At 35.9% G+C, this 144179-nt stretch overlaps 1 protein-coding gene across 4 annotated transcripts; it reads left to right on the top strand.

Annotated features, from left to right (window-relative positions):
* The first annotated feature begins 64030 nt into the window (after positions 1 to 64030).
* Positions 64031 to 129343, top strand: LOC131046320 (methyl-CpG-binding domain-containing protein 2). Of its 4 annotated transcripts, XM_057980027.2 has the most exons (8): positions 64031 to 64252; positions 64347 to 64424; positions 92823 to 93432; positions 127497 to 127550; positions 127989 to 128176; positions 128367 to 128480; positions 128574 to 128670; positions 128947 to 129343. In XM_057980027.2, coding segments are annotated over exons 2-8 (1107 nt in total). In that variant the 5' UTR covers positions 64031 to 64252; positions 64347 to 64381; the 3' UTR covers positions 128948 to 129343. The 4 variants fall into 4 exon arrangements, with proteins under 4 accessions (XP_057836010.2, XP_057836011.2, XP_057836012.2 ...); XM_057980028.2 differs by having other exon boundaries at positions 128574 to 129343; XM_057980029.2 differs by lacking the exons at positions 64031 to 64252; positions 64347 to 64424 and adding exons at positions 85649 to 85848; positions 86036 to 86112 and having other exon boundaries at positions 128574 to 129343.
* Positions 129344 to 144179: the final 14836 nt, after the last annotated feature.

Below are 144179 nucleotides of genomic sequence, written 5' to 3'. Positions count from 1 at the left end.
ATTGGGCCAATAATATCCAATCCTGATGAGTTTCTTGGCTAAGGTAGGACCACTAGCATGTGGACCACATATCCCTTCATGTACTTCACATAACGCAATCTGAGCTTTGTCACTTTCTAAACATCTAAGAAGAGTGCCATCTAGACCTTGTTGGTATAGGATATCAGCTAAAATGACGTATCAAGAAGATTGGCGAATGAAAGTGCGACGTTGGTTATTGGATAGGTCAGGAGGTAGGGTATTGTCACGAAGGTATGTGAAAATGGAACCATATAACTGGGACTCAGGACCGACAACACATATTTTCTCAGTAGGAGTGATTTCATATGAAGGAACCAAAAGGTTATCCACCAAGAACTCATAGCAGGTCTCATTCGGAGGTAGATCGATCAGTGAAGCAATTGTAGCCATGGCATCTGCGGCTCGATTCTGCTCTCTTGGTATTTGCTCAAAGTCTATCTTTGTGAAATGTTGTTTCAGGTCATCCACCATTTTTTTGTAAGGCATTAATTTTTCATCCTTTGTTTGGTAATCATCAGTGGCTTGACGAATTACAAGTTGGGAGTCCCCAAAAACATGAAGTTCCTGGATCTTCCACTGAACTGCAATCCGTAATAAAATTGTTAATGCCTCATATTCCGCTATATTATTAGTGCAAGGAAATGATAAGCGGTATGATTTTCGTATAGAATCCCCTTGAGGAGTTATAAAGAGGATGCCAGCTCCTGCCCCATGCTATGTGTATGAGCCGTCGAAGTACAGTTGCCATGGCTTTGCATGTGACACTGTTAAAATGGATTCATCTGGAAATTTTGAACTTAGAGGAACATCATCAATCATGGGAGCATCTGCCAACTGATCTGCGATAGCTTGTCCTTTTATTTATTTTTTGTCCACATACTCGATGTCGAATTCACTTAGGATCATTACCCATTTGGCTAGTCACCCAGTAAGTGTTGCTTTATTAAGAAGGTATTTCAATGGATCGATCCTAGCAACCAACTTAGTCTTATGAGTTAGCATATAATGTCATAATTTCTATGAAGCAAAGACCACGACGAGACATGCACGCTCAATTGGTGTGTAGTTTAGCTCATATCCCACCAATGTGCGACTGATATAGTATACTGCTTTTTCTTTGCCCTTAGCAATTTGTTGTGCTAAGAGTGCCCCCAGTGCTGTTGGAGTAGCTGATATGTATAGTAACAGAGGCTGATCTGGAATTGGTGGCATCAAAACTGGCAGATTCAGAAGATAATCTTTGAGTGTCTGGAAATCCTGTTGATAGTTATCATCCCATTTGAATTTGATGTTTTTATGTAGCAAGTGCTGAAAAGGATTACACTTATCTGCAAGTTGTGCTATGAATCTTCGTATGGACTGGAGTCTCCCTTGTAAAGACCGAAGTTGACTGATATTTCTTGGTGGTTGCAACTCTAAGATGGCCTTGACTTTTGCTGGATCAGTTTCAATTCCTCTTTTTGATACAATGAATCCTAGGAGCTTCTGGGAGGTTACTCCAAAGACACATTTCTTGGGGTTTAATCTTACTTTGTATTTTTCCAACCAATCAAAGACGACTGAAAGTATGTCCAAATTGTGTATTTCTATCTATTGATTTGCCCAAGAGGTCGTCGACATAATCTTCCACAGTTACGTGCATGAGATTGTGAAAGATAGTAGTCATTGCTCTTTGATATGTAGCACCTGCATTTTTTAGCCCAAAGGGCATGACATTCCAAAAGAAAGTTCCCCAAGGACAAGTGAATGATGTTTTGTGTTGATCCTCAGATGCGATCTTTATTTGATTATAACCAGAGAATCCATCCATGAATGATAACATTTCATGACCTGCTGTGAGATCTATAGTCAAATCTATGTTTGCTAATGGGAAGTCATCCTTAGGACAAGTTGTTAATGTCTCTGAAATCTATACATATTCTGATGTTGCGATCTAGTTTACTGATAGGCACTAAGTTGGAGATCCATTCAGGATAATCAATTGGGTGTATGAATCTGACATCCAATAATTTCTCAAGTTTTGCTTTGACTAGTAATGCCACTTGTGGATGCATCTTTCTTAATTTCTATTTCACTGGTTTTGCCCCCGGTTTAACTGTCAAATGATGCATTACCAAATCTGGATCTAATCCAGGCATATCAGTGTATGACCATGCAAAGTTGATTTGTCGTTCTTTGAAGAAATTTATGAATTTTGACCTTTCTGACTCTATCAACGATTGAGCCAGGAATATGTTGTGTGGAACCTCTTTTGTACCAATGTTTGTTTTGATAGTCTCCTCTACCAACATGGATGACTTTTCCTCATATGATGTTGTGAGAATGTCGAGCCTTCCATCTTTGGGTGCCTCAAAGAGGTTTTTGCCCTCAAATACGTCCTTTCTTTTTACTTTTTTGGGGTCAGACAGTGCCACAGTGTGGTTTTCACCATAAGACCCTTGGTTTGTTCTTATTTTCACATTTTTGCGATTGGAAGGTCCGACACCCTCACCAAAATATGCCACACTATTGAGTTCTATAGTGTATCCCGCTTTATGGTCCCCAGGGGGAAGATCATCTCGTATGCCAAGATAGTCAATAAAAGCTTCATCATTTTGGAATGTGTCAAAGTATGCAGGTCCTTCATGATCCCAGTGAATGAGTTGGTGGTGAACAAGGGGAAGGCCTTTAATGTCTTCAAAGTTAGCGAGGCTAAGAGTGAAGATGCAGTTATATTCGAGTATGTCAAGGTAATTATTGAGGTCATCGATGGCACTCTCCTCATCAGTCTTGATCGTGAACAAATCCAAATTATCATCACTAGTAGCGCATTCTGGGATAGGTGTTCTCATCCAATGTGATTTCAACCTAGGACCTTGAGACAAGGACTGTGTGGAATACTCATGGGTTGTTTCTTGACCAAATTTGAATCTTTTATAAAATTCCTCTTCTTCTGTGGGTTCATCTGGCTCTCTAAATGTCTCGGTGAGCTTGTAGTCACTGGAGGATTTATCTGAACCCCATTCCCATTCATTGGAGTCTATGGAATAGCGATCCTCTTGTTGAATTTTGGCAGCTTTGATTTGTAAGGCTTCTTCTGTCCTTTGAGTGTGGACCTTGGAAGTCAGGAAACCAAGTCCCTTCAAGTATTCCTTTTTGAATGTCAATTCAGGTTGTAAAGGTTCAATGATGTCTTCCTTTCGTAACCCAAGAGGGCTTTTTCCATCATCCCCAAATTTTTGTAGGATCTTGAAACCTTTGCCATATTTCTCACATGGTAGACTGATGTGATCTTGTGTATCATCTTCAAGGTCTTTGTAGCATTTTTTATAAGTCTTCCTCTTCCAATTCGCCCCATCTTTGAAAGGTAGTAGGGTCCCATTTGAGTACAATGATGGATACTTGCTTGTTAGGATGTGGTCTTCCATATTCTTTTGGTGAACTCATGACTTGTTATAAGTACATGGTTTGATTTAAAGTGTATTCCCCCATGCCCTTGTCCTGAAATTTTCCTTTAAGCTCACCTTGTTTTGATGTCGAAGGTTTTAATGACTCAGGATCAATGTATGTTGAAGAAGGAACAGCTTCGCGATTACTGGGAATGATGGTCTCAGTTTTTGATCTCGGGTTATTGCAGTATATGAACGGATTAGGATCACCGTTAACTATTACCTCCACTCTATTGTGAGGAAACTTAATGCATTGGTGATATGTAGATGGGACTGCCCTCATTTCATGAATCCAAGGACGCCCTAGCAATATGTTGTAAGTGAGATCTAGGTCTAGGACTTGACAAACCACATCCTTCGTAACTAGCCCAACTCTAAGAGGTAAGGTGACTGTGCCCTTGGATGAACGCTCTTCATCACCATATGCCTTGATGGTGATTTTGTTTGTAGAATTCACAGTTTTATTAGAATATCCCAATTGTTTAATTGTGCTCAAGGTACAAATGTTTAGACCTGCTCCTCCATCTATCAAGACTTGTTTAATTCTATGTTTGTGTATCCTCCATCTATCAAGACTTGTTTAATTCTATGTTTGTGTATGAAGGATTCAATGTGTAATGGTCCATTATGTGGCTGACTTACGGAGGTGTCATCGGCTTTTGTGAATGTAAGGGAATGTGGAATGGAAAGGTAACCCACCATGGCTTGAAACTGGTCTACTTTCAGATCAGTAGGAACGGCAGTGTCTCTCAAGATTTTTTCAAGAATAGCTTTATGTGCGGGGGATATGCGCAAGAGTTCAAGTATGGAGATGAGTGCGGGTGTCTTCCCTAACTGTTCTACAAGGTCATACTCAGGTTTGGTTGATGAGGAAGTGGTGTGCTTGGCTGGAGCACCTTGCAAAGTGATTTTACCTCGACGGGTTGTAACATGACATTCAGAGGTAGGTTCGGAAAAAGATCCAACACCTTTTAGGACAATCCTAGGTCTTCGGGTAGAATTCTCAGATGTTTTGTCCTTGATGATAATGGTAGAGACGTAATTGTCCATTGAAATGTGATTGATAGTTGAATCATAGTTATAGGTTGCTCTGGTATAGTTGGTTTGGTCATCTGTGGCTTTAGCTTTTCCCTTGTCATGCTTTGGGAATGGTTCCTTAAACATCTCATGTTCTTGATTGGATGAATGTCCTTCAATTTCAATGTCACCTCTATCAATGAGATCTTGTATGATGTTCTTCAGTCGATGACAATTTCCTATCTTATGACCCTTTCTCTTATGAAATTCACAATATTCATCATTATTCCACCAATTTGGTTTCACCTTTGGCTCATATGGAGGAAAATCTGGAATAGTGATTACCTTGTTTGCCACTAGCTTTTTGAAAACTGACTCAAGTGGTTCTCCCAATGGAGTGTACTTCCTTCGTGATTTAGAAGTTGTTTGAGTATTCACCTGATTTGATCAGGAAAAAATGAATTTGGGTCACACTGTATTCGCATCAACAACACCATCATTGACTATGTTCTTGTTTTTATTCCAAAATCTTGGCTTGTCTTTTCCTTTACAGTCATCTTTGTTTTCCTTGAATATCTTAATGACTCCTTGTTCAATTAGGACCTTCTCTATTGCTAAGCCTTTTTCAATGATGTCCTTGAAGGTGGACAAACAAGCTTTCCTTAAGTCATAACCAATCTCTTTGATAACATTTTGGGTGAACATTTCTACCATTTGTTTTTGTGGAATTTCATAAGAGCATCTGCTGGCTAGATTCCTCCATCTTTGTAAAAATGATGCAAAAGACTCTCCCTCTTTTTGCTTGGTGTTGCACAAAGTAGTGACTGATATGTCTGTCTCTATATTGTAGGAGAAATGTTGAATAAATGCCTCTGCTAAGTCACCCCATGACTTAATTCCAGGTGGAAGTTGGGAGAACCATTCCATAGCTTGATTGCTAGGCTCTGTGGGAATAATCTCATCAAATATGTCTCTTCTGCTGCTATCTCAATGCAAACTATTTATTATTCCCCACTAGATAAAATACATATAAAATAATCTTTTAAATTGCATAGTGGGAATAATAATTATGTGTATGTGTATGTGTATCTATGTACATACACACATACAAACATATGTGTGTGTGTGTGTGTGTGTGTGTGTGTGTGTGTGTGTGTGTGGGATGGTTATATTTTATGGTTTTAATCATTTGTTTTATTGTATTTTGATTGATGGTGAGATGAGTTGTATTATTCAAGTTAACTTTGGTTTATGAGTTTTATTATATTTTTTAATTGCGGGAGTTGGTTGAGTTTCCCATACACATCTTTGTGAGGGAAAATTAATGTATTTTTATGTAAGTTTTTTGGAAAATATTGGTAGTTCATGAATGGTGGTTTTTCTAGAAATTGAGACACTTGGATTTTGCTATGAAAAGAGAGAGATTGGTTGGAGTTTTCTTTCCTTTTTTCTTGTGCAATTGTTAGGGGGTTTTGAGGTAGATTTCTTGAGATTGTTGAATTTGATCTTGCTAGATCTTGGATGCTATGTTGTGGCTTGTTTCTTATTGAATTGATCTAATTGAGTGTGGCCTTCATCCAAGCTTCTTCTCTCATTGAATCTCCTTAAGTTTGTGTTGTCTCCGCAGGACATGAGGTAGGGTTTTGAGACCCAAATATAGGAGAATGATTACATTCTTGTTTTGAAAAGAAAATAATGTTGTTTTTAATGCTTTTGTTGTTATTTGAATTTATTTTAATTGTTGGGCAAGTGTGGGAGAAGAGGGATTTGAATGCATTCCCATTTTCTTGAGTTTTAGGGGTTGAATTTTTAGAAACCTTTGTGTTGTTTTCAAGGATCTTCAAGTATAGTTGTATGGATTTATTGTTGTGTAGGACCTTGATAACATGCTTCAAAATTATGTTTCTTTTATTATTATTGTAATCTTATTTATATACTATTATTTCTATTTGTTATTCAAACATAATTAGTTTGTGGTGTTTTGGGTGAATCGGCTAGTGTAGTTTTATCACGATTTTGTGGGTTTGGTGGAGATTTTGGGAATAAATTATATATCATTTTCTATTGTGTTAAATCAATTTTCAGACCTTAAATTTTTTTGTTAAATATTATAAAATGTATTTCCATGGTGGCCTACAAGATTAAATTCAATTTGGCGTTCCTTTGTGCAAGTCGGAGTTGTTTTCAATTGATTTGGCAAGATAGATCGTGAATCCATTTTCAGATCTGAAATAAATCATTTATATATTGTTGAGGGAATAATAGAGTCTGAAATAAATCCTTAATACTTTTGGGGACATTTCAGTTTGTGTCTCGTACTTGTTGTTTGATTGTACTCACCAGTGCGAGTGTCCAAGTGGATTCAAGAGGCTTGTAACGAGGTTGTTCTCTATTGTATCAATGTATGGGGTTTAATAAGACATGATTTGATATTGAATCATGTTTTTTTATGTGTTACTATGCTTGCACATAATAATATCCAGTGGTTATGGCATTTGGAAGTGAACTCGCTGATGTATCTTGATGGTAAGGCCTAGAGAGGCCCTATGTATGATCTATGATTCTGATTCTTGATTATGAATTCATGTAAGATTCATTTGAGATATATGTTATTGATGTTTATGATACCTTGAGATGAAACCCTAGGTTAATGGTGTCTATGTTCAAGTTAGGGGGAGTGGCTCTCAAGTGGGTGTTGAGGCCCTAAAGTGGCTGCTAGGATCTCTTATAGAGTTGGATTAATCAAGTGATAACATTAAATTAAATGAATTGAAGGGGTGGGTAGAACACGCATTAATAAAATAATTCTTGGTGCCCCACTCATGGTCTGGAGTTCTCATTTAGACTCAAGATGAGATTGGGAATGCCTATATGGGAGATCAAACTTCCTTGCTTCCATGGAAGGTTTGTATAGTTCCATATGTGCAATCAAATGGGCATTGAGGTTTGGAGTTTGGAGAGGGTCATATTTTCAAGATCACCCATGATGATGCCATGTGATGAAATTATTCCCTAGTTGTAGCTTGGCACCCTATCATATGTGGTGTTGTAGAAGCCTCTCATGAAACTTGGTGATAAGTCTTGTTTGCTCATATGTATCCTTGTGTCCTTGTGTCTTCTTTGATGTTGGTTTTTAGCATAGTTTTCTTGTGTTGTGTGAGGCCTCGTGTTTATCTTGTGAGCACAATGGGGTGGACCTAAGGGTTCCACATGGTCAGGACATTATTGCCTACCTCCATTGGGGATCGATGGACATGTTGGTACATTGGATGGATCCCACGTCTTCTTTCTAGTTTTCTCTCAATGCTTGATGCAGATGATTCGGTGATGTATTAGGAGATACAATGTATTTAATTATCATTGTTATTGTATCATTGTAATTGTTTCTTTATCATTGTAATTTGGACACTCCCTTAGGGAGAATGATGTAATTTGATGTAATGTAATGCAATGTGTAGTAACCAAAAGAATGTAATTCTAGATTAGTGTTAAGTGGTTCGATGTTGGTACCGACTACTCTTGTGTGATTGGATATATCATTATATCTTTGCAAAGGTTATCACAGGAATACTTAAATTGGTGATTCAAATTAATCTAATGTTAAATATGTTTACTCATGCAAATTCTATGTCATGATGATTATTATGGTTTGAGTTATTTATGTTGTTGCTTAGGTGGCAACATTAGGAAACTCACATGAGGACATAGTTAGGAGAATTATTATCTTCTGCATGTGCAAATGTTATGCTTAATTTCATGTTGAGTTTGTAAGGTTATGTAATTTGTTTAAAAACAAAATTATTGCTATGTTTAATTGCTTAATTAGTTGTTGTCCTTTGGGATTCCTTTGTGGGGCACTACATACTATACTTGTAAATTCCTTGTTATTTTGGTTCATGAAATCAGTTTAGATTTGTGATATGCCAATGAATCTGGCTTCTAAACTTATTGTGTATAATTGAGATAGTCGATTTACATGTATATACATGTGTGTGTGTGTGTGTAAATAATATGTATATAAATGCATGTATTCATATATGTATGTATGTATGTATATGTATATACACACACATATACACATATATACACACATATATGCATATATATGCATACAAACATATACATGCATACATGTATACACACGTACATATACATATATGTATGCATGAATGTGTATTTATGCATGTGTGTATGAATATATGCATATATGTGTGTATATATATGTATATATGTGTGTGTGTGTGTGCGCGCGCATGACACACACACACACACACACACACACACACACACACACACACACATATATATATATGCATATATAACGTGTGTATACATGTATGCATGTATATGTGTGTATGCATATATATGCATCAATGTGTGTATGTATGTATGCATGTATGCATATATGTGTGTATATATATGTATATGTACATATGTGTGTGTGAGTGTGCATATATATGTACATATATGTATATGTATATGTATATGTATATGTATATGTATATGTATATGTATATGTATATGTATATATGTGTGTGTATATGTGTATATACATATATATATATATATACAAACATATACATATACATATTGTAGATGTCTAAAACTGGTCAACACTTGCGGAGTCATATTTTAACATTGGCGCATTGCCTTATTTTAGGTTTTTGCATCGCATTAACATTTCTTCTATGTTGCGTAATTAGTCTTTATCATTTGTGAGCATCAAGTCCTTCTTCTGCATTCTTCATTTGTCTCGCTTTCAAATTTGGTCTTGTCGATAACAATCTTTAGTCATGATTTTGATCAATCTTATCCTGTCGCATCAATGTGCATGTTAATTTGTCATCATTTTGGACATCGTCAATCCTAATTAGGGTTTTGTCCTCTTTTCAATCTTGTCATCTTGCGATTGATTCATCATCGATCCTTGTCCTCTGATCAAATTGTCATCAATCTTGTTGTCTTGCGATCGATTTGTCATCGATCATTGACATTTTCAATCTTGTCATTTTGCGATCGATTTGTCATCAATCGTTGTCATTTTCAATCTTGCAATTGATTTGTTATCAGTCGTCGTCCTTCTCAATCATGTCAATTTAGATCAATTAGTCATTGTTCCTCGTCAATTGGCGCATTTATCAATCAAATCACTTATCAGCATTGGTCCTTTGTCAGTCAGAATCATGATCAAATCGAATCGGCATCAATTATCTTTTGTCAAGACCTAATTGTTGTCCTTGCATTTCTAATTCATCTTGTAGGGTTTCATGATTTATTCATTTAACCTTGTTTGTCATTTCTCCCTCTAGGTTAAATAGTTTATTTATCCTAAGTCTTCTCGTCACAATTAAATGTTGATTTAATTGACTAACTAATTCCTCCCTCTTTGTGAATTAATTAATAAATGAAAAATTATTAATTAATTTACCTAATTTCCAATTTACTAATTTCTCCTAATTCCTAATTTTCTAATTTCCTAATTTCTAATTCATCTAATTTTCAATTTTCTCCTATATTTCCCCTAATTTCAAGGGAATGACATAGCAATTTGTCATAATTTGTCATAATTGACAATCAATCAATTTTGACATAGCAATTTGTCATGATTATCAATCAATCAATCTTGCATAGAAAGTGTCAATTTGTCATAATTTGTCATATTTGTCATTCTTGATTTGAAATTTCCATTCGAATCAAATTCATGCTAATCTTGTCTTTTCTTCAATTTGTCTATAAATTGGATGAATTTCTTCAATCAAAAGGGTCGAATCAATCACGCTTCTAGTACCCTTATGTTGTCGTCTCGTCTTGTCAATCTTGCTTTCACATTAGGTTTATGCACTTGAAGGTGAGATCCACAAAACAAAGCAATTTGAAGGAGAAAGAAGGACAATGGAGCCACATGAAGGAGACATCTGCATTTGGTTTGCTTAGATTTCATTTAGAATGTCTTGTCTTCATGTTTTCATTGAATGTTTTTAGGATTGTTATCACTGCATTTTAGTTTTCATGATTGAGCTAGGCTAATGTTTCTATTGCTTTGATGATTTCCACATTTCCCATCTACACATATATATGTGTGTGTATACATATACATATACATACATACATTTATATACATATACATACATATTATTCATATACATATACATACATATGTATACATATACATATACATACATATATATGCACATGCACGAGTGCACGCACCCACACACACACACACACACATATACACACACATATGCATATATATGCATATATACATACATACATACATACATACATACACACATACAGACACACATATATGCATATATATATATGCATACACACATATACATGCATGTACATGTATACACATGTACATATACATATACATATATGTATGTGTGTATGTATGTATGCATATATATGCATATATGTGTGTGTGTGCTTGTACATATATATGTATGTATATGTATCTTTATATGTATTAAATATACATATTCATATGTATATAATGTATGTATTCATGTATGTATGTATGTATATGTATATGTATACACACACACACATATGTATATATATGTTTGTATATACATGCATGTATATATACATATATACACACACACATATATATACATATACACACACATATATACATATACATATGTGTGTGTGGCACACACACACACACACACACACACACACACACACACACACACACATATATATGCATATTATATGCATACATATATGTATATGTACGTGTGTATACATGAATGCATGTATATGTGTTTATGCATATATGTGTGTATGTATCTATGTATATATGTATATGCATATGTATATATGTATATATACATACACACATATATACATATATACATAAATAGATACATACATACATATATATATATATATGCATGTATGTATATACATGTATGTATGTATGTATATATGTATACATATATACATACATACATACATACATACATGTATACATATGTATGTATATATATACGTACATATGTATACATAACTAAATGATAAACAATATGGATCTACAAATTCCACCATTCAAATTATTTAAATTACCTTAAACCAACATATTTTTATGAAAAAAATATATTACATGAAATTCATATTAATTAAAAATAATGTAAAAGCCCATAAAATTCTTAGATTGAGTCAAACTGCAGAGTTAAATGGAGCCATCTGTTTTTCATATGATCAAAAACACAAAATTCAAAATTTGCAAATCACAACAGATTTTTATGTAGTTCATACTAGTTCGATCTTCTTAATTTGTCTTCTTAATACTGCAAAAATATAAAAAAATATTAAAAATAATTATGTTATGCAAATTTGTATTTTTGATAAAATACCATTTTGTATGAAGAATAGCCACCATGTATACATATGTATGTATATATATACATACATATGTATACATGTATGTATGTATATATATGTATACATGTATATACATGTATGTATATATATACATACATATGTATATACATGTATGTATGTATGTATATATATGTATATACATATATATATATATATATATACATATATATGTATACATACATACATGTGTGTGTATATATATATATATCTGTGTGTGTATATATGTGTGTGTGTGTATGTATATATATACATATATATACATGTATGTATGTATGTATATATGTGTATATATATACATACATATGTATGTACATATATATATGTATATGTATATACATATATATATATATATGTATATATATACATATGCATACATATATACACACACACATATATATATGTATATATATATATATATGTATGTATATATATATATATGTATATATATATATATATATATATATATATATGTATCTATATATATATATATATAGATATATATATCTATGTGTGTGTGTGTGTATATATATATATATAATCACATAAATCTGTCCAATTTAATTAAAATAATATTTGCTATTTATTTGATTAAAAATCCACTACCCACCAGTTAATTGAATTAATTCATCTTCAAACATTCTCCTATTAATTAAATAAATTATTCAATTTATTTTAGTTAATTAATTAAACCAAATTCACAATCAATTAAATGAATAAATCCTATTTATTTAATTTAATCTCCTTTCCTCTTTTAAATAAATTAAATAAAACATTTATTTAAGTCATTAAATCCCAAACCCACTTGCATTCTCCTAAAAATGCAACTTGCACCTATTTGTTGAAATAAATGAATTTTATTTAATAAAAATCTTATTTTCCCTCACCCACCAAACCCACTTGCAATCCTAATCCCTTTCTAGATTCTTCTAAACCCCTTCCTAATTAGCCTAATCTATCCCCTAATTATTGTCACATTCCTAAACAACTTGGAGTCACTTCTCAAAGACTTCAAAGTCTTTGAAAAGCATTGAAAAGCATTTAAGGCTTGATGTGTTCAACAAGCTAACCTCTAAAGTTTTCAAAACCACTAATGGCTCTTATGTGACCATTTATGGTTAAATCCACTTGCACCCATGGTTAGGGACTTTGACCCCTAACTCAACCTTCATGTAACCCATGTGTCTCCTCAAGAATTTATTTCTTTGACCATGGTTATCCTCACTAACTCTTGCACAAGAGTTTACCCATTGGATAAAAGCATTATTCCTTGAGTAATGAATTTATCCATTCAACTCAACATTAACCTTACCTCCCAAGTTAACCCTCAGGTCATGTCAAGCATTTAATGCTTCTTCCCTCTCCTCTCAACCCATCTCATGTTGACACTTGTCATCCTGTGATTGGGTTGAAAGTCCTCACATGGATCTTAAACCATTCAATCCTGACCCTTATTGAGATTACTCAATCTCAACCATCCATTGCTCCATTTTTTCCTATAAATAGAGCCCATTTTTTCATAATCCAGATCCTGAAAACTTGTATGCATTTACATTATAGTCATTTTTAGAGAGCATTTAATATAAATCAATCATATTCACTCTTTTGGTTTAAAATCAACACTAGCTAATTAGATAATCTCTTATTTTAGCTTTTGTTCACACTTGCATAGCATTAGATTAATCATTTTTCAATCTTGAATCTCCATAAGGCATCCATAGTGCAAAAATTTGTTGAGAGCTACACTAATTTGGAACTTGGAGAGGAGAGGAACAAGGGAGGAGGAGCTACAAGCATGGTGGAAGGCATTTGGAGATGCCTTATTGTATTCGCTTTCATTGTCAAATGCTTTATTATGTTTTTAGTGTCTCTCTTGGTATGTCTTCTTAGATTAGTCTTTGGTTGATTAACACTAACAGTTCTTTGTTTCTTGTTGTTTCTTTTATGTGTTATACCACCACAGGTTTTGTCTAACATCTCCCATTTTGCAAAGCATCATTTGGTGAACCCGACGTGAATCAAAGAGCGACTTTTTTTTAAAAAACTACTAATTTTTTAATGTTTTAATTGACACATAGGTCACGCTCTTGGGGTTTTGTTCACGCTTTAGCGCTATTATCCCAAAATTAGCGCTATTGACCCTGAAGTAGCGCTATTGTTCCAGTATTAACGTCGTTGAATCTCTATGACATAATTTATTTTAGCGCTTTTGTCCTTACTGTCGCGCTTTCGTGTTAAATAGTGCTTCTGTTCTCACACAGAGTAGCGCTATTGTAACAGAGAGTTGTAAAATATACCCTGTAACCAACAAATCAAAATTTTTTAGGCTTGTAGAGGTCCACCATGTATGCGGATTTTACTAACTTTTTGCTTTTTGTGCAGGTTTGAACTAACCCCATTTTCTTAGGATTTTAGAAATTCACTTCCTTTTAGTGGAAGTTAAAAATCAACCTCAAACTTTATTTTGGTGTTTAAAACTCAACAAAACTAACTTCGATTTTCTTGCAAGTTAGGGAACTCAAACTTTATTTTGGTGTTTAAAACTCAACAAAACAAACTTTGATTTTCTTGCAAGTTAGGGAACTCAAACTTTATTTTGATGTTTAAAACTCAACAAGACAAATTTTGATTTTCTTACATCAACTCAAACTAAAATTCACAATCCACACTATGTTTTTGAGCAAAATAAAAAGAACAAGCCACTTTTCTTTCAAACTCAAAGCAATTTACTTCGAGCAAACGTGTTTTTCATTTAGTTGCCCACGATTTCAATTTCCTAGTTTACTCAACATATTGCCTTTGAAGGATAAAAAGAACACCATGACTATTGGAGCAACATCTCCAAATAGTTAGATCATATTGCGATGATGAGTTAAAAATAACAAGTGTCTTTTGTGTTTGTCACGCTTATGCAAAAGATGTCGAGTGGTCCTACTTCTAACACACACTATCCTCTCCCTTGGCTTTCGTGGTCCTATGTGCAAAAGAAAAGTGTTAGTAACACTCAAATTTTATCTTTTTAAGAGAGGCCTACCAAGAGACACATCACTCTTGGGAACGACCTCACGCGGTAAATCTTTCAAGCCGCTATAGAAATCAGGTGTGAGCGAAAGTTGTAGCCTTGGGTATAGTTGTTCCTACAGTGTAACTTGCCGAAAGGACAAATAGGCCCCACCACAAGTTACAAGGCTCTTAAGTGAGTCACTGCAGAATGAACTTAAGTCCAGAGACATCAAAAATTACTAAACACCTTTATATAGTAGCCCACTTGTTCTATTGATTGAGAATATTTGTGATAAATTTAGTGCAAGAGCATAGAAGGTTTTGCTCCTAAGATACTCACCATACATATTTCCTTGAGTAGAAACATAGCTTTTTGAAAGGTTACTTGTAGCCTGATAAAAGTGGTGACTCCCCCATCATAAGGATCATCTATTTGTTATGCTCATGCAAGACTTAGTATATCACATCCTTACTTGCCACGGTGGGATTCATAAGGTATGTAGTACCAAAGTTGAAGAAATATCAAGATGTGGGCTGAAATTATCGCAACTGGCCATTTGACCTTAGGAATAAAGAGTGTTTGAAGTGTCTTCATTTTGTGTCAAGACCAGTGATAAACTGAGCTGACTTCAGGCTTTTTAGAAAAACATACTCAAAAACATTTGGAAGCAAAGGGTCATAAAAGTCCAAAGATTGGGTTGATCTAGACCCATACTTACTTGTGCCTTTTGAGGCAACATTCTTGTGTTTGTGTGCTTGCTTTGTTTTCTTGTAAAAGAAAAATAAAAAATCCAATTCTAAAACAAGTATTCATCCAACACAAAATTTTCACAAACATTTTCAAATACCAACAAAGATAAAAAAAAAAGTGCAAAAACAAAGTATCAAACTATATGACCATTCTTCACATTTTGAGAAGGAAGAATCTTCATCAACATATCAACTTGAAGAAAAGACCATTGAGCTCAAAGGCTTTCATCAAAAGAAGGAAATTCTTCTATCTTAATAGACAAATCTTTGTCTCACATAGAACCTTCTTACGTCACATGCGTCTATAGCTTCAAGGAAAATCAAACAAGTTTGATCAAGAGTCATTAAATCGCAGAGCTTTTACTCAATATAGAGCTTTGAGTTATCATAAAAACAAGGGAGGCAAAATCATTCCTGTCTTCTTTCCAGACATTTGTATCACATATAAATCAGCTAGGAAAGAACCACCAACCCCTTAAAGAGAAAAGGAAGAGTTATCTTTTTGTAACACAAAGTTTTTATTGAAGTTAACATTTCATCCATTATCACATTCACACATCATCAATCCATTCCAACTCTCAAAACATCAATAGGTTTTTGTCCTAAGTTCTCTTTCAATATTGCTTGAATCAAACACAACATATCACTTTCTAGAGTGTCTCTACATCTAGGATAAACTCATCCTAAGAGGCATTTCTACACAGGTTAAAACTAGTCTATGAGTGAATCCTCTCATTACTAGGTAGTTGAGTCTGTAACATATCTCAAATCTCTCTAAAACTTATCATATCAAAAATTGTCAACCAAACACAACAAGCAAATCACGGAAAACTTTGGTAACATCTACCTTTGGTGCTAGAGATCCATATGCAAAACACTCCACCAAACATTAATTTCTCATTTCATCACCAACTCATCATCATTTTCACCAAACTTAAACAAAAAATTGTAAACAAAATGGCTCAAACCAGATCAAGGTCTAGACAACTAGAAATTGAAGAGGAAGAGGAGGAAAATCTCAATGAATTCCAAGAAGCTCTTGGAGGAAACGCAAATGATGAAAATCCAAGTACTCCTACTCCTGCAGCAATAGAAAGGGAACAACACAACCCTCTCTTTGATCAACTTTTTGATGAAATACTCAGGAGCAACGCTGATGCTCACTTTTTAAGACTTGCCCAAGAGGGAGCCAAACTACCCTTTGATTTTGATATTGCACAACTAAGGCAAGCATCAGAATGCCAAAGTCATGAGGATGAAAGAGGTCAAGATCACATTAGATACAACCTTCATCAAGAAAATCCCCCACCTCCTCCTCCTCCAAATGACATAGACATGTTGAGGCAACAAGTCGAGAATCTCGCCCAACAACTCCATAGTGGTGTGAAATAAACCAGTTTTCACTTAATGATATTTGTCCCTATCCCTTTGATAGGAATATACATATGCCACCTTTTCCATGAGGGTTTGAAACACCTAATTTTGAAAAGTATCAAGGAAAAGGAGACCCTCGCGATCATGTAAGAGAATTTCATTCAGCATGCCTAGAAGTGGCATATGAGGACACATACCTAATGCGACTATTTCCCCAAAGTTTGGGAGGGACAACTACATTATGGTTTTCCCAACTAGCAGGTGGTATTAGGACATTTGAAGAACTGGTCTACAAATTCCTTGCACATTACTCATATAACATTGAACGCGATATCACCATGGCCGATCTATGTAACACCAAGCAAAAACCAGGGGAGCTATTTTTCAGCTTTCCTGCAACGATGGCGACAAATGTCTAGTAGACGTTCCCTTCAGCTACCTGAAAGAGAGCTAGTGGAAATCTTTATTTCCAACTTAAACGAAGAAATGGAAATTTATTTAGACATGAAGGGCACATATTCCTTTAATGAAATGATCACCCAGGGTTTAAAATGTGAATAGGCCCTCATAAAAAGGGGACTTATCAAAATATACAATGAAACCAAAGATGCACCTCGCCCACGATTCAACAGTGATAAACCTAAAATCTGGAATAAAAACAAAAACATCGTCAATGATGGGGTTGTAGATGCAATAACTATCAAAAGTGCACAACATGTGGTCTACTTGGCATGGCAAAACCCCCCTCCTAAGACCAACACGGTTCCTCCCCCACCAAATCAAGGATGCAATGTACCGTAAGAAGAACCAAGACAACATCAGTAAAATTATAAACAAAAATGAATGTACACTCCCTTAGGGGAACCTATTGAAATGGTGTTACGTCAGTTGGTCTCTTCAAATCTAGTGACTTTACCAAAAACATCCAATTACGAACCTCAGGTCAAACCTTCATGGTGGAGGGATAATGAACACTGCGAATTCCATCAAGGGAAAGCGCATAAAACAAGCAATTGTCACAGATTGAAAGATCTTATTCAGGATATTATTAACTGAGGTGAGATTGAAATTGAAAGACACGACCCAAAAACAACGAACAATGATCATCTTATGTTTAAAAATCCACTTTCATCACAAGATCAAAGGGGTCCTTCCACTTCAGGGTGAAACACAAATACCACTGATTATACGCGAGCCACCTATAATTACACTGTGAATCACCTATATGATGCCAATGAACAAATTACAACCATTACCATCAAAAATACAAACTCTACCTGCAATTTTGTTACGCTTCATAGCAAGATCACCTTTAAAGAAGCTCCACAAGGCAACCCCTCCATCCCAAAATAGTATAACCTTGTGGAACAGTTAGATAAGACACCCACACTTAACTCCATCTTAGAGCTTTTGCACCTATCCCCATCTCATAAAACAATCTTGGATCAATCTCTCCAAGAGGCGTCAGTCCTTGCAAATCTAAATACAGATCAATTCCAAGCTATGGTTGGAAATTTGAGGTTATCACCATGTCTCACTTTCTCTGAAAGTGACAATACATCCTTCTAGCAACCTCATTACGCCTCACTCCATATTGAAGGATTTATCAACCAACATAGGATAAAGTGAGTCTTGATCGATAATGGAGCAAGCCTAAATATATGTACACTACAATTGGTCACAACATTGGGGTATGCAATTGAATCAATGGATCCCCGCAAAAAGATAACCATAAAAGCTTATGATGATGCAGAGCGTTCATCCAAAGGAGCAGTTATGCTACCAATCTGAGTGGGTCCAGTGGTGAAGCACATCATATGTCAAGTTTTGGACCTTCCTCTTCCTTATAACTTGTTGTTAGGAAGACCTTGGATATATGCCATGCAAGTCATTCCATCCACCTACCACCAATGTCTAAAGTTTCCTCATAATGGTGTAGAAATTACAATCCTGGGTGATGCAATTCCTTTTGCATATTGTCACAATATCAATCATCAACCAGAGATTACCATTCCTCACAATAGAGAAGCCATCCCATCCACCTCATACATTAGTCCAGCCTCTCTTTCCAGTTCAAAAACCACTATGCCCAAGCAAGAGAAGCTCAAGATGAAAATGGCAGAGGAAGGTCCTGGAGAGTACAATTTAAGCCAACTCTTTTGTGTTGGACAAATGCCCACTTCTCCTAGAACTCATGGTAAACCTCAACGGTTACTTCAAACACCACTGGTCAAGCCAACATGAACTTTGACACCTTTCATCCTTGGAAAAAGTCAAGAAGAAGATACCAGAGATGAGGACTTAGCAAAATGGATCTATAAAGATCCTATCACCATGAACATCCCACCAGCTAAGCTTCCCATAGATCAATATGGAAAAAGCCTTCTCATTATGCAAAGAATGGGGTATGATGGTCAAAGTGCTTTGGGACCTTGCAAGCAAGGACGCCATGAGCCACTGCAGCCAGAACTAAAGCCTAAAGATAACACTGGATTAGGCTTTCAAAAGGAGATTCTTCCTAAACTTAGATTCAAAGGGAAACCCAACAAACCTCTATATCAGCCTACTACAAACATAAAAAGGTCACCTTTGATTATATCAGCAGCACCCAGAACCACACCAATTACTCCAATACGGTTGAACATCCCAGCAATAACATCCACAACACTAATCATCCCACCCATCAAACCAACAACTCCATCAACAACACCATTAGCAGTATCAAAACCCCCAGCAGTATTGACAACATCGGCAATTCCAGCAGAAGCAGCAAATTCAACAATGTTGATGCTATCTGTCTCAAATTCATTGATCCCCATAATCCTTCCTGCAACACCAATCATTTCATCTACAAGGGTACATCAACCAATCACACTTGCAGTGTTTAACTCAAAGGACATCCCAGTATGGTATACTAATCGGATACTTGAAAGTGACTTAAAGACCAACTCACATGAGTGGGAATTTGATTCCGTCCAGCTTAATACTTCAGATGAGGAAGACACATCACCCTCCACCTTGCAAAGACATCCTTGTTTACGGAGAAGCACAGATAAAGACCTCTTGGGTTCCTGAACTGGAAACATCTTCCACAGACCCTACGTCACATCCTATGCCTGATTCTGACAGGGAGAGTACCATCAATGACCTTCACCACAACATCTTGACCCTCACTGACACAGCTTATGAACTTAACCTGATCTATGAGGTAATGCCCATTATCCATCCTGAACTCGTCGAATGGAACCAACCTAATACCCCATGTCTTGACCATTTCCAAAATAATGAGTCGATCATTGACTTTTTGGAACTATGGGATAACATACCAAGCGGGGATCACAAAGCTGGATTCGCCATTGAACTTAATAGCGCAACATACTTTGGGGCGGATGCCAAACCTTTTAGCTACCAAAATATAACAATAAAACATGAATCTTCTATCGAAAACCACACAGTGGCACTGTTTGATCCCACAAAAGTAAAAAGAAAGATCATATCCAATGGTGAAAACCTCTTTGAGGTGCCTGAGGATGAAAGGTTTGACATCCTCCCCTCTAGTACACAGCAGGAACGATCAACAATCCTTATTGAAGAGACAAAAGAATACAACATGGGGATTCCTGAAACTCCTCACCGCATACATCTGGCATCTCTTTTAACTCCAGAGGAACAACCTAAGTTTGTCAAATTCTTCTAGAAGCGTCAGATCATTTTTGCATGGTCATATGCAGACATGCCTGATCTTGATCCAGATTTAGTCATGCATCACCTCATCGTCACAGAAGGAGCCAAGCCTGTTAAATAGAAGCTTAGCAAGATGCACCCCCAGATTGCAATGATAGTCAAAGCAAAACTTAAGAAACTCCTGGATGTTGGTTTTATTAGATCAATTGATTATGCAGATTGGATATCTAATATTGTGCCTATCGGCAAACCCAATGGGGGCATCTGTATTTGTATTGACTTTAGAGATCTAAACAAGGCATGTCCTAAATATGACTTCCCCCTACCAAACATCAACATAGTCATAGACCTAACATGGTAGAACCAAATAAAGATTGCACCAAAGGATCAACATAAGATAACCTTCACATGTCCATGGGGAACATACTGCTGGAATGTAATGCCTTTCAGTCTAAAGAATGCAAGATTGACCTATCAAAGAGAAATGACAACCATCTTTCATGATACGATGCATACCGTAATGGAAGATTATGTTGATGACTTATTGGAAAAATCACTCACAAGAGAAGGTCATCTGGAAATATTAGATAAAATCTTTGATGGACTAGAACAATATCATGTTCGACTCAACCCAAAGAAATGTGTCTTTGGAGTAACCTCAGGGAAACTTCGAGGATACATTGTCTCAAGCAAAGGCATTGAGGTCGGTCCTACAAAGGTCAAAGCAATCATGGACATGCCACCTCCACGAAACATCAATCAACTAAGGACAATACAAGGACGGCTACAATCCATCAGAAGATTCATTGCACAACTGGTAGATAAGTGTCACCCCTTTACACACTTATTACACAAGAACATCAGCTTTCAATGGGATACCAGATGCTTAAAGACTATCTCATGAATACACCATTGTTGATCCCACTAGATCCAAGTAGACCTCTATTGCTCTATATCTCAACAACAAATACAACATTGGGAGTGCTACTGGCTCAACATAATGCAGAAGGTAAAGAGTGTGTTGTATACTATATCTCTCGCACACTAGTTGGCTATGAACTCAATTACACCCCTATTGAGCAAGCTTGCCTAGCAGTAATTTTGGTAGCTACTAAACTACGACACTACCTATTAACATATAAAGTATAACTCATTGCCAAGATCGATCCACTAAAATACTTACTCAGCAAAGCAGCATTGACTGGCCGCTTGGCCAAATGGGTGATGATTCTCAGTGAATTTGACATCGAGTATGTGGACCGTAAGGCTATCAAGGGCCAATTTATTGCAGATCAGTTGGCCCATGCACCCCTCCTAGGCAATCATCCTCTCATTTCCAATTTTCCAGATGAAGAGATATTCATGATCACAACAACACAACCATGGAAACTATACTTTGATGGTTCATACACTAGGCATGGCTCGGGGGTAGGCATTCTGTTTATCACACCTCAAGGTGGCAGCATCCCAAAGTCTTATAGGCTCACATTTCCATGCATGAACAACATAGCAGAATATGAGGCCTTGATCACAGGACTCAGACTAGCCATACAATGGAAATTAAAAGAGCTACAAATATATGGCGACTCCCAACTGGTCATCCGACAAGTCACAGATGAATATCAGACCAAGGATGAAAAACTCATGCCATACAAGCAAATGGTGGACAGTTTAAAGGCATCATTTACTACTATCACCTTTGAGTAGATACCCATAGATCAGAGTTGGGTTGTTGATGCTATGGCTACCATTGCATCTCTCCCAGATCTTCCACATAATTCAACACGCTACGAGTTCTTGGTAGAACAACCTTGGATTCCCGCTTATGATATCCCTGAATCTGAGATGATATGTCACCTTGTCGGTTATGAATCCCCATGGTACAGTGAGTTCTACACCTACCTCTGCGATCACACACTTCCTCCTAACCAATCAAATAACCAACATAAAACCTTCATTCGCCAAACTACTTGATATGACATTATTGGTGAAACCTTATACCAACGCAATCTTGATAGTACTCTCCTTCGATGTCTGGAACAGGATGAGATAACAAAGGCCTTGGAAGAGGTACATGAAGGAATTTGTGGAACTCATGCAAGCGGTCCTTCACTAGCTAAGAAGATCATATGCACTGGATACTATTGGCCGTCTATGGAAAAAGATTCCTACTATTTTGTTAGAAAATGCAAGAAATGGCAAGTTCATGGAAACCTAATACATGCACCAACATAAGAATTGCAACCAATCACAACACCATGGCCCTTTTGTCAATGGGGCCTTGACCTTGTAGGTAAGATCCATCCATCTTCATCCAACGGTCATAAGTTCATCATTACCGCTACTGAATATTTCACAAAGTGGATTGAAGTTGTTCCACTTACCCAAGTCACTGGCAAGCAGATCGCCTCATTCATCCTTAATTACATCATCTGCTGGTATGGTGTACCCATGTCCATCATCACAGATAATGGGCTTCCTTTCAAAAATCAGGATGTCTGTGAGCTCTGTGAGAAGTTTCACATTCAACATCGCTTTTCCACTCCCTATTACCCACAAGGAAATGGTCAAGCCGAAGCATCAAACAAAAACATATTGAGAATCCTCAAGAAGATAGTCAATGATGTCGGTTGTGATTGGCATGTTCAATTAAATCCAGCACTATGAGTGTATTGAACTAGGATTTGAACCCCTATAGGCACAACTCCCTACTCATTGGTCTATGGCATAGAAGCTATCTTACCTATTGAGGTTGAGATATCATATCTATAGGTTTCCTTGCATAATCTCATAGATGATGACGTATACAGAGTCTCACGTCTCCATGATTTAGAGCTACTTGATGAGAAACGACAAGCTGCATACAATCACCTCAAAGCCTATCAGCAGTGCATGAGCAGAAGCTATAATCATCGAGTTAGACCTCGCACATTTGAGGTAGGCGATCTTGTTCTTCGAGATAATCCTCGTAACCAACCAAAAAGAGAACATCAAGGAAAGTTTGAATCAAACTAGTTGGGTCCATATGTTATCACTGCGGTATTTGGGTCCAGAGCATATCAGTTGGCTACTTCAGAAGGAGAATCGCTAGCAGATCCAATCAACAACATGCACCTCAAACAGTGTTATACATAAGCTTTACAGAGCATCAAGCTCCCATACATACCAAACAAACACCAAAATCATTCAAATAAATATCTTGAAGAAAATACAAAAAAATACAAAAAAAAATAGTAAAGAAAAATCATGCATCCAAATGGTGAACAACCACTCCGGTGGCACCTTGGGTAAGTGTGATGGTAAAAACCTAGCAAATAGGTGCCACTCATAAAGGTTATGGCTCAATTTTCTTTCAGACTTGTTGCGATCACATTCATTGCATCCACACATCCATCAGTCAAAACCATGGCTTGTTATTGATCTACAATCAAGGATAGTACTTCATGCGTCTTGCATCCCGCTTTTTCATAGTCATGTCTAAACTGGGGGCAATGCCCTTAACCTATTGATGGAAGTGGATTCTGCATTACTTGTGATTCATTGGGTTCTTCATTCGGAAAACTATCTCACAAAATACCAAAAACATTCAAAAACAATCACAAAACTCCAAAAACATTCGAAAAATATTCACAAAATCCAAAAAACAAACATCATAAAACATAAAAAATAAAAAACATGGCAACGCCTTGCACATACGCATCCAAGAAGATACCAAACACACATTTTGAAATACTCAAATGATGATCACTGATTATATCAACCAAACAATCAACAACGACACGCCAACTGTATTAACAAGGATGCATCCTTCCTTACCAAAACAAAGACAAGATGACATTTTTTTTATTTGACAAGAAAATTTTGTTTAAGCTATCAAGTACTTGGTTGGTTTGTAGGTTATTTATTCATTTATATCAGGTTCCTATGCTACTTCGGGATATCCACAAGTGATTAGAGGGTCGAGATGGTTCCTAAGTATCATTTTGTTTGTTTATATTCTGTGAATTATTCCAATGAAGTTCAGGGGCATGTACTAATGGTGTCTACATGGCAAGTTCACTAAGCTACGTGATCATATGCAAAATACAGTCATGGATCACTATGGCTTGCTGACTACGGTGTATACCTCGGCCATATGAGCATGAACCATTATGGAGCGTCCATATTCTTTATTTTTTATTTATGATGTTTGTTTGCAAGTACAATGCTCCATCCTTGGCTCCTACTGACTCATCCAAGATCGATACTATCATGCTCAATGATGAAAATAAAGCACTATGGATCGTCATTCCATCTCATTTATTTATATTGTATTCTATTTCATATCACCCATCCATTTAATCATTCATTATTCATATGCAAGGTTTTGTATGCAAGTGTGAACAAGATTAATATGAGAAATTATTTAAAAAATGAATTGGTCTTGGATACAAATCACGACAGAGTTCTCTAGTACATCATCAGTGCATCATGCAAATTCTAAACAACCTTAAATTCATCTATCATGAACACATCATCATTGCATTTACTACCATTTATTAGATGTGCATTCATCATTTCATTACATTAAGTTGCATTTAAATAAACTTCATTCTTAGCCATTCATTAGAGTGCATTTCATATCATTTAGTCACATTTAAATACATATAGTTCATTATCATGTACTTGCATTAGTATCATTACATCATTTCATCATTGCAAACTCATGACATTTAGATTCATTTATATGAAAAATTCTTATCATTGCATTTATTACCATTATTAGTCATTATTGTGCATTCATTTAGTATTATTTACACTCATCATTTATTATCATTTAAACTTGTTTATCATACATTTGTTTAGATTTCCGTAGTTGCATGCATTTATTTATCTATCCAAGAGTTCAGTGCATTCATTTAACCATCTCGCATATTCTTATACTCATTCATTTCATCTTACAACAAATTTCATTTAGGATTCATTAGAAGGCATTCATTATCCTTTTAATTGCATTAAGGTGCAGTTATTCATTACCCATGAGTTGCATTATCATTACATTAACATTTCACTCAAATCATATTTTATCAAACATTTAGATAAAAACAAAACCATTTGTCTCAAAATTGGTTTATACATTTTACATATGCCTTCATTTAGAAATCATCATATAAACATTTTTACTTTACATTTGTTTATCCATATTGCATTCATTTTAACCATCTAGATGCATTTACATAAATCATTCATACATTGCATCAAACATCATTTCATATCATCATCTCATCGACATAAAATGCACGTACTATCTATATCATCGTTAGTATCATTTCATTATGAATACATCATCATCATGGCATTACATACATCAAGCATTTCACCAACAAATCATGCATATAAACCTGCATCCACATGTTAGTACCACATTCATAAATATGCATATAGACATCATATAAATCAAACATAAAATGCATATAGGAATCATCTCATCCACACCTACATATAAAAAGTACAAATATCCATCTAAGCATACATCATAGATCATCACCCTGCATAAATCCATACATATCATCAACATGCATATCATCACAAAATATGGGATCTCCTCATATATCACATCATATCATATCGCAACAACATACATGTATCAGAGTACAATGAAGTCCAAAAGATCGACTACCAAGAGCCATCCAAGATATAGTCTAAAATGATAATAAAATACAATACATAAATTCTCTCTCAAATGTCACTCTGCCCAGATGCTGCACCACCATCACCACCTGCTCCCCCACTACCCCCTGCACCACCTGCACTACCTTACTGTGGAGGACCCATCACACCACCACTGCTCTGCATCCTCTGAGACCACTCTGATCTCTCTCGACGCATCTGTGAATAAATCAGTGCCCACCGACTAGATGACACCTCCTGCTCATATAGAACCCGCTAGTAATCAACCTCTGCACCTGCTCTCCATAACTCTCTCGCTAGGGAATCAGTCGACGACCCATGTCCTTGTACTCCCTCCAAGGCTCTAACTCTCTCCTGTAATTGGATCACACTGTCCATGGCCTGATCTCTCTCCCGCAACACTATAGTCAACTCTGACTCTCATGCAAAAAGTTGCACATCTCTAGCTGCCACCTCTGTCTCCATATCCTCCAACTAACTCTACAAAACTAATATCATGTGATCTCAAAGACCTCCACCACTTGTAGCTCCCTCCCTCATATCTATAGGTGCCTCTCCAGTGGCTCCCTCTCCAATAGCTCCCTCCCTTGTATCCATAGGTGCCTCTCCCTCCCCCGCATCCCTGCCACCTAATCTCATGCCTCCCTGCATCAAAGGTCCCTGTGATAGCTGCAATGGTTGACCACCTTTCCCTCTCTGCTGTAACCGTCCACCACCCCCACCTCCACCTTTGAATCCACCACCCCCTCCTCCACCTCCTCCATCACCTCCTCCTCCATTGCCACCACCTCCATCCCCTCTCCCTCGTCCACCTACTACCACTCCACAAACTCCTCTCCTCCTCAAAGGATGGAATAGGCTTTGTTGGATCTGATATCTATGAAATCAGATGTGCCATAATATACTGCATATACTCATCAATAACCCCTGCATCTACCATCCCTGACCTCATCTACCATGGTCTCACCTGTAGAGTATGAAACTCTACCAAAGCCTGACCATAGGGTAATAATGACCCCACAGGAACCTCTCTCAGACCACCCGTGCATACTCCCTAGATCCACTAGGCAATCCCTGCCTCCGTCCAAAATGTCTCAGCACTCTCCCAGGTACCTATCTCTCCACATTGTAGGCTATCCTACCAATGAGGTATCATGTCATAAACACATACGAAAAGGCCTCTACATCATTCTCCCAGGGCTCGCACTCAATATACTGCCTCCAGATCACTGTATCTAAATCATCAAGTGCCCGTCACCACCACTCTAACTTCCCCAAGTGGGGCTGACTCATCATACCGCCATACATATATACATAGGGCAGGTCTACTGCCCTAAATATCAGACTCACTAATCGAGTCACAGATAGGTGCTCCCATGCTCAAATATGAAGAAGAGTGATCCCCACTCCCAGTGAGCTCACCTCTCGGTATACTACCTCATGCATCTCCTGATATAAGTGCGATAGCACGCACGGTCCCCACGCAAAGTGGGTCCCCTCAATCATCATCTGCTCTATCACCTGGCCCCAACTAACAACCAGTCCATGTGATCGTCGATCTGGGCATAGCAGGCTCCCAACAATCCCTGATAAAATAGCCGGTAGTGACTCATACAAGCAGCTATATCCTCCCATGCTATCGAGCCATCGTGAATGAAACATCCTCATCAAAAAATCTCTGCACTATTGTTGTCCCCCAAGCTCGATCATATGTCACTAGCTCTCCTCGAATGGGAATGTGAAGGATGCGCCACACATCCTCCAGTGACATAGTCATCTCCCCCTATGCTAAGTGAAACATACACATCTCACTATGCCACTGCTCTGCTAATGTTGTAATCAAACTGTGATTCGTCTGAATCACGGGCATATACATCACATCGTACAGGCCTGTCGCTGCAATGCAATCAACCTCGACCTTTATCAATCGATCTCACAACACCTGTGTGGCTGGATGCCTCTCTCACATCTGTAAGACGTGAAGCTCCTCCTACACACGTGCATCAACCATCATCATCAGTTGTTTTGTTTCAAACTTTCTTAAGTTTAAACCTAGACTATCAACAGATACTTTGATCCAGTATCTTCGGGTCTCAACAGGTAAGCAATCATGGCACACCTAGACTACAATAGACATTTATCCTAATGACCTAGTCTCAACAGGGATGCAATGGTTCAAAACAACTCCCTTCTCCATCCATCCATCATTGGCATCAAGAGATTCTTTTTCAAAATATTGGGGCATCTATTTTCCTAACAATAGCGCTACTCTACAAACAATAGCGCTAATATGCTGACAATCGCATTAAACCCATTACCCAATAGTGTTAAACCAACAATAGCGCTACAACCACTATGCAAAAGCACCATTTAAAAACAACAGTGCTACAAGTAGGACTCAATAGCGCTAAGCGCTAAAACCACTATGCAAAAGCACTATAGCGACACAATAATGCTAATTAAATTGACAACAGTGCCAAAACACAATTTTAGCACTATTGTTTTGACTCAACTTGGACAAGCTAAAAAATATATCAAAAATGCATGAAAAGCAAAATTTCAAATTTACATACCGCTAGTACGTAGTCATCTGGCTGTTGGAATCGATGAACTCGCTCTAGCCGATGATCTACTATCGATACTAGCATCCTGAATCCTGCTTGCACTTTCAAAAAGGTCACTATCAGAGCTCATAAATCACTATAGAGACGAATGCAAATAAACTTATTTTCACCCCTTTCCCCCCATATATACCCTTCGTCATAACCCTAATTTTACCCCGCTCATCGTCGTGGGTCCCGTGAACTTCCAGAGCTTCCCATTTCTCCATTTTATCTCCGATTTCTTCTATTTTTCACCAATATTGCTAAATTATTCTCTTCTACCACCTCGCCAATTTTCCTTCTTTTTCGAGAGATCGTCCGATTTTTTGAAATTTTCAACCCATCTCTCGAGGGGGCATACCACCCATTAAATTAACATTTTATGGGACATATTTCTTCACACCTATTTTTATTTCTTTGAAACGACACGATAAACTACACCGTCTCAAAGAGGGGCAAATGTAGTCACATAAATCTGTACAATTTAATTAAATGAATATTTACTATTTATTTGATTAAAAATCCACTAGCCACCAGTTAATTAAATTAATATTTAATTAATTCATCTTCAAACATTCTCCTATTAATTAAATAAATTATTCAATTTATTTTAGTTAATTCATTAAACCAAATTCACAATCAATTAAATGAATAAATCATATTTATTAAATTGAAACTCCTTTCCTCTTTTAAATAAATTAAATAAAACATTTATTTAAATCTTTAAATCCCAAACCTACTTGCATTATCCTAAAAATGCAACTTGCACCTATTTGTTGAAATAAATGAATTTTATTTTAATAAAAATCCTATTTTCCTTCACCCACCAAACCCACTTGCAATCTTAATCCCCTTCTAGATTCTTCTAAACCCCTTCCTAATTAGCCTAATCTATCCCCTAATTATTGTCACATTCCTAAGCAACTTGAAATGACTTCTCAAAGACTTCAACAAGCTAGCCTCTAAAGTCTTCTAAACCACTAATGGCTCTTACATGACCATTTATGGTTAAATCCACTTGCACCCATCGTTAGGGACTTTGACCCCTAACTCAACCTTCATGTAACCCATGTGTCTCCTCAAGCATTTATTGCTTTGACCATGGTTATCCTCACTAACTCTTGCACAAGAGTTTACCCATTGGATAAAAGCATTATTCCTTGAATAATGAATTTATCCATTCAACTCAACATTAACCTTACCTCCCAAGTTAACCCTCAGGTCATGTCAAGCATTTAATGCTTCTTCCCTCTCCTCTCAACCCATCTTATGTTGACACTTGTCATCCTATGATTGGGTTGAAAGTCCTCACATGGATCTTAAACCATTCAATCCTAACCCTTGTTGAGATTACTCAATCTCAACCATCCATTACTCCATTTTTTCCTATAAATAGAGCCCATTTCTTCATAATCCAGATCCTGAAAAACTTGTATGCATTTACATTACAGTCATTTTTAGAGAGCATTTAGTATAAATCAATCAAATTCACTCTTTTGGTTTAAAATCAACACTAGCTAATTAGATAATCTCTTATTTTAGCTTTTATTCATACTTGCATAGCATTAGATTAATCATTTCTCAATCTTGAATTTCCATAAGGCATCCATAGTGCAAAAAGTTGTTGAGAGCTACACTAATTTGGAACTTGGAGAGGAGAGGAACAAGGGAGGAGGAGCTACAAGCATGGTGGAAGGCATTTGGAGATGCCTTATTGTATTTTCTTTCATTGTCAAATGCTTTATTATGTTTTTAGTGTCTCTCTTGGTATGCCTGCTTAGACTAGTCTTTGGTTGATTAACACTAACAGTTCTTTGTTTTTTATTGTTCCTTTTATGTGTTATACCACCACAGGTTTTGTCTAACATCTCTCATTTTGTAGAGCATCAATATATATATATATATATATATATATATATATATATATATATATATATATATATATATATATATATATATATATATATTTGTGTGTGTGTACACACATATATACATGAATGTATGTATGTATGTATGTATGTATGTATGTATGTGTGTATGTATACATATATACATACACACATACATACATACATACATACATACATGTGTATATATATATCTGTGTGTGTGTGTATGTACACACATATATGTATGTGTAGCGTCCTAAAATTGTGACACTTGCAATTTCGACTGCATTTGGGTCTTCACGATGGCGGCGCAACGTTGAACCTGAATGGAGACCCCGAAACTTGTTTACAACATCAAAAACTGCATTTTTCTGCACCCTAGCCTGATCCCTCCTTGCACCCTGCTCTCTCGGGAGGTGGGACCATGGTGCCTAGCGCCCTGGTCCCCCAAGACCATGGCGCCTAGCACCCTGGTCCCTGGCCCAATTTTGGGCCCGGTCTCTTTTGGGCATCGGGTATTTAAGTTTGCAAATTGGAAAATAATGTTTCCTGGTCGGCCTAAGGTCGGGAAAACTAGTCTATCAGCCCTAATTGACAAGTATATAAACCACATTTCCCCTCCCATTTGAAGAGGGAGAAAGAAAAGAAGAAAAACATATGCAAGCAAAAGGCGGAAGCAATATTAAAACATTCAAACATTCAAGCATTCAAGCATTCTTTCAAGCAATGGAGTATTCTAAGTCTCCATTCAAGGCTAGGTGTTGCATTCAAGACAAGGATTCAACCATTGAAGAGGATATCACATACAACATACAACATACTACATACATTACACCTTCGCATGTAAGAATACAAACATTCTTACAACAAGGTATCAGTACTTGTTTACATTACAAACATTTACATTTACAGCATTCTCATTTCTTGGTTAATTCCAAAACCGGGGTTTGACCTAAAGGCAAACCCCTCATCCCTAACCCCCCAATCGTCCTCTCTTTTTTATGTGTAGGTTGCAGGTACGCAGCTGTAATTGAAGATCTGGAACCCTTGTGCAGAGACGAACAAATCCCCCTTCGTTTCGCGGATTTTTCGGAGGACCGTGTGCACGCCAGGCACCATCGTCCTATCAACTTTCGCTCAAATTTGCAGAACAGCACCATCTCGACATTTTACTGCTAATTCCAGGTCCGCAGCTTCATCCCATATCCCTATCTCTGTTTATAAGCGAATCTTTCTTGTTTTACATGCATTCCTAGTTCAATCTTTCTATCTACATTCTTTACAAAAGAGGGTATCCTCGATGTCACAACCCTTGAAACTCATTTAGAATCCAATCTTGCATTGTGTGGGATTGGATCTTGTGGGTTTCAACCCCTCTTTTGAATGTAAAGTCTCTCCTAAGTGAAAACCATCAACCCTAGTGACTCTCCCTTCTCTCTCCTTGGAGTTGGGGAGGGGAGAACAACTAGGGTTCGATTTTTCCGCTTTACATTTTGGTGAACCTAACGTGAACATCCTCATTCTGATTATTCATGGTTAGATCTGAAAATTTTGCTTTCCTAAATTTCCATGTTTGATCTTTTGCAAATTTTAGAGGTTGATTGCATAAAAACCCTAAAATTTTCTTTTAAGTAATTAAACTTGTGAAATGTTTAATTGTTAATGCTTGTTTCAGATCTACCCTTCTATTGCAAATTGTCAATTCATATTTGTGCTTTAATTCTGAAAATTAAGTGGTTAAATGTCAAAACCCTAATTTTTAAGACCTTCTTGATTCAACCTTTGACTGATAAATTCACTAATCAAAACACCTCCAAATCGGCTGTAACTTTGGATTCCGCAATAAAATCACAATATCTTTCATCCCTGAAAATTTGGAAAAAAGTTGCGAGGACTGTGTGCACCCCGAGCACCATCGTCCCCGACATTTTTTCTGAAATTTTGGGAGCTAGATCTTACTGTATTTTTCTGCTAAAATCTACAATTTTGGCTGATTTTATCAATTCTAACACTTTCAAAATTAAAGTCAAAGTTGGTCTAGTGATTGCTTGGATTGAGGCTTCTAATCATTCAAAAAATTGTTGAAATTAAAATTCATATCAAAATTGTGTTTCTTAAAGTCCTAAATCTGAAAAGTGTGTTGGCATTCATTCGAAATTTCAGTGCTTTATTCAGATTTTTGTAGTTTGTGACTTTTGAAATTAAGTGTTTAATTGCAACAACTTTGATTTCCACTTTCAAATTCGAATTTTGCATGACATTTCAAAACTTGCATTGCTTACAGCATTCCCTCTAAAATCATAAAATTCAAAATTTCAGTTTCCCTCTCTTTTTCAAAATTCAAATTTTACATTTTTCAACAATCTTGGTAGGGTTCAATTTTGAGATTGCAACTTTAATTTGGCCTATCTACAGATCGTAAAATCACTCAATTTTTTCAGATTAGCTTTAAAATCATCATAACTTTCATCCCTAAAAATTTCGAAAAAAGTTGCGAGGACCGTGTGCACTCCGTTCGCCACGGTCTCGGAAATTTTTTCCGAAATTTCGAGAGATTGTCCTGATTGCATTTAACAGCTTAAATCTAGGAGATTGGATGATTTTATTGAAATTTGCTACCTCTAAAATTCAAAATCTTCTCTCTCTCTTTAGTGCATGAGTTTTACAACAATAAGTCCTACTTACACTATTCCCGTTAGACGAAGCCTTAGAATTAAGTCTTTCCAAGGTGTAATTACCGAGGAGATGGAACCTAATTTGAATGGCCCTTTTAACGAGGACATGGGTAATTACTCTAATCCTCTTAATGATGAAGAAGCTCTCCATGAGGTTTCTATAGAACAACTTTCAAAAGTGGATAACCAATTTGATGATTTTTGACAATGGATGTCTCAAGAATACCCCAATAGTGAAGCTCTTTCATTAATTGAGGGTCTAAAACGTATAGTTCAAAGTGATAAGAATGGAATTGATATTTTGCGTGGTATTGCACACATTGTGGATTCGAATGTGATGCCGATGAAAAGTTGTGCCGAAACCTTAAGTTACACACAACCTCCTACTCAAGTTTATCATTCTATTCCTTTGACAACTTCTATTGCTAGTATACCTACTTTTACATCAAACATAATGACTGCTTCAACACAAGACATTCCTCCTATGATCACTAGTCATGGGGGCAATCCTTCTTCTTCAATCAACCCTCTTCCTTCATTCAATCCAACTTCTTCATTCATTCCTTCAATAAGTGTCCCTATTATATCTCCACAAATAAACATGATGCAAGGGGGCAATTCATCTAACCCTTCCATTCCTCCTTGTAGTGTTCCTCCTTTCCAATCATCTCCTATGACTAACTATCATAGTGTCCCACCACCCTACTCTCTACCTTCTTTCAATAACATAACACATCCATCACAATCTAACACGTCTAATATGAACTCTTCGACTGAAGCAACCATTAACAATCTTGCACAAACTGTCTCTTCTTTACAGCAACAAATTGTCTCTATGAATCAATCTAAGTTTAGTGTGCCCACATTTGATGTTGCGAGCCCACTTTCTCTTGACAATGTTCGAGCTATCCCCCCTAAACATGTTGAAATTCCGCATTTGGAGCTTTATAATGGTAAGGGTGATCCTTTAACACATGTTAAGACCTTTCAAACAATATGTACCGATTTTGCTTATGACCAAAGGTTACTTGCAAAACTGTTTACTAGAACATTAAGAGATAAAGCCCTACAATGGTATTGCTCATTGCCTTCTTATTCTATTACTTCTTTCGAACAACTTGCAAATGCTTTTATTCAACAATTTCAAAACAATATAAGTCCTAAAGTTACTTTGATTGATTTAATGCATTGTAAACAATGTGTTAAAGAAAAAGTGACTGATTTCATTGGTAGATATAAGCATTTGTATGCTCAAATTTCTTTTCCAGTGCCTGACAATGATATTCAAAGAATCTTTATTTCTAATTTACAAAAAGATATTAGAGAAAAACTTCTGTTTTCTGAGTTTACTTCTTTCCAACAGTTGTGCGCAACTCTTCACAATTATCAACTGACTGTGAGTCAAATGGAACAAGCAAATCCTATGGCTCCGAGTGATAAGGGTGATAATAGTCAACAACCATTTGGGAAGTTTAAACCGAACAGAGAGTCCATTAAATTCAATGAAAACATCATCAACAACAATGTGAATGTGGCATCAGGTGTGCCTCCTATTTCTAAGTTTTTCAAGAAAGAAAGAAAGTTTACTCCTTTGAATGAATCATTGCATAGTATTATGAATAAGTTATTGGAACAAAATGTGCTTACTCTTCCTCCTATAAGGAAAATAGATCCTGCAAAGATTAACTCACCCTATTTTGATAACAAATCTTTTTGTCAATTTCATCATCAACCTAGGCATGATACTAAAAAATGTTTTGCTTTAAAGGGTAAAATTCAAGATTTGGTTGATAATAATACTATCTCTATTTCTGGTGTGAATGATAAAGGCAACACATCTGTAGCTCCTCCTAACCAAAATCTTCAGATTTTTACTGATCCATTACCTTCTCATACCTCTAATGCGATTGATACTAATGATTCCTCTGTCTCACTTGATGATCTTGTGTCCATGACTCCGAATGTGATTAACTTTGTAGAGCAGCAGAAAATCCCTAAAGAACTTTCCATCACCTTTGATTCTAGTGAAACTATCAGGGCACCTGATGGTCCTTTATATATAGTTGCAAAAGTCAAAAATACACCTTGTCGTGGAGTGCTTATTGATCCTTCTTGTATGGTTAATATCATTACTGAAGAATTTCTTTTTACTTTGCAATTGAATCAAGTGATCTATGATGAAACAATTGTGGTTGTGAAATTATTTGATGCATTTTCTTCTCCTGCAATTGGTTCTATTACATTACCTATTGAGGTCCATAACAAATCCCTTGATGTGGACTTTGCTATTATTCCATCATCCGAACAATTTCGTGTGAAGCTAGGCTATCCTTGGCTATCTTCCATGAAAGCTATTGCTTCTCCTACTCACAAGTGTTTGAAATTTCCCCATAATGGTGAAGTTGTTACTGTCAATCATAGTCTCTTTAAACCAGCTGAAAGAACTTCTAGCGTTCCTATTGATTACTTTTGGCCTAAACAATTCCAATCACTTCCTCCACGAAGTGATCATCTTTTCAAATCTTATCAAAAGTGGAAGAAAGATATGATCCTATCTCTAAGTGAACCTAGAACACCCAAACTTGATATTCCTATCAAAGTTCTTCCTTTGAAAGATAAAACTAATGTCTTTCCTCAAGAAGATTCCCAACCCATCCCTATGGATGTGACTATGCCTATATCTAATAAACTTCCTAAAAGTAGACCTATACCCCCTCGTCATGATGGACTTGGTCTCCTTCCTAAACTGAATATTCCTCCCTTATATGGAGCAGTTCCTCCTCCTTCCTCTTATGGAGAGAAGAGACCTTCCTCTTCTCCTATTATTCAACCTAAGAGACCACAACCTAAACACCCAAGTGATAAGGTTGAGAACATTCCTCCTCCTCAATCTTCGCAACTTCCTACTAAGACTAGACGAAATCATTCTGCACGTGAACGCCGATGAAAGCGTCGTCTTAGAGCTCAGGCAGCTGCTTCTCAAACTTTGCAATCCCCAAAAACACCTTCAACTAATATTATTCCATTTTCTCCTCAACTGACGATTGAGCCGAAATCTCCTGAACATAAGATGCATGATGGTCTTGATCATGTGCGAGTTAAAGATCCTATTTTTATAAATCTTGATGATGATATAGATGAAAATGTTATTCATGATGAAAATGTTACTCCTGTTCATTCTGATAGTGAATATGAATATGTTGATGTTGATAACCATCTATCTAATGAATTTTCTAAAGCACTTATCCTAGCTCCTAGACAAGACCACCGTGGCTTGGGGTATGAACATAGCCCTTGTTTAGATCTTGTGATAGCTCCATCTGCTGTGTTGGATGTTCCTCCTCTAGCGTGTTTCCTACCTTCCCGAAATATTGATCAGCAAGATCGGGGGGTAGATGACGTGCTAGACTAGATCATTAGCATAGCAGACTCTCTCCTCCTCTCTTTTGTTACTTCTTCTATGTGTTATTCTCATTCTTCTATTTGTTGTCCTTAGTGTTGTCTGCTTGAGGACGATGCAAAACATTGAGATCTCTTTTGGTCTCTCTCATGTTGACTCAAAAGACACATGTGTTCCCTTCTTCTAGGTGATCTTCCTTGATTGGGGAATGAAGAACAATTATGCATACATACATATGATATACATGAATTATCATATAGCATACTGACCCCGAGGAAAGCGAAGTCACCTTGTGCTTTGTGTTTTGTGTCTATTATCCTTGGGCTTATCTCACACTTGGGGGCTAAATCCTTGTGATAACGTGCTCCTTTCTCATTTCTTATATGTATCACTACCTTAAAGCAATCACCCCCGGTGAGGCATGTGCGATCGCTTTAACGTAGGGGGGCATACATCCCGTTCATATCTTTTCAAGATACTTGAAAATTTCTTGACAAATTTAGCTTTGCCTTGAAAATTTTTGATATCTTTCTTACATGACTCATAGTGAAGGAACCTTACTACTGACAGTCATGGTTCTCCCTCATGATCTTCCCTTTTACTTTGTCAATCGAAGTCGTAAGATCCTTAGTCCACTAGGGGCTTGGTGTATCTTGCCTCCTTGACGTGGTGAAAGTTTTTCAATGTTGTTTCCTTGTACTTTACCGGAAGTATGAGCGTATGCTTATACTCCCGCTAAAGTGGGGGCTAAATTTAGTGTCCTAAAATTGTGACACTTGCAATTTCGACTGCATTTGGGTCTTCACGATGGCGGCGCAATGTTGAAACTGAATGGAGACCCCGAAACCTGTTTACAACATCAAAAACTGCATTTTTCTGCACCCTGGCCTAATCCCTCCTTGCACCCTGCTGTCTTGGGAGGTGGGACCATGGTGCCCAGTGCCCTGGTCTTTCAGGACTAGGGCGCCCAGTGCCCTAGTCCCCCAGGACCATGGCGCCCAGCGCCCTGGTCCCTGGCCCTATTTTGGGCGCGGTCTCTTTTGGGCATCGGGTCTTTAAGTTTGCAAATTGGAAAATAATGTTTCCTGGTCGACCTAAGGTCGGGAAAATCAATCTATCAGCCCTAATTGACAAGTATATAAACCACATTTCCCCTCCCATTTGAGGAGGGAGAAAGAAAAGAATAAAAACATATGCAAGCAAAAGGCGGAAGCAATATTCAAACATTCAAACATTCAAGCATTCAAGCATTCCTTCAAGCAATTGAGTATTCTAAGTCTCCATTCAAGGCTAGGTGTTGCATTCAAGACAAGGATTTAACCATTGAAGAGGAGATCACATACAACATACAACATACTACATACATTACACCTTCGCATGTAAGAATACAAACATTCTTACAACAAGGTATCAGTACTTGTTTACATTACAAACATTTACATTTATAGCATTCTCATTTCTTGGTTAATTCCAAAACCGGGGTTTGACCTAAAGGCAAACCCCTCATCCCTAACCCCCCAATCGTCCTCTCTTTTCTGTGTGTAGGTTGTAGGTACGCGGCTGTAATTGAAGATCTGGAACCCTTGTGCAGAGACGAACAGATCCCCCTTCGTTTCGTGGATTTTTCGAAGGACCGTGTGCACGCCGGGCGCCATCGTCCTGTCAACTTTCGCTCAAATTTGTAGAACAGCACCGTCTCGACATTTTACTGCTAATTCCAGGTCCGCAGCTTCATCCCATATCCCTATCTCTATTTATAAGCGAATCTTTCTTGCTTTACATGCATTCCTAGTTCAATCTTTCTATCTACATTCTTTACAAAAGAGGGTATCCTCGATGTCACAACCCTTGAAACTCATTTAGAATCCAATCTTGCATTGTGTGGGATTGGATCTTGTGGGTTTCAACCCCTCTTTTGAATGTAAAGTCTCTCCTAAGTGAAAACCATCAACCCTAGTGACTCTCCCTTCTCTCTCCTTGGAGTTGGGGAGGGGAGAACAACTAGGGTTCGATTTTTCCGCTTTACAGTATGTATGTATGTATCCACATACATACCTATATATGTACACATGCACACATTTGTGTGTGTATATATATATATATATATTAATAAAAAAAGAATGGATCCATCACATATTCTTGTCATTTATATTTTAAAACTATGTTGATATAAATATCTATTGTTTATTGTGTGTGTGAAAAGTGGATAAAGTCTGCAAGCTGTAAGACACAACACTTCAATAAATTATTGCATGCATGGTTAGACAGATATAATCATGAATATAAAATCCATAACAAATCGACCTATTGCCTTCTAAAACATGCGAGTATAGACTTGCTCTTAGATTTGTCTAAGCAATACCAGTTACCGGACTAGGCCAAGATGAAGGATTTAATCTATATGAGCACAAGAATAAGCTAAATGGATGCAAGATTAAGCTAGATGAATGAATATTAAGCTAGATGAATTCAAGCAATCATAATTAAACTAAGTATGCAAAAATCTAAGCTAAGGTGCAATAATCTTACAACACAATATCTTCAATGACTCCAGAGCAAAAACTACACAATAACAATAAATCTTCAGGGTGTCTTGAATGAGAGATGAAGGGTTGAATTTATAGAGACTCAAAAGAGAGACCAATGGTCAAGATCGATTAACAATGAGCGGTTGAGATTCCTTAAGAAAAAGCACAATCTAGGTTAATTGAAATAATTGAGAGATCAAATTAAGTTAATCTTGAGATAAATTCCATTTATAGCTTGATTGAATGCATTCAGATTATAAGTTTGAGTTTGCATTGGACATAAAATTAGTTGATTCCATGCACTTGAGATAAAATTAGTTGATTCCATGCACATTTCTTTAATTTGCTCAAGATTTTTATTTAGAAAAAGCCTTTTCAATGCAATCGCACCTCTTTCCTCGAGAAAAGCTTTGAGTTTTAATTTTAGAGAAAATGATTAATTTAATTTAATTGCTTTTCTGAAATTTATCAAGTTATCTCAATTTTAGAAAAAGAAATATCTTAAGTTTGATTTCTTCTCTCGATTTAATTATTTTCTTTTGTTTTCAATTTAACTCTTTCTTTTGCAAATTAATTCATTTTTTGTGTGATTAATCTCTTTTTGTAAATTAATTTCTCTTTTTCTTTCAATTAATTCATTTTTTTGTGATTTAAATGGCAAATTGATTTATTAATTAAATATGCTAAGATATTTAATTAAATAAATAGGATAATTGATCAAAATGATTTACTTGGAATGATTTAATTAATTAAATGAATATTTAATTAATATAGAGTGATTAATTTGCCATGTAACATTAATGATTGAAGAATTAATTAATTAGGCGCTCAAGGTTGATTTAATTATCTTTGGTTAGGACCTTGGTGATGCTGTCAAGATTAGGGGCCCATGGTTTAGGTGACCATTTTTAGGGTATTACTTTTTCCCCTCTTTGAATTAATGAGCGAGTAGCGTGTTGGTTCAAAGAATAGTTGATGTCAAATAGATATCAGTTCTAAACTTGATGGATCACAAACTGATGAAGAGCGAGATGTTCAACTTGATTTGAAGTGATGAAACTGAACATATTGATTAAATTGATACCTATCTTGAAGTTGATTGGACTAGGACCAATGCAGAGCGAGATACCGTTCTTGAACTTGATTGATCAAGAAACGAGCATCGATCTAGAACTTGATTGAACTAGATTGAGCAAAGAGATGAAACCGATTCCGAACTTGATTGAACAAGAACTGTTTGAGCGAGAGATAAAACCGATTCCAAACTTGATTGAACAAGAATCGACTAAGCGAAGCGAGAAACCGATTCCAAACTTGAATGAACAAGAACCGATTAGCAAAGCGAGAATGTCCAGCTTGATTTGATGTGATGAAACTGAACACCGATTTGGAGATTGATTCAGATAAGGACAAAAAATTTTATGCCCCTAGAGATTGCTTTATTTGACATAGAAGAATCTCAACTTAATACCACATGATTTAGCTAAGATGCCCCTAGTAACAAGGTTTAGTTGATTTTCTTTGACTGAAAAGATTTATGCTTGACTTTAGATGAAGATTTGAAACATTTCTCAACTTTGAATAATGATAATCACTGAAAAGATGTAATGAGTATTTAGATATAATGAATATGCCCCCTTGGGACCAAAATCGAAAGATAGCGAGGGTACAACGATTTTAGCCAATTTTGAAAAGATAAAAAGATTTAGTGATGATAATTTTGAGCACGATTGAAGAATATTGAAAATCAGAATTGATTTGAGCGCAAAATGATTCAAAAAGTGACTTGAGGATGAAAGTGCTAAGTGGTCAACATCGTGAAGTTTTGACTAGAAAATTGATGTCAGATTTCGATTTCAATCCCAAAAATGGACTCAAGACAGTCGATTTAGCTTGGAGTACAAATTTTATGTCCATCAGAGCTAGTTTGAAAATTAGGGTTTGGGCTATATAAGGGGTTCAATCTGTCTTTGTCAATTCATTTTTACCTCTCAAAGTTAAAAAATTGAAAAACCTCATGCAAAGAAAAATGGCAATTCCTATTCAAGAGCATCGATTGGAGTGCTAGAGATGACATAATCAACCTCAGATTTATCCCCCAGTAGTAAGTGATCGATCTTAAGCCTTGTGCATTTCTCATTTTTTGAATTTTTGTTGAATTTTACATTTTGAATTTCATGTGAAGTCGTGTTGTATCATTTTGTCGTGCAGTTTATTACTATTTCTCGTACGAGTATCTATCACTTTGTATTTTTTCGTATGGTCATATAAGGTTTGTCATCTAGTTTTAACCCTTGTATCGTACGAGAGTGTTCTTTAGAGACCATTTAATTGTGTGACATGTTAATATTTGTCGTATAAGACTGTTTATTCGTGCGGGTCGTAACATGTGCTTGTACGAGTTGCTGCTTGACTGTGGTAACTCTATGGAAAACAACAAGTATTTTGGAAGTTCCAAAGAGCAATTTTGGGTTTTCGATGTTATAAATTTGGATTCTTTAGTAGGTTTAACACATTCATAGGGCAAATTTGATCACGTACTCATGAGTTTTGTGTTCAATTTTGCAAATTCAGTTGCCTAATATTCAATTTTGGTGTACATATCCACCGACGATGAGATTAGTGCGTGACTTATCAGACGCACAAAGAGGTCACATTGGGTTGTGTGGATTTGGATACTTGTTACAAATGTCAGATATCCATGTGAATCACGGTTTGTTGTGTAAAGCAAAAAAAATCGAACCCTAGGTGTTCCCCCCACTCCACTCCAAGGAGAGAGAAAGGAGGGTCACTAGGGTTGATGGTTTTCACTTAGGAGAGACTTTACATTCAAAAGAGGGGTTGAAAGCCACAAGATCCAATCCCACACAACACAAGACTGGATTCTAAATGAGTTTCAAGGGTTGTGACATCAAGGATACCCTCTTTTGTAAAGAATGTAGATAGAATGATTGAACTAGGAATGCATGTAAAGTAGGAAAGATTCACTTGTAGACAGAGATAGGGATACGGGATGAAGCTACAGACCTAGAATTAGCAGTAAAATGTCAGGACGGTGCTATTCTACAAATTTGAGCGAAATTTGTTGGGACGATGGCGCCCGGAGTGCACACGGTCCTCCGAAAAATCCGCGAAACGAAGGGGGATCTGTTCGTCTCTGCACAAGGATTCCAGATCTTCAATTACAGCTGCGTACCTGCAACCTACACACAGAAAAGAGAGGATGATTGGGGGGTTAGGGATTAGGGGTTTGCCTTTAGGTCAAACCCCGGTTTTGGAATTAACCAAGAAATGAGAATGCTGTAAATGTAAATGTTTGTAATGTAAACAAGTACTGATACCTTGTTGTAAGAATGTTTGTATTCTTACATGCGAAGGTGTAATGATGTTGTATGTTGTATGTTGTAAGTGATCTCCTCTTCAATGGTTGAATCCTTGTCTTTGAATGCAACACCTAGCCTTGAATGGAGACTTAGAATGCTCAATTGCTTGAAGGAATGCTTGAATGCTTGAATGTTTGAATATCGCTTCCGCGTCTTGCTCTTGCTTATTTTCTTCCTCCCTTTCTAGGTGAGGAAAAGTAGTTTATATACTTGTCAATTAGGGTTGAGAGACTGATTTTTTCGACCTTAGGCTGACCTATAAGCATCATTTTCCGAATTGCAAATTTAAAGACCCGATGCCCAACAAGAGACCGGGCCCAAAATAGGGCCAGGGACTAGGGCGCTGGGCGCCATAGTCCTGGGGGACTAGGGTGCTAGGCGCCATGGTCCAGAAGGACCAAGGCACTGGGCACCATGGTCCCAGCTCTCGGGACAGCAGGGTGCAAGGAAGGATCATGCCAAGGTGCATAAATATGCAGTTTTTGATGTCACAAGCAGGTTTCGGGGTCTCCATTCAGGTTCAACGTTGCGCCGCCATCGTGAAGACCCAAATGCAGTCGAAATTGCAAGTGTCACAATTTTAGGATGCTACATTTAGCCCCCACTTTAGCGGGAGTATAAGTGTACGCCCATACTTCCGGTAAAGTACAAGGAAACAATATTGAAAAACTTTCACCATGTCAAGGAGGCAAGATACACCAAGCCCCCAGTGGACTAAGGATCTTATGACTTCGATTGACAAAGTAAAAGGGAAGATCACGAGGGAGAACCATGACTATCAGTAGTAAGGTTCCCTCACTATGAGTCATGCAAGAAAAATACCAAAAATTTTCAAGGCAAAGCTAAGTTCGCCAAGAAATTTTTAAGTATCTTGAAGAGATATGAACGGGATGTATGCCCCCCTACATTAAAGCGATCGCACATGCCTCATCGGGGGTGATTGCTTTAAGGTAGTGATACATATAAGAAATGAGAAGGGAAAGGAGCACGTTATCACAAGGATTTAGCCCCCAAGTGTGAGATAAGCCCAAGGATAATAGACACAAAGCACAAGGTGACTTCGCTTTCCTCGAGGTCACTATGCTGTATGATAATTCATGTATATCATATGTATGTATGCATAATTTTTCTTCATTCCCCAATCAAGGAAGGTCACCTTGAAGAAGGGAATACATGTGTCTTTTGAGTCAACATGAGAGAGATCAAAAGAGATCTCAATGCTTTGCATCGTCCTCAAGTAGACAACACTAAGGACAACAAATAGAAGAATGAGAATAACACATAGAAGAAGTAACAAAAGAGATGAAGAGAGGAGAGAGTCTGCTATGCTAATGAAACTAGTCTAGCAGGTCATCTACCCCCTGATCTTGCTGATCAATATTTCGGGAAGGCAGGAAACACGCTAGAGGAGGAACATCCAACACAGCAGATGGAGCTATCACAAGATCCAAACAAGGGCTATGTTCATGTTCCACGCCACGTTGTTCTTGTCTAGGAGCTAGGATAAGTGCTTTAGAAAATTCGTTAGATAAACGGTTATCAACATCAACATATTCATATTCACTATCAGAAGAAAGAGGAGTAACATTTTCATCATGAATAACATTTTCATCTATATCATCATCAAGATTTATAAAAATAGGATCTTTAACTCCCACAGGATCAAGACCATCATGCATCTTATGTTTAGGAGATTTTGGCTCAATTTTCGACTGAGGAGAAAATGGAATAATACTAGCTGAAGGTGTTTTTGGGGATTGCAAAGTTTGAGAAGCAGCTGCCTGAGCTCTAAGACGATGCTTTCGTCGGTGTTCACGTGCAAAACGATTTCGTCTAGTCTTAGTAGGAAGTTGAGAAGATTGAGGAGGAGGAATATTCTCATCCTTATCACTTGGGTGTTTAGGTTGTGGTCTCTTAGGTTGAATAATAGGAGAAGAGGAAGGTCTCTTCTCTCCATAAGAGGAAGGAGGAGGAACTGCTCCATATAAGGGAGGAATATTTGGTTTAGGAAGGAGACCAAGTCCATCATGACGAGGAGGTATAGATCTACTTTTAGGAAGTTTATTAGATATAGGCATAGTCACATTCATAGGGATGGGCTGGGAATCTTCTTGAGGAAAGACATTAGTTTTATCTTTCAAAGGAAGAACTTCCTTCTCAAGAATGATAGGAATATCAAGTTTGGGTGTTCTAGGTTCACTTAGGGATAGGATCATATCTTTTTTCCACTTTTGATAAGATTTGAAAAGATGATCACTTCGCGGTGGAAGAGATTGGAATTGTTTAGGCCAAAAATAATCAATAGGAACGCTAGAAGTTCTTTCAGCTGGTTTAAAGAGACTATGATTGACAGTAACAACTTCACCATTATGGGGAAATTTCAAACACTTGTGAATAGGAGAAGCAATAGCTTTCATGGAAGATAGCCAAGGATAGCCTAGCTTCACAGGAAATTGTTTGGACGATGGAATAATAGCAAAGTCCACATCAAGGGATTTGTTATGGACCTCAATAGGTAATGTAATAGAACCAATTGCAGGAGAAGAAAATGCATCACTTAATTTCACAACCACATTTGTTTTGTCATAGATCACTTGATTCAATTGCAAAGTAAAAAGAAATTCTTCAGTAATGACATTAACCATGCAAGAAGGATCAATAAGCACTCTACAGCAAGGTGTATTCTTGACTTTTGCAACTATATATAAAGGGCCATCAGGTGCCCTGATAGTTTCACTGGAATCAAATGTGATGGAAGGTTCTTTAGGGATTTTCTGCTATTCCACAAAGTTAATCACATTCGGAGTCATAGACACAAGACTATCAGGCGAGAAAGAGGAATCATTAGTCTCAATCACATTAGAGGTATGAGAAGGTAATGGATCAGTAAAAATATAAAGATTTTGGTTAGGAGGAGCTACAGATGTGTTGCCTTTATCATTCACACCAGAAACAGAGATAGTATTATTATCAATCAAATCCTGAATTTTACCCTTTAAAGCAAAACATTTTTCAATATCATGCCCAGGTTGACGATGAAATTGACAAAAAGATTTGTTATCAAAATAGGGTGAATTAATCTTTGTAGGATCTATTTGCTTTATAGGAGGAAGAGTAAGCACATTTTGTTCCAATAACTTATTCATGATACTATGCAATGATTCATTCAAAGGAGTAAACTTTCTTTCTTTCTTGAAAAACTTAGAAATAGGAGGCACACCTGATGCTGCATTCACATTGTTGTTGATGATGTTTTCATTGAACTTAATAGACTCTCTGTTCGGTTTAAACTTCCCAAATGGTTGTTGACTACTATCACCCTTATCACTCCGAGCCATAGGATTTACTTGTTCCATTTGACTCATAGTCAGTTGATAATTGTGAAGAGTTGCGCACAATTGTTGGAAAGAAGTAAACTCAGAAAATAGAAGTTTTTCTCTAATATCTTTTTGTAAGTTAGAAATAAAGATTCTTTGAATATCATTTTCAGGTACTGGAAAAGAAATTGAGCATACAAATGCTTATATCTACCAATGAAATCAGTCACTTTTTCTTTAACACCTTGTTTACAATGCATTAAATCAATCAAAGTAACTTTAGGACTTATATTGTTTTGAAATTGTTGAATAAAAGCATTTGCAAGTTGTTCGAAGAAGTAATAGAATAGGAAGGCAATGAGCAATACCATTGTAGGGCTTTATCTCTTAATGTTCTAGTAAACAGTTTTGCAAGAAACCTTTGGTCATAAGCAAAATCGGTACATATTGTTTGAAAGGTCTTAACATGTGTTACAGGATCACCCTTACCATTATAAAACTCCAAATGTGGGATTTCAACATGTTTAGGGGGGATAGCTCGAACAATGTCAAGAGAAAGTGGGCTCGCAACATCAAATGTGGGCACACTAGTCTTAGATTGATTCATAGAGGCAATTTGTTGCTGTAAAGAAGAGACAGTTTGTGCAAGGTTGTTAATGGTCGCTTCAGTCGAAGAGTTCATATTAGACGTGTTAGATTGTGATGGAGGTATTATGTTATTGAAAGAAGGTATTGATTGAGAGTAAGGTGGTGGGACACTATGATAGTTAGTCATAGGAGATGATTGGAAAGGAGGAACACTACAAGGAGGAATGGAATGGTTAAATGAATTGCCCCCTTGCGTCCTGTTTATTTGTGGAGATGAAATAGGAACACTCATTGAAGGAATGAATGAAGAAGTTGGATTGAATGAAGGAAGAGGATTGATTGAAGAAGAGGGATTGCCCCCATGACTGGTGATCATAGGTGGAATGTCTTGTATTGAAGTAGTCATTATGTTTGATGTAAAAGTAGGTATACTAGCAATAGGAGTTGTCAAAGGAATAGAATGATTAACTTGAGTAGGAGGTTGTGTATAACCTAAAGTTTCGGCACAACTCTTCATAGGCATCACATTCGAATACACAATGTGTACAACACTACGCAAAATATCAATTCCATTCTTATCACTTTGAACCATACGTTTTAGACCCTCGATTAATGAAAGAGCTTAACTATCAGGGTATTCTTGAGACATCCATTGTTGAAAATCATCAAATTGGTTATCCAATTTCGAAATTTGTTCTACCAAAACCTCATGGAGAGCTTCTTCATCATTAAGAGGATTAGAGGAATTACCCATGTCCTCGTTAAAAGGGCCATTCAAATTAGGTTCCATCTCCTCGGTAATTACACCTTGGAAAGACTTAATTCTAAGGCTTCGTCTAACGGGAATAGTGTAAGTAGGGCTTATTGTTGTAAAACTCATGCACTAAAGAGAGAGAGAAGATTTTGAATTTTAGAGGTAGCAAATTTCAATAAAATCAGCCAATCTCCTAGATTTAAGCTGTTAAATACAATCAGGACAATCTCCCGAAATTTCGGGAAAAATGTTAGGGACCGTGGCGAACGGAGTGCACATGGTCCTCGCAACTTTTTTCGAAATTTTCAGGGATGAAAGTTATGATGATTTTAAAGCTAATCTGAAAAAATTGAGTGATTTTACGATCTGTAGCTAGGCCAAATTAAAGTTGCAATCTCAAAATTGAACCCTACCAAGATTGTTGAAAAATGCAAATTTTGAATTTTGAAAAAGAGAGGGAAACTGAAATTGTGAATTTTATGATTTTAGAGGGAATACTGAAAGCAATGCCAGCTTTGAAATTTAAAAGTTGACTCAATTTCATGCAAAATTCAAATTTGAAAGCGAAAATCAAAGTTGCCGCAATTAAACACTTAATTTCAAAAGTCACAAATTGCAAAAATTTGAATAAAGCACTGAAATTTCGAATGAATGCTAACACACTTTTCAGATTTAGGACTGTAAGAAACACAATTTTAACACAAATTTCAATTTCAACAATTTTTGAATGATTATAAGCCTTAATCCAAGCAATCACTAGACCAACTTTGACTTTAATTTTGAAAGTGTTAGAATTGATAAAATCAGCCAAAATTCTGGATTTTAGCAGAAAAATACAGTAAGATCTAGCTCCCGAAATTTCGGAAAAAATGTCGGGGACGATGGCGCTCGGGGTGCACACGGTCCTCGCAAATTTTTTCCAAATTTTTAGGGATGAGAGATATTATGATTTTGTTGCGGAATCCAAAGTTACAGCTGATTTGGAGGTGTTTTGATTAGTGAAATTATCAGTCAAAGGTTGAATCAAGAGGGCTTTAAAAATTAGGGTTTTGACACTTAACCACTTAATTTTCAGAATTAAAGCACAAGTATGATTTGACAATTTGTAATAGAAGGGTAGATCTGAAACAAGCATTAACAATTAAACATTTCACAAGCTCAATTACTAAAAGGAAAATTTTAGGGTTTTTATGCAATTAACCTCTAAAATTTGCAAAAGATCAAACATGGAAATGTAATTAAGGAAGCAAATTTTTCAGATCTAACCATGAATAATCAGAATTAGGATGTTCACGTCAGGTTCACCAAAATGTAAAGCGGAAAAAATCGAACCCTAGGTGTTCCCCCCACTCCACTCTAAGGAGAGAGAAAGGAGGGTCACTAGGGTTGACGGTTTTCACTTAGGAGAGACTTTACATTCAAAAGAGGGGTTGAAACCCACAAGATCCAATCCCACACAACACAAGACTGGATTCTAAATGAGTTTCAAGGGTTGTGACATCAAGGATACCCTCTTTTGTAAAGAATGTAGATAGAATGATTGAACTAGGAATGCATGTAAAGTAGGAAAGATTCACTTGTAGACAGAGATAGGGATACAGGATGAAGCTACGGACCTGGAATTAGCAGTAAAATGTCGGGACGGTGCTGTTCTACAAATTTGAGTGAAAGTTGTCGAGACGATGGTGCCCGGAGTGCACACGGTCCTCCAAAAAATCTGCGAAACGAAGGGGGATCTGTTTGTCTCTGCACAAGGATTCCAGATCTTCAATTACAGCCGCGTACCTACAACCTACAAATAGAAAAGAGAGGATGATTGGGGGGTTAGGGATTAGGGGTTTGCCTTTAGGTCAAACCCCAGTTTTGGAATTAACCAAGAAATGAGAATGCTGTAAATGTAAATGTTTGTAATGTAAACAAGTACTGATACCTTGTTGTAAGAATGTTTGTATTCTTACATGCGAAGGTGTAATGATGTTGTATGTTGTATGTTGTAAGTGATCTCCTCTTCAATGGTTGAATCCTTGTCTTTGAATGCAACACCTAGCCTTGAATGGAGACTTAGAATGCTCAATTGCTTGAAGGAATGCTTGAATGCTTGAATGTTTGAATATCGCTTCCGCGTCTTGCTCTTGCTTATTTTCTTCCTCCCTTTCTAGGAGAGGAAAAGTAGTTTATATACTTGTCAATTAGGGTTGAGAGACTGATTTTTCCGACCTTAGGCCGACCTATAAGCATCATTTTCCGAATTGCAAATTTAAAGACCCGATGCCCAACGAGAGACCGGGCCCAAAATAGGGCCAGGGACCAGGGCGCTGGGCGCCATAGTCTTGGGGGACTAGAACGCTAGGCGCCATGGTCCAGAAGGACCAAGGCACTGGGCACCATGGTCCCAGCTCTCGGGACAGCAGGGTGCAAGGAAGGATCATGCCAAGGTGCAGAAATATGCAGTTTTTGATGTCACAAGCAGGTTTCGAGGTCTCCATTTAGGTTCAACGTTGCGCCGCCATTGTGAAGACCCAAATGCGGTCGAAATTGCAAGTGTCGCAATTTTAGGATGCTACATGTTGACCACATTGGTTCAACGTTTCCATTCTGAGCATAACACTTTTCATTTGTCGGTTGGAAAGATGACGATCACTCCAGAGGATATTTACAAGATATTTAGGATTTCATTTGCTGGAGATAAGGTAGATTATGATTCGACTCCACAGTCGGGTATTGAGGTTCTTAGACGTATTTTCCATGATGATACTATCTTTGATCGTGTTATCACTTGGGACGATTTGATGAGTGGGTATGGTGTAGAGTATCCTCTTGCATGCATTTTGGCTTAGCATAATTGGTTGTTTCATGATGCCTAACAAAGGACAATAGGGATTCTTATGTGGATGGGGTAGAATGCTAGAGAGATGGTTCACTCATCCAGTTAAATTAGGTTGGGGTTCATGCTTACTCATGCATATGTACCATGAGATGCATGAGATCGCCTATCGAGAGGGGAAGAGAATGACAACAAGTGTCCTAGTTTTGTAGATATGGACATGGGAGAATATCCCTATTTGCAGACCTATTGTGGATGATTTAAGGGAAGCACATCAACCTATCATATGTCGGTACTCAGGATATGTCACACAACCCCACATGGGCAAGAGTGATTTTTGGAGGAGGCAGTTAGATGACTTGATCATTGTAGTATGGAGACCATACAGGGGTCTAGAGCAGTGGGATGATTGGAGGGTACATCAGAGAGATATGTTTGTGAATAGACCTCTCATCGGCAGATTGACTAGTATTATTGAGTGGTTTGTAGTGTCTAGGATTTTGAGGCAGTATGGGATACTACAGAGTATATCCTATGAGTTTGCAGTGTATGCTAAATATGGGGACAAGGAGAGACGAGGATGGGCACCTAGACTCTCATATGCCTTGACTATGCAAGAGTTAGTGGGTTTACAACCATAGAGATGGGAGTACCAAGAGGATGTGGCAGACGCGGGGGTATTGCCCCAGTATAGAGATTAGTTTTAGAGACACCCCTTCCCTCGATTTACAGATCCGATAGAGCATGCACCTTTTATAGATGCGGTTGAGGAGGATGCACCAGCATAGGTACAGGGACCAAGGCAAGTATAGGGATGGAGAGGTGATCGACCTAGGCGGACAAGAGGTGATCTCGGTGCTAGTATCAGCAGGGCACTAGTGGGAGGTCACCAACGATAGAGAGGGGAGGGTGGATCCTTAAGAGCTATTGGGGTTGAGACTGGTAGGACTAGGGCAACATAGGTTGGAGGCGAGGAGGAGAGAGTGACTCCTAGGCAGGTTAGGAAGCAGAGAGATGAGCAGGGAGGTGGAGAGGAGGAGGTGGGGAGAGACATGGTTTGGTCTTTGAGGGAGAGGGTGACAGGTTTGCAGTCATAATTGACAGTGGTGCAGACACAGCTGGCGAAGTGAGACCGACAAATCATTGAGATCAGAGCTACGCAGGATCGACATATCGCAAAGATGAGAGCAGAGCGAGAAGCTCTTCAGCGAGAGGTTTTGCATCAAACAAGTCATGCAGCTTATTATGTTGCAGCTTATAGAGTAGCGGTCCTAGTAGCACAACAGGTTGTGTCGTATTCTAAGTTTATGGCTTGATCTGTGGGAGCTAGGGCACCCAGACAAGATGACGGTCAGCAGGCACCATCTTCTCCACCCGATGATGAGGGAGAGGTAGAGAGATAGATTTGTATACCTCCTATATTTTTTTATATACCCCATTTTTGTAGCTTATATGATTCTTACTCCAATGAGACATTGTATATGACAATTGATATCATTTGTACTCTTAGACACTAATATTATGACGATATATATGAGCTCTTGATTTCATCGTACTTGTGTTGATTGATTATGAGATATATTTCTATATGCTTTATTCTATATGTATTCATATCTTTTCAGTATGGATGTATGTAATGGAGATGAATATGAATGTTTTTTTTTGTTTCTTTTTCAATGCAAATAAATGATGAAAATGAGTAACTAGTAATGCAAATGTTTATTTTTCATGCAATAATATGAATGCAAATAAATATGTAATGAAATGTATGGATCTATATAAGATGCTCATGTATGCAACTAACCATCTCAATACACAAGTACTTGATCAAAGAAACGATGATGAAAAAGGATACCACTTAGCTAAGAAATGACGATTGCTTCAGTTTCTCATTCAAAAGATAAAGAGATCATTGTTATCATGCCGAAATCACTTGAAATACATAAAATTTAGAATAAATGCAACTTAAACTCAGTCACTGGATTTGCTATGCTTAATTATCATCATTGAGCCTTTTACAAACACAACTGGCAAAATAGAGTTCCTTCCTTTTTATATGCAACTATTGATTATCTTGTCCGCAATGACCCTTTTATCGTTCATATCCTTGGACAGATTACACATGCATCCAGATTGCACATTAAATAAATTCCCTCAAAATAGACAAGGAAATGACTCCAACCTCCCTGTAGCTTACAAATAAGCGGAGTCGAGGTATGTGTGGCGAGTTCACCTTGATGTGAAGGTACTCATCATAGACACCCAACTTATTAGATGTTTTTAGATCATTGGAATCACTCCTACAAGTAGAAAACAAAGAAAAAGTATTATGCCCCCAATCCTTTCTCCTCTTAGTCAAGATAGACTTCCTTGAGTTACTCAGAGGGAATAATAATCGAAAACCAATTTAAAAGACAACACACAAAGAAAATTTCAATCATATCTCAAACAATTTAATGATTGTTTTTAGTAGTCTTATTTTGCTTGTTTACTCAGTGATAAAACTTGGCGATAGTGTGGAGATAGGTGACTGACTCAGAGTGGATGACCTGGTACTACCGATAGAAAGATGACTTGCTTAAACTACTTAGGACATTTAGATTGACCAGTCGATTACCCTAAGACTAGGGCATTGATCGGTTTCAAGTCATGAGGGATCCAAAAGAACTAGGATGTCACAAAAGCGACTAAAAGATAGAGCAAAGATGCAACACTTCAGTACAAGAGATAAGACTAACCTGGACAAAATCAAGTAGCCATACTGATCTATGTCATTATTTTGATTTGATCATTGATAGGAATGTCTGGTTTCGAGTGTACCCTTCCTTGTATAAGACATGTTGATGTTTGATAGAGTTTGATAGATTGATTAATAAGACATGTGATAAGTTTGATTGCAGACCTTGACAGTTTGTCTGTGGTTGATTTGGTTTGAAGGATGGTCTATTATTTCTTGTTTTGATTTTGTCAGTTTTTTATTTAGTGAGTTTTTTATTTTTTTAGGACATTTTAGGATTTTTTCCAGCTATGCCCCTAGTATGCACACCTATATGGCATGATGATCTGCAGAATGCATATGGAGACAATGAATTTTTGACATGGCTTATGTGAATGCAATATGCATGATGAATATGCATTTCCTATTCGAATAAGGATGATCGTGTTTGTTTAGCATTTTGTAATACACCAATTGAATTGGAGGTACAAATTATTTCATAGATAAGCAGTCAATCAATCCTTAAGGTCCTTTGGAAAATCCAAATTAACACACTTAGTGACTAGGATTTACAAATGGAGATGCGAAAAACTTCCCCATAGATTCTTGAAACTTTGATCTTCTTTTGCCTATGTGAGTGCAAATGAGTTAATTCTTGCTCTTGTGTTCACTAAAGATCCTTAGCATCCTATATGACTAGCTATGAGGATTATCCTAACTTCAAAAGCATCCCAAATAGAGCCTTGCTGCCAGCAAGCTTTTAGAGCTCCGACAAGGTTATAGACTGTAATTTCTCAAATATTGCTCCATTTCCAATAGACGTTCATAGCCTTGATGGAGTTACTTCCATGTTCCCATAGTCAAGCTTTTTGTCGCACTTTGTATGTGTGATATTTCAGTTACATATAATTGTTCTTTTGCCTTGAGATGAATATTTGGCATAACACTTTTTATTTTTTATTTTCTTGCCTTGACTTGTAAGTAATGAAACCTACTTGGGTGTGACAATTACAACAGTGCTGAAGTAGAATGTTACATTTTTCACCAGTCATATGATCAACTAGGTGTCTAGAATGAATTAGAGATTTTGTTAATGTGTTTGAGATATAGAAATTGATAGATTTTGGGTTAACATGTCTCAAATAGTGAAATCACTACCCAACCATAAGTAAAGTGTCATCACAAGGTGATGTTGAAAATGCATGACCTTAGGACCTCAAAGACTTCATGTCCGAATATCTAAGAAAGGAGATGACCCTTGTTTCTCTTGAATGCAAACAAATGATAAACTTGGACAGTTGCCTTGTTTGATTAATGTTGCTATATGCAAATGCAACAATTGTGCGAATGCGATGCATTTGAAAAAGGAACTATATGCAATGCAGTGTAGAAAGCAAATGCTAAACTAACCCAACCCTTAGATATAATATCGTTTAAGGTGCATGTTATTCATAGGGTCAAAAAAGTTTGTGTAGGTAGTTCATATGTCTCTGTTTGAAGAGTCAGATAAAGATGTCTTTTCCCATAGGATATAAGGACTCAACTAAGTGTACATGTTCACAATCTCCAAAATTGATTTTTTTTAATTTTTGGATTTTGTGATGAAACTAGGGTAAAGTCTTATGCAAAGGATCAAATAAAGGGTATGGGAGGATAAAAAAGGAGGTGTTGGATAATGGACCAGATATTGAAAGTTTGGTGCATGAGCGAATGGAAACGTTTGTGGGATCACCATTGGCACACATCTTGAGGGATGGTGGATTGATGGAGGAAAACTAGATCTCAGATTTTGAGATTTGGATGTAGGAACAACCAGGGATTTTGGGACATAAGGGTCCAAAATGGATGAAGGAGGTGATGGAGAAATAGATTTGAAAGGTTTGGATGGAGGAACAATAATATTGGATGTTGATTTGGATTTTTCTTTACATTGTTGTGCTTCAAGGAGACGCTTAGGGATCCACATGGTTTTTTATTTTTCACGCTTTTGCAGTTTCTTGGAACGCATTGCTTCTACAAGTGCCTTAGGAACCCATATAGCTTTTGATTTTTCTTTCTTTTGCTTAGTAAGCCTTTGTGTCTTTCTAGATGGATGAAAGGTACGTGAAGATGTACGCCTTTGTTGATCCTGCACAAGGGATGGAGGTATATAGGGTCCTAAAATGGATGGAAGATATGAAGGGGAAGGCGTGCACCTGGATTTTGGTTTAGTAGGGATACCACCATCTCAAGGAATGTCACTAAGGCCATGACGCTTAATATTGTCTTTAACATGGAGGGGTTCTTGCTTGTGAAGGTCTACCCCTTTGCGTTTATAAATATTTTGACTTGTAGGATCATGAGAGGGATTTGTAGGAATGATGGATCCTTGAGGCAAATATGGAGGATTATGACAAGGAGTTGAAGGTATAATTTGATCTTGATGTGGAAGAGGACCATTGGATAGAGTAGGAAGGGTGTTTGACTCTTAATTTTGAATAGTATCGTTTGAAAAGGTGAAAGAGGCATCATGATCTTGCTTAGGAAGGATACTTTTCTCTTGAGATGGAAGGGGATCATCTTGGAAGAAATGGAAAGGTGTAATGGGATCATCATGTGATTCTAGGGAGGTAAGATCCTTTTCAAAAATTGGATGGGATGGCCCTTGAGATATCCCTTGAGGGTCAACATGAAAAGTTTCATCATTAGGTTCATTATTTGAGGGATATGATATGGACTGCCATTGAGAAACCTTAGGAGATGGAGACATCATGGAAGAGATGGAGGCTACATGTGAGCCATTGCTAGACACGGGTTCATAATTTTGATCATTCTTGGAAATGACATCTAGTTTCTCCTTAGGTGAATTTTTAGAATCTTCAATTTCAATAACACCATCATCAAAGAGGTCTTGAATTTTATTTTTTAATTTCATACACATTGAAGTCTTGTGTTTGTTATGCCTATGATATGCACAATAATTACTCCAAAATTCACATCCCCATGTGGTCTTGTTAGGCAATATGATAAGATTGTGCTTAAGAAGCTCTTCCAAAGCTGACTCAATAGATTGCCCCAAAGGTGTAAACTGACTATCTAGGGGATAAATGTCTTTTTGTCTTGGTGAAGATGTCTTGTGATCTTGTATGAGATTTGGATTTTAATTTTTAACTACTTTATGTTCCATTTTATATAACTGTTTTAGTATTTCTTCAAGTCTGGTGTTCTTGATATCATGAAATTTTATCTCAAGAGGTGTCATTGAATCTTTTTGTTGGGCTTGAATGTCATATATTTCTTTCTTGAGATCTTGAATTAGTTGAGCCAAGGTAGCTATGGGCTTCTTACTTTCATCAAAATTTTTAGAAGAGCTTCTGGTTTGAATAGGCATTAACAACCGACGGGACCAATGGCGAGATATGATGCATATGTCAAGATTAAATCAAAGCTAGTTACACATTTTAACGTAGTGATTGAGAGAGGTGACTAAGACCTAGTCTGGTTTCAGAAATGATCTATCATGTATAAGACATGATCTAAGTAACTTAGGTTGATTAAGTTTGATAATTAGTTGATTGAACTAGCTGAAAGATGATCGACAAAATCGTGCAACACAATGACAGGCGTACACAATCGAGGTTGTTTATGCTCATGATGAAAAATACCATATATACACTCACTGTAGACTGATTGGGCAAGTATGACAGTTCTGGAAAAGTATGCAAACAGACAAGTTCTGGACTGACAAAATTAGAAATTCATACGACAGAGTATTTTGAACCAGATGATAATTTAATGGGTTCTAGACGACATAGGAAGTTTCTTGTAGGAGTTGCTGCCTATACTCACATGACAGTTTAAGGTTCTCCAGACAAAAATCTGATGAGGATAATGATTAATCGTACGACAATGTTTCTAAGGCTAGATGACAATTCTCAAGGACTAAGACGATAATTCTGACAGGACCAAATGACAAATTGACAGGATGAATCCAGACTCATACGACAATAGGTATATAGCCAGACAATAAAATAGTAGACTCGTACGACATTATATATAGTCAGACGACAAAAAAGAAGACTCGTATGACAGAGGATTGGACAGAGACGAGTTTCTGACAAGGACATAGTTTTGATTCACTGACAGAGACAAGATTCTGACAAGGCCAAAGTTTTGATCACTAAGTTTTTCGACGTTGTTGATTGTTTTCTCCAGTTTTAGTATTTTAGTTTCAGTTTCAAGGATGAAAACACAGTAAACATGCAAGATGTATAATGACTTCAAGCACAACACGCTAACCCTACGAAAGTTGGTTGAGAGAATAAAACCTTTGCTTGCAAACTTAGGTACACACCCAATAGCTAATCAGAATATGACCACTAAGTCTCATGTAATGGATTCTCAATGCCGTATTAGCCGACTCCAAACACTAATGGGGGCATGAAATGGCAAGTATCTTGGGAGAGTTACTATCTCTCTTGCACAAATATTATCCCCCTTTCAGAGGTGAATCGAGTAGCTTCTATCTTATAGATCTTAGTAAGGAATTCGATTCAAAATTACCCCTTGAAGTCACAAAAGCATGATTGAGGCCTACAACCCGACAAGGTACCGAAACAAGCTGTAGTCACGTAAATGTGATTAAGACCATGAGGCCCTACAAAATGCCCGATATGAGAAAACTCAAATAATCCTATCCTCTGAGACTTTAATCACTAGAGGCCTATTTATTATAGTAAGTTGGAATGCTTAGGTCTAGCTGTACTCACTTGGGTCGTTCTCACAGGGTGATTACTTTTTCCCACCATGATAGGCCCGCTAAAGGTACACAAATCTCAAACTTAGAAAAATCTTCGAGGGTCTGGATTTCTAATTGTCTGTGCAGACAAGAGCATACTTTCCTACCTCTTAGATTTTTCTTAAAATACAAAAGACAAATTTGCTCATTAACCAAACAACAATTTAAGTGCCTAAAAATGAATTTAAAGAATACACGAAGCTCACTTGAATCTCCTCAGGCAACCTGCAAAAACAACGAATCAGTAGTCATATTGTTTTTGTGCGACAAGCGTGTTCTTCAATAAACGTTTTGCAAAAACTGGTTAAGCTGTAAAAATCTCTTAGGCAGACAGAAAACAAGCCAAGGTTAGCATTGGTACCATCAAACTTCAATAAAAAACCCTAAAAATGCAGTTTGTTTTAATATGAGAAACCATAAAACTATATGACAATTCTCACCAAGCCATATGATAATCAACCATGGACCATACGAGAACCTGCAGATTGTCGTACTAGCCTCTGTGGAAACTTGTACGAGTTTTAGTAGTAACTGTACGGACAAAATCCAAAAAATAAAAATAAGCTGATATGTAAGGCCGAAAATTGTAGTCTTCGACCCCACGGTAGGCGCCAAAATGTGTGTGTGAAAAATGGATAAAGTCTGCAAGTTGTAAGACACAACACTTAATAAATCATTGTATGCATGGTTAGACAGATATAATCACGAGTATAAAAACCATAACAAATTGATCTATTGCCTTCTAAAAGATGTGAATATAGACTTGCTCTTAGATTTGTCTAAGCAATACCAGTGACTAGACTAGACCAAGACGAAGGATTTAATCTAGATGAGCACAATAATAAGCTAAATGGATACAAGATTAAGCTAGATGAATGAATATTAAGATAAATGAATGAATATTAAGCTAGATGAATTAATATTAAGCTAGATGGATTCAAGCAATCGTAATTAAACTAAGTATGCAAAAAGCTAAGCTAAGATGCAATAATCTCAACGTACAATATCTTCAATGGCTACAGAGCAAAAACTGCACAATAACAATAAATATCCATGGTGTCTTGAATGAGAGATGAGGGGCTAAATTTATAGAGACTCAAAAGAAAGACCAACTGTCAAGATCGATTAACAATGAGCGGTTAAGATTCCTCAAGAAAAAGCACAATCTAGGTTAATTGAAATAATTGAGAGATTAGATTAAGTTAATCTTGAGATAAATTTCAATTATAGCTTGATTGAATGCATTCAAATTATATGTTTGAGTTTGCATTGGAGATAAAATTAGTTGATTCCATGCATTTGAGATAAAATTAGTTGATTCCATGCACATTTCTTTAATTTGCTCAAGATTTTTATTTAGAAAAAGCCTTTTCAATGGAACTGGACCTCTTTCCTCGAGAAAAGCTTTGAGTTTTGATTTTAGAGAAAATGATTAATTCAATTTAATTTCTTTTTTGAAATTTCTCAAGTTATCTCAATTTTAGAAAAAGAAATATCTTAAGTTTGATTTCTTCTCTCAATTTAATTCTTTTCTTTTGTTTTCAATTTAACTCTTTCTTTTGCAAATTAATTCCTTTTTTTTGTGATTAATCTCTTTTTGTAAATTAATTCCTCTTTTTCTTTAAATTAATTCCTTTTTTTTTTAATTTAAATGACAAATTGATTTATTAATTAAATATGCTAAGATATTTAATTAAATAAATAGGATAATTGATCAAAATGATTTACTTCGAATGATTTAATTAATTTAATGAATATTTAATTAATATAGAGTGATTAATTTACCATGTAACATTAATGATTGAAGAATTAATTAATTAGGCGCTCAAGGTTGATTTAATTGCCTTTGGTTAGGACCTCGGCGATGTTGTCGAGATTAGGGGCCCATGGTTTAGGTGACCATTTTTAGGGTATTACATTTATCAGTTTTGACTTGTAGCATATATATTAATTCATTGCATGGCGTTTTGTAATCAGATTGATCTGATTTTCTTTTCTTTCAGTAGATATGTATGTATGTATGTATGTATGTATGTGCATATACATACACATACGCATACACATACACATACACATACACATACACATACACATACACATACACATACACATACACATACACATATACATACACATACACATACACATACACATACACATACACATGCACATACACACATACACATACATACACATACATACACATGCACATACACACGCACATACACACACATACACATGCACATACACACACATACACATACACATGCACATACACATACACATACCCATACCCATACACATACACATACACATACACATACACACACACGCACAAGCACACACACATACACACACATACACATACACATACACATACACATACACATACACATGCACATTCACATACACATGGACATACACATACACATACACATACACATTCACATACACACACACATACACACACACATACACACACACACATACACATACACATACACATACATACACATGCACATACACACGCACATACACATGCACATACACACACACATACAACACATACACATACACATACACATACACATACACATACATATACATACATATATATATATATATATATATATATATATATATATATATATATATATATATATATATATATATATATATATATATATATATATATATTTGTTGTGTAGGTAAATTCTCTATAGTGCTGAGCTACAAAGATATAAAAGAAATGAATTACAAAACATGAAATACACATACACACACATACACATACACATACACATACACACACACATACACACACACATACACACACACATACACACGCACATACACACACATACACATCCACATCCACATCCACATGCACATGCACATGCACATGCACATGCACATACACATACACATACACATACACATACACATACACATATATATATTTGTTATGTAGCTAAATTCTCTATAGTGCTGAGCTACAGAGATATAAAAGAAACGGGTTACAAAACATGAAATAATGATAGCATATGCAATTATATGTAAAGTTACATGAAATCGTTAACGACATAGTAGAAATTGATCTACACAAAAGAGTAAATATATGTTTAGTTTATCACTTTGTAGAAAAAGACTAAAGAGTTGATTTGATGATTTAATCCATGTATGTTATGTTTTAAAATAAATTTAGATTAAGGGAATTAGTTTACTCTTTTGTGTGATTATGGCTTTACCTTCTGGGACAGGTGTTGAATATAGACTTATAGAAGAGGGTAGATAGGGTAGATCTTCTTTTTAGGATCCATCTACTGATAGTCAGTTTGAATTGCTTTGGAAAAAGCTATGTGTATTATTGAAATAGATGATTGTTTATTTATTATTTACATTCTTTGTCATATCATGATAGTAGGACATAACATGTTCATAGGTAAAATGCATATAGATATATCATGTTGCACTGGATTCCATCTTGTCCATCATTTTCAAATTGTTAAGCATCTTGTGCAGGGTCATGTATTCTTCTTGTAAAAATTCCAGAGAAGCTTAAGTTTCATGGTTGAGTAAGGAGCACATGAATCATGTTCTCATCTCTTGGTTTGTATATGAAGATTAGCTTCATGGCGTCCAATGAGTCCAATGATTTTGTATCATTATAATATTGATGTGCCAAGATGGGCATGTGAGCCTAGGTCACAACCTTTGTAAAATATATTTCTTGTATTCTATAGCCTTGATTAGACATTTTTACTTAAGAAGATGTATTATGTAATAAAAAACTGATGGTGATCTATTTGTTTCCTTATTTATGTGAAATTTGAAATAAGAAAACTCAACTGTTCATTAACTATAAAGAAAAAGAGGACATAAAAGATATCCATTGTTGCAACTATTAGTTTTACTATTCTTTCCAAAGTAATATATAAAGAGGTAGAAAGACCATTTCCACTACCATAAGATGTCCGTCCCTCTGTTAGGTTTCACAGATAAAATTTGCTATCATATGAAATTTCATAACTTTCTTTATAAGCTTCATTTCTTATTATGCTCACAATATTTACACATTTTAGCAAACTTCATTTTTTCAAGTAATAGCAAGTATCTAAATATTTTTGTGATTCCTAAATTCTATAACTTTGAGTTTACAAATCAATTTCACCACTTTAAAGAGTTTTTTGGGTCGTCGGCTACCTTTGAGCCAAAGAGTCTAACGGTCCAAATCTTTTGATCCCTAATTCTACACCACAGTTTGACTCAAAACCCTCAATGAATTAATGCAAGTAGATTTCCACAATCCATGAGACTGAATGTGTGTTGCTTTTGGATTTGATTGTGTGAGTGTTTTTGCATCAACACTCACACAATCAAATCCAGAAGCAACACACATTCCCCCTCAATGAATTATTCAATTTTCATCTACATCCATTTTTTAATCTCCATTCTTAGTTCTGTAATCTTTTGTGTTCACCCTTCTATCATAACCCATAACGTAACTTATATTGGAATTGATTCGTATTTCTATTTTTAAATTTATTTAATAATAATAAGTAATGTGGTTGTGACAAAGTAGCTTATAAACTATGTGTTAATTACAATAGAAATTTGAAAATTTATACATTGGAAGGTTAAGAACAAATTGAACTCGTAAGATTTTATAGGTTTTTATTTGAATAATAATAACAAAAATCTATAAGTTCATTTTGTTCTTAACCGTCCAATACAAAACTTTTCAACTTAATTTATCACAAGTAACTTACAAGCATATACAACTTAACAATCATTTATATTGTAACTAACACATATACTTTATAAGCCACTTTATCACAAACACATTACCTATTATTATTAAATAAATTTAATTAGTTGTATGTGAGCTTATTTTATCACTACATAACTAAAATATTGAAACATACTTGCCTTGTAACACACAATATCCCGACCACATGATTACAAAGATTTTCTAACGAGACACCTACTAGAGGTCGCTTTTAGAGTTACAATTAGACCACTTGTAGAGATAAAAATCTACGAGTTCAATTTGTTCTTAAGTGTCCAATACATAACTTTTAAACTTAATTTATCACAAGCAACTTACAATCACACATAACTTAACATTCATTTCTTTTGTAACCAACTCATATACTTTATTACCCACTTTACCACAACCACATTACCCATTATTATTAAATAAATTTAATTAGTTGTATGTAAGCTTATTTTATCCCTACATAATTAAAAAATTGAAACATACTTGCCTTGTAACCCGCTTTATCCCAACCACATGATTACAAAGGTTTTCTAATGAGAAACCTGCTAGGGGTCACTTTTAGAGTTACAACTAGACCACTTGTAGAGTTATAAAAATCTACGAGTTCAATTTGTTCTTAAGTGTCCAATAAATAACTTTTCAACTTAATTTATGGCAAGCAACTTACAATCACAAACAATTTAACAATCATTTCTTTTGTAACTAACATATATACTTTATTACCCACTTTATCACAACCATATTATATATTATTATTATAAAAATTTAATTAGTTGTATCTATCCTGCCAAATAATTAAAAAAATTAAAACATACCTACCTTGTAACCCACTTTATCCCAACTACATGATTCTAAAGATATTCTAATGATACACCTGAGTACCTAGAAGGGTAGGCCACTTCTATTGTTGCAAATAGGCCTAATCCCTAGGCTTAAAAATTGGCTAAAATTGCCCCAAAAAAAAAAGTACGCCCCCTTTGCTAAGGGGTCACATCACTGTCTTTATTTTTGACTTGTGTCAACTAACCAAAACTTCCCTTTAGAGATGAAAATGGACAAGCAACCCCGAGACATGATTTCTTTTAGGTAGATATTAAGTGTAAAAGTGAACCCCATTTCCTATCATCATTGTCATTTGTCATACAACATTTAAGTGTGTTATAATCGCACTTTTAACCTTCATTTTCGCTAATCTCGTTTCTTTATACACGAACAAAAGCAATAAAATTTTATTGGTGTGAACAGAATAAAAGCCGCCACTTGTGATAAAGCAAAGTACGAGTGACCTACAAAATTCCCCAAACAAAATCAATTTTGTTCGCTTACAAATCTTACTTGAAGAAGACCTACGGAAAATAAATAAATAAATTTACCAATAGTTTCCATTTACAAATTTTTCTCGGAACAACCAAAAATGTCCCCTGGACAGTTATATTTAAGGGCTCTTATGTACCTTTCCTCTAACCTGGTTTACCCAATCGTCGGAATTCCGTACCCTCCGAGGTTCGAACTCGAGACCTCCATGTACATATGGAAAGAAATAATCGGAGAGAATATTAAATCCCTGATCTGCTTCAGGTTCCGAGTTCGAATCTCGACACGTAGAACGAGAAAGCAACGCCACACGGTGACATTAGAGGCTTCCGGCTCGGCAATCGTCTGCTGTTCGGTTTAAGGTGAATGTCTCGGCCATCGCTTTTGTAATTATTACGGCTTACCATTCTCCACAGGAACGGGAGTTTGTGATATAGATTTTGCATTTCAATGCAGGAAAGTTCGATCGGTTTTCACTGATATGCGTTGAAATGGAGCGCGAAAAGAATCCGTACATCACACAGCCTGTTCCATGTAAGTTTCAACCCTTTCTTCAAACCCTAACGATTTTGGAAATTCTCCATACATCTGTTGGATTTATTTTTAATGATAAAAGCTTTTGTGTGCCTAGATTCTAGAGCCGGATCTGTAACATTGCGATGTGAAATAGCTCTGTAGCGTTTCTTTTCTATAAAACGATATTAAAATAATAAAAAATACACAATTACAGAATGAAATCTTAAACATCTAAAGCAATTAGGAACAGCAAACCCTATCAAACAAATTTAGAATGGTTATGGCTGTTGTTACAGGAAAAGAAAATAGTATATGTATTTGAAAATCCTGCGGCTGGAATCAAATTTCTTATTAAGTGAAAACTATTAGAAGCGAAGGCTTTACATTAATTAGGCGTTTCAAGGGCCTGTACAAGCGCCTGTACATGATGGACCGTTAGACATCGCTTATTGCAGGCATCGGCAAATCCAGTTAGGCTTGAAGTAAATGAGGTCCGATGGATGAAATATCTGACATTTAAATCAAGCCATGAATTAGGCCTGCAGTTTGATGTTTTCCCCTGCCTGTCAAATACAAATTTGATGAGTCACAGTAACAAACATCTCAAAACAAAGTTCATGACCTCTTGATCCTCTCAAAAAATGTTATAATCATTGTTATTCCTGATCTTCTCTGCCTCGTTAGTCCTGCCAATACCGGTGGCTGTAGGATGTTTTCTGAACGTTCTCCCCAAATTTCCATAAGGCAAACGTAGAAAATGTTCATAATAATTGTTCAGGCGTCAGATCTATGTCCCTAGGCAGATAGCCTTTGCACATGCGTGACAATACCGGCGGAATGTTGGATTTCAGTAGTTAGCCATTGTTCTACCATTGATTGACTCAACAGAAGACACCTAACATGTGGATGATAACGAAATTCTTTTTAGAAAAAGGGAAGGAGTGGGGTACATTGCACAGTGATTGTTGAATAACCGGTGATGGCTGAGTGGCAGTATCCACATGCACAGTGATTGTTGAATAACCGTTGATTGCTGAGTGGCAGTATCCACATGAATTCACGCAGTGCATTTGACGGTAGTTAGAATTTTGTAAGGCGTACTTATCCCTCTTTCCAACTCAAGCTATTTTTTTTCATATTATTCAACAAAAATAGTGTATTATATACTTTAGTAATTAAAAAGAATTGTTTTGGTGATGTGTGGTTTAATGGTAATTCATATATTGGTAGTTACTGGTTTATATTCCTTTACAAAATTAGGACCAGGACCAGAGCTATTCATTTTTCATATTCCTCCAGCAGTGGACTTTCTAACATTTAAAACAAACTATTACTGTTAAATTTTGACCTCTAAACAGCGCACAAACTTACAGAATTCCCAAATAAAAAGAGCAGTAAATTAAAAAAATTTAACTTGAAATCTCAATTTTTTTTACATTTTCTAAGTAAAATAATATTTTACTTACTAAAACGACAAACTAGAAATGTGGGTATACGGGGTCGTCATGAGCATTTCTAATAATGGTGTGAGAAGTGCTTTCTATTATTTTTATGTTTATATTCCAACGTTGCAGTCAGGGTGTATCATGTTGTAGAGAATAATCACACCTAAATTTAATTTAATTTGGTTATATATATTATGAAATATATGTATATAAATAGATTAAATAAATATGTATAAATAAGTGCAAATTGATTATAAATAATATAATTAGAATTAATTATTAAAAATGATAATAAATAATTTATACAAATAAAATTAAATATGATATTTAGTTTTGAAAATTGTTAATGAAAAGATATTGTTAAATAGGCAAGGTAATGGTCAGATAATTATCAATATGATGTAAAGGATAGGGTCATGAAATTTAATTGGACAATAATGATCATACACATTAGATCATAAGATGTAACATGATAAGAGTCATGGGCATAGAATCATAAAATGTAAACATGATAAGTATTATAAGTGTGGAATCTGTTGGCACTTGGCTCATCCGGTCAAGTTGAATTTGCACTGAAGAATATTGAGGAACTAAGCAGTTTTGAATTGATGTATGTTGCAACTCAAAAGTTAAGGAAGGAAGGGACTGAAGACAAGCAGGCCATTGAGCAAGCCATCCCTGTTTTGCAGCAGCTTGCACTAGAGTATAAGGTAGATCTGATTGGAAGCCCATCCGATAAATTGAAAGGTTTGACAGAGCACATTTCCAAAGAGTTAAAAACTCTTCAACATGTATCAAACCGATAGTTAATTGAGAGGTACAATGTAGCCAGATTGGTAACTTGTAATAATATGATTGCATCGGATAAGACTAATCTGACTAAAGAATTAAAAAAGGATTGATGAGGCTCTCATTTTGTGTAGTCATATATACCGATCTTTCTCTAACATATCACATTTAACAACAGACCTAAATAATAAAATAAAGGAGGATAAGGAGGAAATTGAACATATCCTAATTAGTTTTGATGGTACTGAGTCATTGACCAACTCTCTTGATGGTCAAATTTTGCTTTTTGAATCTGATATTTTAGCCCTGGAGAAGGATAAGGACAGAATCATTCGGCGAGCTAGAGAGTTGAGAGGATTGGCCAATACCCGGTTAAATACTTTATTGCTTCATAAGAGAGAGTGTATAGAACAAATGGGAAAGCCCACACCGGTTAAATACTTTATTGCTTCATAAGAGAGAGTGTATAGAACATATGAGGAAGCCCACACTGACAGACCTAGCTGAGTTGGAAATTCATGCTTACTTGTTGAATGGGCTAGTATCAATTTTGAGTACATTGAAATCCGGCTGGGACACTTACTTGCCATTCTTGAAGGGTGCTTATCCAGACATTTTCAAGCACATACAGATCCGGTAATCACAATTTTGCTTTCATTCTTTTTTTTTACCCCGACTTTGTCATTGATGTCAAAGGGAGAGAGGTTGATGTGAAAAATTTCAAGGGACATAAGAAGTAATGTATAGCTCAGGGGGAGCAGGGTCAGTTTTGGTCAACAGTTTTGGGAGGAACCAGAACAACACTTCAGCGATCCATTCTTCACATGAGTGTTGCCATCAATGCCAAAGGGGGAAACTGTTGGCAATTGACACTCATCCGGTTTAGTTGTGTTGTCATTGATGGCAACACACACCATTTTGGGTTGGACACTTAATCGGTACTCATCGATATTCAAATCATCTGGCATATAAAGGAACCGACAACCGACAGTCAAGGGAAATCGACAAACTAGGAACCGATATATGAGGCCGACATAGGAGATTGATCCGACAGGTTTACACGACAACAATCAGTGACATCGGTCACAAAGTTTAATGCATTTATTTTTGTCTAGGCCGACATGCAAACAAATTGTAATATCATTGTAAGCCAACATAAGGCATTTATGTTTATGTTTGGGAAGGGTATTTAAGTCAATCCGGTTTGGTCATTTTGTAGATATAGGTGTGTAAAAATTATGCGAGCGATCTTGATTGACAAAATGCAAATATAATATTCTGTAGTCGGTCTTGGATATTGGTTTAGAGGTTTGGGAAGCAAAGTTAGTTACCGGTAAGGTAGGACATAGTGGAAACCGATCTAGACATTGCTTTAACCAGAACTCATCCAACATAGCAGATGCATTCTCTGAGTTCGGAATTTTGATTGTAACTCCATATTTGGTGTTTGTAGTCAATGAGGCTCCTTTTGTGATGAGTAATGCGCTCTAGGTTGTTGGCCTTCCTGCATGTGCATGCCCCTATTGTAGTATTTATTCATTTGGCCAGTGGATAGATATTGTGGGTCACCAATCCCACTGTGGTTTTTCCTCTTTGAGGTTTTCCACGTATAAATCTTTGTGTTATGGTGTTTATTCATGTGATTGCATTGTTATTACTTGCTGTTACTTTCTTTCATGCATACCGGTTACTAAGTGGGTTTGTTAATAGGGCTGAAAATACTCTAACCGGCAGAACATTGATTCACACCCCCCCCCCCTCTCAGTGTTCTTGGATTCTAACAGAATCATGATAAAGGTAAACATAAAAAGCATAGTGACCATGGCATATGAATAACATCAAAATCATGAAGAATGAGGAACACAAATCATCATAAAACATGTGATAAGGGGACACAATAAAGAACACGTGTAGATATAAATGATGATTCTTGTGCAAATATGGTTGTTAAACAAGACATTAACAAGCATGGAAAGCTCACAAAGAAACATAGGCAAACATAGAAGCTAAACATCACAAGTAATCATAAATATGAGATAGGAAATATGCTACCCCCCTCCCCCCCCCCCCTCCCCCCCCCAAGTGAGAAAAAAAAGGATATACATTATATAGAAGGTAAAATGAGAATAAAACAAAGACTACAAACATAGATGCAAGAAAGTTGAAAATATAAGAACACATGTAAACAAAAAAAAGCTAATACAAGTATATGAAATGTTGGTTTTTGAAATAGAGGACTCCTATCCTTCTTTGGTACCTATAAGCGGTATGGTATGTTTGACTTGATCATGTGACAACTTCATTTTATCTTTTTCTTTATTTTGTTCTTCTAATCTTCTTTGAAACACATCATAGAGAGCTTTCTCTTTTTCATATGGAGGCTCCTTGGTAGTTGGAATGTCAGAATCCAAAGTGAAATTGTTTGGTTGTATAAGAGGCTTACATGGATGTTGTGTAATCTACAATTTTACCCTCGTGAACATATTTAACACATTGAGTACAACAAATGACACAACTCCTAAGTGTGCCAACCAAGGTCTACAATACAAAAAATATGTTAGAAATAATAATGTAAAAAATATGTTAGAAGAATAATGTTACATTGTACTTATTCTTCCTTAGGTCCAAACTCAAGAGGTCACATGCTCGACAACCCAAAGATTGAATCAATTCTTCATTAGTTGTCTTTTATGATACTCATGAATGAACACAAGAATTTGGCTTCAAATATTTAGTAGCTAAGAAGTTTTTCATATATATATATATATATATATATATATATATATATATATATATATATATATATATATATATATATATATATATATATATATATATATATATATATATTATATTGCATTGTAGCATCTATAAGAATATCGCCAATTACTTGCAATTCATAGGATCTTCTCATTTGGAAATGTGACATTTAATAGAGTAGCATAGGAGGAGGAATACGTGTCACTAGATTGTATTATGCTTGCAAATCTATCCAAATGTGCAAGTGCACACACACAAGAATCAACACAATAGTCATCCATAGTATATCTATCAACATGTGTATGATCCATAGGAAAATAATCTCGTTTATGAGATGCATTATTGTTATTGATATGATTTGCAAATGGGTTAGTGTAAATCTTCAAATTTTGATTAGGGGGAGCAACCAAAGGATTGCCTCTATCATTGATAGAATGCTCTACATAAATTATGTTTGTTTGTTGATTTTTTTCTTGTATGATGCGAATATAGAACCACATACTACATAATAAATCTCATTGTAAATGGTTAGGATGCAACCTCCCCCCACTTGTGGTGTGGCCAAGGTTTGAACACAACCAATATTCACGCTTTCCAATGACTTACCAATCGCTTTATGCCACAAAGGCTCTATATGAATCATATTTAATTATCAATTAGATCTCACACTTTATGTTTTAAAGAAATACAACCCTGTGTATGGTGCCCATTAACTTTGAAGTTGTAAAATGCATTCTCGTTGTAGTTTTTAATTAGCTCTCTAGTTAGATCTAATGGTCTAATAGATGGAAGAGTAATCAAATTAGAGCTTAACAAACTATGAAGCATAGTACCCGAGGACTCTTGTAACTTAGTAATTTTCCTAAAACTACAAGGCTTTAAAAGTGGATTTGTAGCTACATTCTATACATTATTCATTGTTTCTTTAGAATCATCACCCTTTGAAAACATATTAGACTTTTGAAATTTGGAAAGGTAAGATGTAAAATACAATGGACCATGCTTTGTCTTGTATAGAGGGTATGGGTCAGTGACCTAGCCTATAGTAGTATCACCCGTAATCCTTTCTATAGTTGATAGTAGGGAAGAAGACCCTTCTGTAAAGTAGTGGGTGGTTGAGCCCTATAGGCATAAACTATAGGAAGCTGGCATGATCAAATGTATCATGGGATGCACAACAACCATCAAAGGATGTTGGGACCAAGCTCACACATAATGGGAAAAGTGTATAATTAGAAGCAAGTGATTCTGAATCAAAATTCTTCAAAAAAGGTCATATTTCTATGAAAGAAGGGAAACTACTCAAGTGAACATTTTTTATGAATTCTTGGAATAAGTCCCTTAAGAAAAATGATTTTGAGCTCATCAAATTAATTCCTAGTTTACTACTCAACGATCAAAAGCAAATAACAATAACACAATCATTTATAGGCTCATTACTCCTTTGGGAACATTTAGTTGAATCGTTCACAACTATTTTCAAGGCCCCATCAATATGAAAATGTTTCAAGAAAGTTGTGGCTAGTTGATTAAAAGTATGTATAAAATTAGGAGGTAAATAATAAAATCATTGAATAACATAATCCCTTAAGATTTGTGGAAACAACTTAGCTTGGAATTTATCATCATATGCAAAATCCAAACATGCACCAATAGAAGCTTGTTGATGAACATTAGGATCTTGTTTTCCATTACATAACCAAATCTAGGTGCCACAAAACCAATAGGCGATGGCTATTTAACCACCTCAAATATAAGTGATGAGCATTGTGGATGATTGTATGTTATATAATGCTTGCTTCTTTGCATACCATCCACTTTCTTCTTAAGTTGATAAATTTTTAGAGTAATGCTTCCAAAGTAGAGGTAGAAATAGTAATGCTTTTAGGAGCATGCGAAACAAGGGATCAAGTGTAATGAGGATGATAAACAACGACACAGAAAGGTAAATACATTCCCATGGTAGGAAGGGTGGAGTGTGGTAGGCTATAGGAGGTACAAAATGTGATATGTAACCAAGAATGGAACAAGGTATGGAGTGAACAATGGAATTAGGGATGACCATGGGGAATGTAGGGATGACATTAGAGGAAACAATACTACTAGTGGAGGTGGAAATACTAAAATTAATAGGATCATGTGTATGGGTAGCATGAGAGGTAGGTGGAATGGTGGTGAGAAGACAAGATGAAGGAGGTGTGGGCATAAAGAACTACACATGTGAGGTAGGATAGAAGGAGGAACACAATTAGGAGGTATGTTGTACTCAAGGGGAAAGTAAGAAGATGATACACTATTTAAAAAATTCAAGGCAATTTTAGTGCTAAAACTTTGAAGGTCTCTTGTCACCCCAAAAAGGGTTAAATAATTAATAAATGACAGAAAAAATTGAATCAAAGTACTAGGATTATCCATTCTAGCTAAAATAGTGAGTTCATGTGCAAATTGTTGTTGTTCCAAATGTTCTCCCTGATAATAAATTTCTTCATCATTTAATAAAAGGATTAAGGACAATGCTTGTGTGAGAATCATTAGGAACACTATTATCATTAGACCAAGCCATGCATGGATTCAAATAAGGGCTTCTTCTTAAAGGGATGTTAGAATGAAAGTGAGATCTTGGCATGCAAAACAATTCACAAAACCTTAGAGGCCAATGATAAGGAGATATTAGGTTGATTTTAAAATTCAAAGTATCAACAAACACTTTGATCTAAAAACAAATTAGCAAATAAAACCCTTAATATAACCAAGGGTGGGTACAATGGTTGCAAATAAGATATCACCATAGGACACAAAAACTTAGAAGCAAGATGTAGCTAGGAAGCACAAACAAGAGGACTTACAAATTCTAATCAAATTTAATATGAATAATATGCAATAAAAAAGATAGATTTGAAACACTAATAAAAGGGACAAACCCTAATACCAAACACTAGATGGTGTAAGATATGTTGAGATTACAAAATAATGTGGGGGAATAATCTAAAACTAATTAAATAAATGCATGCAAATAAGCATGAATTAACCTACATAATAGAGCTAGGAGTAACAATAGAAAATAGTGACAAATAATGCAAAAATTAAATGTGATACTTAGCTTGAAACTTAATGATTGATATATGTTGTGACAAATGTTAGAAGTTAATTTACCAATGCTTTTGATTTTCTTGTGATATATACGAAGATCCGAACTTTTGAAATTTCATTACTTGTGGCTTTAGATCACCTATACAAGTGTGAACTTGATCTATGCAAGTGCAATTTGATAATGTGCACATGTTTGAGCATGAATGTTGTGGATCTAATTTGGTGGATTGTAAATTATTAACTTCTACTTGCCTTGAATTTGGATGTTTGAATATGCACAAGGATTGGGTTGCAAATATTTTGGGAAATCTATTAAATTATGAGGGTCATGTTCTCCTCACTCTAAGAGAAAGGTAACTAGCAAGAATACAATTGAGCTACAATAATGCACTTTTATGGAATTCTCTAGTAATCTTGCTATGGCGTTCCCATAAATGCTCTATAACAATCTTTTTGTATAGCATAAAGGTGATCTTCAACATGATAACTGATGAGAATGAATGTCCTATATACAATAACCAAGCCCACAAATCAATAAAATGTGCACTAGGTTGGGTCATGTTGGTGTTCTTTTTTGTATTAACCCTTAAATCTAATGTTCTTATCAAAATGTTGATACAATGACCAATTAACTAAATAGTAACGACCCTATTTTCAAATCAAGGGTTGAAAAAGCTAATGAACATGAGGATTATGGACCTCTTCTACACTTTGAGCCTTACTAAGCTCATGAGGGTAATCTTAGAGATCTTTTGATAATATTATGATTAAGTAAACTTAGGTTAACTCTAAAACAAAGATGACTTTGTATTTAGATATTAATTATTATTCTTTGTTGAAGGTTCCAATGTATTGAAAGTGCAAATCTCTAACTTGTAAGGTGCAAAACCATTGACCTAATTTTTTCAATGACAGTTGTCTTCTCCACAAAAAAAGTCCACCCTTTCAATTTTTGTAAGGATGTCAAGTAACCCAAAAAAGTGTACTTTACGATGAGTTAAAAATGATGATTCTAGAACAATACTTTAATTTAAAGAACATAAACATAATTAAATCTAACTTTTCATAAGAGCTATGGAAAAGCCATTTCAAGAAAATTTCATGTCTTTAAATAAAACATAGCATAAGAGTTTGATGAAATTCTTTTAATGGACACTTTACAATATTAATTATGAAAATTTTAATTGAAAATTCCACATGAATGAGAATATGTGTAATTAATACGATTTCCTTAGGCAATTTTTTTTTGTTTAAATAAATTTTCTAGAGTTCACTTTATAAATATTATAACTATTCAATAATTAAAGGTTTGTAAATTTCATATTAAAGAACTTGACACTTATTTAATATTTGTTTGTTGTTCATTGACCATTATGTTATTATTTTTATCTAACATTTCCATTTAATAATTTATACAAAGACATAAATTATTTTTATAAGCGAATAATTGTTACAACAATATTGATCACTCCCTTTTAATATTTGTTGTACAATTTGCCTTTAATAAGCCTCACCTTTGTAGGTGCTTCATTTCTTTATAAATTGTTAATTGTCCTTCTTTCAATTGGTAAACCTAGGGATTAATTGATTCTAGTCGGTGAGGTTGTTTGTGGCCTTAATCTTGTACATCAAAAACATTCCTCCACAAGATTTGAACATAATACTTATCTCCAAATAATCAATAGACATACCATTACACTATGTGCTCATGTGCAACATTTGTTCAATATGGTTACTTAATGACACCTAAGGTGTCCTCATAACAAAACAGAGGGGTGGGCTTTAGTCCACATATTACCATAAATATGACCCTTACTTTTAGGTGTTCCGATGTCCATTACAAAGTTTCCCTTGTGTGAAAATTTAATTTCACTTTGTGGAATGAAACTATCTATTCTCTACTACCAAATTGAATCTTGTCAAACATTAAAAATTGTTTTTCTTAATTACATTTCTATTATCAAATACTCTTTTTGTTACACAAAATTAAAATTTACGTCAATATCAAATATTCAAAACAAAAACAACATTCACATACAAAATAACATCAATATTAAATAAAAAATTATACTACCATAATTTATTCGTAATATTATTTTATTCTAGTCACACAATAGCCTATTACATAAAATTAGATATTTAATTTCTAACAAAAAATATTGTTGAACAATGTTATCTCCCTTTATTCTTTTTAGACTTAATAGATATGTCTTATTATAAAATTGATTTTTTTTTATTGTTGAACAATGTTATCTCCCTTTATTCTTTTGACTTAATACATATGTCTTATTATAAAATTGAACAAAAAATATTGTTGAACAATGTTATCTCCCTTTATTCTTTTTAGACTTCAAACTTTTTAAAACAATTCTTTTAATCAAAACATAATTATATTATAAATAAAATATTTAAATAATAAATAAAATAATATGTATTGACAAACATATATGGTAAAATTATTTTAAATTTATAGTCATAGACCCATAAAATAATTAAATAAAATAATATCCATATATTTAATAAAACATATATATATAATGAATGTTTCCAAATTTAGGATCAATAGAGCCATTTTAAAAATTTGACCTGTGAAGCATCTTATCATGTCAGTAACATAACACTTTTTAAACAACGCTTTAAAAATAATAACGATCATAACGCGAAAAACCCCGCCGTTAAGGGGCAAATCAAATTAACCGGATTTGAAAGAGTGGGCCGGACTCGCGACAAACAGAGCAGAAAGACTCGATCCAGAATCACGGTGGCTTCATCATCCCGACTGAACACCGATTCTTCACGGTCCCTTTCAGCATCGCCTCCTCTTGTCAGTCCCCAAGCCGTGCTGGCAGAATAATATAATTCCTTGCCTTGACCCGACAGAAGTTTCAGCGCTATCCTTCTAACAGCGTTACTGCATACCACGCGCCACTTCCTTTTTTTGACAGGCCGCCTTGAAACACCGTCCGCCAAGGGAAAAAGTACTAGTTATTTCCAGTTTTCTATTTTTGTGGGTTACCACCAGATTCTTAGCACCATGGCCAAGGCTCGGCAGAAGTCAGCCAATTCCTCTTTTTGATGGTTAATGAATAGATTCTCAAGCTTCGCAAAATGTAGTCTCTCCATATCAGAGCAGGGGAAAATATTACGAAGCCGTCTATTAGACACCGCGCATCTGTGGCGAATATCTGTTGGCCGCTGCGTCGCCCTGCCTCCAAAATCGACCTCCGAGAAAAAACCAGCCGGATAGAAGCACAGAATTGCTACCATGCGCCCACAAAATTTATTTAGCTTTGATCAATACGAAAAAAGGAACCAATATAAAATTGCAGAGCTATAATGCAAGGCGAATAAACTGGAAAGTTCAGTCATATCGTTCACACGTGTAAGCTCTTGGCGTACCTGTTTAGGAAAACGGGATTAAAAAAGCCTGCATCTACAAGGACATCGGACATGAAACCGAAATTTTACACAATTTACGTTGTAGCTTTGTGTTATGATAGAATTAGATTTTTCAAATTGCATAGGGGAAGCTAATCAATAGTCGATTTAGCGAACTTGCATTCTGATTTTAAACAGTATATGAGATTTTGACATTTTTTTTTTTGGCTGTTTTCACATGTGACTTAACTGTTCATATTTATTGTTTCGGCTTCTGAGCAGTAGTGACGCACGCTGTGGGATCCATTATGCATGCAAGGGTCAAAAAGTACACATTTCAAAGCGTCCCATGATCCTTGCTTAAAGATGCCCCAATAACCGTGCACTTAAAATTGCCAATAGCTAGTAATTTGGAGGTTGGGCGTGTGAGGAGTGAATGGTTATTGGAACATGGGCAGTAATTGGTGCTCTTCACGTTGTGGGTGGGTAGGTTGACAAAGATCAATAGTGTATGCCAAAACATGAAAGAGTCCCAAGGATCCCTAGGCATCAACTCTATCGCTAACAATCGCATGGCTTATAGTAATATGGGACTACCCCTACTACAAATGAGGCACGCATACCTTACCCTTTGTGGGATCTGAACTTGTGACCTCTCTTTCAAGATCACAAGTTCTCCACCATTAAGCCAACTCAACTGCGCCACCAAGCTCTCCAAGAGAAAATAAGAGAGACTTCTTCATGGGGCATTTGTATGTTCAACTAAAAGAGACCATTTTATTAACTTATAATTACCATCCAAAGAATAACCTTCCACTATAAATTTATGTCCATTAGCAAGACTAGGTTTCCCTCAATGACAGTCTTTTAAAATTTAGCTTGAAATATCTATATAACTTCTAATAGATTCTTCAATCTTAAAAGACTATTTCAAGCTATTTTAAAACACTGTCATTGAGGGAAACCTAGTCTTCTATATAACTTCCATTAGCAATACTCCTACACATGTTATAGATCCTTTTATATATTTTACAATATTATGACTTCTCTTACATATTTTATAATATTATAGATTTTCGTGCACATCATTCAATGATATTAGATTCCTTCAATATACTTAAGATAATTCAAATAACAAAATATATCATATCAAAAAATGTTAAAATTCCTTTAAAAATAACCTCCATTTCATGAGATCTTCGAAACAAATACAAATATAAAATTTTAAAAACTATTTCAACACAAAAATAGTAAATCTTTTTATTGGAAAAATTATATAATAACAATAAATAAAACTTACAAGGTAACTTCCTTTACTCTAAATAAAGCTTCAGTAATATGTAATACTTTATGAAATTAACTCGAAATCCAAATACAGCCGTTTACAGACTTTCACAAGCATTTCCATTTCATTCAATTTGACCTTTGTTACGGCAAGAGTGAAAAACGCAGAGAATTGATTTTTTTCCTTTTGGCCATCAGCATATACTTTAGTTGTATAGATTTATCCTTTGAAAAATGAAATTAGATGGGTAAAACCGACAATTTTTTTGGGAAGAGTGAGCAGAGCAAGTGAATTCCACAATTACTAAAACAAATTAAAAAAAGAACGGCGGACATTCCCACGTCAACAAGATATGATTCCCTGGTATTTTGCTCCAGTTTACGGACATCATTCCTCCTTAAAAGTCTCCGCAGCTGTGTCCTCTGCAATAATTGCAATAAAAATAATTTAGGAGACCCGTATTTTCTTAAATGTAAATTTTGATTGGATTTTTGAAACATCAAAGGCTTGTAATCAGCTCTTAACTGGTATGCGTTGAAATGGATGGCGACGTGGAGCCGTACCTTCCCTAGCCTCAGCCCTCACTTGAGACCTTCGTGTTTTCTGTAAATTTTTAGTTTTCTTACACTTCTTTGTGGCAAATCTTACTACATGCTTCAAGTGTAATAATATATTTGTCGATTTAAACTTCTTTAATTGATCAATGCTGCTTACAAAGAAAATAACGGAATAAAGAATAACAGGTTTCACGGAACAATGTTAAACATAGCTGAACCAAATTCCAGTAGATACAAATAATACAACTTCAAATTTAATAATAACATACTTTGTCGATGTAATTACCAAGGCTGGGATTGTGATTTGATTTTTATTACCCAGGCCAATTGAATATACTTGTCGATGTAATTACCAAGGCCGAGATTGTGATTTGATTTTATAATTTTTTAATTGTTTACTAATTGATTGGTCGTTTTTATAATGGTTCCAACATAATTGCTGCGCTGGTAATGGGGACCGCCACCTAAACAATCAATATGATTCTATTGAAGAATTTGGCATTTAGCAATAGGCTATGTGGTTATGTCGACCATTTGAACATGAAAACATTAAATATTTTCGCAGATCACACGCCACATACGACATAATGGTACTCTTTCATCATTATGAAAGTTATGTAGCTGCAATTACTTTAATAGATTAAGTTGGACCTTTACATACGCAAAGCCATGGACATATAGATAAATTATAAAATATGACGGATACAACAGAAATTTTGGTGCTATTTTACAGATTTTCCCGTTATTTTCGATTTATTTATGTGTCAAGAAATATAAGAATTAAAAAGCACATGAATAAAAAAGTAGCTAATAATTGTATTTCTACATTTCTCTAAGAGAATTTTGTGTAATCAAAATATTATCTTGGACGCAAAATGTAACTTCAATTTATTTGAGATTTTTGTTCAAATTGAGATTTTAATTTATAAATGTATATCATTTTTCTTGATAAAGGAGGGGTAAAATTTTATTAACCACAAAGAAAATTACATAGCAAGAAACTCTCTCTTATCCATAATATTCTTATCCATAATATTCCAATTCTGCATTCAACCAGAGTAACTGTCTCTTATCCATAATATTTCAATTCTGCATTCAACCAGAGCCCATTTGACCAAACAGTGTGCTACTCTATTCAACTCCCTAGAAATATGAATAAAAGTATATCATTGTTATTATAGAATTCTTTAATTTTATTATCGAAATGTTTAAGTTTGTATATTTATTAGTGGATGATATCTTTGGATTCAATAATGTGAGCTTTATCTTTGGATCAAATCGAGAAATTAGATTTGATGTAATTACCAAAGCTGAATTTGTGACATGAAACAACAATGCCATTTCATGATAGACGTGGAACCAAGAGAAAATAATATTTCCCTCTATTAAAATTGAGTCGGGTTAATAGTTCTAAAAAAAACTTTCACTTGTGATTTTTTTTTAGGATGAAAATCTTATAATACTTTTAAAGTTTAGAATTAGGTTAAGTTTACATTATTATATTTTTTATATTGAACAAATCATTTTATAATTTATATAGGTTAAGTTTACATTATTATTTGAATTTTATATTGTGTGATGTTGGTTTTATGTAATCGATGAGATTTGATTTATAAGAATTGTTTGTGAGCAAATTAATAATTGTTTGATAGTAACTATAAATTTTAATGGTATTAATTTATTTTTTAATATTATCTATGTATGAGAATTTTATAGTCATATATTTAAGTAAATAATTTATTATATTTGTAAATTTAGATGTGAGATTTGAAAATGAGTTGGTTTTTTCTTTTGTCTTCTATGTAATGTAATTTATTGTTATATTGTTTTTGTTATTCATGTTGTTTCTTAGCACTATATATATACTCTAATTTTGAATTGTTAATGCAATCTTGATTGCTATCAATTGTTTATTAATTTTACTCAACCTTGTTTCAATATATTTAAAATGATATTGTAGTTATGTAAACAATTTTAAGACACAATTTTAAATAATTTGAAGGAAAGGATATTTTTACAAACTTGTAGGAAAATAATTATTTTAGATGATTTAAAGAAAATGGTATTTCATAAAAAGTTGTAGAAAATAATTTTTTTGACATTTTTTTAGTGACAAAGGAGAGAGAACTGAGGAGGATTTTTTGTCTAGGAATTCTTAGATTCAAAAGAAGAGTAGATAGATGAGAAGTAAGTTTTCAAACATACCCATTGACAACCATTATGTTTGTAGAAGGGTGTCTTTCATTTTGACATCACCTTCATTACATAAAGTTCATCATTTTTTAGACTTAAATGTTGTTGCAAGTCAAGCCTTTGAATCAATGAAATTGATTTTGAGAAGATCAAACCAATCAACATTTCATTAATGCATTTTTATTGACATAAAACTCACAATATATTAAATTACATATGCAAATCGAACCCTCTATTAATATAAAATTAATTTTTCATATATAAATATAAATTTAAAGTCATTAAAAAATTATTATGTTAACTTCTCTCAATCTATTATTCCATATTTTATTTTCCTTTGAACTTATAAGGTTAGGTTGTAGACAATTTAGTCTTTTCTATTTTATTATTTAACACAATACTTTTTCAATATTGTTATCTAGGGATAACGACATATGATCATGGTGAGTACACTTTCCCACTACTAACTCTAGAGAATAGTGTATCGAGACAACTTTGTGTGTTGCTACTAGGTGGTCGGTTGGCATTGTATTCCATAGTAACTATTTTAGAATTGGTATCTTTACGTACATTAACAAACCTTTAATCAAGGTAGAGTGGGGAATATGGTGTTTCAAATATATGGGTATGCATTTGGGGAGAGGATTAAATATGTCATTTTATTTTATTTTGTAAATTGAAGATGTAGTTGTGCTTTTTTAGTCTGCTTGAAAATATATAAAACTATTATATTAAATACTTGTATTTTTTATATTGCAGTTATTAATTTAATAAATAATAAGTAATGATTTTTTTATATTTAATTATTAGTATTTTTTAATAATATTTTTTATATTATTTAAAAAAATTTAATCATTATAAACATGATATTTTTATAATTTATAGGATTGTGTTGTATTGTTTTTGGAAAAAAAATATTTTCTTAATCAATAATTTTTATCACATTATCATAAATTATAGGAAAAAAAGTAAAGATTATTTTGTTTTTAAAAAGTTTTATTCAAATTAATATATTAAAATTTGTCAATCAACTTAAAAATAAATATTTATAATAATTATTTGTTGAACACAGTTTTATGTAATTTTGTTTCTTAGTGTAAAATTAGGAGACATGTATACTTCTTTATAATCCTAAAATTAAAAATAATAAAGAAAACACATATTTTATATAAGAAAATGTAATATTCAAAATTTGTATTTTTGAATCTATTGAAATTGTAGATTTCACTCCTTTTGATTCATATATAACATTAAAGAAATACAACCAACCTCCAAAATGCACTCCATACTTTAGAATTTCTTAGCTTATTGTAGAAGTTATATATCCTTTAGAATTTAATGTCATACTGCATTTTAATATTATTTAATATGCAAATGTAAGTGAGAATAAAAACAAATTGTATGCAAAATCATTCAACAATCTTTAAATTCCTTTGTGTTTGTGCATTTATATATAAAAACTACAATAGCGTCTTGTTCTTTATATGTGCATCTCTATTTTGTGTACATCACTTTCCTTTCGACAAAAGATTAGATAATTTATTTCTAGAAAATATGATACATTTAAGAACAAAACGCACCCAAAATCTCCTACAAACAAGTATTGAAGTTTGGATTGAAAGTTATCAAACAAAGGATTAATTATTTTTTGAGAGCTAATGGGAGTGGTAGTCTCAAGATAAAAACACTGTTTTGTTTACAAGATCTATGGAATTTAATGGAAAAAGAGTTTGCAAAGGCTGCAAACTAGACATCCTATAATGCTTAAGTATAGAAGGATCATTTCAAGGAAAATAGTAAGAAAGATAATAAGATGCAAGCCTTTTTTATAAGGGAATGGATGCATCAATTTTTCCAAGTCTAAGCAAACATTGAATATCCTACAGAATTCTTATCAAAGTACTAGCAAAGTAAAGTTGGCAAAATTATAAATGCTAAGAAGAGAGTTTGAAAATTTGCAAATGAAAGATTCAAAAGTGATAAATGATTTTTTTATTGGTGCAATCATGTGATTAATCAAGTAAAGTCTCATCGAGGACATTAGAAGATCAACGATTAATTGATTTTTTTTAAGGAGTCTATTGGTAAAGTTTGATCTTATAGTTTTTGCCATTGAAGAATGAAATAATTTGTCAAAGCTATTTGTTGATGAGTTAATGAGGTCTTTATAAAGACATGAACAAAGGTTGAGCGAGGCAATTGATTCCTTCATAAAACAAGTATTCAAATCATAAATATTATTTGAAGATGAGCAAAAGAGGAGAATTTCAACTTTCAACTTCAAGCTTTGAAAAAGGAAGAGGAACTTGTAGCAAAAATACAAGAGGAAGAGGAATTGCACTTGAAACACCAACTATTGAAATGGATGAGAATTTAGCTATAGGTTCCATGAAACAAGGGACAACAACTAGAATCATTCACATAAAGATTGAAGGTATGTCAAATCTCATGTCCAGTGTCATTATGAAATTGCTTGTCACTTATAATGTTTAGTACAAAATAATTTAGGTATTTAGATAGCTGTAGTAATTCTATGAGTGATAATAAACAAATGTTTGCAAACATTGATGAGTCTGCTAAATATTATGTGAACTTGAGGGACAATGGCAAAGTTTCTATTATGAGAAAAGAGAGCATTTTGATTAAGACTAAACAAGGTGAGAAGAATCATATTCTTGATTTAAAACATAATCTAATTAGCATTGGGCAACTAGTACAAAAGGGTTATAAAGTTTACTCTGAGAATATAACATTTGTAATTTTAGATAGAAGTGGGAGTAATAAACTAATAGCAAAATCTTCTATGACAAATCATAAGCTATTTCCTTTGAGGATAAATGATGGTTGTGGCATCTCATATTTGGTCATTTAAGTTTTAGTGTTTTAAATTTGTTGTACAATAAATACATAATGGAAGTAGTGCCCATGATAGAGTAGTTTATTAAAAATTGTGAAGGATATATTTTGAAAAACAACACAAATGCATTTTTTAATGACAAATTATGGAGAGGAAGAGCTCCTTTTGAACTTGTGCATTTAGAGTTGTGTGGGCATTCGAAAACTCCCTCCATTGACAATAACAAATATTTTATAACATGTATTGATAATTTTAGCAAGAAGATTTGTGTATATTTCTTAAGACAATAATAAGAGGCATTTGCTATTTTTCAATAGTTCAAAGCATTAGTGGAAAAATAAAGTAGACACTTCTTGAAATTTTTAAAGATAGACAGAGAAGTGTTTCTAATAAACTCATTATTTCTCCAATAGAAATGAAATAGAAAATAAATCACAATAAGATACACACCACAACATAATGGTGTTGTAGAAAGCCAAAATAGAACCATTGAAGAAATGATAAGTATTTTGAAAGTAAAAGACTACCGCATGAATTTTGGCTTAAAGTAGCAACATTTGTAGTATATTTATTGAATAGATGGCTTGCAAAAAGTGTTCATGTTGTAATTTCTCAAGAGGCATGGAGTAAAAACAAGTCTAATACGAAGTACACTTAAGAGTGTTTGTTTGCATAGCATATGCAAGGCTTAAAAAAAGGAAAATAGTTGGATGACAAAGAGGAAAATTGCATTTTTGTGAGATGTAATCAATCAAAAGCATATAAACTTTATAATCCAAGAATAAAATTGTTATAATCAATAGAGATATCAAATTTGATGAATTAAAGATGAATTCTTCTAATGGAAGTTCGATAACATCCAACAATAGCTCCAACACAATTAACAACCCTATTTCATCATCAATAACATCTTCTAATTTAAGGGGAAAATTAGCTCCAATGCTAACAAAAAATATGAGGCAACAAGTAATGAAAAAGAAAACGCACAATTTTGTTGATTTTTCTTTATTTGTTTAAGTTAATCTTGTTTGTCATGAATATACCAATTAAGAATGAAAGTGAGTTAGAAGTTATGGATGATGAGATTGAAACAATTGAGTAAATGAGACTTGTAATTTATTATCCCTTTTAGCAAGAAATATGTCATTGGAGTCAAATGGCTCTATAAAATAAAGTATAATGTAGATGTAAGATTGAGAAATACAAAGCAAGATTGGTGACCAAAGGGTATTTATAAAAAGTCTAAGTTGATTCCATTTCAAGAGACCTTTCTACCTGTAGCAAGCTTAGACACCATGAGATCTATTTTAGCAATTACATGCTGGTACAAATAGAATGTATATTAAATGGATCTGAAGTCAACATTCTTGAATGACATGTTGGAAGAAGAAATTTATGTGCAACCGCCATTTGATTATGAGAGTTTTGGCTATGAAAACAAAGTGTATAAAATGAAAATATATTGTATGGGCACAAGTAAGTGCTTAGAACTTGTTACAACCAAATTGATTCATATTTTTGAGCAATAGTTTTAGGAGCAAAATGAACCAACTATCTACATCAAAGTGAATAAGCAGAGTGAGATTTTGATAGTTTGTCTATGTGTTGAGGCTTTATTTTTATAGGCAATTTTGTCAATTGAGATGTTCAAATTAGCAACACAATGCAAGAAGTTTCCCCCTTCGTAAAATCTAATGACTTGTGAATAAAGATTGAAGAAAACAAGCAACTATATAATATGCCTATATTTTGTTAAGTATGTAGATGCTAATGTAATATTGAATGCTCAACTGCGCTCCTTAGCTTAATGTAAGTGAAGAATAATAGTTATTGATTCTTGGTTTAATGCAAGTGAAGAATAATAGTAATAGATTATTGGCTTAATGCAAGTGAGGAATAATAGTTATTGATTCTTGATTCTAGGTCTTGGATTTGTTGAAATAAATCAAGGGTTCTTCTTTTATACCAAATCGTAGAATCCAATTTAGAAATTCCACACTTCAAGTCTATATATCAATGACATTTCCATTTTGACTTTTATATTTTAAAGATCTTGATATCTATTTTACACAACAAACAAACAAACAAAATAGACAAATGAATCAAATGAAATTGAAAACCAATCTCAAAATATTTATAAAAATAAAATCAAACTTAAAAATTTATACCATTCTTAAATAAAAATATATTATTTATACACTAATTATTATATAAAATTGACCGAATCAAAATAAATTCAAATTGATAGAATCATAAATTTACAAATTTAACATCCTTTGGCCATAGTTTTAAACTATTGTTAAAATTTAACATAAATTGTAAAATAAATGACATGTAACCCCGTATACACCGTATGGTCTCAAGTACAATTTTCCAAGAATGTTCTTCTCCCTTCCATAACAAACTGTAGAGGTTCAAACAATGTTGCACGGGACAGTCTATATGCACTACAAACTTTCTGGAATAAATCTACACCTTACATTCTTTGGTAGAAGGCCCTTTCGAAATCGTGTACTGTGTGGTACTAGCGACCTGTCCTTCCCAAGATACCGTCTCTATTTTCATTGACCTTTTTCCCTCTCGGAGCCGTATGAATAAAAGATAATTCACTTGCTTTTAAATTTTTGTTTATGGGGGCACGTAAAATGAGGAACAGTTTCAGAATGTTTATAAATCCTATTCACACATACTTTCTCAAAACACTAATAGATAGTGATTTCAATCGATGTTACCCGCATAAGCCGGATGATTAGCGAAGAGTTCAAGCGAAGTTGAAAATTATGATTGTCACATCTTCACGACGCGTAACCAAATTTTCTGTTCAACGGCCGTTTTTAATCTACGTTCACGCATCCATTTTTAAGAGCAAATTGCCGGTAAAACATATGTCCCTTCTTGGGATTAGAACTCGACACCTCTTTACCCACCTCGATTATAATAATAATAATAATAACGACGATAAAATCATTACACGGTCAGTCGTTTGCCTGCCAGAGGCTCAAAGTTTAATTCGCATAGAATCCTTCGTCGGGCGGGGGCGTGCGAACAATTGTCTACGAACTTATGTGTCTACGAATTCATACCAGAGGCATGGTTTCTGTAGTATAATTTCGTCCTAAAGATTTGTGTATATGAACCGTAATTCTTTTGGTCTTGCCTTTGTTTTTTCAATATTTTCGTTGGAACGCTTTTCACAATATGCGCTCAAATGGAGGGCGATAAACTGTAGATTTTTGCGCTTTGTCTTTGTTTTGAATTTTTCCATTGGAACGCAGAAAGATTGCTTCAGTTTTGACTGTATGCGGTCAAATGGAGGGCGATAAGAAGTCGTGCGTCACACAACGTTCATCTGGTAAGTTTTGTTCCTTTCTAGGAACATTTTGTATATTTCAGTAGTTCGTTGTTGTAGAGACAGACCTTTGGCATTGTGGTCTTGAACAGTTCTGAAGCGTTTCTTCTTATTTTGGATATGTTCTCTAACGATTGAAGAAATAAACAAAGCAGGCGACTTTTTTTTTGTCTAGTCATGTCTCCTCTTGGAGAATCAGACCTTAAAAATCCTTTTCTAATGATGATATACTCCCTAAGATTTATCGTTGGACTTTAGTCCTCAGAAATAGAAATAGACAGTTCCATGCCAAGTAAAAGATTAGTTAAAAGTTTAAACAATTGAGTATGTTTAAGGAAAATGGGTGGCCCGAATTATCCGGGCCAATAGTAGTTCATGTAGAGGCTGTAGTGGGAGTTTCTTCAGCTGCTACCCCTTAGGAATGTGACTATATTCCAGACTGCTGTGGAGGACCTCCGTAGTTCTTTGGCCGGACAAGTGATGTTCGTAGATTTTGTCTCTCAAGCGCTCATCTGTAATTTAATCACTTTTAGCCATATATATTGTATATTTGGCAGTGGGTTGTCTCAAAGTAGGGACTGCAGAAGTTTAAGCTTCAGCTATTTCTGTAGGGCTTCTATTTGACTTATCTGAAAATGAATGTCAAATCTTGGAAGAAGGTCCGTGGTTCTTTGGAAAGAGAGGGTCATGTGTGTGGTTTTGGACATAAGGCTTTGGGTAAAAGTCTTTGTTGGGTTTGGGTTTGATTGGATGGCCTTCTCACGGAGTTGTGGTATTGGAAGCCGTATGTGATTTGGAATAAACTGTTAAAACTCGTGGCGGCTATATCGGTTTTCATAAGATGGCATATAGTTTCTAATTTCCCAAATGTTGATTATTATATGATCAAGTAAAGAAAGGATCTTTATGGAACTGAAAAGTGGCTAAGGCAAATTTGAATGAGTGATGTCTCAGGTTTGGGCAGTGTAATTTTATTTAATGAATCTGTTATGTTGTGGGTTTTTTCTGTTTCATACTGTCTGAACTTGAGCGTTCTCATTTCTTGTGGTGCTTCTAGTACAGAATTTGCAGTACAGAGCCCCAAAAAATCTCTCTTCCCCCAATGAATATTCCTGATGGTGGAAGGAGAGTAAACTTGGACTCCAAAACCTTTCACCCCCAGAAGCAGCTGTAGTGAAGTAGGAAAGGAAGCTGTATCTGCTTTATTGTCAAGATTTAAGATATAGTTTCTGACCTGAACTGGACGGTGGCCTAAAAGATAGTAGTGCACTCAACTTATGCAAACACTTGCACTACTTATCTTCTGAAGGACATCAGGATTTTTGATGTCGACAATATGTTCATGGACAATACTTTTGTTAAGCTGGAAACATTTCTTGCCTTGTGCTTGGGCTCGTAAGATTGCAAAAATGGATGTTTGGATGCCTGTGGATCTTGACTCCCTACAAGTATTTTCTTACAAAGAATGAGACCGGATTTGAGTGGCATAAGCAGGAGAATGGAAACATGGGTAAGGATGGGAATGAAATATTTTCTGGTAAATATTAATGGGTGTTTCGCTAGGTGGTGGCCTGACAACTACTTTTATCTTTACCTTTATAATATATAGTAATTTCAGCTTGGTAAATACTAATTATCATAATATGGGAAGTTGGTTCATTAGCAGAAGTGAATCCCATTTTTTGATAAGGGCAAATTTATTCCACTTCAGATTCTGAAAGATTCTACGAGAACGAGCTTTTAAGTTTTACCCCTCAATTTGTTTTTTTAAATATTTGGAGAAGCAGCACAAATTTTAAAATTATATGGTGGGCATTGTTTTGGGCAGTACCAAAAGCTCAAATTTGATCAGAGACATTCTAACTTGGCTTCTGAGCTGGAACTACAATACTCCTAACTCTTACCTTAAGGTTTTGGAGATTTTGGAACTACAATACTCCTAAGTTTTATATTCTAACTTGGCGCCTCTTTTAGGGTTATATTTGTGTCAAAATTACTTTTTAATTTTTGCTGCTTTTTATGCATATGATGTGGGGAATACCTCCTAGGGATGGCCATGGGATGTTGAGATATTTAGGGAAGGCTACAAATTCCACAACAAAAGGGATATCTCCAACACTTTCGGAGTTGGGGAGGGGTGGGGGTTGTACGGGAATGTCATCTGAACCCGTGGGTACACATACCTTTGGAACCATGAAAAAAGTTAATGAGGATGCTAAACTCTACCAAATGATTCCATACCTGTAGTTACCATATCTGCTTCAGTTGGGATTGTTCTGACTGTTATCTGGATGGATTTCTCTGGTTTGCTCTGCATTTTTTAATCACTGTAGAAATTATTCTGAACCTTTTTGAAGATTCTGAACTTCCAAATTTCTTTGATCCCCCAAATAAATCATTTTTTTGAACCTGGTAATCATGTCCATAACATCATGGCTATCATTACAGGCTATGATATTAAGCACAGAAAATGAATCCAAGGTTTCAAACCAATTTGTACTTCGATTGTTTATACCAATTTGTAATTCATCAAAACAAATTCCTCATCTATGACCAAAGTTAATTGTTTATGTTTTCAGATTTGAACTATTTAGCTTATGCACATACATTGGCAGAGGTGTTCAATTACAAAATCAAGTGATGAAAATGTAGAATTGAAGGTCTACATTGGAAAAAGACAAATTCTACAGAAAACACAAAAGTAATCAATGCATGAGTTACACTGGATAAACTCAGTATGGCTGAAGTGCTACTAATTGGGCCTTTGCCTCCAGAAATAACCAAAATAAAAGGTTACAGCTCTACTGTTGATCCTAACAAGGTCATTGTGGCTGATATCAGATGCCTGGAACAACATGTCAGCTTGTTCTGATCTCACTTCACTGTACTCTTTGCAAAATCCCTGCAACTTGCTGTCACCATTGAACTCCATGCCAGTTCCTTAGAAAGGATGCCATCAGATGTATTTATCTTACAAATTCATATCTTTTGACTTGTGACACAAAGTTCGATGTACATGAAAATCTAAAAAACAGGGAATTGAAGTGTTTTTCTCTGAAAAAGGCTGGTTTCCCTAATAGAAACCCCATACTTTAATTTTGAACCACAAAAAAATAAAATAACAAGGATGCCATGTTGTTGTGTAGCTAGGTCGGATCCCTTCTAGGGCCGACCTAGTGCACAAAATGCTAAGTGACCTGTTGGCCTTGGCATTTGAATATCTCAGTTGTATGAGTTCAATTTGGGGCAGGCCCTATTTGGGCGAACCACTTGTGTGTAACTTGTGATTAAGTTAATTGTAACTTGCAACTAAGGGAGACTCATATGTAACTTGTAATATATAGGTCTGACCCTATCCTTGGTGCAAAAAGCATATGGCCGACTTGAGGTCTATTAGGAAGTATTGATTCATATATATGCAAGGTCATGATTGCATCAATAACATGAATTCAAGAACATGAAGGACATGTAGTGTGCTCGGGGGCGACGATAAGAGCTTATCGTCTATGGTTGGGAAGGCAACAGATCTGATGTTTGTCTGTGGTTAACGAGCACCATAAAATTAACATGGTATCAGAGCGGGTTCCTTCTATAGAACCTAACCGCTTGAAGGTAGATCCTATGCTTTTGTGAGGAATCTGAAAACGGAGTTTCATAGTTTGGATTATGTGTATGTTTGGCACGCTTTTTGTGGTTATTGGCGCCGTGTGCGCCCCAGGAGCACAAAATTGCCGTCTGAAATTTTGACCTCAAGGCTTTCGCTAGGGTTGGAAACTACCATGGAAGATCTGGCTGTTGATAAGATTGTTAACAATGGCGAGGGCCTCGTTCTGCCGGAGTGTGCTGTGGAACTTTATGATGCATTGCACTTGTATTTGTCCTGGGCGGGATGGATGGCGTGAAGGTCTTCGTTATTCATATTTTGGAGTTGCTGAACGAGGGCCTTGGCAGGCGGGTGGAACTGGCTAAGGCTTATTTTAATGGGTTGAGTGAGTCCGTGAGGAAGTACTTCAAGGGAAATGGAGTGATTGCCAGTATGGAGCACTGCAACAACTTTGTGTATTTGGGCATTGAGCAAATCACTCTTGGTCGTGTTGGACGAATCAGAGATTGCATTCAAGGAAGGAAGATTGCTTGCACTTCTTCGTAGAGGAAGAATCAACATTCAGGGGAATTTTGACATATCGTCAGAAGTAACCTTGGATGAAGAGGTCAGAAGATTGATTTCAGCTTCAGAGGGAGCTTGTCGCTTCAGCTTCAGAGGGAGCCTAACATTTCAGCTTCAGAGGGAGCTTGACATTTCAGTTTCAGAGAGAGCTTGACATTTCAGCTTCAAAGGGAGCTACGCCATCATGAAAATTTTGTTAATGAGTTCTTCTCTGTGAGGGAGAAGTTCGAGGTGCAATCCCTTGTTAATGCATTCTTCTCTGGGAGAAGTTCGAGGTAAAAGCCCTCGTTCCACCCTCTGCGAGTAGGCATGGTGGTAATGCACCCTTCTCTGGGAGAAGGTTGAGGTGAAAGCCCTCTTCCACCCTCTGCAAGTAGGTATGGTGGGTATCATGGAAGAAATTCCATGATGTGCTTGTTCACCCTCTGGGAGTAGCTATGGTGAACGTATTATTCATGGGAGTAGCCATGGTGGTAGTCACTATGTGACTTGGTTATTCAGAAGGAATCCTCCCTAGCTAAGAGGGAGTGTTGTTGTGTAGCTAGGTCGGATCTCTTCTAGGGCCGACCTAGTGCACAAAATGCTAAGTGACCTGTCGGCCTTGGCATTTGAATATCTCAGTTGTATGAGTTCACTTTGGGGCAGGCCCTATTTGGGCGAACCTCTTGTGTGTAACTTGTGATTAAGTTAACTGCAACTTACAACTAAGGGAGACTCATATGTAACTTGTAATATATAGGTCTGACCCTATCCTTGGTGCCAAAAGTATATGGCCGACTTGAGGTCTATTAGGAAGTATTGATTCATATATATGCAAGGTCATGATTGCATCAATGACATGAATTCAAGAACATGAAGGACATGTAGTGTGCTCGGGGGCGACGATAAGAGCTTATCGTCTATGGTTGGGAAGGCAACATATCTGATGTTTGCCTGTGGTTAACGAGCACTACCATAAAATCAACATGCCAAACCCTACTAGATGACTCCATACATCATTGCTATCATCACAGGCTATTATCCAAATCACAGAAAATGTAGCTGAATTTTGAAACTGATTCATAATTATAGCTTGGTCATACTGATGTGTAATTCATCAAAATGGATATTTAGTTTATGGTTAAAATTAAATGTTATGTGCGGATTTCATGTATTCAGCTTATGCTTCTCTATTGATGGAGTTGTCCAATTACAAACTCAAGTAATGAAATGAAGAATTGAATGTTTAATGCTGGAAAGACAAATACATCAGAAAGCAGTCAATAAAAGACTTATGCTAGACAAAACATGCATGCATGGACACCATTTAGTTGGGCCTTGCCTCCATCCTGAATTTATCAAAATGCAAGGTTACAGCTCCAATATGAAAAATAGAATCCTAACTTCACTGAGAGAAAGCAGCAAATAAAAGACTTATGCTGGGACAAAATGAGCATATGTGAAACAACACTTAGTGGCCTTCATCCCAAATCACCAAATTACAAGGTTACAGCTTCAATATGAGAATAGAAATTGAACTTTACTAACAGCTCAAAGCGTGTAGAAATGCCTGAGCAGTTGATAGCTTTAGGACATTTCATGAATGTGCTTGCCAAATTACTATTAGATATAATCTTATACACCTGGCAAGTATACAGTAAAACGATCTGAAGTAGAGATCTGCATTTGCACAGGTATAATTTTAAATAAAAGAAATTCCAACCACAGACTCTACCATGTTTATTCAATGCTTAGCTTCAGGTACACAAATATAAAGATTGCATTTCATTCACACATATGAATAACCTTAAGGACATTCAGATATCGAATTATCTAAATGTGAGTATGTAAAACTGGTTGAAATTTTTTGAATGGCACTGAATATTTATGAAATAGCATTAAAAATAATCTGTGACCATTAGTTCCTGACTATAAAATTCTCTATTACTGGGTTTTACAAGAACCCTGGCTGAGCCCAGTGTGGATCAGGTTCTGATCTGGGTCTGGGTTTGCCCAGGGTTTTGTCCTGTGTCTCTGGATTTGGCATCAGATCAGATGTACCTGGATTGACTCCAGAGCCCCCTGGTACAAGACCTCAGTCATACTTGGGCAGAATCCAGAGGCCTTGAGTAGGACCCTGGGCAAACCCAGTGAGAATCTACCTGGGACTTGAAAAAATATTTTTTTAATGGAAAAACAAAAAGTAAGAAAATTAACCCTAACAACTTTGCTATTCTCAATCAATCCATTTATTTACTTATGTGTATTTGCTTTGCTGATATTTTTAGCAAAGCTATTATCTCTTTTGTTAATTGCAGTGTATTAGCATTGAGCAACTTACATTGTTTTCAAGATACTGCAGTACATTAATTAATGCATGCTTTTTGTTAATGCGAAGCGCAGTTGTGCTTTAGAAGCAGCAGTATAAGGATTCTTCTCTATGAATTTGTGTAGGTTATGCCTTTAGTCTAGATGGAAAAAAGCTACATCTGTATATTTTGGATATTTTATGCATCTATTGAAAATACATGAGATGTACTCAGCTTAAGTAAATTGCTGTTTACAGGGAAATCTCGTTTGGCCAACCTACGTTTGCACTCGAATTTGCCATTGCCTTTGGCAAAGCAGGAAACAGTTGACTCTGATGAAGTTCAGTTTCCAACAAGACCAGACCCATTTGTTCCAACATCTAATGAACTTGTTCCCTATCAGGAAGGCGGTTGTACAGATGCATCTTCATTGGAGTATGCTCCATGTACAGAAGTATATAACTCAGGGAGAGATGATTATGAAGAACAGGATATTCATTCGTTCTCAGATCCCACTAATAACCAACAAGTTTCCTTGGATGCATCATCGAGGACCAGAAATTCTTCTAAACGAGTTTTACCTGCTGTAGGGGAGTTTACAGTTCAGTGTGCAAAATGTCTCAAATGGAGACTCATTCCAACTAAGGAACAGTATGAAGCAATTCGACAATGCATTCTGGAATATCCATGGGTATGTGAAGATGCTCATCCCTGGTGTCCAAATGCATCATGCAATGATCCAGGTGATATTGAACCAGATAATAGCAGGCTTTGGGCAATTGATAAGCCAAACATTTCTCAGCCTCCTACAGGATGGGAACGACTACTTGTCCTTAGAGGTGAAGGTGCCTCCAAATTTGCTGACGTGTATGTATCTTTCCTCTGTTGATGTGTTCACTTACCATTTTATCAATCAACAATGGGTTTATCTATATTGTCTTGTCTAATTAGATGATATTATGTGTTGGCTTATCAGTTTATCATTTGTTTATTTAGTCACTGAATGAAATTTTAAAATGTTTAAAATCTTTTTCTCTGGAGGATAGTATGTGACTTAGCAAAAGATTTTATACTTTCTTATATTAATTAATGTCTTCAAGCATACACATTAGAATACAGAGTGGTTTTAGGTCAATGTAACCTGGGGACGTGTCCTCAGCCTGAAAACCCCCGTCCCAGTCCCCAAATTGCCAAGAATTTAGAGGGGACATCCCCGAAACAGGGGGACGTCTGCCCTAGCTGGGGGGACGTCCGTACATCCCGGGGACGGTTGGGGATGGCTGGGACGTCCCCAATCCGTCCTGGGGACGGCGAGACGTCCCCCACATCTAAGACTAATAAAAAATATTAAAAAAATAAAAAATGTCGTGTTTTCAATTTTTTTTATATAATTTTCTAATATGGGCCCCTCTTAATTCAAATTGTTATTAAAAAAATCAAAAGGCAACATTAATTAAATTTTAAATTTATTAAAATTTAATTCATATCAAACGTTTAAAATTAATTCATATTATAAATAGAAAATATTAAATTGTTAAACATTTAAAAATTTAAAATTAATAAATAATAAATTACAAATAGGAAATCAAAATAATAAAATATTACTTCATTAGTACTATTTTGATTTTCATATCATGATTGATAATGAAACTATATGGCAGCAGTGTAGCCTTTGGGCATTTTGACATTTTGAATGTTATTTCTTTAATATCTATTATGATATGCATATTGACAATGTGAATGAATTGAAATTCTGAATTATGAATGCATAATTGCATATCGAGTATTGACAATGTTGTATGTTCAGAATTTACATTCTAAAATGTTTTCATAGTATCATACACATGCTATCTCCATGTTTTCATATGAATATAATGTATATATGCATGCTTTATGCATGTTTTCATATGAACATTTAGAATTTTCCTATATATTTTAAATTTTCCCTATATTTTATATAGATGGAATATAGAAAATATGAAAGAACCGTAAATAGATGTGTCTTTAAACATGTGACATTTAGTTGCCATATCTGAACATATCATATTAATATTTTAACTTCAGTCTGGCTCTATTTCTAAGTTGATATGGATGATGGGCCTCTATGATTGGCTTAAACTTAGGCCACAATACCAATTAAATTTTTTTGGGAACTTCTCTATTGTGATGCTTCCCTAGGCAGTCACTTTGTGTAAAGACCTTTTGCAGTGAGCATTTCTTCAATGCAAATGTGGTGCTTTGCGGATAAGGTATTCCTCTAATGCTGATTTTCCTGCTTTTCTGTGACATTGTCCAGCAAAACGTTCACCAATCCTACTTTGAAAGGATCTACATGTCTCACCAATGTATGGGTGACCATAGAAACATGGAATAAAAGACATTACTATGTTGATTTGTATTGGTCGGAAACTTTCTAGACTCAAGCATTTTGATTATTGTGTTCAAGGAAGGGAAGGCATCTGCATATTTTCTTCACTCTAAAACCTTTGATAGTTAATTTGAAGTATCCCCAGCATGGCATAAAATCTTCAGGCAAGCTGTTTGAGTCCTCATCATATCAACAAGGTTCTGGATCCCTTCTTGCATTCCGGAAAGCTCTTTTAATTTGCCTCCCCTTAAAGCTATTACTTGTAAGAACATTCACAAGACCATGTTTTCGTGCTCAAGATCAGCTTGATATGATGTTCTTTAGGTCTAGTGGAATGGTTTAAAGAGCATTGGATGTCTGAGATAGGTGTTTATGTGAAGTACCTTACAAATATGATTGTGGGAGTTTCTTTTAATCAGTAAAAGTTGACAGGAGTCTGAATATATTGTATATGTTTTTGCCTTAAAGGCTAATAGGTTTCTTTAATCACCTTGCCACTAAATAGTTTGCCATACCAATGTAAGAAAATTAAACAGTGGCAGTGAATCATTTTGCCGAATGCATCTGTATAAACATAAACTAGATGGGAGTGCTGTCTCATGGAGGTAAGTAACACAATTAGCATGGTTTCCCCATCTTAGAAATGGTCAATAGAGAAATCTAACAAAATCTTGTAATCTTTTAGTTTAGTGAAATGGAATTATTAGCTCGGTAGTCTTTCTTATGATGTGTTTATTCTAGTGTTACAAAACTCGGACTCGGCCTAGACATGGCAAGCTGATTTTTGACTCAGACTCGGATTTGGTGCCCAGACTCGGCACTTTGAAAAACCCAAGAAATATCAAAACAAAGGCTATAAGTCTATGGCTAAGAGGAGCCTATATCACTTGGTCCCCCCAGCCATCTTGCATGTGCGTCTAAGATAGATCCCTGGATGATGATGCAGCCATGATACATGTCTGTGTCTTAGTCTCAGTGACATCCACACCAATATCCAAGGGGTCTCCTTGTGCTCTGTCCTCCTTTGGCTCCTGCCTCTACCTCTCGATCCACCCAATCAACCCATGCCAAGTCATTATTGCTGAAGGCTTCGGAGTTTTAAGTTTTTAAATTTCTTTTTGCTTCTAGTTGTACTACAGAGTCTTGGCCACGGGACTCACCAAGTCTGGTGAGTCTTGTAGATTCAGCAAGTCTTGCAAGACTCGCCTAGACTTGAGTCTTGGGTCCCTGGGCCTCTTTTGACCTAGCTCACCTGTATACTTGCCAATTCTGAGGGAGTCAAGGAGAGTCTTGCAACTATGGAACATTCTTTCTCTTGTTCTCTTTTGGCATTAGCTTCCTAATTTTCATTTTCACCTTCTTTATCTGAGCTACATCCTATTCTTCCAATGCTACAATGTTAACTGTTTTTGCCATGATGAAATGCATAACTGTCAAAAACATAAGAATCTAAAATAAATTATTTACAATGTTAAAGAATGGAAAGAAAATAGTAACACCTATTTATATTGATAAGTAATCACTGCATCCCTCATTTGCCATTCTATTTCTCGAGTTTTCTAATAAGTGGTTCAGAAATGTTTTTTGAATACCTTTTCCATGTTTGGCTAATTTTTGTACTCAGGGGAAGAAAAATAAAAGTCAAGGCTAGTTTATTCTTACATTTCAAGTTTAAAATTTTTTAGTGAAAATTTTGAACACTAATGGGTTTTTTTCTTTTACTTATACACCATTGAGGTTTCAGTATGAGACATTGCATCACCCCTAGAATGGTATGCTGTGTTCAATGATGATAGCACTTGTCTACTATTTTAGGACCAATTTTAATTTTTTACATAAATCCACTTATGTAGAAGTAAAATAATTGCTTAAAAAATCTTACTGGTTTCTTTTATAATTTTTTTTAATGTTTTATATTTATTTGATTATTTCTAATCACTGTGCACTATATTCAACATGAAATGCAATATTCAATTTTTAACTTTTAGTTATGTGATCTTTTGCCCACTTTTTCATGTTTGAAACCCAAGTAATTGAATTCTATTTACACTTTGCTAGAAAAAACATACTTAGGAAGGGAAAACACATAGTGGATGGAAATAAGGAAGACACAAGTATAGATCTAATATCTAAACACTTAGATTGACTTGAAATGGAACATGACAATGATCCTATGCCAATTGACATATTAATTTTAACATAGTTGAAAAACTCGTAGAGTACTTGCAAAATTTGTGAGCCAAAAGTCTTGGTGAGTTACTCGCCTAAAAACTTGCTAGTGATTTTTTGAAAAAATTGTAAAAAACTCACACTTAAAACTCATTGTTTTTAATGAAAAATTTGCCTAAAAGAGTATATTGTTTTTTTCAGTCAATGTTAAATTTTGCGTTTTTAAAACATTTTTATAAACAAGCAAAGTTGCCGGAAACTCCTTTGTCCCTCCCTGGGAACATGTATCCCCATATCCGTTCCCGTTTCCAAAATGGATATGTATCCGATACAGCTCGGATACACGTCAAATATTGTAACCACACATGCCCAAAAATCCTTGATTTCCATCCATGCTAGATACTAATGTGATTTGATTTTTTTTTTAAATTGACGTAAATCTTCCTAAATTTAATTTTAAAAAACTTCATTCATGCATTTTTAAAAAAAAATTGACATTAACAAAACCGACACCAAATGAGAAAGACAAATGAAATGTTTTTGTATTTCAGTGACCCATTTTTTGGGTTATCTTCCAATGCAACTCTACTAATTTTGCATATTGTAAAATGTCAAATCAACTTATCATTTGTTTATGTAGCAATTATGTGTCTATATTGCTTTTGAAGTAATGAAAATCTCCTCAAATAACTTATAAAATTGTGTTAAATATATGTGTATGTGTTTTTTTATGAATGACATATCCAGTCGTATCCATATTGGGGGTCTTAAAAAATAACCGTATCCGTATCCATGCAACTTTGAAAACAAGAAAGTGCCAAACACCTAATTTCTCTCTTAAGTGATACAATTATGAAAATGATGTGTGCCATCAATGTGTGGTTTTGAAGGCCTTAATTTTGCTTGGTGGCATGGGCTCTACCCCTTAACCTCGACCTATATCATGACAAGGGGCAAGCTAGGGGCATTGCCCCCGAATATCGCAAGGGGTTCTGCCCCTCAATCACGTTGGGGGCAATTGCCCTTATACCCTCACAAGGGGCACTGCTCCTCAACCTCGTTGGGGGTCTCACCCCCAAACCCCCATGAGGGTCACTGCCCATCGACCCTGTTGGGTGCATTGCCCCTAGACCCTCATGATGGCATTGCCCCTCACCTCCATTGGGGTCTATGATATGTATTAAACTCTAATTTTGATTTATATATGACGTAAATCAATAATATACTCTACAAATTTAGTTATTCCTAAGCTTTTGGCAAGTCTCGGGTTCTTAAAATCTTTTGGCCTGCCAAGTCTGAGTTTTCCAACTATGAATTTTTGTAGCTTTCCTTTGTATGTTTGAAGTTAGTTTGAGACATTCTTGGATAAAGTAGCCCATTTCCTACTCAATTGTGGGGCAAATGTCCCAAAAAACAAAAAGTAACATTCATTGATGCTTGGGCTTGGAGCATAATATTTGATGCATATTATTATTTTGTTTAAATAGATGAGATAGTAATTTTTCAATATTTTTAATATTCCTTGTATGGCCCAAGCTGTACTAAACCAAGGGTAAAAATTTTTTGGCCAACCCCTGTAACTTTTCCAAGAATGCCAACTTAGAAAATTATTGATAAATTCAAATTAAGTCAATGTTTTGCTCGTTACCTTCACAACAAGATCTACTATCTTTTAAGAAAGTATATAGGACAACTGTAAATTTTGAATCCTTTTGAGAACACAAAATGCTGTAATATGTCTAAGATATTTACAAACGTGGAAGGCTTTAGCGATCTCAAGTAGTTCACTATCTGTAATCTCCCCTTCCTAATTCGCCCTAGAATTGTAATTGCAACAAGTTAGGGTTAGGGTTACTTCTTAACAAGTAAAATATCTCTTTGATAATGTGATCCTGGGATTTTTAATCCTGCAATCACATCATGAACAACATATGCGCGCGCACACACACACTCACACATATTAAACATTATGGTTAAGTATTATTGCAGACATCCTTCATGAATAATCTATGGTTAGAGCAAGGAAATTATATATTCATCATTACACAGCAAGTCTGATTTGTATGTGGGATCTCCGTCATTTAAGATATGGAATAAGGAGGCATGGTAGGGTGCCTTAAGACAGCCATTTCTCCCTTCATGCAATCCCCCTCCATTCTTCCATGGCTGGAGATCCTTGAGTTTATCAACAATCCCTCAACGTGGGGGTTGCCAAATCAACTTCTTATGAATTTATGATTCCTGCTGATGTATTCGAAGATCTCTTATTGTTCGATGATCCTGAAGATGTATTGTTCTATGATTGCCGATATGTCTGCTGATGTGTTTTTGGATGATTCCTCCATCCACATATAATTTATATAACACATAGATGTATCAAGTAATGGATTTTGCATACCACACAAACTTGTTTGTGCAATTGAGTATCCTTGCTGATGGGTCGATGCCTTCCCTTGGTGCTGGAAGGGTCTCTTACATCTTCACTAGTTATTGGAGAGTCACGACCCCTCCCCATGAGTTGTGTTGTTAGTGAGGGAGACATCCTTTGACTGCTGCCCTTTCCAAAGTTGTATGAACTAATCAAGGGAGATTGCATCTTAACTAACCAACCCCTTGAACCCCTTGACGAATCTTAATTAACCAATCCCTTTATAAGTTAAATTGCTACATGATCAATCCTGATTTTATGTGATAGGCGATTGAGTATGTTGTTCTGATTTTATGAAATTGTGAAGTCTTACTCTGTAAGACAATTTCATATTCAAGTCAGCTAAATTGGATGGGTGATGATCTGAACTCATACTTGAGTCTGGTATAATTGAATCTCCCCCTTTTTGACCGCAGAAGTAAGATCATTGCAACATGACTTCAAGGCTGCTTGAAGATGCTGCTTGTGAAATGGATATCGGATTGGGGGCATGACACTATCATTTGTGGCAGTGGCTTCTCTTGTAATATGAAGTTAGTTAGGTTCAATTCTTGCATTGGTAACAAGAAAGCTTTAGTTTTTTGTTTTGTAAGTGATGAAGTCTTTTTGCACCTATATTTGATCCATTTGGATTAGGACAGTCAAATCATCATCAGTTGAATGAAATCCGAAATTGGAAACAACAAAAAACACGTGGTTTTGTCTATAGGGCAATCTGCTACAGCAAATTTTGATGCTACTGGAGTGGAAATGAAGCAGTGACCTGACCAAAACTGGAAGTTTTGTTGTGACCCACAAAAAAAATGGAATGTGAAACAGAGAGTCTGATGTTTGGAACTCCTGATTCTAAATTGAACTTTCCCAGCGTACGGAAAGGTTTCAAATATCTGAAGGGGATTTGACAAAGCTAGTTGGGGGGTTAGGAGGATTTATGGAATCTTGTATGTGGTGATAAAAGGAGAATTTGGTTGTAGAAGATTGTCAGAGCTTGATGGTGAGAATTTGGAGCAACAAATTGGTTGCATCCACTTTGTTCTTGATAAAAACATTAATAGCTAGTCAGACATTTGCCACTATAACTGGTTTCTCTCTCTAAGGGGGTTTTTCCAAGATAGAGGTTCTCTGAGATATGTGTGCATTTTTTGCAAATTTCAGATATTTATTTGTTTCTTAACATTACATTCTTGCCTCATAAACTATTTCTTTGTTTCTTAGCACAATATGCTTGCCTCATAAACTATCATTTGCAATTTTCAATTAGGCTAGTAGTTAACTTAATGATTTTCATAGTTTCTACATAATGTTTGATGAATGTATGGATCAATATTCCTTATTTACATATCAATTTAATTGCTAATGGCTAGGAAGAGATGAACTCAGCTATGGCTGTTGACTTGCTTATTTAGATTTTCCAATGTTGATCAAACATCCAAAATTTCTTGTTGGGTGATTGAATTTGAGGGATTTTTCGAAGAGATCTATATATTGTTGGTTCATGTTCAAAAGAACATTATTGCCTTACTACACATGGGGTTGTGTTAGTTTAGACACTAAACCACTAAACCTAACTTTATTTGTTGCCTTGGTCCACAAAAACAAAATTTTAGAAGTTCAGTAACTTTAGAGGAAAAGTTAACCAAAGTTTGGAATCTGGGAAAGGGTTGGAAAAGTTGAAAGTTATATATAAAACATCTTAGGATTTTCAAAAGGGTTGGAAAGGTTCAAAGTTTTATATAAAACATCTTTGTAATTTCAAAAGGGTTGGAAAGGTTCAAAGTTATATACAAAATAGAGGTTTAAGCATAATCACAGAAATATAGTATAAAAATGATGATAAAAGAAATATATAATGCAATATTTGCAGTATTTCAAAGTTCCATACATTTCACTATCACAATATTTAGAACACTCAATCTCAAGTCCCCATGAACTAGGTCCAAGGACAATTAGGCTCTAAAATAAAAAATCATTTCAACTAGGATCTAAAATGACAATTATTCCATGTTACATGGGGACACGTCTCCCCAACATGTGCCCCTATCCGCTATCTTGTCTCTGAGACATGAAGATGACAGGATCTTGCTGCTTGTTAACAATTTTGAGGACCCATCTTCAAATTGATTCCTGGTTGATCTCAATATCTCAATGATGTTTGTTTGTCCCCAATACAGATGGGGACATCTGTGACATCCCTCGACTTTTTATCCAAGTGCTCTCCTTTTATTTGATAAAACAGGGACATTTTTGTTACCAGGAAAAGAGTGACATCCCTTGAGCATCCTCAGCACATCCAAGCTTCTCCTTTCTATTGCATAAAAAAAAATGTAGTATTTTTATTCAAAAAAAATCAGAACAAAGAGTATGGAGGGCCCACAAGCCTTCCCATCCATTTAATAAAACTCTAAACCCTCATATATGTAAGTCACCAACCATAGCAGCTCACAACTACCACAATCAATTTACAGTTTTGCATTTTGCTCTTGCAGCTGGGAAGAGGAAGAAAAGATCAGTGATTGTCAGCATTTGCCATCTTTGAGTGTGTGATTGCTGATTGTAAGCTACAATCACCATGGCTGAAATAGGTAGGATTTTTTATTTGTTCTCTTTTTAAAGTTTTCTTCAAAAGATATTGGGCATTGTTTTTGCTTTCTTTAAAAAAAAAAATTGGTCACATTTTTACTTACAAATTAAAATGAGCAGAATGGGCTCTTCCAATGACGAGAATAAGGTCGTAGAAGTGAATGTAAATGAAGTGCTGGGGGCCCCTATGAGTATGTGAGTGCTGTACGTAACCCTTTTGAATATCCTTCAACTATTGTAAATAGTTCATGCAAAAGGGCCATTCAAGTCCACAATACCCTTGTTTCTTTTTTTGACTATCTGAATAAAAGGCCGAAAAGTTCAGATGGTAGTAGACACTGTCTGTTTAATATATGCTGTTTACCTCACTGGGTAAACAGGAAGAATACAGAAATCGAACAGCAATGCACAATGCAAATACAAAAGAAGTACCAGAATAAGCTTGCCATTAATGTCAAAAGATGTTCATATTATAATCTGTCGTCCACATTACATGTCCTCCAACACCCGGAGGTGGTACAATATATGACAGCCGAAGGGGTGCGACACAACCGTCGCGACTCCAACTACCTACCCGTCGGCTAACTAACTGACCGCCGTAACACATTATTACCGACGACAACATAAACATAACAACATAACATAATGATTATTCCCGACAACATCATCCCCCCCAAGAAAAGAAGTCGACTCCGACGACTTAATATGAAATAGAGATGAACGGCAGGAACTACTGACGCCAGTCGGGCCCGGATCTTATACACTTGCTGCGTCCTCGCCTGAAAACCCTTTTCTGCTACCATCTGATGCTCAAGTGCGGATTTCACCAATATTGCTTCCTTTGCCATCACAGTCCTCCTGTGCCTAACCCAAACTTGTCTGCAAAACACGTTTTCCAGTCTCAGCTTCCACCAACTGCTACTCAAATGATACTATCTCCCTAGCCAATTTGTCCTCGATGGCCACCCGTGCTGCTCTCCCGACATCCAACTCCTGGGTACGCTGAACTAAGTCTCACGCGACTATTGCCTCCAACTTGGTGGTCAGCTCCTCCCGAGCCCTCTGTGCATCCACCAAGGCAACCTCACGTCCAGCCGAGACATACTCCGAGTTCCTCAAAGCGTACCAGTCATGCCTGGAGGTGGCCACAATCCGTTGGCACAAATGCTAGGAGCCAACTCAAATCCTCCATCACACTCCCCAAAGGCTAAAAACTGAACTGAATAACTCCCTGGTGTCATACAACTGCGCGGACTTGCAATGCCTTCCGTCAAACTCTGTTTGTTCCCAACCTCCAAATCCGTCTCCCTCTACGGCTTATGGCTTCCCTGCCAATGCTTAGCTGCAGGCACAACACTTCCCGTGGTCTTCTGTAGCTCAAAATAAACTGGGGGTCTGGGGGCAACGCCCCTAGCGGGGTCGAGGGGCAGCGCCCCTGCGGGGTCTGGGGCAGCGCCCCAGCGGGGTCGAGGGGCAGCATCATTTCTGTGATATTTTATGATGTCAAAACCCTTCTTCTACACTCCAATATTTTCAGTGTCTAGGCTCCAGATGTCATCGAATCATTTTTCAATCCGTCGTCCTTTTTTTTTTTTTTTAGGCACTGTAATGTCCTGCCATACCACCTCCAATCGTGTGGCTGCTTGGTCTACCTGTGGCGATCGTTTTGCCCTTACGTGGCTGTGTGGAATTGTGCGAAATCCCGCTCTCCCTAAGCGGCGGATCAATCTGTAAGAACCCTCGACCCCATCCATCCACTTCACTCCCTGCGGTAGCTCGTGGGCTGTGTGTATTGATCCGTCCGTGCGGTGCGTCCCTTTCCCTGGCTGTGCGGTGATGTGCCTTCGGCCGTGTTTGGTGTCTTCTTCCTCCGCGGGGTTTTATTGCCAAGGTCGGCTGTGCGGTGTGGTCGCTTCTTCCTTTCCTCAGCGGTGTGCGGCGTTTTATATCCTTGCGTGGCCTTCGGTGGCTCCCACCGCACGGTGTGACCACCGCACGATGGTTCCACCGCACGGTGGTGTCACCGTCGGTGATTCCACCGCACGGTGGTGCACCGTCCACCGCACGATGGTGTCACCACACGGTGATTCCACCGCACGGTGGTGTCACCTTGTCACCTTGGCCCCACCGTACGGTGGCCATTTTCCCCTTCTTTTTTTTCTTTTTTGACCGTACGGTCGGTATCGTACGACCGTGCGATTTTTTATTTTTTATTTTTAAGTTGTCTAGAGAGTCTTCGGCTCGGGTCCCCTGTCTCTGGGATCGCCCTTCATCCTTCTCGGTTTTTCTCGCCCAAAAGTCTCCTGCTTTTGTCCCATGCCTCTCGAGTTGCTTGCCCGGCCTCTTAGGTCCCCTTCCATCCTCTCGGGTCCCCCTTCGGGCTCTCGGGTGTCCGTCCGGCCTCTCGGGTCCCCTGCGCGCTTCGCGTGATAGGGTTTCAATTTGGGCCCGTTGGTGGCAAGTCTATTTTCAATGGCCATCGGAAGACCTGGAACCACAAATTCTATAGGGACCACGACCTCCTTCCCGTACATAAGAAGAAGAAGGATAATAAAGATTTTGAAGACTGCGGTCTTCCATACAGGGTTCCAATCGTTGACAATACTCTTCGGATTATTTATGCCGCTAGGGTTTGGGGCGTCTCCCTTCCAATATTCTCTCTTCCAATATTCTCTGTATTCCGGCAGGTACACCTCTGTTGGTTGCTCTGGTTCCTCTACTTCGAGCCTGTAGCTTTGGAACATTTCGTAATCCTCCATTTGCCAGTGGAAGAGCCCGTTAGTCGAGCATACCTCATCTTCAGAACATCCCTCCAATTCTAGCACCCCTTCACTGTTCGGCTCCATCGCGTTCTTGCCCTTACTTTCATCGGGACCCCCTTCCCCTTTATTAGAGTCCTCCGAGTCGGAAGAGGCGAGCTCTTCGCCGACATTTTGGGTGTGTAGGTCAATGGTATATTTTTGCCCTCCCTTCTCCATGGAAAGGGTATTTTTCTTCCAGTTGTGGTTTACCCTCGCATTGATCAACCACGTTCTCCCCAGGATGGCGTCATAGCCTTTCTTCTTCGAGGGAATAACCACGAAATCTAACAAGAATGGTTGCGTACCAATCGTCACTTGCTGGGCCATCAACAGGCCGAGTGGCTTAATGCCGTGTTGGTCCGCTCCCACCAGGTTGAATGTGGGTGGCCACAGGGTGGGCTTCCCCAGCCGCTTCCATGTTTCTTCTGGTAGTACATTCACCCCAGATCCACCATCCACAATGGTGTCCTTCAGAATGGTCCCACGGATACCCATTTCTACCACAGCTGGGTGTCTACCACTGCTCAAGGCTAGTAACATCGGGTCAGTCGAAGGGCTGACGGAAACCTCCACCTGTGGTGTACTCTTCGAAGCGGTGGTGGGAACCCCTACCTGTGGTGCACTCGACGATGCGGTGGCGGGAACCCCTACCTGTGGTGTACTCGACGATGCGGTGCTTTGCACATTGGTGAGGATGGCACTCCTCAATTGTGGCATAGAGTCTAGAAGGTCTTTTACCTTTATCGGCACCTCCATCTGCAAGATTTGCCCAATGATGTTATTTTCCGCTTCCGTACGGGATGATGTACTCGCCACCTCGTTGTCTCGTCGTTCAGTCGTCATCTCACGTTCAATATTGGCCTTTGCCTCCCGTAATCTCTCCTTCTCCATACGGGGGTCGGGATAAGTGGTTTTTTTCATCTGGGCGCGGGTGATCGCCAGTACTTCTTTCTCACCAGTCTTCTTAGCCTTCTCAATGTTGAGGAGATTAACCCTTGCCTGCGGGCAATTTGCGTCCTCATGGTCGCCTAGCCCACACCAACGGCAGAGGTGCTGAGGGGTGGCTTCCTTTGTGCAATCACGGGCGAAGTGCCCCCACTGATTACAGGCCCTACATTGGATAATTGGGCGTCCCTTCGCATCGTATTGGACCCTGTTTCTAGTGGAATTATTATTATTCCCCCGTCCGCCTTGTCGGTTTCCTCGGTAGCCTCCGGAAGATGCATTATTGTTTGAATCCGATGTGGAGGGCTGCTCCTGGGCAAAGAGCACTTGCTGGTTACGTGCCTTCAGATTGTATGGGCATTCCTTCGTAGAATGTCCCATGATCTGGCAGATGTCACAGAATGCCTTCTTGGGACAGACACCCTTTGTGTGGCCGCTCTCCTTACAATCCGTGCACCACAGTTCATCATCCTTGCTTGTGGTCCCCTTCATTGTCTTAAACTCTTTTAACATCCGTTCCATATCCTTCTGAAGGGCCGTGACTTTCTTCTTCGGCTTCTCATCACTGCTACTCTCTTCTTCCGACGTATCATCTTCAGAGGATGACGAAGATCTATTCTTCTTCTTTTTGGCCGTCTTATTTTCACTTTCCAAGTCCATGGCCCGGTTGTATGCAACATCGTAGGATGTCGGAGGCACAATTTTCATCTTTCGTCGTAGCTTAGGGTTCAGACCCTCGACAAACCACCGCTTCTTCAAGCCATCAGCCGGTTGGCTTTCCATCTTTCCGACTAATTCCTTCAGCCGACGGCCATATGCCCGTACGGTCTCCTTCTTTCCTTGCTTTGTTCCATAGATTTTCGAGACTATCTCATTATCATCTTGGAGAAGCCGAAATTCCTTCTCGAATGCTTTCTTCAATTCATCCCACGTAGTTACCCCGGTTTTATCCAAGTCTGAATACCAGTCAATAGCCACTCCTCTCAGTGTGGCGGGGAACTGCTTCATCCATTCATCCTGGTCAGTCACCCCGTTGGCTGTCCAGATGGTTTCGCAGGTACGGCAATGCCGTGCGGGATCATCTTTGCTATCCCCGTTGAATTTGGGCAACTTCTGTTTGGTCGCCATTGATGGAACTCGTCCACTTGGAGGTGGTTGTGGCCGTGTCTGCCCTCCGGCGTTGCTCCCTTCGATGCCGCTGATGTCTTTAGTGGTGGTGACCAAAGGTACGGTGTTCTGCCTTGTACCTACCGTGCGGTTAGCTTCCCCTTTGCCGTCGTCACCCGTGCCTGGCTCCCTTCGGTGATCCTCCCTTTGTGGCGTGAGAGCGACTACCGTGCGGTTAGCTTCCCCTTCGCCGTCACCCGTGCCCGGCTCCCTTCGGTGACCCTCCCTTTGTGGCGTGAGAGATAAGTTTTTGAACCGATCTCGAGTCTCTTCAACTAGTTCTCTCCGTAACCTAGTTTCCTCCAGAAACTCTTCGAGGCTTCTCGCTCTACAGTAGTCTGGCGATGCGTAGAAATTCCCCTCGGCTTCTGCACCTTCCGTGACACCTCCTTGGTTCCCTTCGGGCAACCCTTCGGCAGGTCGTCCTTCGGCAAGTTGCCTCAGCCTCCGTCTACGTTCTACACGTTGTTCCAGAATCAAAGCCTTCTGCGCAGCCTCCCACTCGTCGGTTTCTAATTTCTTATTTCTGTCTTTATTCAGTAAATTGGGCATTAATTGTGGTACAATTTCATGTTTCACAACACATAAACCAAAACACAACACGTCTTTATTAATTCATTCTTTTGTATACAATCAACATAATTCTTCTGCTTCTAACAGTGTTCTTTATTTCTCTCCCTTCACAATTTAAGGATTATTTGTCCTTCGTCGGTCTTCCCTACGTCCGTCATCCTGGCGCTCATGAAATTCTCGTAAGATTTGCTGTCGTCGGTTCTCACGGTAGGTGTCTTCTCCTACGTAGAGTTTTGTTTGGGCATCGTCGACTTCTGGGTTTATTTCAGCAACGGGTAGGCCCATTGGGTCTGTGCGCCATCCGTGTCTTCCGTTTCGAGTTCGTCTAGGCAGCGGCGCCAAATGTTTACCTCACTGGGTAAACAGGAAGAATACAGAAATCGAACAGCAATGCACAATGCAAATACAAAAGAAGTACCAGAATAAGCTTGCCATTAATGTCAAAAGATGTTCATATTATAATCTGTCGTCCACATTACATGTCCTCCAACACCCGGAGGTGGTACAATATATGACAGCCGAAGGGGTGCGACACAACCATCGCGACTCCAACTACCTACCCGTCGGCTAACTAACTGACCGCCGTAACACATTATTACCGACGACAACATAAACATAACAACATAACATAATGATTATTCCCGACAACATATGCAAAAACTATTTATCATGGGAATTATAGTAGGGCTGGTTACTGTTTATTAGGTGTGAATGGAATTGGCTAGGTTGGTTGTGGAGAGTGGGTCAGTACCTCTAAAATCTATTTTGGATCATTCCTATATGCCTTTTATTACTAGGATGGAGTTGTAAGGGGAGAGTTTTCTAGTAGAGGTAAGAGAAAGACCTCTAGTGATGGGTAAAATGTAGTTTCAAGGTTGTTAAAGATGCAAAAGTACACAAGCAGCCTGGTGATGCTATAGACAAATTCATTTATTCCCATTTTGTCTAGTTTCATTTTGGCATGGTCTCCATATTTAAAGGAAATGTTGAAAAGAACAAACACAATGAGATATTCATATGCTTCTCTTGGAAAACATAGATTACATGCCACCATCCTCGACAAACAATATTCAAAGTTGAATTTGATGATGGAGGACGAGACAAACTAGATAAGGACAGGTTGTTCAGTTGCCATAAATGAGTGAATTGATATTTGACATTGGCCACTCATTAATATTTTTGTTGCATGATCAATTGGATCAAATTTTCTAAGAGTTGTTATAGGGAAGGTTGGAGTTTCCAATGTGGTGTAAGTTGCTACTGATTCAACTCATGTTTGTTGGTTTTATTGTGGAGTGTTCTTACAACATATTTCTTAGATCCTATGTTGTGTTCATGCATTGAATAATGCTTTTAAACAAATTGGAAAGATAGCTTGGGCAAAGAAGGTGGTGGCTAAAGATAGAGATAGGCAAATGTTTGTATGCAACCACCACACATTGCTTGCACTCTTTAGGACTTTTTAGAGGAAGAAATTCTCCAACCCTATAGAGATTTGGATATATAAGCTATCTCATTTATGAAGGGGATGCTAGAGGTGTAAACAAGTCTACAATCCATGGTTGTTTGTTGAGAGTGAAAAAGTGGTTTGAGGCCGAGACAAAAGAAGGGAAGAAGGTGAGATAAAAGTCCCATGTAAGGTAAGAAATTTAGAATGGTCATAATTTATCAATTCTGTATTTTAAGTATTGAATATTTTATTGTACCTTTTATTGTAATTTTGAAAAAGGTTTAGCATTCACTTTTAAATTTTAAATTTGTTTTTAAATGTTTCTTGTAGATACATTTATTTTGTAATATCACTTCTTGTAGGGGTAATTTGATATGTTACTATAGACTCTCCTAGCCTTTGGAGAGATTGGGGAGACATTTGACATGTTTAACTAAATGAAGAAAGTATTAATGTAGTAGGGAGCTTGGATTGGAACTCTACAAGGAGCATAATAGGTCTATATTGATAAGTAGGTGGAACACAATGAATGCCCCACTTATATGGCAGCCTGTGCTCTTATACCCAAGTGTCATGCACCTAAGGCTAGTAGAGTTCCTCTTAATGATGATGAGGTAAAGGAAGGGTTTATGAAGGCCCTTGGAAGATGTGTAGTGCCAATGGCGCATCTAGACTTTGGGCTTTAATAGATAGGGCTTCTCTTGCCCAAAAAGATCCTATTGGATGATGGACATGTCATGTCCCTTTTCTCGGCAATAATCTCACAATTTTTTTAATACTAATATCATATAAAATAAATATATAATAATAATAAAATCAATCAATTAATTAATAAATAAATAAATAACATAAAATAAAAATTAAGCTAAAATTCAAATTTAAAAAGTAGTGCTCAAATTGGGCCATGGGACCTAATTCAAATAAATAAAATAAAATAAAGTGAAATTTTCAAATTTAAAAGTTTGCTCCTAATTTTGGTTCTTGGCCTCTTTCCACCTAGCTGGCATAAATTGATCACTGAAGTCTTTTGAAATATAGAAGGGAATTTTGTTGAGCTTTTCATTGAGCGGTGCAAGAAGGATAAAAAACCTTAATTGCACTTTGAGGTTAGGATGAAAACCTTACCTTTGTTCTTGGCAAATCCACACAGCGTTTGCAGATTGAGCTAACATTAGCGAATTCATTTCATTTTCAGGGCACAAGTGCTGGAGAACATCAGATTAATGGTCAAGTGTGGGTGCAATGGGCTTTCCTTTATCCATAATCGAGGTACTGCATTATTTAGGAGGCACCAAAGAGGAGTCATACAGGGTGCTGGGCAAAACATTTCCAGATTGCTTTCCCCACCTGATCTGAAGGAGTCTCACATACAGGTGAGAAAACAACAACCTGTGTGCTGGAAGGAATTATAAGGGTGAAATCATTGCATTGGTCCCACAATTCAGGTTGCCTACCCAAGCTCCAGTCAACAGTAAACACCAGCCAAGATTTGTATGGTAACAAGCACACAGATCTTACCAGCGATGGAAGAACTGGGCATCCCAGGCACTCCATGGACAGAGGGAAGAATTGGATAGCTATTTCCATAAACTTTAGGGCCGCTGTTCCAAATTTGGGCATAGGCAATTAATATCTACAGTTTTCCAAATCGGATCTGAATCATGTGCTGAGGTCTGCAGCACTTATCTTCACACCCATGGATACCCGATCCTTCGTCAAGGTGAAACATGCCATTTGTGTTCAAATACAGTCATACTGTTTGTAGGCTTAAATCTGTATTAACTACAGTTCGCTGATAAGTGTCAATTTGACATCAACCTTAGATTTGCGATTCTGTTAACTGCATATTTGTATCAGATTGTTTTCACGTTATATCAACAGAGTTCATTCTTTGTTGAGTCTTTGACACCCATGGGGGGTGTAGCAGGTTGAAATTGTGAAACTACTTGTCATTCGCTGTGTAGAGTCCCTTTTTGAATGCATTGCAGATTTAAATAATCAGATCTGTGGGTTTGTAAAATGCAATCAGATTTTGTTCAATTTTTTGAGAATGTAGACATCAGCTGTTTTAAAGCTGTTTAGAGTTTTTCGTGTCTTCACGGAGGGAACAATAACTAATTTTAAAACAACAGAAATAATTGTAACAGTCATGTTAATTAGGGGATTGAAACCCTAGGAATATTTCAATATAAAACCCTATGGAACATCTCAGGGAGTCAGGACATGAAGAAAGTTGAGGAACTGAGGCAATTTGTCACTTGTATACCCTCGTAGACAGCTAGTTCCTTTGCTATAAAGAGGGATTTTTCACATACAACTTATCCACTTAACTCTAGCTAATTGAAGAAATTACTTGCAGATCACACTGCCTTGTGACTTTAGGATTGATATATTCCAGCCACATGTTGGAATATTGACCCAAAAGATGCTAGGCAAATTGATGAGGAGGTGCAACATGGATTCTCTAGGGCCTCATGGGATGAGTGAATTAGAGATGGAGGTTGATTTTGATGGTGATAGCCCAAATGAGGCATAATTGTAGGCTAAGTCACAGGATACGGTGATTTTCATGGATGAGGTTCGAATTTAATCGAATTTCAAACTTCTATAAAAAAATTCGAATTTAATCGAATTTCCTCTATAAAGCACTGCTATCCACCTCTAAACACAACTCAACTGGTCATGGGTATTCTTTGTATATGCTTTGTATCTATTGGGTCATGGGTGTCTGCAATTGCTGGGTTGCCCTCGCATTTTCTCCAACAAGGGTCGCTATTCTGATAATTTATTATAAGTATACATATATTTAAAAATAAACAAAATTATAGAAGGCAAATTTTATCCGAATTTTTTTTCGAATTTTTCCCTTGTCGAGTTTCATCCGAATTTCATGGCTGTCGAATTCGAACCTTGTGACTTAGATTGTAGGTAGCATGGTTGTTGATTACAATGCCAATTGTGGGGCATTTTGTCATTTTGTAGCCTTGGAGCCTTTTGTAGTAAATTTCTTATTGTTTGAATCAATGGAGATTGAATCTTGAATTTGATGTGCTATGTGAACGTGTAGACTTGAATCTTAATGCAAATTATTTTTTAAAATAAAAACTTTCTACATGATTGAATTCATAATCACAGCAACACACTTTTTATGGTGTTAGCCAAGGGAGGAATGAAGGCTGTAATAATGTTGTTCTGTGAAGTGGATAAATATTTATTCATATCATACATGAAGGTTCTAAAAATGTTTGGAAGTCCGCATTTTGTTAGACCTATTTTCACTAGAAGTTGAGCTTAGGAAAAAGAAAATATTTTTAACAATATTTTAACTTTCAAAAAAAAAATCCTCAAATTAGTACCCAAACCAAATCAGGCAAAGTTGCATGGACACAGATACAAATACAAATACAGATATGGTATTGGATATGGATACGCCATTTTTAAGACCCCAAAATGGATACGTCATTCATAAAAAACACACACATATCTTTAACACAATTTTCTAAGTGATTAGAGGAGATTTTCATTACTTCAAAAGCAATATAAACACATTATTGCTACATAAATAATTATAAGTTGATTTAACATTTTACAATATGCGAAAATTGTAGAGTTGGATTGGAAGATAACCCAAAAAATGGGTCACTGAAATAGAAAAACATTTCATTTGTCTTTCGCATTTGGTGTAGGTTTTGTTTATACCATTTTTTTTTAAATGCATGAATGAAGTTTTTTAAAATTAAATTTAGGAAGATTTACATCAAATTTTAAAACAATCAAATCACATAGCATCCGGCATGGTTGGAAAATCAAGGTTTTTTTGGCATGCATGGGTATAGTATTCGACATGTATCTGGGCTGTATCGGATACATATCCATTTGGGATATGGGGATATGTGTGCCCAGGGAGGGACAAAGGAATATCTGTTAATTTTAGCAATCAGATATAACAGAATTCAGAAATAAAGAAATGCAAAAACACATAACACAGTTTACCCTGGGAAAACCTCCCTCTTGGAGGAAAAACCCAGCATTAATTCTCAGATCTTATTAAGCAATTATCATGTATATATTCACAATGAGAAGCAATCAGCAAACTACGCAGAGTCTGCAATGATGAACTTATCTGCAATAGGATGTTGCTACCACAAGGAGAGTTGCAATCACTGATCCTAGGATGAGGTTCGCTGCCCATAACAGTTTGCTGTCACTTAAATGATGATCGCTGTCCCTCCAATGAAGATCGCTGTCACTGGAGATCAGTTTGCTGTCATTGGAGAACAGTTCAGTTTGCTGTCACTTAAATGATGATCGCTGTCCCTCCAATGAAGATCGCTGTCCTTCCAATGAAGATTGCTGTCACTGGAGATCAGTTTGCTGTCACTGGAGAATAGTTCGCTGAATGAAGGAGATATTTCGCTGTTTGAGGACAATTCGTTGTGTATGAAAATGAATATGAATAATGCCATACAATTTACTTGTTTATATACTTGACTTGAGGTGTCAAGTTAGCAAGTCGGCTTGCTTACATAAATCATATTTTACAATTAAACTGATTAATAGGTCCTGCCTCATTACACATTACATTAAGTTTGCTTAATCACCCAATTTGGGTCTTGCCTTGGAACACGTTACATTATGCTTACACGCCCAAACAGGGCCAGCCTTATAAGAGTGGTTATGTGTGTGAAGTCAAACTTTAATTGCTTTTAGCAATATTAAAGTTTGACGATCTGGGATAGCATAATCCAAGCTAGCTACTAATTTCAACAATTTCCAGCTACTCTGAAATCAAGAAATTGGTTTTAAATAGTCTTTCCACTTCATTCTAAAAATGCAAATGAATACATAATTACATTTACACTTGTTATAAAAAATGATGAAAATAATTTAAAAATGAATTGTAGTGAGCAAAACGAGGTAGACACCTTAAAGTTGCTATTTCTTAGTGTTTTAACAGAAAACATGTATTTAAGATATCTAAGCTATAATTAGTGTCAGTGTCTTGATCCAATCCATGTGGATTCTGCACTACCACTACAGAATAAATAATGTCACATGGTTTTCAAAGTATGTGAGTTGGAAAATGATGTAACAAAAATTAGAGTTGATGTCACTTAAACGTATTAATTTTCCACAATCCATGATAGCACTTGTTACTTCTGGCTTTGATTGTGTGTGATTTTTTGCATCAATGTTTCAGATCACACTCTAATCCATCATCAAGATAAAAGAATGCTCAAGAAGTAGAAAGATAGACTGTTGCAGATCTATGTGAGAGTTGAGAAATACAACACCACAAGAGCCTAAAAATCTCTACAAGCTGAATAACCTGTTACAAGGAGAAGCAAGGAAGCAAATAACAAAAAAACAATAAACTGAAAATATGCTCAAAAAGATGAGAGCTCAATATTCACAAAATGTGTAATGTGATAATCAAATCATACAAAGGAAAAGAATCCAACCTCTAACAGGTCAAGAAACCCTAAAAAGGAAAACCTAGGCTTGAACATAATAATTAATAAAAGAATTAATTATTATGCACCTAAAGTTAGCTTAAGTGTAAAAGAGATAAAAGGAACTTAAATAATTAAACAAATATTGTTTAATTAATCAAGTAAATATCCGAATACTCTAACACCCCCTCTTAAGCTAGACTTAGGGAGAAACTAAAACTTAGAACAACTACTGAAAGCAAAAAAGATGGGTCCCGACAACAAGGCCTGATCAGGTACCCATGTACAATAAAATCTCTATAAAGTGGAGAAAAAGGAGAAAACTCTGTGGGAACAAAACTCCTCTCCAAGAAGAGATGAAAGCTAAAGAAGGAGGACTGAAAAAACCTCCAAACAAGAATGTTCCAAAAGATAGGAACAAGAGAAGATCAAAAGAATCACTGAAGCATGAAGAACCTGCAAACACTGTCGAAGAATAACTGCTGATCTGAAGAACCTCCACTGAAATAGAACATGACCAGGTAGAGAAGACTATAATCTGTATGAGTGCCCTCAAATGACACTACTCGAATCAGAAGGCAAACAAAGGCAAACAGAAACCAAAGCCTGAAGAGCTGATCAATCGAACCACGGAAGCATTAGAACCAACAAGACAAACCTCCCCATAATGCTGAAGAGGGAGAGGGATAGGTACACTGAAAAGAACGGCCAACAAGAACTGCACAACGAAGAACTAGGAACATCGAAGACGCAGAGACAGTACATAGTGTCATGGAAGGAACACTCACTTGACACATAGCATGAGGCGAATGTCGTGGAAGGAACACTCATTTGACAAAGGTAGATTGCAAACAAAAGACAAACATCAACCCCCATGGCACTTTATAAGTAGTGCATGTACAATAAGGCACAAGATGTGCAAAATCCCAAGTAAATAATGCATGATGGCACTTTATCTCAATGCGTTTGCATAAAAGAAGCTACAATGATAATAAGACTGGAAACAAAAGGAAGAGCCAAAACCAAGACATCCTACTCAGAGAAGAGATCCCAAGGCCTGAAACAACCAAGATATCCACAGAGTGCTGAAAAGCAAAAAATTGAAGAAAATATTCCTGGAGCAAAATCTGGAAAGAAAGCTCATATGGTTGGAAAGTACACAGGACAAGCTTTCCAACGATATAAAGTTGTCAAAAAACGGAGTTCAGATGCTCATTCTATGGCTCCCAGAATGCAAAAAAGAGACCCCACTTTGACTGAAAAAAAACACAATCAAACAGCAAAATTGGAAAAAAAATTCCAACACCATGAGGTCCGGTTCAGAACCAGCTTTCCAATGCCTATTCGTTTTTAAAAAAACGACTCCGTTTGCCCAAGTTATGGCAAAAAAACCACCCCCCCCTAAAAAAGGCAAGAGGGAGGTGCAACGGGGGCAGGGTCGAGCGGTGCTACTGTGGTTTCCGATGGAGGAGCCATGGTGGCGGTCGGCAAGAAAAGTCCTCGGTGACTGTGCTGTTTTCGGCGGTGACGACAGCGGTGGGAAGGGCGCCGGCGGGATAGCTGTGGCGGTCGGTGGTAGGGAGACCGAGGGGGTGTTGCGGGCGGTGCAGCGCAGAGGCAGGGGGCCGCTGTGGCGGCGAGGGCCGGGAAGGCAAGGCCGGCTGGGAGAAGGGCTGCAGGCGGGGGCCGGAGGACGCCGCCGCCGGCCGTGACAGCGGTGGTGACTTGCAGCATGGCAGGGGGCCCCACGGTACCCTACGTACCGTGGGGAAACCCCCCAAAACAAAAAAAAATTGTGATTTTTCAAAAAAAACCTTTTTTTTCGCCTTTTTCAATAACTTTTTTTATTTTTTTATTTTTTTTCAAAAAATCGGCCTGCATGCAGTAAAAAGGCAAAAAATATTTTTTTTAAAATTTTTTTTATCGAATTGTGTGCCAGGGCCGTACGGCCTGGTACTGGAGAAAAAATACTCCGAGGCTCAGGAGCAAAATATGGTCAAATTTTATATGACTATAGGGGTTTTTGGGCCTTTTGAGCACAATTGTGAGGTCCGTTCAAGCCCAAAGTGCTCAGAAAAAAAAGGCCTATCCCTAAGTACATAAAAAAAAAACTTCCTAAAACCCTAGATCTGCTTCCAATACAAAAAATTCTCAAAACAAGAACAAATAGCTGCAGATCTGAAGCTCTGATACCATGTGAGAGTTGAGAAATACAACACCACAGGAGCCTAAAGATCTCTGCAAGCTGAATAACCTGTTACAAGGAGAAGCAAGGAAACAAATAACAAAAAAGCAATACACTATTCACAAAATGTGTAATGTGACAATCGAATCATACAAAGGAAAATAATCCAACCTCTAATAGGTCAAGAAACCCTAAAAAGGAAAACATAGGCTTGCACATAATAATTAATGAAAGAATTAATTATTATGCACCGAAAGTTAGCTCAAGTGTAAAAGAGATAAAGGGAACTTAAATAATTAAACAAATATTGTTTAATTAATCAAGTAAATACCCGAATACTCTTAACAATCTGTAAAGGCTATAAAGAGTTGGTTCAAGGAGGTGGAAAGGAGTTGCATGGCTAGCAAGGAGAGACAAACAAGGAATAATGTTAAACAAGAGTAAACAAAATAACAAAGAAAAGGAAACCTAGGCCATATTAAAAATGCACTAATCATAAACTAAAAGAATGGAACAATAATTTAAGAATGAAAACAATATACAACATACATAAACAAACGATATAAAAAAACTAATAATTAGAAAATAATGAATACTAAATAAAAACATAAGAATAATGATGAATAGAATTGAAAATCAAAACGGTAAGGTAATTTTTTAATGCTAAAACATTAGAAAATAATGATTGTATATTAGTAATATACAATAGCAAAGGAAAAACAATAATGAAGAATAAGTAATAAAAATAATAAAAAAGAAAACCAAGCAAAAGGACAAGATCAAAATAAAATAAAAAACAAAAAGAAAATGAAAGAATTAAAAATGAACAATATTAATATATTAGTATTAAGAATCATTAGAATATATTGATTTCTAATGCTAATATATTGGTAAAAATGAAAAGAAAAATAAAATACAAGAACAAGGAAATTACTAAGAAAAAAGAATAAAAAACAAAAAACAGTGAAATACTAGAATAAAAAAAACATTATAATATAATGATTTTTAATACTAATAAATTATAAAAAGATGAGTAATAGAAATACACAACGATATAGTATATTAGTAACTTACATAAGAAAAAGAGAAAACCAAGGAGATGAATATTAGTAATATACAAAAGGATAATCTATATTAGTAACCTACAGTAGAAAGCAAGTACCTAAGAGATGTATTAATATTAAAAATCATTAGAATATAATGATTTTTAATCCTAATACGCAAGAAATAAAAAATGCAAAATGAGAGAGCAACAAAATGAAAAAAGGAAAACAAGCAGAAATAGGAGTAAGTATTAATACCAAAAATGCCACATGAGACAAAGATAACAAATAAAATAAGAGAATAAAAAAATGCAAAAGCATTAAATTAAAATAAAAGAAGAAAGGGAAAAGGAAAAAGGAAGAAGGAGAAAGAGCCAGAGAACTAGAGAGAGACCACATAGAGAAAGAATGAACAAACAAAAGGCAATAGGGAGAGAGGAGGCAAAAATGTCGAGGTTGAAGAGATTAAAGAAAGGAGAAGAGAACTAGGGAAGATAGCCAAAAAATGCTAGGCAAGAAGTAGACATGGAGAAAGAGAGAGGGAGAGGGCAAGGGGCCAAGCTAAGCCAGCAAGACGAACGAGGAGAGAAATTGGTCAGGGACAAGGAGGATGATGTTTAAGGGAAGATAAAAAGGTTTGCCATGAAGGAATGATGCTCCACCCTTTATCACGATTTAGGTTGCACAGGTAGTGGTTGGTTTTAATGGCCTCTTTAAGTTTATGCTTGAAATAGTTATCTTCCTTAGACAAGATTTGTGTTCTCTCTAAACAATTGTGATGCTCGGTTTATGAAGAATGCTCAACAAGGGCAGATTTGGAGGCCCAGTCATGCTTTATGTCGACACTATGCTCTTTGATTCTAGTGTTGAACTATCTACCCTTCTCACCTATTTAAGGTGCACCTCAAGAGCAAATGACTTTGTAGACACTTGAGTCTAGAAAGATGTCTTTTGGATCTTTAAGGGAGGGGATTTGAAGTTTCAAAGTGGACAAGGTTTTGAAAGAACAATGAAGGCCTTTCTTATAAATGACCTTAGAAATTTTATTTGAAATACCATCAACAAAAGGAAGGGCGACAATAGGGTGGGTAGACGATTGGGATGGGTTGATTTTGGAAAAGAAAAGATGTTTGGTTTGGGTTGGTTTTGGAAAAGAAAAGATGTTTGGTTTGATTGGGGGTCCTAGAGATTTGCTTATTAGAGTACTCGTTGAAAACGATGACTTTGCGAAGATGGTCGAGCTCATGGTTTAAGTTGTCTTCATCACAAATATGATAGGCTCTCATGTTTAGAGTTTTGAGGATGCCGATAATTTGACTAGGGTGGTGATGAGACAAGGAGTGGAGGTATAGGTCAGTGTGGGTGGATTTGTGGTACACACGACGACCAAGGGAGCCATCAAATTTTTTGATGAGCAAAATGTCAAGAAAGGGAAGTTGGTTATCAGATTCAAGCTCCTTGGTGAAAGATATACAAGGAACTATGTTGTTGAGATGAGCACGGAACTCTTCGAATTTCTATAGACCATAGGGCCAACAAATATTGGTATCATCCACTTATTGTTTCCACAATTTAGGCTTGAGCGAGAAGGAATGTAGAGCAATCTCTACATTGATCTGACATTAGTGGATTTGGTTCAATAGGTCTAGCCTTGTCAAAAAAAAAATGAGGTTTCATTCCATTGTCTATGCCTTGGCCACATGTCTAAAATTTTAGTTTGACATTATATTATTCATGTTACTTTTAATCCATCTTCCTCTAATCTGAAGATGCTCTTTTGAGTTTCAACTCCTAATACATAAGTATAATGATTCAAGATGAAGGACAAGTTTTTGAAATGATTTGTGGGTATTGCTAGCTTGTATGGGAATATGACTTGGATGCATGCATTTATCATAATTTGTTAAAGGTAACTCTTTTCACTTAGTAAATCAGGAAATTTAAATGCTCCACCAAGCTTTATTCACCTGGTTGACTAATTATATTTTCTTGAACATTTTCAATGTTTACAAACTACATCAGTCATATCTTAGGAGCCTAACTCTATTCTATTTTCACATATGCTATTTCATTCTACATTTTCTTGTGACTATTTATATATTAGATATCCACGTGTCCATTTAATCATGCCACCATAGCTTGAGTTGACTTTGACACCAACGAGGGAGTAAAACACCCTTCAACTGGACATTACCCAGTTCTATCTGATTCTGGATTCTAAGTATGAACCTCGTGAAGGCCTCGTTTATAACTTTTGGAATGCTATAATCATCAAGTTCTACATTCAACACCCCTGGCTTGGGAACATCCCAAAATAATTTTTTTCCTTGGAGAACAAGCTCTACCCTTGAAAGGAATGTCAAGCAACTCATTTCTTCATGCTTGAGGGTCTCATGAATTCAACATCTTCCTGGCAAAGCAAATTGAGAGAAATTCCTGGGATGTAGTTGTGCATTCAAATTTTCTTGGATTTGAGCAATATCCACAAGGAGACTGTCTTGACAGCAAGAAATATGGAACGGACACCCCTCCATTGAGAAATCTCTTTTTTGATTTTCCATTTTCTGATTTTTTTATTTTTTATTTTTTTATTTTTCAACTTTTCACTTTTTTTTGGATTTTTTTTTTTGACATAAAAGAGATCTAACATATCTCTAATTTGGCATTTCAAACTTCATATTGGTTCCATCCAGCTGAATTTATCCACTTGTGAAAATAAACAATTTGATGTTCAGCCCTCCTAGCACCAATTCTGTTGGTGTGCGCTTTATTACCCACCGAACACAGAATAAAATGTTCAAAGGCACTCTATCCTCTCTTGAACAAAATCACCGCATATGCTAAGATTGCGAGAAGATCATATGGCGATTCCAAGGTTTCTTTTGCCAGGTCTTGACGTGTGGATAAGCTCAATGGGCATTGTGATATGCTGGTAATACACAAAGGGACTTACGCTTGGCTCGTTCAATTCACAATGAAGGTCTAGACAATGAAGCTCTATCGTTTGGGTCATGGACTTCAAGAAAACTGAAAAGGAGATAAAGGTTTAGAAGTTCTAATCTAGACCTAAGAATTCAAGAGACGGTATTGACTAGGTGAAACCAGTAACCACGCTTTGCTTCGCCATGCTAGGACAACTACACAAAGTGGGTGCAATCTTCAAGGGATGTGCTTATGATTTTCACGTCATGAATAACTACCATCAAATCGAACAATATTCATCCAGACAGAAGTTAAGCATACACAAAGTAAGCTTAGACTAACTTTACACAATGAACAAAAATCATTTGTTCATCAAAAGTATGAGCGAAAGATTCACCATAAATCAATACTTATTAGATCTTACATTTGATGAAATAAAATCTAAACTATGATGAGGGATAAGAACCATGCAAACTCCAAAATAAGAGAAGTAATCACCATCAATTTGAACAATGCATTGCTTATTACTTTGGTAGTCGTAAACAACAATTTACTTATCTCAACATGTTTTGCAGCATACTCCCATGTTTTACAAATGAGGGGCGAGCTCAATTTATAGGCTCTTCAATTACAATTCAATGGCCAGGATTGATTTCGAATCAACAATGAGATTACAAAATAAAACCCTAATCAGGGTTTGTTACAACTACCTACCTCTCTACCACTGAGAAAATTACATTTGGGGACACTTGTCCTTTTGCTAAATATAAACCAATAGTAAAATAGAAAGTTGTTGCATTGGGGAGTATGCCTTCTAGAGGCTTCCATGGATAAGTCAGGTTCATTGAACTTGGACATGTTGATTGGGAACAATCCAATTGGTTGGAAGATGATGAGGTGCCACCTTAGCGTGTTGGATGCCCTCCTTGGTCACTTTGTTCTTCCACATACTTGCCTTGGAATATCTTTCCTTGCCGACGACTCTATCCTTTGTGCTTGCTTCTTCCTAGCTTTGATCTTAGATTACTTTTGAGATTTTGATCTCTTCTTCTCGCCTGCATTTGAACCTTTGAGGTCTGGAAATCTCCTCTTGGAGCAGATATCTAGACTTGAAGTTATTAAAATTTTCTTTCTTGATTGTTTTGAAATTCCTCCTGCTTGAACTGGAATGATGGTATTCCTCTAAATTCTCCAATTTGTGTCGAGAAATTGCCTAAGTATGGAAATTTGTTTGGAATACTCTTCTTGTCACCATCTGATTCTGATTGGGAGCTTGTCTTCAATTCTGCAGGAGATGAAATCCTTCAAGAAGTTGCCTTGATTGCTTCAATAGGTCTGGGATTGTAGATGAAATCCCCCAAGAAGTCCGAAATTCTTCTATATTTTCACCAAGTCTAAGGACTTTTCTTTCTTGATGCCTTGAATTTGGAGAAGAACTCCCCTGTTCTTTCGCCACAATGGAGGAAATTGGAATTTTCTCTATGAAGTATTTCCCATACTTAGCCAAATTTTGGCTATTCAATTTCATTTTGTAACACCTTCATGTGGACCTTTCAACTTCTAGCCAGTCTCCATGCTCGGACGGACTTTGCTTGTGGATTTGCCTTCAATTCTGAATTTGGCTTGTGCTAAGTAGGATAAACTCCATCCTTAGACAAGAATTTTATTCATTTTCTCTTTACTCTTCCTCTTTATTATCCTTCATTCTTCCTTTTTCCTTTCCAACAACTGGTCAAAATTTGACTCTTTTGTTGTGGAAAATTCCACACTTGGCCATTTTTATTTTATTTTTCTCTTCCTTGTTTCCTTTCTAACACTTGGGTCGGACTTTGGAAATTCCTTTCCTTCCTTGAACTTGGAGAGAGAGAAACATTTCACTTTCAAACTTGAGAAAGAATGAAAATGAAAGTGACAAGTTGAAACTGATTTAAGTTTGAGAAGTTTGATCCTTTTTAGCATCTTTACATTCTTGGTAGATTCATCGAGCTTAGTCCTCTTCTCATCCTCCTTGAAATGGCAACTTAATCCTCTCAAAAGACTTTCAAAGAAAGTTTCTAATTCTGCTCTTGGCGCCACTTCACACTTAGCCGACTTGTCTTCATCTTGGTCATGTATTGTAAGGAATTTCTTCATGTGTTCAAAAATTTTCTAAGTGTTGGGCAAATTTTGAAAAATAATTCTAAGTGTTGGATAAATTTCTCTGACTTCAAACTTGGTCAACTTCATTTGCCCATGGCGAATTTCATGTATTTCTTATGTCATTTTATCCCTTTCTCTAGCCATTTCTTCCTTTTTTCATGGTGAATTTAGTCATATGCTAGGCCGAATTGATCAAATGTTGGTTTGAATTGTGCTTGCTAGCTAAGCCGACTTTCATGTTCTCATGCCATTTGCCACACATGGCATGGCGGACTTTGAAGCCTACATGCCAAAGGATGGGCGAAGTTTAGCCTTGGCATGTCATTTGGAGGGGCAGACTTCATGCTTTGCTTGCCACTTTGTGGCGGACTTCAACTTTGACATGCCATCTTGAATTTGGCGGATTTCATGCTTTGCTTGTCATATCCCCTTTCTAGCTGGGCGGACTTTCATGCTTGTTTGCATTGATACTTTGTAGTTGGTAAGTTATTGTGCAAGGCGGACTTCAACTTTGACATGCCATCTAACCTTAGGTGGACTTGGTGAATGTTGTGCCATTGTGCATATGCTAGTGCTAGGGTGGAGTTTACCTTGTGCATGCCATCTCCTCTTGCTAGGGTAGACTTCAACATTGAAACTTACCAAATTTTAAAATTTAATTCTCGAAGGTATCGACACACAGCCAATCTTCTAAATTTTTTCTCCCCAAGGTATCAACACTTAGCCAATCTTCTAAATTTTTTCTCCCCAAAGTATCAACACTTATCCAATTTTTTGAATTTTTTTTTTTTTTCGAGGCCGGAGTTGAGCATGTCTTGGACATTACAGAGCTCTTAACATTGCCATGTTTGGGCGGAGTTTACACTTTTCATGCCATGTCAAATGCAAGGCGGACTTAATGACTGGCCAAACACTTTGAATTTCTTCCATTGCTATCTCCATTTGAACTTGTCCTTGGCATAGACACTTAATAGATTTTCTTGCTCAACCATTCATGTTCGTCTAGAACATCTGGAACGAAACCTCACTTGGAGATTTTCCCTTGCTTTTTACACTTGGAGACACAAATTTTTGATTTCGAAGATAGGAATTTTGTTGCCATGACCCGAGGGACCCAATCCTAGGTCAACTTTCAATAAAGCTAGAAAAAGCAAAAAGTAGGCCAAAAAAAGCTGCTTCTAGGAGCATAAAAAGCAAAAAGCAAAAAGCAAAAAAGAAAAATCCCACAAAAATAGGAAGGTGTCAGAATTGACCCTAAGCAATTGCGGTTTTTGTCCTTCAGGCCTTCTAAGCACTTTGATGGTGTCCAAACACTGTTTTGATGATGATTTCCCTGATTGACCTTAATGACCATCTCAAAACTCTTAACTCCTCATTGCAAAAAAGGCTGGTGATTAGTAGTTGCGACACCAAGGCAAAACCCTAAAAAGCAAAAATAGGGGGTCCCCATTTGCAATGGGGCGATGTGTGAAAAAGGTCACAATAGGGTGTAAATGCAAATAGAAGTTAAAAGTGATTTTTTAACACATACCCATACTGGGTTGTTTTGGGGATACCTCAAAAACATTCCCGTCCTTGATCAAATTTTTTGAACCTTAACATCCTAGAAATGTGGGGACTTTGTGGAGACAGTTGGCCCTTCCGGGACAGATTTAGGAAAAGGCCCAAAATCAATAAAAAAAATTCTGGTGTGGGCTCCTACACCACAGTCAGCCCTGAATTAGTAAAGGAAACCCCCGTCTTCCATTGCAATTTATTTTTACACAAATTTTTTGCTAATTAGTAGGAATTTTTATTGTTTATTTTGAACAAGGTTGAGCGATAAGTATTGAGATTGCAAAACAAGTAGAAGTAAGTGATTATTTCCTTTTTTCTATTTTTTTTTTCAAAATATCAAGGAAGAAATGCGTTGTTCTTTTCTTTTCTTTTTTTTTTTTTTAATTAAGGATATTTTTTACTCTTTGTATTTTGCGCTTAATTTTTTTGTTACAAAACTACATGGGCAGCAATAGTGATAGTAATTAACATAAAATGGGAGAAGGAAATGTTAGAGTTTTAGCATCAAATGGGGGTTCATTAGGTTGTGGGAGTGCTGTGGGTGAAGGAGAATAACAGCATAACTTTGTTTGAGTGCCCTTCCACCATCTTGACAACTTATGCAAAGGGCTCTTTCAATTTTAGAAAACATCTTTTCCAATTTATGACAGCCCTAGACAAAGATAGAGAAAAAATTGGGGGGAGTTGAGTGTGGTAGTGTCATATTTTTTATGGAGCTACTCCAAGATATATTCTAATCTCTTGGGCATTATAAGACATGAGTTTAAGGTGTGTCCAGATATAAAGGAGGATGAGAAGGTAGAGCTTAATATATTGCATATTCAGGTAGAAGCAAGGTTAAGGGTGTGCCAATGCTAGTACAATTTGCACAATCAGTGTTGCCTATGTCCATGGTTGCTAGTAGAAGTGGTGAAGTTATCAAACTGCAAGTATATTTAACATGTCAGCATGAGATGTGGTAAAGTCTTCCCTTACCAGATTTTTCTATGCCCATACAATCCCATTTCATGTGGCGCACTCTCCTCTAAATAAATATTTAAACTTTAAAGATGTAACTTATATTGATCTTTTATTTACCCATCCAAGAACATAAACTACACACCACCCTCTTTGACAAAGAATATTCTAAGGTGAGTTAGTGATGGAGGACATAAAACTAACTTGGATTAGGTGGGTTGCTCTATTGTTCAAGAAGGTCAACTTCCAATTTTACACTTTGAGAGAGACCATAGGGGAGTTTAGGGCCTTAATGTTGTATATGTGGCCATTGATTTAACACAAGTGCACATATTAACCGAGATGGAGAGTGCTTACAAGCATATTTTTTGGACCCCGTGTTGTATTAGTGTGTTGTGTTGAATAACATAGTGAAAGACATAAGAAAGATTGCGTGAAGCAAGTGGTGGCAAAAGGTAGAGGTATTCAGATGTTCATTTGCAATCACCTTGTGTCATTTTCGCTCTTCAGGACTTTCTCGAAAAATGAATTCTTCAAACTTTTTGAGACTAGATATGCTAATTATTTCATTTTGTTAGAGAAAATGCTTGAAGTATAGGAGCCTCCACAATTGATGATGATTAATTTAGAGTAGAGTAGATGGCCTAACTCAAACTTTTCTGAAAGAAAAGGTGTCAAACAAAAGATCCTTGATGATTGGTGGTCTACTCAAGTAAGAAATTGTTGATTTAATTATTACATTTTTTACTTAATTGTTTTTTAAGTTTCTAACTTGTTATTTGAGTCTCATTCGTTTTTGAAGTTTTTGTATGTAGATATGTTTGCTCCTTCATTTCATCCATGGAAGATGTCACTAGATATTCTGATACAAACTCTGGAGAGATTTGTGAGACATATGGCAACATGTTTGAATAGATGAAATGAGTAATTTGTGATAGGGTTTATATGAGCAGCATATTTAATCCATTGTGATGTGTTGGTGGGACATTATGGACACCTTACTTCATATTGTAACTTTTTCGCTAAGTCTCAAATGGCATGGACCAAAGGTTGAGAGATTGCCTCTTGTGATGATGAAGAGGTGAAATAAGGGTTAAAGAAGGCCCTTCAAAAGATGTATTCAGTGAGGAGTTAACTTTACTTTGCACCTAGTGACTTGCCTTCACAATCTTTGTAGTCCAAAATTTAGCAAATTTGAGGCAGAGTCAAAGATAGATAGAGTTACATTAATTCAAATTGATTCTCTTGGATTGTGGACATGGCATGGCAAGGATACACCAAGGTTGAGGATATTTAGCTTTATGGCGGGATGTTGATTCTGAAGATACCACCCAGATTGATGAGGCACGTGATGAACTGGTTGGGATTCCATTGGATGATGTAACCCCTCATAGTAGTAGTAACTTGAGTTGGACTCTGATTTTGACAGTGTTGGTAGATGCCAATTAGGGGTACTAGCGTTTTTTTTTTCTAAATTGCAGTCTTTGGGCATTTGGTTGTTTTTTTATAATTTATGTATATCATATGCACATTGACAATGAATTATGAAAGCAACTAAAATTTTTTAATTTGTTTGACTCTCATGCGATGTATTAATTTGAATCTGTGTTCGTGTTTTATAGAATTTTATTTTTTTGAATAGTAAGCTTTGAAAAAGCTGATTCACTATTATCAAATTCCTCTTGCTCAAAGAGTGCCAAGGGTTTTCTAGAACAGTAAGGGATGTATATTTTTTTCTTCACGTTATTTTAATTCAACCTAATAAAAGTAATAGTATTCTTGCATATGCATCTTAAGTAAGTCCTTGAGCTTGTGAAAGTTGAATGAGATCTTCAAGTTGATTGTCTGGATTTTATTGTTGATTGATGTATTTTTTGAATTCAATGAGGTATATATCTTTGGCTTGTAAAGAATACGATGGTTTTTGGTTAATAGTGTTATGATGAATCCGTAAAATGTTTTGGGATATACAGTGAGGTTGTACTTGTCTGATATTATCCACATTTCCTGGCACCCGTGGGGCACATTAATTGTTAGATGTGATCATATTTTAATTATGGGTTATTGGAATTAGATAGGGTATTCACTTCAAACCTTATAATTTCTTTGTTTAATTTTATGTGGACAGTTCTAGTTGAAAAAACAGCTTGTTATTATTCTAAAGCGGAGATTTACAGGGTTTATTTTGTTTCAGGTACTATGTTACTCCATCTGGAAAGAAGTTGCGGTCGATGGTGGAGGTTGACAGGTGATATGCTACTTTATTGCTTAATTTGATCATTTTCTATGTTATCATGTTCTATTTGCCTCGAATAAAGTAGGTGTGTTCTTAATAAGCTATCATACTCCATTCAAGTTAAAACAATCTCTCTCCATGGCATGGATACATCTTGTATATGTGAAGCCAGGTCTTCCCTGGTCTTCCCTGCTTGGGCATAGACTTCTAATTTTGAAACTGAAGCCCTACTTTGCATCACATCCTAGTTCCCTCTTTTTAATGTAGCAGCTTTTAACACAAGCTTCAAAAACCAATGGATGCTTGGGCATAGATGGTGCTTTGTTTGCTAAACAAACACCCAATTATACTATCATAAATGGTTAATTTTGGAAACTATCTGCTAGAAGTTTGTGAACAATGGCCACAAGCTCTAGTGCCTTATTTGACTTTGGACACTTCTTTGTGCAGGTTCTTGAATGAAAATCCACAGTACATAATGGCTGGCGTTACACTCTCTCAATTCTCATTTCAAATTCCTAAACCACTTTTTGATGGTTATGTAAGAAAACGGTCTTCTAGTAATACATCCGATGCAAATCGGATGAAGAGAATGAGAGCTATGTCGGAATTGGAAAGAAATCTTAATGCTACACAAGGTGTGCAAGCTAGTTTGTAATCTCTATTATATAGAGACTTTTAATTGTAAATTTCATGACAAATACCATGGATTATTTTTTTGATTCCAGTGATACTCCCACTATACTGTTTTGTTAAACTTTATGGTTCTTAAAGAGATAATGAAACCCTAGTAAAACTGTTTTTAAACATTCAATTCTGTTAATTCAGCGAAACCCTTAGCATGGAGGAAGCCTGAAGCAAGCTCTAGTTTGGGAATGAGTTCATCAATGTTTGGTAATGGTAATTTTGATGGATCTAGTTACAATCAGGCAATCGAATCAGGTATATCTTAGTTCCCCATTGAATAGTTGTTCTTTGTCACATGTTTTTGGTTGGTAGTAGTCGAGGAGTGATGTTTTTTCAATCATAATGCAGATTTATGGAGAACTTTCTTTCCTCAGATTTCGAAGAAAAAACGATCAAGTCGCATGAGATCTAAAACAGTAGTGACAAACTGGAATCTCTATCCATAGTACACCATTGCAGCTCTCTATGCTTTTTTGTCGTATAGCTTGTGGTTGTAGCAGCTTAATGAATTTTTTGTACTGTTACACCTCAAAACCTTTTCGTTTTTCTTTTGAATATGAATCAAGAAGAAAATGTCTTAAAATGAGTTTAGGCTGTAGCTCTTCAACTGAAAATTTAAATGAGTTGATAATTTCGAAAATATCCAAAGCTTGTCCGTGTATCCCCTTGTGGAGGACTTGGGGATTTTGGTTTAGTTAATGCGTTGGGTTTCAATGTGCAGAAGCAAATAGCAAATATCACACGTAAGATCTATCTTGCACATATCAAAATGGAGTCTGTTTGCAAAGGAGGACGAAAGAATTGGTGAACAAAGAGATGCTAATCGTTTTTTGTATTTTATCTAGAAGGGCTCAACTTAGACGGTATCCTGTTTGTCATTAGAAAGAAGCTTCCAATTCATGGAAAATAGACATGTGCAGGTAAAGCAAAGGAAGCAGTAGTGGTTGTAGGAAATGTATATGTTACTGTGATAAACGAACGGATCATTTCGTTGTTAGTCTGGGTTAGAATTGTTGTAATTGACCCGATTTAATAACAGAAAAGTGGACAGGAGAATGTGTTGTATTTGTGGTAACTAATTTTCCAGGTAAAATGAAGTTTATTAGAATTGCAAATTCCATTAGGATACATGATATTAGAAAATTTGCAGAAACTTTCAATATATCAAATGGCAAAAAGGGAATGCAGGTTTGCACTAATTTCTTCAATCTAATTCTGAGCCAATACCATTACCATACTACTCTTGGAAAGGAACGAAAGATTGTAAGAAGCTAAAAATATAAATTAAACGAAATATTGGTGCGACATTTTTGAATTGTCTGATACATTACAAGTGAAAAGGACTGAAAATTTATAATGATTAAACGAAGCAAACAAGTAGTCATAAGAATTATCTAGACAAAGTACTTAATAATCTTTAACTAAGAGATGTATGATGTGGATGAGAGGCATACCTGTATTCATGATTTAATAGAATAAGCGCGGAGTTTGTCGAATTTGGTTATAATGTTGTCTTAAGAGTATTCTGGTAAAGGCAAAGTTAGGTTCAGTTTAATTTCTGATCATATGGTAGACACCAGTTGGAGGCAAAAGGCCCTGGTTAAAATTCTAGTGGCCGGAACCTTCCTAACCCTAAGCTATAAATATAATTATGAATTGAATTTAATTAACGAGCATCTTTATATAGGGTGGTATCACACAAAACTTCAGCGGCAGTCCAATGAAGGGTGCTTTCTAAAAAATATTTAGTAGATGCTGCCGAGGACTTAAGGCAGGTGGTCCCATGGACAAGTGTAAATTTTCAAGCTCAATTTTTTTAGTAAGCTGGTGGTGCTATGTAGATCTACAAATGAGGGGATTAAAAATAGTTTAAGAAAATATTAAAATCTATACATTTAATTTCGAAAGCTGTCTTAAGAAATTTACATGAAAACAATATGGTTGATTGTAAGATGTCCCCTTGCTAACCACTTTTTGTACCTTTTTCACTCACTGTAGTTTGTTTGCTAGCTGATTATTGGGTTCTCAATTTGCAGTTGATATGTTTTGTTTGTTGTTATTTGCTAAGTGAACTCAGATTTCATTCAATATAGGAAACAATACATAACAATATACTTGCAATATAACATAAAGATTTAATGTTGATAACACATAAGTTCATTCAGATTCCATAGAACTTGTTTCGAGCCTTACAAATAAAAAATAAATAACATTGCGGACTTAGTAAGTCTTCAGTACATAATAATGAGTACTTAGGATTGTAGCAGCATTAACAAAACTTCACCAGCACATATATAATGCTCAAGAATAATTCCACGGAACGTTGTAATGTAGATTTCAAACCCTTTCTACTGTTACAACTGCCTGTAGTAGAACTATATAGCAAAGATTGTCCTCCAAACTGCAAATGTAGTTCCTAAACCCTCTAACACAATGCCCAACAGTCTCACGTCAAGCCAGAAAGTAATATTATCAGACTAAAAATGTGTGGCCAGCATAAACCAATGACAACAATAAACTTCTTTACTCTTGGTAACAACTACGACCGTGCTCTGTATACTCCTCCAACAATGATGGGAAATGCAATCTCCAAACAACAAGAAACTTATGCCCAGCTCTCTATTACTGTTTGCAAACACAAGCTGAATCTTCAGACTATATCTCTCGATAGCATAGAGATTGTTAGCGAAGAGGGTTTTTGTTCTCCAGGCCCATGAAGATAAACTCTCCAAATAATTTCATCAATGTCTTATTCAATCCAACCTCAATCTGCAAGATACTGCAAGATACTACTGATACGACAATATCTTTCCAAAACCCTAGTTTGTTGCAGCCCATAAGACCCCAAAAAAAACATGCAATAAGCTAAGAATGGTGGCAAATACTTTAGCCACATTGCAGCAATTGTTGTAGCGAGCACTGTAGAAAATGTTGGTTGTTATAGGAAAAATATTCTTAAAGATCCAATGTGAATTCTAAGTAAATCCACTTCAAGAGAAATGGATTTTCACAAGTAAATCCACCTCAAGAGAGAAATGGGTTTTCGTCCAATCTTTCAATTTTTAAGGGTTTCCGTCCTTAGATTTTCAGAACTTAAAGCTAGAAGCTCTCAAATTCTCCAAGAGAAAATAATAAACCAAGCATATCCATAAATGAGCTCTTAAGAACCTTCAATAACTTTCCTAGAAGAGCTCACACACTTTTCAGCCAATATGAGATAAAAGATATACTTTTTCCCTTTAACATTCATGTTTCTACATACTTTAATAAAGGGGACTTTTAATATTTAAATTACTTTTCCTTTTAACTTAAGTTTTCACATGAATAAAAATATTTTAATTTGACTTTAGAACTTAACTTATTGATAAATTAATTAATAATCACAAATGATTGTTAAAATCTCAACTCAATGTCACCAATAACCATTGACAAATATCATCAATAACCATTGACAGGATATTATTCATGAACCATTGATGATCTTAACTTTACCCAACTGACTTGCTCTAAATAGTATCCCAAAAACACATCAAAACACTTAAGAATCACTTGTAACTGAAACTGCCTAGGCGAAATATCATGAAGATCCCTTAAAAGTCCTGGTTAACCTATGAGACCATGGAGAAATAGGCTAACGACAACATCATATAATGCGTGCTAAAAAGGGGACATTACAGTCCGCCCTTCCCAAAATTTCTTGTCCTCAAGCAATTCCAATGCAACCCAAGATCATTATACTGAACCAAACTGAAATTGACTATGATCCCAGGGTCCCATGTCAAACTAAGAGATCTATAGCACCAACCAATCGTTGAAAGCACTGCCCTATTGGATGCCAACACAAGAGACCTCCTGATAACAACTTGTAAGCAAAACAATCAAATATTGCACTATCTCTGTCAACTCCTTAGGAAATTGCTCTTTGAAAAAACTAAACTGGAACACCATGGGAGTAAACCCCAATAAGCCAACATTGGCTTCTTCATCCTCAATTGTTGAATTGCAAACCCAAGTGATCCCAAGGTTCCAAATAAACCTAAAAAAGGAACCACCATGTTGACGTTGAGCCACTTTGATATAATCATAAACTAAAACTCTGCTATCATGTGCAAGCCTGTCACTCATGTATGTACCTGAATCTCTTATGTCATTAAGCATGCTCAACATGAAATGGGGAATAGTTTTTCAGCATATCTCCAAATGTAATCATACACATCTTTTCATAATTTTCAGCAGCAACAAGTCTAAAAATCTGATTTATAGTCACTTCGCGAATGCCTTTGCTCTCATGGACTGGTAAATTTCTCATCAACATCCAATTCCCAAGTGTTGTAGAGATCATTATGCGCACTCAAATTCATACAACTAGTTGTTATCATCACTGCATGATCTGAAAATTCAATTATTAGCATCATAGGAAAACTTTTATTCATTGAAATGTGAGATGGAGGCAAGGAACGGAACCTGAAAATTCATTCCCAATTGGTTGTAGGCTGCTAGAATATGGCTCATTCAACAAATGTAATGCTTTCTTATTGGTGAGAGAGAGAGAGAGAGAGAGAGAGAGAGAGAGAGATCATTTGCTAACCATTCAACTGTCAACTCGTCAATGCTATGACTCCCATCGTTCATTCAAACTTCTTGGTATATCCATACAAACAACAACTTTGTACACCTCATGCTCCTTCTTAATGCAAATCTTCAAATAAGATGGGGAGTTCATACCTTGTGAGAAACTTGAAACAATGAAGACATCCTTATGCTTAGGCTTGCAATCTTGAGTATATGTGAAGTGATTTTCCAAATCCATGTCAACCTGAAATTTCATATTTGACACCTTATGACAAACAAGTGCATAAGGACTATTGTTCACCATCAACAAATCAACATTTGATACAAATTCTTTCATAGAATCTTCATAGCGTTCAATCAATTCTTCTTCAAACATCGGTTGCTCATCAATGGTGGTTGTCCTTTTTAATGTGGATGTCATGGAAGACTAATTTTCTGATTGAGATTGTGCCAAACTCAGCTCTAAGTTAATCTAATTTTCTGCTCTTTGTAGGGATGAGCTAAGTTAAGCTTGTAAATCCGTTTTTCTACTCTTTGTAGGGTCTCTTGAGTTGCTTCTAAGGTATTCTTAGTATCTAGAAGCTCACAGGTGAGATTGTCAACTTCTTCTTCTTTCCTATACAATGATTTTGAATAAATTTCTGCGAGATTAAGGAGGTGGTCTAGATCTGAAAGTAAGTGCAAATAATTTGATTTCATAGTTTTCATAGCTGCTCTGATCACCTGTAAATCAGCCTAGGAGATTCTTCTTCACCCCCTTTTTGTCTTCTCTCAAGTTGTCCCTTCCAAAGGTTCCCTTCAACCAACTTGTGTGTGTCATCAAAATGTGTTAATGCGACAACTATCTTATCTTCATTTACCTTCAGTTGGTTCTCCAATTTATGTTGCTTAACAAGCTTATGAACATTAATAGATTCATATGATGAAGTGATTGAATTACTTTGAAGGACTTGGCTCTCACATAAGACTTCTTCTATGATATCTTCTTTGCACTCTTGCTGATTTAGGACTAATGCAATATTAGAACCAATGATAGAATCACCTTCATCATCATTTGAACCAATCTTTTCATGTGGAGAAAGTGGGGCAGTAATAACATGATTCATGGAATCATTGAAGGAAGTCATTACCTTCTCGGGATTGTCAAGCATAATCTCCAAATTACCCACAAAGAGGCTCATGCAACTATTACCTAAAGCAACAGTTGATTCATTAGGTTGGAACCAATCCTCTTCATCGTTGGACATTACTTCCTTAACTGCAAAATCTTTAGATCGAATGTTCTTTTCTTTACTAGTAGATGGAGAGTCAACTTTACCCTTAAAATTGGCTTCCCTGTTCAACTGATCATTCTGAAGCAAATTTGTGTTGGAATCCTCATTCACCCGGACTTCTTTTGTGTTGGTAGAAACACAAGGAGAATTAACTTCAATCATGATTTCCTCTTTCCAAACCTCCTGGAAGGATGGCATAGAAATACTCGTAACACTTGGACAATCTTCCTTACGCATTTCCACCTACACATCAAGGTGATTAGGCTTCCAATCCTTGTTACAGGAGAAGCACATATTTTGCCTCCTCAATTCGTTCTTGCTCACCATCTGAATTTTGTCACTGAAAAAGTCCTTTGCATTAAATTTTTCTTTCTCTTTATCCAAGAAAGGTTTCAATTTCTCTTCACAACAAAATCACCCTTCTAACCAATCTCCATTTTACTGATAGAAGTCCAAGAATTCCCCTTCTTCCAGTTAGTTGATAGAATAGAGAATAAAGACCGAGGTACATTATAGCTCTCATTAATGGACAAAACCATAATCGTTTGTATTGCTGCAATAACATCATTATCATGATCTTCCTTGATCAAAGCAAGGAAATGGTGAAATATGTTGTACATTAAATCATGCAACTCCAAATGTATCATGAGGTTACTCAATCTGATTCTTGCAAATGTTTTTAGTATGGTACTCTTTTAGGAAAAATGGGGTTTTTAATATCGCCAATATCTTGGAAGCTATCCACAACAAGATTCATTACCTCTTTCATTGTATCATCATCATAAGGTACTAGAGGTGTTATAATCATCATGATCTCAGATAAGCAAGAAGTAACCACCAACTTAATCTCATCATTAGGATGTCTCAACCACTTGTCCTGATTCAAAGAGGCCACTATAGGAGTTAGAGCTATCTGTATCACTTCACAAGGTGATTTCCCAACAAGGATCAAACATTCTTCTACCTTTTTAAGTGTGTTCAAGACATCATCCCTTGATTGGCATTGATTACTGAGCTTGCTACCTACCTCAGAGAGTGATCTTGCCAATTGTTTCCTATCTTCTATTGCCATGATTCGGACTGAAATCTAGATTCTTAAATCACCCCAAGATTGGTAGGAACTTTAGCTCTGATACCACTATAAGATGCCCCCTTGCTAACCACTTTTTGTACCTTTTCCACTCACTGTAATTTTGTCAAGTAGTTTGTTTGCTAGCTGATTATTGAGTTCTTAGTTTGAAACTGATATGTTTTTTTTGTCGTTATTTGCTAAGTGAACTTTTAGATTTCATTCAATATAGGAAACAATGCATAACAATATACTTGCAATATAAGATAAAGATTTAATGCTAATAACACGTAAGTTCATTCAGATTTCATAGAACTTGTTTCAAGGCTTACAAATAAAAAATAAATAACATTGTAGACCTAGTAAGTCTTGAGTACATAATAATGAGTGCTTAGAATTGTAGCAGCATTAACAAAACTTCACCAGTGCATATATAATGCCCAAGAATGATTCCATGGAACTTGATAATGCAAATTTCAAACTCTTTCTAGTGCTACAACTGCTTGTAGTAGAACTATATAGCAAAGATCGTCCTCCAAATTTTAAATGTAGCTCCCAAACCCTCTCACACAATGCCCAACAATCTCACGTCAAGCCCATAAAGTAATATTATCAAATTGGAAATGTGTGGCCAACATAAACCAATGATGGAAACTCCCTATTATTGTTCACAAACACTAGCTGAATCTTCAGACTATATCTCTCAATAGCATAGAGATTGTTAGCGAAGAGGGTTTTCATCCTCCAAGCCCATGAAGATAAACTCTCCAAATAATTTCATTAATTTCTTATTCAATCGAACCTCAATTTGCAAGATACTACAAACCCTGGCTAATAAGACAATATCTTTCCAAAAACCTAGTTTGTTGTAGCCCATAAAACACCAATTTTTTTTTTTAATAAGCTAAGAATGGTGGCAAATACTGTAGCAATTGATGTAGCGGGCACTGTAGAAAATGTTGGTTGTTGTAGAAAAATAGTTTTTGAAACTCAAATGCGAATTCTAAGTAAATCCACCTCAAGAGAGAAATGGGTTTTCATCCAATCTCTCAATTCCTAAGGGTTTCCATCCTCAGGTTTTTAGAACTAAAAGCTAGAAGCTCCTAGATTCTCCAAGAAAAAATAATAAACCAAGCATATCCATAAATGAGCTCTTAAGAACCTTTTATAACTTTCTTAGGAGAGCTTACACACTTTCCAGCCAATGTGGGATAAAAGAAATACTTTTTTCCCTTTAACATTCATGTCTCCACTTACTTTAATAAAGGGGACTTTTAGTATTTAAATTACTTTCCCTTTTAACTTAAGTTCCCACATCAATTAAGGCTATCTCAACCAGTGCATTTTCTGAGGCAATATAAAGTTTAAAGCATTGTTCCATAGCCTTAAGGGATAGGACAAGTCTTATGGAACAATGCTTTAAACTTTATATTGCCTCAAAAAATGCACTGGTTGAGATAGCCTTGTTATATTTAAAATTAAAACCTTATCAGTGGTGTATAAATGACAAGTAAGAGAAGATTCTAAGTTGGAAAGAGTTTAGTAATGAATTAGCAAACCTTTATGAGCAACAATGGAATGGGAATAATGGTATCTAACGAACAAATTCAAAACAATTCATAATTTTGAATATACAAGATTAACAATTTGCACTCATGAGGTGACATTTTGTTAGAGGCTACAAATCTACATCAATGAAATTAATGACTAAATTAAGCATGATATTTGTTTGCTCAAACTTTGTACAATTAGAAATGCTATGGAATAAACATTGTATATTGAGCAATAAAAATTCACCACTAGAAGATCAACATAAGGTCAATTCATTTGATGGAAAAATAGAAATGTGACTAATACGAAATTGGGGCCAAAAAACAAATAACAAAGCTCTCTATTCAACAAGAGGTGGAGAAAAGAGAGAAAACATTTACATTGGCATTGTGATATCAAATGGTAATAGGGGTCATAAGTGTGGTAATAATGAGAAACTAAAAATGATTATTGAGAATGAGGTTGAAGAAAAATATGAAAACAACATATGAAAGAATTTAATCTAGAATTGGAGCATGAAAATTTAGAGGAGAAAGAAAGTGCTACTTTCTTCTTAAATATATTGAATGGCATAAACACACCACAAACACTTGATCAGTTTTGATTATATAGAAAAGAGAAAGGTGATCACATTGGTTGATATGGGTAGTATACACAACTTTATTAATAGAAGATTGATTAATGAGCTCAATTGTTTTGTGTTTACTGTGTCTAACTTCTATGTCATAATATCTACTTAGAAACAATTATCATGTGGTGATGAATACAATCATATAACTATTAATAAGAGATTATCATATAGATTCAAAAATGATTGCTATCCAAATTGGAGAAGATGTTATATGAGCCCAATTTCTTAAACAATTAGGAATAGTCTTACTAAAATTCTAAGAATTATTTATGAATTTAAGTACATGTGAGAAAAAGTAAATTTATAAGTATGTAATCACAACCAAGCCAAAATATTAGCTTTCATAATTTCTTAAGAAAGGTTCTTATAGCATAGGAGACCAATTACATTTTGTAAAAGCACAAGATGCAAATAACAATCCAAGATTTAAAACATCATTCGACACCATCAATAAGAATTTCAAGAACCCAAGGGTCTACCCCCAATGAAAAACCATGATCATGCCATTGAATCAATAGTTACCCAACAAAAGTTTTTATTTATCTCCAATGATTATGCTTAATAAAAAGGATAAGCCATGGAGAATGCGCTCACATTACAAGGGGCTCAAGAAGATCATTTGTAAAAAAAATTATAATCCTATTAATGATGAATAAGTATATAAATTAAATAATATAGTTTTCTTTACTAACTTAAATTTGCATCTAGATTCTCATCTTCAACTAAAGGACAACGATATAAACAAATTTGCATTTAAAATACACAATGGGCATTACAAATTCGTAGTTTAATCATTTGGTGCCACTAATACCTAAGTAAAGTTTTGAAGCCTCACAAATTTAGTGTTCCATCCATTTCATTAAAAATGGTGTTGGTATTCTTTAATAACATATTCATCTATGGTAAGACATGTTAGGGTTTAAGTCAAACTAGAGCAATAAACAATATTAAATATAATGTAGAATAATAGAGGCAAAAATAACAAAAGACAATAACATAGAGATTTAATGTGGTTCACCCAATGTGGGCTACATCCATAAGAGAAATAGTCTTCCACTTCTTTTCTATTATCCAACAAAGAGGAAATTACAATATGATATCTAGTCATAATACAATGCCCTCATAAAATAGGGTTGTCTTCTAGGGAAAACAAAGCGCACAAAAGATCCACCATTAGAGCTATGATCTAATGATAAGTGGTCAAGATTTACAATGACAAATTATACATAAAATGTGGCTTTGAGGGCAATACCCCTGAAATCCCCCACTAAGGCATGTGACCCTCGAATCCCCCCGCACTCACGTACAAACACTAATCGATATAGTGGGAAAATGTGGCTGAAAAAGTCACCAAAATTTAAGCCTAATAGCATGATCTGTTGCCACATACCAACAATCTCCCACTTGGAAATTGATCCTGGACATAACACTTATTTTGATTTAGCATATGATATTATGCACCAGGGTACAAGGAACCAAGGTGAGTTCATATCAAATGCATAGGATTGACACAATAAACAAAAAGATTAGTCTAACATCGAGCACAAAGTTATAAATGACTTTGGTGGACATGATGCTAAATAAAACCACAAGCAAAAGACATGCCCCAATGTAAATTAAGACCACAAGGATCTAATATGGGAATAACATGGAACGCATTTAAAAAACATGTGCAAGAAGAGAAGCAAGACCATGCCCCTAGTTTCACCACTTACAACACACCATGATATAAGGGATCGTGGTGACCATAAGGAGGTAAAACTAGGAAGCTCAAGATAAAAGACTCACAAAGATAGAAAAGAACCAAAGAAATTAAAAGTATATCAAGTATCTTTTTCCAAGGAAAGACTAATGGATGGATAAAATCGATGGGTCTAATATGAGGAAGGATACATCATACGAAGATCGAAGATGCAAAACTAATCTAGGATTCCTATGACGAGAGATGATCAAAACACTCGAATCACTAAGGAATTGAGAGACAATTATTGAAGCCCCAACTAGATGGGGACATACGCTTGATGACACATGATTGACTAACATAAAAGGCAAAAGCTACAAACCAAGATATGTACAAATGGACTTAGATGGGGACACAAAATTACCTATTTACAAGATTCAACTAACACTATATAAAGTGCCCAAAAATCACTATGTATAAGCATTATTTACAAAGCTCGGGAATTGGGATAGTATATTGAATTTCATAATGCACAGTGACCGGAACACCAAGGTAATGATGGGGATGCAGATGAATGTGTGAATGGTTTGTTTTATTGGGATGCATGTGTGGGTGATGAGGTGTAAGTGAAGAAAAGAAGGATAATGGCAAGACCCTCTACACATGGCGTCTGTTACCAAGTTTTCACCACATGCACTAATCCAAGGTGCCACCAAGAGTGGTTTTCACCATGGGATGATTTATTTTTCTTGAATATTTTAACTTTTTTTGGGTTTTTTTTTGTTTTTTTTGGTATTTTTCTTATTTTTGAAAAGTAAGGTACACTATAATGATTCGAGCATAAAACCTCTTGAAATGAATGGTATTAAATGGATCACTCAAAGGTTCTCCTTTTGGGGTAGACAATTGGTATTTTCCTTAGTCATATTTTGTTATAATCACATAAGAACCTATCCAATTGGGTTCAAATTCGCCTTTCTTTTCATGGTCTTGTTGTACTTTCTAATTCTCCTTAAGGACTAGATCACCCACTTGGAATTGATGTGCCTAATTTTCTTGTTGTATCTCCTCTTAAGCCTATTTTGATAAACCTGGAGGTGGTCATGAGGCTTTTGAAGCTTCTCATCTAGAAGATCTAGCTGAGTCAACCTTGCCACACAAGTATTCTTCATTGAGGACAAAGTTATTTAGCGACATACACAAGGATGGCATTTCGACCTCAATCGATAAGATGACATCAACCATATACAAGGGAATATGGGATAGTAGTGGTAGGGGTGTAAATGCTTGTAAGATAATCCCGAAGGGTTGGATTAAGATGGAGATGCCAATCACGACTAGTATCACTAACAACCTTTTTGAAGATTTTGAGGATATTTTTGTTGGTTGCCTCAACCTAGACATTACCTTGTGGGCAATATGGAGTGCACCAATGGTGTTGGATGTAGTATGATTCGTAAAGATCCAAGTTGACATATTAGTTTTTGAAGGGGGTGTCATTATCAGTGATGATGGTGGAGGGAATGCAATAACAACAAAGGATATGGTAGAGGATGAATTTGGAAATTTGGGCACCAATAGTGAGAGTGAGTGGAACTGCTTGCACCCATTTAGTGAAGTATTATATTATAGTTATAATAAACTTATGCCCATTGTGTTGGCAACTTCAAATTTGCAAAATTTGAAATTTGGTTAGTCTCTAAGAACGCCCTTGTTAAATCTGCCTAAGTGCCCTACTTTGGTGATTAATATTTTGTAGCCCATTGATTGTCATGTGAAATGTCTTGGTAGTTGGATTTGTGTGACATATGTGAATGCACTAGTTGAGTTTCATAGTCTCAGGATCATATTTGGTGAATTTGCATTGCTTGAAATTGTTAAGATCATGAAGAAATTTAATGTCCGCACTTTGTTGAATCTACCCTAGAGCCCATTTTTTACCATTGAATTTTTTTCACTCGGATGGAATCGTGCAAATCCATTTGGCAGTCAGTTTTTTGTGACATATGTGAGTGCACCAGTCCAATTTCCCAGCGTAATGATGAGGTTTGATATGCCTTTTAATTGTTATTTGACTGTGACCTAGTCCAAAATGCCCCCCAAAAAAGGTTCAAATTTGCAAAATTTGAGAGCAATCTTGTTCATCTTCTGGGATCAAATGCATATAGGTTTAGTTTCGAGGCATTCCAAGGTCAAATGGTTTAGAAATAATTTTTTTTTTAGCCAGATCCATAAGGGGACAAAGCATACATGATGGCATCATAAGGCCAATTTAAATTTGATTTTACAAAAAAAATTTATTTAAATCATTTCATGATTTAAATGATAATTTGCATAACATTTGATAAGCATGGATATATTGGTGTCACTCAATGGTCACTCAAGAATGTCATTATTTGAAAATCAAAGGTAAAAAGTGAAGAATCATTTAAATTATTTTAAATGATGATTTAAGTATATTATTGCATTAGTCAGTAATATCATTTTAAATGGGTGTCATTTCTTTTGTTGCACAAAAATTGGGGAAAGCATTATTTGACAAATTGAAGGTGGAGGATAAAACTATTTAAATAATTTTTTAATGATTTAGATATTATTGCAATGGTCAAAATGTTGCATTTTGAGCATTTAAACGTTAGGGCCGGGCTTAACCGACACACTCTAATCTGACAGATTAACTACTTGGGCCCACATATTTCAGTAAACCTCAGTTTCTGTTTCAAAATTTATTGTTTCTGTTCCAATTGTCGTTCACTCCACCGTTACCAACTATTTTAAATATTTGTCGTTGACTCCACGGTTACAAAGAGGGGTTGTCCGTAAAGAAGGGTTATAAGGTACCGGGTATGACTTTCTTTCTCTATTTGAAGTGTAAAACAACTATTAAAATATTTTTAATATTTTTAAAATAAGTTGTTACTTTTTTTCGGTTGGTCTTTTCTTACATCTATGAGTTTTGTTTGAAAGATTTCAACAATTATTCATAATAAATTATTGATTTTTAATATTATTAAAAATAAATAATTTTTCAATTTCAATTTCAATTTTTAGAAATAAAATTATTAATAAATCATAATTTAGTAAGAATAATTTATATTTAATTCTACTTAATATTATTAAAAAATAATTAATTTTTTTTTTTAATTTTAATTTTTAAAATAAAATTATTCATAAATTATAATTTATATTTAGTATGAATAATTTATGTTAAACAATAATTAATTTTGATTGTTTTAAAAAAAATTAAGAATTATTAAAAATAAATTTTTTAATTGTAACTAATATGTTGTTGTGGGCATATCTAACATTAAACAAATCTACAATTTTATGAAAATCAATATATAGTAAAAATAATTAATTGTGAAGTACATTTATTTTTTCTTGTCTTTTCATCTTGTTCTATATAGGTTATATCATATAACTTATGTTATTATAACTAACACTCTCTTTATTTTGAACAAATAACTCTCTTTACCACTAAAATATAAGATAGCTAAAAATACAAATATATGCAAGTCACTAAGAGAAATTGGCTCGAAGTATCTAGATGATAGTCAAGGATATAAGGATAAGGTTAAGTCCTTGCTTAGGTCATGACAATTTTTAGTAATTCATGGTTTTGGGCCTATTTAACAACTTTATAGTATTTGTCAAAATGATCATATTCTAATAAAATCATAAATCATGTTGTCAAGAGCTGAAATTTATTTCAAATTATGGATTATTTTTTAATAATATTAGATAATTAGTAATCAATAATAAATAATTAGAATTGTTGTTTAAATTTTTTTTTAATTAATAATTTAATATCATTTGCAATTAAATTTTATTTTTTTAATAATCATTTATTGCATAGTCTTAAATACAATTAAAACTAGCAATCATACACTAGTGTGCAATGGGTAGGTAGAAGAGCTGTCAAAGGTTAATTAGAAAAAAAATTAATCTATTAGTTTCATAAATTTGTGAAGTACATGAGGATAATTGGTAGGCCATTTAGCAAATGATGTTGTATGTGCAACAAAGGTGCCATTTAGAAAATGATGTTGTTTGTGAAACAAAGGTGTCAAATAGAGAAGTGATAACTTTGAATAAATTATTCATCCTTCTAAGTACAACCAAAACAAAATCTCATGAATCAAAAAGATAATTAGGCTACAGAAAGAGAGAGGAGTGAAAGGGGGATAGAGAGACGGAGCGAATAACAAAGAGATACAAAGAGGAAGTGACAATGATAGAGGTAGAGATATGGAAAGATAGGAATGCAAAGGAGGGATAAGGAAATAGATATAACTTGAAAAAGATAGAGGAGGTGTGAAAGAGAGATACATATATAGAGAGGGAGAGATGAAAGGAGAGGGGAAAAGGGAGAAATCAAGATACAAACCTCTTAAATGAGTTAGCAACTTGGTACACATGGGATAAACATCAAATATGCTACAAAGAGAATTGAGGTGAAAAATCAAGGTTTTTTAAGAAACCTTAAGGTTATATTGAAGAATTATAGAATTAGAAAGATCCAATAAATATTTGAAAATTTAGATTGTAGTAAATGTAGATTTAGAGGTAAGTACGTCCAAAAAGCTAGGGTTTCTAAAAAATCATTGGTCAAATTAAACTACGTTAGAGTCAGCCAAACTTGAAATGAAAGCATTTTTCAAATAGAAGTGGAGATGGTTATCTATCTCTCAACCCACCTCTCTCACTTTTTTGTCCCTCCTTGGCTTTCTACCTCTATCCCTCTTTATATATATATATATATCTCTTTCTTTTGCTCTATTTCTATCTATTTATCTCTCATTTTTTATTTTCTTTATCTCTCTTAAGATAATATCATGATTACACACACACACACACACACACGTATACATGTATATATATCTATATATGTGTGTGTGTATGTGTGTGTGTATATATATATATATGTATATATATATATGTATATATATGTATATATGTATATATATATATACATATATACATATATATACATATATATATACATATATATATATGTATATATGTATATATATATATATATACATATATACATATATATACATATATATATACATATATACATATATATATATGTATATATATATATATATATATGTATGTATACATGTGTGTGTATATACATATATACATATATATGTATATATATATATGTATG

This window comes from Cryptomeria japonica, chromosome 2 (genome assembly GCF_030272615.1).
Source record: "Cryptomeria japonica chromosome 2, Sugi_1.0, whole genome shotgun sequence".
In the NCBI taxonomy this organism is placed as follows: domain Eukaryota; kingdom Viridiplantae; phylum Streptophyta; class Pinopsida; order Cupressales; family Cupressaceae; genus Cryptomeria; species Cryptomeria japonica.
The sequence above is the reverse complement of the archived record's forward strand: the minus strand, read 5'-3'. Positions and strand labels throughout refer to the sequence as shown.

What these genes read in the sequence shown, in the direction of transcription:
- LOC131046320 (XM_057980027.2), top strand. Translation starts at nt 64,382, where the DNA reads ATGGAGCGCGAAAAGAATCCGTACATCACACAGCCTGTTCCAT. An exon ending in TCGATGGTGGAGGTTGACAG is followed by an intron (nt 127,551 to 127,988) that starts GTGATATGCTAC and finishes TTCTTTGTGCAG; the next exon opens with GTTCTTGAATGAAAATCCAC. An exon ending in CAATCAGGCAATCGAATCAG is followed by an intron (nt 128,481 to 128,573) that starts GTATATCTTAGT and finishes ATCATAATGCAG; the next exon opens with ATTTATGGAGAACTTTCTTT.